The following is a 144,179-nucleotide window of genomic DNA, read 5'->3' as shown; positions in this document are numbered from 1 at the left end:
GCAGACGCTTCATGGGTGTGGAAAGGGGATGTCCAGGCAGATCGTCTGGTCACGGCCTTTCACCGAACACATCCGTCCAAACCGGGGGGTAGCACTGGGGGCTCAGCGGCTTGTCTTCACGGTGAACTGTCTTGCTGTTCTTCTCTTGCAGGAGGGCAGGTGGTAGGGGGAGCCGACTGTCAAGCCCCGCCGGTCCGCCGCCCGCTCGGGCCTCGACATTGCCACCGTCGGGCCCCGGAACCTGCCGCAATGGGCGTGGCCTCGTCCAAACATTGCGGAGCGCGCCGCAGCTCCGCCGATCAGCTGGCCGACGCTGGACTGCGGATGGCGCCCGAGCAGCAATGGGCTGAACCGTTGGACACGCTCCAGCAGTAGGGGAGGGGTGTGTGGCTGTGCCTATTTCGCCACCCTCTGTTACTGGACTCGGGGGGAGTTTGACGCCCGCAACACCAGCACGGACTGGGGCGCGCGAGGGAGCGGAAGGACAGAACTCACCTGGGAGGGGCTTTGACGGGCTGCAGCAGTGCACATGATGGGTGGTGGCTATGCACGGTGATGGGTGGGGTGTTTATGGGGAGGCGGGCGGATGCCGGTTTGCTTTGAAGGGGTGGGGTTAGGGTGTGGTAACACGATAAAAGAGCGTTGAGGCTAGGTGCCTCAACGCTGACTTTACCGCGGTTTGCTTTGGAGAAGAAATAAACCTTGTTACCCGTTCCTTTCGAAGTGCTTTTGTTTCTTGGCAGAGGACGTCGTGACAGGTGGGATCCAACAAGCCTCATGGCAGTGGCATTGGGCATGATGCATGATGCATGATGCAGTAAATGGCTGTGGCCGGCCAAAACCGGCTGCAGAACAAGCCGGACAATGTGGGAGGTAGCAGTAAAGTATACCATAGGTTAGCTGGGCACATGGGTCAGATCCCTCCTCCCCCACCAGATTCACCTCATTTCAGACTGGGCAGTCTCTGCACAGACTCTTACGTAGGGCTTACTTTTGGGAGAAGGCTTATATTAGGCCAGGGGTGTCCAAACTTTTTTCAAAGAGGGCCAGATTGGATGAAGTGAACATGCTGGAGGGCCGAACATTTTTCCGAACATTCTTTGAACAATTGCAATTAAATGCAAATGAATTATTTTATGCCAAGTTAATTGCAAATGGCATACTTTTCATTTTATAACATTAAGATCAACTGTCAGCTGAGTTTTCACAATGTATTTTAAATAAATTTTTAAAAAAACTTACCTGCACTAATGTGAAGGGTGAAACTGAGACCTGTACTGCAGCAAATAGGCTCGGTCTGGTACAAAGGCAGTGGTTTTGATGCGCAAAATGTCACGCAGATGAGAGTCACTTAGTCTTGCCTCACCTTCCCCCCTGCTGAGGAGAGAACCAGCGCCGCATGCCCACCCCTTGCCTGGCCTTGAGGCTGCTGAAGAGTAGAGGGTGCCCAGGTAGATGGTCACAACCAATTGTTTCTGGCTGACAAAAGAACCATTGCACAAAGGGGCTCTGAAAGGCAATTTTCTCGGCTGCCACATACCAAGGGCTTCACCTGCATTCCTGGTTAGCACTTGGGAGGGGACCAACCAGAAACATCCGGGAAGAATTCAAGCCGAGCCCTTTCCATGCAGCGGACAAGAAAATTGCCACTCGGAGCCCGCCTGGCAACTGAGCGGTACTCGCAGTGCAGAGAGAATCCGAGGGCGCGGCAGGCCCTTTTTCCCTGGCCACCGGGGCGTCTCCGGGGGCGGGAAAGCCGTTGGGGTCTTCCTGGCACCAGCTCGGAGACTCCGCCCATCAGGCCCTTCTCCCGCTCGGCCAGGCCAGGCGCGCACCGTCAGCCTTGCTGGACCGGCACAGACGCCGCGCCAAGCCCGGGGCGGGGGGAGGAGCGTGGCAGTTCGGCCAGCCAGGAAAAGGTGCGGGAAGCGGAGGCGGCGAGCGAGCGCACACTCAGGGCAAGGCGGCCGCGGACCGGTGAGGGAAGAGCGCCGAGGGAGCGGCCGGCCAGGCAGCGCTGCTGCCGAGCAGAGGTCGCCCGGGGCGCCCGCTCCGCTCTGCTTGCCGGCCAGCTAGCGCGTCCGGGGAAGAGGCCTACCTACCGAGAACAGGGTGGAGGACGCCGAGAGCGCAAACCTGATGCAGTTGTAGCAGCGAGTCCTCCCAGGCCGGCCCTCTCCATCTCTGCAAACAACTCTGGGCAGCTCACAATTCAAAAACATTTACTGGTATTACAATTAAAATCTTCAAAACATTTTAAAACAAAAAACAGTAAAAACCATTAAAACAATTCAAAACATTAACATCTTTTCTCCTACCCTCTCAAGTTGGTTTTGAATGTGGAATCTGATTTAGAATTTTACCCATCCAGTTGTGTATCATCTGGAAACTTACAGAATTCATCATTTCCCCCCCACAAGTCACTTTTAAAAAATAAAGGTAGGGGACGGAGGGCTGAATCTAGTCACATCCCACCTAATCTCTCTTTCTAATTTCATGAGAAAAAGTTGCCAATCACTTAGCTAAAGTGGAATTGAAAAAAGTGCAGGCAACTGACTTGATCCCTGCCAGAAATGGATGTGAAACATTCAGAGATCAAGAAGAGAAAGAAAGAAAGAAAGAAAGAAAGAAAGAAAGAAAGAAAGAAAGAAGGAAGGAAGGAAGGAAGGAAGGAAGGAAGGAAAGAAAGAAAGAAAGAAAGAAGGAAAGAAGGAAAGAAGGAAAGAAGGAAAGAAAGAAAGAAAGAAAGAAAGAAAGAAAGAAAGAAAGAAAGAAAGAAAGAAAGAAAGAAAGAAAGAAAGAAAGAAAGAACTCCCCATTCAGACGACCAGCGGGTATTTATAAAACCAGAAACCGTTTTGATTTGCAATGCCCCATTTTAAGAGAGGCTGCAGAGTTTCCACAGGTGGCCTCTAGAAGTTGCCTGAAGCATCCAGGGTGGGATTTAGAGTTAAGGTTCTGGGTAGAAAAGCCGCCTTTTGCAACCTGGGCTGATTTCCGAACACGCCTGACTTGCAGGAATCGGTGCAAAGCAGAAACCGAAACTAAACGGGCTGCATAAAAAGGACTCACATCCACTTGAGCTTCACAAAAGCATCGGAAACCTTCGCAGACCGAATATAATCTGTTTTGGCTCCTCTCCAGTCTGATCTTCAAAGGGCAACAAGTGCCGACGTGAGCCTCTCTCTTTCTCTCGGGGGAGGGGGTGTTTTTTTATGGTGGTTCTCACGATTTCTTTTACGAACAGATGAGCATCCAGTTGTGTCCTTAACAGAGCATAAAACTTTCTCCCGCAGGGGGTGGAAAAAGCAGAGTATCGTGTGTGTGTGGGGGGGAGAGGCAGAGATAGGCTGATTTTCTGGCTATGGACGGTGAACTGAATGAAAGCCCAATGAGGGGAAGGAGACAGATTCTGCAGTGGAGGTTGGGGGCGTCGCGTCTGTGCCGCTCGTCTTCCAGGTTTGGGCGGTGACGCCAGGATGCGGCCCTCTCAGAAGAGAGGGCCGCATTTACATAGAGCAGGGAGGGCTGTCCGAGGGCCATATTAATCCGCCCCGCGGGCCGCAAATGGCCCGCGGGCCGGACTTTGGACATGCCTGTATTAGGCCCACCCCCCAAAATCAAGCTGGTGCTTACTTTCAGAACAGGGCTTACTTTCAGGGAAACAGGTAGTAACATGCAATAGTTGTGGTGTCGTAGTGGTTAGAATGCAGATTGGGAGCAGTTTGGTTCTCACCAACTCAAGGTTGATTCAGCCTTCCATCCTTCTGAGGTTGGTAAAATGAGGACCCAGATTGTTGGGGCCAATATGCTGACTCTGTAAACTGTTTAGAGAGGGCAGTAAAACACTACGAAATGGTATATTAGTCTAAGCGCTATTGCTATTGCTAATACTCATTAATTTAAAGATTCTTCCATTCCTATGAATGATCAACAATCTTTGCCAGGTTATTTTCAGACAGAATGGCAAAGATGTCGGATGCATCACAGGACAAAATTGTAGGAAATTACCACAAGACAGCAACCAGTTTCATGACTTCATTCAGTATTTTGAGACATTTGGCTATTTTAATTAGATTTTTATTCAGTTCATACTTTAGAACTTTTTTGTTGAGTAGCCGGTTCTTTGCAGATAATAAGCGAGACAGAAGGTTGCAAACAGGAACATGCTTTATTGGAGTCAAGCAGAACAGAACTGAAACAGTGCCTGCTGCACAGCTACTTATACGGTTGTCCACTAGGTGGCGGCCAATAGGTTTGAAGGAAACCATTCCTGCCCCAAATCTACCAATGATCTTCTTGGAGATAACAAGTCTGGCTTAGTCAGTAACCGTTACACAAACACACCATTGAGCAACCTTTAAGCAGCATTTAAACAAACACATGAATCAATACAAGTTAAAACCCTAATACATTACACTTTTAGCCTTGAATCTCGGCTGAACATGTAGCCTTGTCATGCTGCCTCTTAATTCCCCCCCCCCAAATTTTTCTTACTTACCAAACTTACAGTTATTTCTCAGTTATTGATCACTTCAATTGCAAACTTTTTTTAAAAAAAATCACTGTATACTTTAATAAGAAAGCATTAAGGACAAAACAAAATATAAAAATGGATTTCATTGGAAAAAACAAAAGAAAATTTAAGAATTAAAATACAATGTAGTAATAATAGTATCAGCTAAATGTTTATCTGGTTTGTCCTTTTAGTTGTAAACCTAACGGCAGCAATCTTTTAGTTATTCTTAATGTCACTTGGAATATATTTAAAATGGAGGAGAAAGGTATATGCTCCAAATAAGTGAGCAATCATTACTTTTTTTGTATGGAATGTAGGTCATAATATTGGAAAGCTAATAAAGAAGTTACATTTTACATTAAGCATTTATTTTATTAGAATTACTCATATCTTTAAAAATGACAGTTTTCTTTAGCTTTATAGAATATTGCTAAAATTGCTGTCTTTAATAATTAATCAAATAAAATACATCTATAATTTAATATATTCGCATAGTCTACATATGTACATACTGTATAAGACTCATCCTTTTTCCCCCAAGCAAAAGCTTTATTTTAAAAAAAAACATTATCTTACTGAAAAAAACTTTATCTTGGCTCATTTTAGTTTTGTATTTTTCTATAGCTCTACAGTGCCCTAATTAAATTGTATTAGTTTGAAATCAGATAAAATTGAATTATTTTTTTCAATGAAATCCATTTTTATATTAAACTTTCTTTTTCAATGGCGTATACTGAACATTGAGAAAATAGATATATTGATCATTTTCTATATCTACAGTGGACAAATATTCCAGTTTGCAGATTACAATATTTAGTCTGAAAATAATTCTGCTTGAATAATTGTCAGCAAATTTTTTCTCTGACTTGTCAAAATAATTTAGGACATCATCAATTTTGGTTTAAAATTAAAAGTTTTAAATATAGATTTAAGGCAAGATTGTCTCCTAATATCCCATTATGGCTGTCACAAGAAACTGTTTTCAGAAGACAAATAGTAGTTAAACAAAGTGGTTAACATGCTGACTTATTGATTTTTTTTTCTTAAGGAGAATTTAAGTTAAAAACAGAGGATTTAGAATTGGAAGGTAACATAGTCATTGGTTTTGTTATGTTCAGTTAATGGATTTAAATTTGATAAGAAATAAAATGGTAACATTGAATTTGATGTGTTTGATATTTGATATGTTTGTGTGTTATTTTCAAAGCCTTCATACCAGAATTTATTGTGTTCTTATATGTCCATGGAGACAGGTAATGCTTCTTACATTCATTTCAAGGGAAACATATTTCATAGAACCATAGAATTGGAAGATATTATAGAGATCATCCAATACAATATCCTGCTTCATGCAGAATCCACTAGAGCAGACATGTCAAACTCGTGACATCACGTGACGTCGCGCAACGTATTGGGACGGTTTTACCATTGCTGGCAATGGGCTGGGCACGGCTTCTGGATGACGTGTCCAGCCCACGGGCCAGCAGTTTGACACCCCTGCACTAGAGCAGCATTTCCCAAGCTGGGTAACTCTGTGATATGTGGACCAACTCCCAGAATTCACCAGCCACTATGACCTTTGTTTGGGATTCTGGGAGTTATATTCCACATATCTCAATGTTGCCCAGGTTGCTACTCTAGAGCAGTGGTCTTCAAACTTGGCGCTTTTATGATTTGTGGACCTGTGTGCCTGGCTGAGGAATTCTGGGAGTTGAAGTCCACAAGCCACAAAAGGGCCAAGTTTGAAGTCCCCTGCTCTAGAGTGACCTAACAACCTGTCTGAAAACTTCTAGTAAAGGAGAATTCAGCATTTTCTGAGGAAACCTGTTCCACTGGCTGACATCGTGTCATTTTTCTTCTTTAAGATTTCAAGTTTCTGTATCTGACTTACCTTCTTCTGAAGCCTGCCAAAATCCACTGTTCTGAAGTCCAGTATAAACTTCCTCATTCCTCTTTCCCCAGATTAATATACATTCAAAAATAACATAATTTTCCCAGGATGCCAGTCACTTCCTCAACCATTTTATTGAGAATTAGATCTATGATAGCAACCCCTTTTGTTCTTTCTTCTGCCTTCTGATAAAAGAAGTTATTAACAAGAGAGGACAAAGATTTGTTGAAGCTGTGATTCTTGACAGAGATTCCCAGCTACTGTAAGATAACTGAACCTCTCGTTATCACAATCACATGCCTCTTTGAAAGATTGGCTATCTGATGCAATAATGCTTCATCTGTATCTTTGACATGCCCAAGTCTCACATATGACTTTTGTTCTTCTCTCTCTTTATTCTTACACAAATTCTGAACACAATATCTGTGATCCAGTCCCTTAATTTCTATGCTAATTTTTCTTTATGTACATTCCAAAACTCTTTCTATTGGGTCTGATCCTTCTGAATAAATTGTAGCCTTTGATTGTATGTAACTATCCTGAGTATTGGCCCATCATGTTTCAGTAATGTCTATCACATATGATGAATTAGTATCGCTAATTGCTTATTGCCCGTAATCTGTGCCTTGATACAGTAATATTTGAGATTTTGAATGGTACCACTTACTGATCACTCCGTTGTAAATCCTTGCCAAACTCTTGAATCCACAGCCTAGTCTCCTCCTCCTCCCTTTTTATTCTGCTTTCTTAGCCCCTTTTGTTCTAGTTTAATGATCTTCTGATGAGACTGGTGAATCAGCTATCAAATACTTCCTTCCTACTCTTTGAAAGATGTGGTTCATCCCTTCCCAAGTTTTCCTTCCCGTGCATAGGATCACCATTTTTTAAAACAGGATGGCACAAATCTGAAGGCGGGGAATTCTTCAGCTGCAGGTACCTGCTTTTGCAGTAACACAGACTCCTTGGTTAGAGCTAAAACCAAAATAGAGAAAAAATTCAGGGTTTAACAACGGTAAAATAAAAAAGTAAAATGCACATTAACATTTGAGAGAGGGACAATAAATATTTTCTTGACTTGGAAGTTCCTAGAGTTGATGTTTCCTTTTTATACACATATGCATATGGTTTCCTCTCACCTTACAGTTTGAAAGCCATTGTATTATCGTAAGACTACAAATTAGTCTGTTTATAATTTCTGAAATACCTTATGTTATTAATTCCTTTTTGGTTATTGCTGGGAATAAGAAACTTATCATTTACAGTTCTTAGAGATTAATGGAGAGTCTTATGGGACAACTTGCTGCAACAAATCCAACATTTAGTGCCAGTCCAAGGGAATTTCCACCACCCCCATCACTTTCCCTCTTGTTAATTATTTTAAACTTATTGTTTTATTTTTGTGTAAATCATGCAGTGAAGTCATTAGTGCTTATGTAGAGACTTTTTTTTATACTTTCATCCTCTGTGATGGATTCTGTTGTTTCTGCTTGTAATTACTTTTGAAATTGCTTCTGTAGTTCTCGCCCTTCCTTTTATTGCAAGTTTTGCATGGCAGACCAAAAACAATATATTTAATGGAAAGCCCCTTTATAGAGCCTGTTATTGATATGACACACACTTCAGCACTATTAGTGACATGCTGACAAGGAGCCTTTCACAAATCCATTCTCTTTCTTCTTTTCCTTGTTCGGAGGACTAATTTGTATAGAAACACACATCACCAAACAGCTAATCAAACTGAATGTCTGAACTATTTTTTGTTTGAAGATACTCTTCTGAAAGGTAATGCCACCATCCTGTCCCCTAATTCTGATACAAACATGCCTAGGCAGCTATTTTTGAATGCCTTAATCATGATGTTGCCTTAATCTCATCCTCACAGCTGAGACATCTTAACATTGTTTTTTATTATTCTTCAAAGCTGGAACTGTTCCAACTTTCCCTCATGGCACAATTTCTGCCATGAATGTATTCTAATACAGGTAGCCCTTGACTTGCAGCAGTTCATTTAGTGACCTTTCAAAGTTACAGCCACACTGAAAAATGTGACCTATGACCATTTTTCACAGTTACGACCTTTGCAGCATCTCCATGATTATGTGATCAGAATTCAGATGCTTGGCAACTGGTTCATACTTATGACCATTGCTGTGTCTCAGGGTCATGTAATCACCTTTTGCGACCTTTCGACAAACATAGTCAGTGGGGAAGCCAGATTTACTTAACAACCAGGTTACTAACTTACCAGCTGTAGTGATTCACTTAGCAACTGTGGCAAGAAAAGTTGTAAAATGGAGCATAACAAATGTCTCACTTAACAACAGAAATTTTGGACTCAGTTGTGGTTGTAAGTCGAGGACTTAGACTTCAGCAAGGCATTCAACAAAGTAGACCACAACCTACTTCTTGGAAAGCTAAGCAAAAGTGGGATAGAAAGCATCATCATCGGATGGATTTTTAACTGGCTGACAAACCATATTCAACGAGTAGACTTTAATGGTGCTACGTCTACATGGAAGGAAGGAAGCAGTGGGGTACCACAAGGTTCTGTCCTAGGCCCAGTACTCTTCAACATCTTCATAAATGACTTAGGGAACAGAAGGGGAACCTATCAAATTTGCAGATGATACTAAGCTGGCAGAAATAGCCAACACCCTAGATGATAGGCTCAAGATCCAGATGGATCTGGAAAGACTTTAAAACTGGGTCCTATCTAACAAAATGAAATTTCAATGTAGAGAAAAGTAAAGTTTTACACGTAGGCAAGAAAAACCAAAAGTACACATATATTGTAGATTGGGTGAAACCAAGCTTAACAGCAGTAACTGAGAGAGGGATCTTGGAAACTTAGTAGATAATCAATTAAATATGAGCCAGCAGTGTACTGCGGCAGCCAAAAAAGCTAATGCAATCCTAAGTTGCATTAACAGTTTCAATCAAGATCACGTGAGGTACTAATAACACTTTATAAAGCCTTAGTAAGACCACAACTAGAATACTGCAACCAATTTTGGTCTCCATAGTATAAAAAAGATTTTGAGACTCTATAAAAAGTAACAAAGGAACAAAGATGATTAGGGGACTGGAGGCTAAAACATATGAAGAACGGCTACAGAAACCGGGCATGGCTAGTCTAGAGAAGAGAAGGACCAAGGGACACATAATAGCAGTGTTCCAATATTTGAAGGGTGGTCACAGAGAAGAGGGGATCAGCCTGTTTTCTAGACTGAGAACCTGAAGGCCAGACAAGTAATAATGGATGGAAGTTGATTAAGGAGAGATTCAACTAGAGATAAGGAGAAATTTTCTGACAGTGAGAACAATCAACCAGTAGAACAGTTTGCTTTCAGATGTTGTGGGAGTTTCATTACTGGAAGCTTTCAAGAGGAGACTGGACTGCCATCGGTCAGAAATGGTGTAGGATCTCCTGGTTGGGCAGGGGGTTGGACTAAATGACCTACAAGGTTCCTTCCAACCCTGTTATTTTGATTCTGATTCTGAATATCTGTACAGTGTTTTTCAATCTTGAAAATTCAAGATGTGTGGACTTCACCTCCCAGAATTCCACAGCCAGCCATGCTGTCTAAGAAGACAGACATTTGTTTTCTTTTTAAAAAGTTCTCTCCCACCAATTGTACTGTGGATTCCCTATGGTTTTAATAGAGCTAGAGAGGATAAATAAGGAATGACAGTATTAATATCATATACTATCACATACAGTATGTGGTTATTTGGGCTTAGTCTCTCAGAGGCCAGACACCTGAATTCTGAAAAGGTATCTGGGCTGCATAATGCTAAACCAATGCTTTCTAAAGTGCTTAAGTCTTACACTGGTTTATTATAAATACAAGTTTAGTGTCCTTTGAAACAGCCTGTAGAGAGAAAGAGCTGTTTACAGAAGTCATTTTCAACTGAGGATGACAGCCATGTTCAGCCTGCCATGTATTGCTCGTTCCATCATTGTTAGATACATTACATATTTTTCTCTGCTTCTTTCAGCAAAAGTTTTCAGGTGGCTTTACTTTTTGTTAAGCATGAGAGGAGGCAGAATCATTTACCCACACTGTCCCGGCTCTATGATCAGAATGGAAGTTGTCCATTCCTGGTGTTTCCTTGCACAACTAATAAAGTTTACTTGTTGTTATTAATCACTACCTCCTATTTCACACCCACACCTCACCTCTTCATGTGAGACCTGCCACCCAGGTAATTTTAGACCCAGGTTTAGCATTCTTTCAAAAGAGTGCTAGACCTGCATTCAGTAATAATCCAACTGACAGGTCACAAATACGGAGTGCTCCACACCTGTGATCTGTTAATCCAGCATTTAGCAAAAGGCAAACCATACCTTTCCAAGCACCCATCTATGCTTGCTCAACTTTATCCCACCACACATTAAGGACAGGGATTGGTTGCTAGTTTCCTGCCAGTGGTTGATGGGGTAGAATGACACTTCAGACTAGTTGTATCCCTTCTTTCCAACGTTTCAGCACAAGAGAATATCCTACTATATCCAGTTGGTTAGAAGGTTTCTGAGTCCTGTTTCTAGAAAAAAATTAAAAAGAAAGATGCTTTGATAGATAGAAAAATGTGGGTTAGATAGCATCACCACCAGATGGATTCGTAGCTGGCTGACAGGCCGTACTCAGCGTGTGGTCCTCAATGGAACTGCATCTACATGGAAGGAAGTGTGTAGTGGGGTGCCGCAGGGCTCTGTTCTGGGCCGAGTGCTCTTCAACATCTTCATCAACAATTTGGATGAGGGGATAGATGGGGAACTCATCAAATTTGCAGATGACACCAAGCTGGCAGGAATAGCCAATACTCCAGAAGATAGGTTTAAGATACAGGAGGATCTGGACAGACTCGAACACTGGGCACTATCTAACAAAATGAAATTCAATGGTGAAAAAAGTAAGGTTCTACATTTAGGCATGAAAAATCAAATGCACAGGTATAGTATAGGTGGTACCTTGCTCAATAGTGGCTGGGCTTAGATAGGGGCCTCGAGCAGAGACGTATTAAGAGGCCTCTGATTCACTTTTTAGCCGGTTATTTTAATAGGTTACAGAGGGTGAGGGAGGGGAGGGAATTATTAACCGGCACTCAGTCCGGTCCGGTTTGTGGTCCCGGCGGGACGAGGTTTGGCTCAGAGGTGGCTGGTTCTGGATGTGTTGGGGTGGGGCTTCAAATCCCCACGACGATAGGGAATGGCAGCAGGTGTGTGCACGGAGGGCCGTATCGACATCCGGGATCGCACCCCCGCTGCTTGCGAGCGGTGACGCGCTCCGACCCTCCGGTTAGCACCCTTTTGCCCGGGGGTGAGGTTGATCAGGCCCCTGAGCTTAGGCTGGTGTATCTTAATGCCAGATCCGTTGTTAATAAGGCTCCCCTCGTTCGTGACTTGATCGAGGAGGAACGCGCGGATCAGGCATGTATTACGGAAACCTGGTTGGGCTCGTAGGGAGGGATCCCTCTGACCGAGTTATGCCCCCCAGGTTTTCGTGTGTTACACCAGCCACGGGCTCAGGGTAGGGGCGGTGGGGTGGCGGTGGTTATCAGGGAGACTTTATGTCCGCGGGAGACCACCATTGTCCAGATTGGCGGGAGTGAGTCCCTCCTCCCGAGATGTGGTTCTCGTGTTCAGATGAGCTTGTTGCTTACATACCTGGCACCCAGCTATGTGGCAACAGCTCTGCCCGAGCTGCTCGACACCCTCTCAGGGTTGGCGGTGGAGTTCCCCAGGCTTATAGTGCTGGGTGACTTCAACCTGCCTTCCCTGGGAGGGTCATCGAAGTTAGCCCGGGAGTTCATGGCTTCCATGACGGCCATGGACCTGACCCAGGTAATTCAAGGCCCGACCCATGTGGGGGGTCACACTCTCGACTTGGTGTTCCTATCTGGACAGTGGGTGGATGATTTAGGAGGGGGTTTACCGGACGTTATTCCCCTGTCATGGTCCGACCATCATCTCCTGCGGCTGGTCTTCCATTATGCCACCCCCCGCCACTGGGCAGCGGAACCAACTAAATGGTTCCGCCCCAGGCACCTAATGGACCCTGAACGGTTCCAGATGGCGCTTGGGTCTATACCTATCACCCTCACTCACAGCCCAGTTGATGCCCTGGTGGATGCCTGGGAAAAGGCGGCCACTGAGGCACTCAACTGTGTCGTACCCTTGCGACCTCTGACCCGGCACAGATCCCGTTGGGCTCCATGGTTTTCTGCGGAGCTCCAAGAGATGAAGCGTCAGAGACGGGGTCTAGAGAGAGGTTGGAGGTCCAACCATTCTGAATCTGACCGATTGCAGCTAAGAACTTTTATCAGGTCTTATCTTGCTGTGATGAGGACGGCGAGGGCTAATTACTTCGCCGCCCTCATCGCGTCCGCAGATAATCGCCCGGCTGCCCTGTTTAGGGTGACTCGCTCCCTTCTTAACCAGGAGGTGAGGGAGGATCCCTTACAGGGACGGGCCGAGGAGTTTAGTCATCATCTGACAGACAAAATCGCTCAGATCCGGGCTGGCTTGGACTCTCACTGGGCGGAGTCTGACGTGGAGGAATCGGACAGTCTTGAGCATGTTATCTGGACTGAGTTCGATCCTGTTTCCCCTGATGATGTGGACAGGATCATGGGGAGGCTGAGCTCCACCACCTGTTTATTGGATCCATGCCCCTCCTGGCTGGTTTATGCGGCTCGGGAGGGGACACGAGGCTGGTTCCAGGCAGTAATAACTGCTTTTTTGAAGGAGGGTGTCTTTCCCGCCACCTTGAAGGAGGCGGTGGTGAGACCCCTCCTCAAAAAGCCTGTCCTGGACCCGGCTGTTTTAAATAACTATCGTCCAGTCTCCAACCTTCGCTTCCTGGCGAAGGTTGTTGAGAGTGTGGTGGCGCATCAGCTTCCTCTGTTCCTGGAGGAAACTGATTATCTCGACCCATACCAATCGGGTTTCAGGCCCGGGCACAGCACAGAGATGGCATTGGTCGCGCTGGTGAATGATCTCTGGCGGGCTCGGGACAGGGGTTGCTCCTCTGTCCTAGTCCTATTAGATCTCTCAGCGGCTTTCGATACCATAGAACATGGTATCCTTCTGCGGTGTCTCAGGGGGTTGGGAGTGGGAGGCACTGTTTTACAGTGGTTCTCCTCCTATCTCCTGGGCCGCTCGCAGTCGGTGTTGACTGGAGGGCAGAGATCCACCCCGAGGCCTCTCGCTTGTGGAGTTCCTCAGGGGTCGGTTCTCTCTCCCCTCCTGTTCAACATCTACATGAAGCCGCTGGGTGAGATCATTCGTGGTTTCGGGGTGGGGTATCATCAGTACGCTGATGATACCCAACTGTTTTTCTCCACCCCGAACCAACCCAGCGATGCCCTCGCCGTGATGTCCCGGTGCCTGGAGGCGGTCCAGGTCTGGATGGGGAGAAACAGGCTTCATCTCAATCCTGCCAAGACTGAGTGGCTGTGCGTATCGGCATCTTGGGTTAACCAGTCTATTCCACCTTTAATGATGGGGGGTGAGGTGTTACCCCCCATTGATAGGGCTCGCAACTTGGGCGTCCTCCTGGATTCACCGCTCAATTTTGAAGATCATATAGGAGCTGTGACCAGGGGGGCTTTTGCCCAGGTTCGCCTGGTGCGCCAGTTGCGACCCTATCTGGACCGAGATGCCCTACGCGCAGTCACTCATGCGCTCATGACCTCCCATCTAGACTACTGCAGTGCTCTCTACATGGGGCTGCCCTTGAGGACCACTTGGAGGCTTCAGCTGGTGTGCAGAATGCGGCTGCGCGAGTTGTGATGGGGGTTTCCCGATACTCCCATGTAACACCTCTACTCCGCGAGCTGCATTGGCTTCCGGTTGCCCTCCGGGTGAGATTCAAGGTGCTGGTGATGACCTATAAAGCCTTGAATGGCTTGGGTCCGGGATATCTGAGGGAACACCTGCGGCTGGCATCAAGCTCCCTTCGTCCATTGCGCTCCCACAGGGAGGGTCTCCTCAGGGTGCCGCCGATAAAAGACTGTCGGCGAATAACACCCAGGGGAAGGGCTTTCTCTGTGGGTGTGCCTGCCCTCTGGAACCAGCTGCCCGTGGAGGTCAGGACTGCCCCCAACCTTCGGACATTTCGCCGGGACCTGAAGACCTGGCTCTTTGAGCTCTCCGGCCCAGGCTGAGAATTTCTAACTGGGGTTTTTTAATTTTAGGGATAATTTAATCTTTTTTAATTTGTTTTAACTTTTGTACTGGTTGTTTTAAATACCCTGTAAACTGCCCTGAGCTCTTCAGGAAAGGGCGGTATATAAATCTAATAAAATAAATAAAAAAATAAATAGTAGTAACTGTGAGAGAGATTTTGGAGTCCTAGTGGACAATCACTTAAATATGAGCCAGCAGTGTGCTGCAGCTTCCAAAAAAGCCAACACAGTGCTAGGTTGCATTAACAGAGGGATAGAATCAAGATCACGTGAAGTACTAATACCACTTCACAATTCCTTGGTAAGGCCACACCTGGAATACTGCATCCAGTTTTGGTCACCACGATGTAAAAAAGATGTTGAGACTCTAGAAAGAGTACAGAGAAGAGCTACAAAGATGATTGGGGGACTGGAGGCTAAAATATATAGGGAACGGTTGCTGGAATTGGGTATGTGTAGTTTAATGAAGAGAAGGGTGAGGGGTGACATGATAGCAGTGTTCCAATATCTCAGGGGCTGCCACAAAGAAGAGGGAGTCAAGCTATTCTCCAAAGCATCTGAAAGCAGGACAAGAAGCAATGGATGGAAACTAGTCAAGGAGAGAAGCAACCTAGAACTAAGGAGAAACTTCCTGACAGTTAGAACAATTAACCAGTGGAACAACCTGCCTCCAGAATGCTCCAACACTGGAGGTTTTTAAGAAGAGACTGGACAGCCATTTGTCTGAAATGGTATAGGGTTTCCTGCCTTAGCAGGGGGTTGGACTAGATGACCTCCAAGGTCCCTTCCAACTTATTATTATTATTATTATTATTATTATTATTATTATTATTATTATTATTATTATTATTATTATTATTATTATTATTATTATCCTTGCCCTAAAGCAGGCAACTCAAAGAAAATAATGAAATATCTCCAAGGATAGCTCTGCAATCCTTCAGATTTATGCATCATGAACTTGTTTAAAAGAAATCTACTTTAAAATAAAATTGTCCAATGTTCAGATATGAAAAGTTTATTTGGGAAGAGAAAAAATAACAAGCAAGAGACTGTAATAAAAATACACTGACATACGTGGTCCAAATAGGAAGAAGACTCTCTACCAGACTGCATGAACACTCCCTGGCTATCAAAAGACATGACCCACTATCCCTCATGACTGCCCACGAAGACGCAGAAGCTATAACCCAAGTGAAATCAAGGGGAGAAAGAGAACTCCTCGAAGCTGGTTTTCCACCAATAAGTCAATAAATAGATGCATTAACATTGACCCAATCTGCCAAAGGCTGAGAACAAAAGAACTACTTCAACCACAATCCCGAAGGCAGCATTTAAAACAAACAGGCACCCCACCACACAGCAAAAATCACAACCTCCCACAAGAAACCAGACCACATCTCGACAACAGCCAGGCATCCAAACAACCCAAAACCAAACCCAATATCAGCCATGACTCAGAGGCAACCAAAGGAACAAACACCATTTGCATCACACAGACAATACTTAAACATCAAGGACTATGGTCCAGCAACAACAACCAGCCAATCAACCAGCCTGAAACCAGAGCATGACTCAGCAACATCTGGACAAGTAACACCCACACCAATTTACATCACACAAAAAAATATTTAAAGGCCAGTGCTCTGACAGACAAGTACAATTCAAAGCGCACTCAAAATGTCCCCCTGGATGAAGATGAAACATTTGCAGCCAAATCGCCAAGCTAAGAGATCAAACCAATCGCCTGTACACTGATAATTTCAAATATAATCAATGCAAACTCATTTGTTATACATTAATTGAATGTAATCTTAAATTTCAGAGTGTATGCAGAATTTTGCATAAGATAATAGTCTTGTTGGCCTCATATGCTAGAATTGCATATTTATAAGATATGCAATATCTTATAATATAGTCAATGAAAACCAGGGTTTTACTGGAGAAATATTTACAGTTTTCTATTCATTTCAATAGTGGCATACCGGTTTTTCACTGAAATATATAAGCCTGCCAAATAAAATAATGTTTGAAGAAAAAGAAATTCCATGAAGATTTAAATACATATTTGGGAGCAAACGATCTGGCCCCTCTGAATTTTCAGAATAGTGTCATCTTAGTAAGGACTCTAAGACCCAGTGTTGTTCTGCTGTGTCTTAATAGAAAATGGATTTGTTACAATTATACCTTTCATTCCTTTATGTTATTCAAGGTATCAGACATGATACCTTCATCCCTGCCCATTTTATCTGATTTCAGTGGGTTAGTATGGCAGCTAGGTCATACTAGTTGAGTGTTGGTGATGGGCTTTCAGACAATCCCCTGGACTTCATAGTAGTCTTTAAACCCGTATCTTCATATCTGTAATGTATTGGGATTTTACTTGAACTGCTGTCACGTGTCTTTTGAATGCTGCTTGAGATGTCTATGTAACGGTCGCTGACTAGCCAGACATGCAGTCTCCAAGAAGATCATTGGATGATTTGGGGTGGGAATGGGTTCCTTTAAACCTATTGGCCGCTGCCTAGTGGCCAACTGTATAAGTAGCTGTGCAGAAGCCTCTTATTCAGTTCTGTTCCTGTTTGCCTCAATAAAGCAATGTTCCTGTTTGAAACCTCTCGTCTTGCTTCCTGCCTCCAAAGAACTCACTACACAACACTACACAGCAAAGCGCCTGGCAGAGAATGCGTTCCCCCCCTCGGTCAGCCTAGCAAGCCACGGTAGTGACCACCCTGCCCTGTGGACAGTCCCAGGGCCTACAGAAGATGCAGGACGAGGCAATGAGAGACCCAAGCCGTGAAGACTTCCCGAAGATGGCGAAAGTCGGAAAGCTTGAGGAATTTGATGTTACTCACCCAGAGAGATAGTCATCCTACATCTCAAGAGTAGAAAACTACCTCCGCGCCAACCAAGTCACTGAAGATTACCTGAAGGCCGCAACACTCCTCTGTGTCTGCGGGCCTGCAATATTTGAAGTCGCAGAGAACTTAGTCGCACCGGCACAGCTGAAGTCCATTCCTTTTGCAGACCTGAAGAAATGGCTTGGCGACCATTTCTAGCCCAAGCTGTTGTTGATTGCATGGAGGCACGCCTTCGAACAATGAGTTCAACAACCCAGAGAGATGGCCATGGAATTCATTGTGGCATTGAGACAAACTTCGCACCTGTGCCAATTCTCAGACTTATAAGAAAGGCTTCGAGACCGACTCGTCTGTAGACTACAGAGCAGAGAGCTGCAACAGAAACTTTTTGCAAAAGAGACTCTCTTGCTCCAGGAAGCCTTAAAAGAAGTCATGGCGGACGAAGTCGCCAGGGGAGCCATAAAGGCCATGTGACCTGCCAAAAGCATGCAGCACAAGGAAGCCGTCCACCATGAGGACACTGAACTTCCAGAAGACATCGACTCTGACCATGAAGTTGACAAGATCCAACTGTACCACGATAAGGAACTGAAGACTCCTTACCAGGCAGTTCCCTTCCCTCGGTGTTTGGGCTGTGGCAGCCACCACCAATGAGAGGACTACAGGTTCCAGACAGCCACATGTCGGGCCTGCGGGAAAACCGGCCACATCACGTCAGTCTGCAGTGGTCACCAGAAGGACCGCTAATTGGACATTCCAATCAGGAGAGGTACTGGGGCCCTGGGGCAGTATAGTGTAGGGTTTTGCTCCAGCCATCAGAGCATTTGCCGCACGGGAGCTTACCATCCCCTTAAGCCCAAACTTTGGCTTCAAGTCGAGCTGCAAGGCGTTCCTTGCAGGATGGAACTGGACACTGGTTCAGCGGTGTCCATCATTTCTCTGGAGACTTTCCTGTTCATCTGCAACCATAGCAAGAGGTGGGCCAAGCTTAGGCCATCCAACATCATTCTGACTAACTTCCAAAACCCCCGAGTTGCCGCCAAAGGCGAGGCCACTTTGGCTGCCAAGTTCAAGGGGTTTTCGGGGGCCCTGGATGTGATTGTGGTGGAGGGCCAAAGAACAAGCCTTATAGGGCTTGATTGGTTTGATGCTCTGGGCATCCAAGTCACTGGAATCCACTGGACATAAGCGGCAAACGTGGCATCAGTATGTGAGGAGTTCGCGGATGTTTTTGACACAAGCCTGGGAGAGTACAAGGGCCGTTTGATAGCCTTTAAACTTGATCCTGCCATAATGCCTATTAGGATCAAATCCTGTAGAGTGCCATTTGTGCTTAAAATTGATGCAGAGCTGGACAAGCTAGTCAGCCAGGGGTACTACAGCCTGTAGATATGAGTGAATGGGAAACCCCAATTGTATTGCCACTTAAGGCCAATGGGGAGGTCAGAATTTGTGCTGATTACAAGTGCACCATAAATAGGGCACTTAAGCAGCATGCGTACCCAGTGCCAGTTGTCAGCCTCATCTTGGCATCGCTGCAAGGGAACACTATGTTTGCTAAATTAGATTTGGCACAGGCCTATCAGCAGTTACCTGTGGATGAGGCCAGAGCAACTGCACAAATGCCTTCAATTCGGGGTTAGCATGGCCCCATGAATTTTCCAAGGTGTCATGGAGTGTACGCTCAAGGGCATTCCAGGGGTTTGCCTCTACTTCGATGATGTGCTCATTGCCGGTGAGTCCACTGAGGTGCTTACAAGGAGTCTCAAAGCTGTCCTTCAACAGTTCCACACTGCAGGCCTTAAATTGAAAAGAAATAAGTGTAACATTGGGGTCTCTTCTACTGAGTTCCTGGGATTCTGTATTAATGCTGAAGGCATCCACCCTTCTGAGTCCAAGCTGAAGGCCATTCAGCTGGCACCCAGCCCCAGGTCAAAAGGAGAGCTTCAGGCATTCCTGGGTCTTCTTAATTTTTACATGCATTCCTTCCTAACAAGGCCGCAGTGGCAAGCCGTTACACTGGCTCTTAGACAAAAACACCCCATGGAAGTGGACCAAGGTTCATGAAAACAGCTTTAAGGCAGTAAAATCACTACTGTCCTCCAATTCAGTGCTTATGCACTTTAAAGAATCATTGCCTATATGCATTGCGTGTGACAAATCCCCTCATGGGGTGGGGGCTGTTTTAAGCCATTTGGCAAGTGATGGGACTCAAGTCCCCATTGCCTATTATTCAAGGACATTGTCATCATCTGAGCACAATTACACTCAAATTGACAAAGAGGCCTTGGCCATTGTGGTGAAGAAATTCCATGATTACTTGTATGGCAGGGAATTCATGGTCTTCACTGACCACAAGCCACTGTTGGGGTTATTTACTACAGATAGGCAGATGCCTCAAATACTGTACCCTAGGATGTTAAGGTGGTCTATTTTGATGTCAGCCTACAGCTACAGGCTGGTTCACAAACCCAGCAAAGACATGGGCCACACAGACGGCCTTAGCAGGTTGAGCCAGATCTGGCTCCAGCAGCTCACATTTTGTCATTTCAGGATTTGCCTGAATGCTGGGGATGTGGCTGCAGAAACTGCTGCAGACAAGGTTTTAAGCAGAATCTTGTCATGGATTCACACAGGGTGGCTGGAAAACAGCCCTGGACCAGAGTTCCAGAGCTACTTCACACATAGACACGAACTTTCAGCTCACAAGGGTTGCATCTTTTGGGGGAGCAGGGTTATTGTCCCCAGTTCATTAAGGGACCGTGTGCTTCAGTCTCTGCATAAGGGACATCTGGGCATAGTCTGGATGAAGGCATTGGCACAAAGCTACCTATGGTGGCCAGGTTTAGATAAGGTTATCGAGGCCCAAGTACATGGCTGTTACACGTGTCAGCAGTCCAGACGATAAATGCCACATGCTCCTGTCCACAGATGGGAGGAAACTCATATACCATGGTCAAGAATTCACATTGACTTTGCTGGGCCCTTTCAGGGATAGCTATTTTTGATAGCGGTCAACAGCCACTCTAAATGGTTGGAATTAATTCCTATTGCAACTATGACTACTGCTAGGACCATCCAGGTGTTTAGAAAGCTTTTTGCCACTCATGGGCTACCGGACGTCATAGTCTTGGACAATGGGGCCCAATTTACAGCGGCAAAGTTTCAAGCCTTCTTGAAGACTAACCTCATAAGGCATGCAACATTGGCTCCCTTTCACCCCTCGACTAATGGGCAGGCTGAATGCATGGTGCGCACAACAAATGAGTCACTCAAGCGCATAGTGACCGGAGATTGGCACCATAGGCTGTCTGATTTCTTGCTTTGCCAGCACACTACGCCTTGTACAGCAACAGGCAAGAGCCCAGCAGAGCTTCACTGGGGAAGAAGGTTCATCACAAAGCTGGACAGGTTGCATCCTGACTGGGTGGCAGCAGACACCTCTCGCCCAAAGGCTCCAAGGGGGTTGCAAGTGGGTGATGGGGTGTGGGCCCAAAATTATGGGCATGGGAACTTGTGGGTGCCGGGTAAAATTGTCAAAATTTCTGGACCTCTTTCCTATGAGGTGGCTCTGGATGGGCCGTGAGTCATTCACTGCCATATTGATCAGCTGCGGAAGCGTTTTGCAGAACAGCCACTAAGTGAGGACCTCATGGCAAGTCCACAAATAGAGCCAGAAACCAGTAGCCAAGCAGGGCAGTTCACACGCTATGAGGACTCAACCAGTCAGTACAACGGGGAGGTGGTTGTAGATGGGCAAAGCCCGGGAGTGCAACATGGTCCCCTGACAGGGAAAGTCAACCCAAACAAGACAGCCACTGTGCTAACTCTGCTTCTTCCTTGGACTTTGGTCTGGGCCAACCTGGACTGGCCAGCCAAAGGGACTCAAGTCAATATGACTCTCGTGAACTCATGAGTCCTGGTCTACCCAGCCCGGCAAGCAAGCTGGTGGACCGGGAGTTGCCTGGATCCCACAGGTGGTCTGCAAGGTCATGCAGACCACCACCATATTTGCAAGACTTTATTCTCAAATAATATTAAGAATGTGTGTACATTCTAGGGGTGGAGGGGTGTAATGTATTGGGATTTTACTTGAACTGCTTTCACGTGTCTTTTGAATGCTGTTTAAGGTTGTTCAATTGAGGTGTCTATGTAACAGTCGCTGACTAGCCAGACATGCAGTTTCCAAGAAGATCATTGGATGATTTGGGGCGGGAATGGGTTCCTTTAAACCTATTGGCCTCTGCCTAGTGGCCAACCGTATAAGTAGCTACGCAGAAGCCTCTTATTCACTTCTGTTCCTGTTTGCCTCAATAAAGCAATGTTTCTGTTTGAAACCTCTTGTCTTGCTTCCTGCCTCCAAAGAACTCACTACACAACAATGTCTTTATTTGCTTTTCTAATCACTACACCACACTGGTTTTCCTGTGGTGTTCATGTGCACGTTTACTGTGGAATAAACCTTATTAAGCTGAGTGGCCCTTGTGAGAAATTCAGCTTGCATGCATTTATTTCTCAGCTGGTTTTCCTGGCTTTCTATTCGGGCAGCTCTTCAGGAAATTGTGCTTACCGTAGCAAGTTGCTCTAAGATGCAGAACTAAGAAAATCATATGAGACCCAGAAATAAGTCCTTAATCAGAAGGATTGTATTAAACATTTGTGTAAATTATACTTACAAAGTTTAGTCAATGTGGGTTTTTTCCATATGCTGATATGGAATCCTTTGACATATGTGAATAACAGAGATAATGATGTTCTTCAACCAGCAGATGGCACTGTTAGTTTCATTGTTACCATCTTAACCACACTAAGCAATGTTATTTTCAAAAGAAAAATTTCAGGAGAGGGATATAATTGCAGCAGTCTTATGAGCGAAAAGCCTTATTCTGAATATTTATTGCATGCATACCACAACCATTCCTTGGTATCAATAGCTAGTAGTCTGACCATCTGCTTTATTTCACCTTCTGAACCAGTAACTAGAGGAAAAGGGCAGAAAAGGTCATCCCTGAAAAGTAGCTTATGCAGTTGATTTCTTCTTGTTTCTAAAGGAGTTTAAGGGCAGTAATAATTATATGTTGGATATATTATTGAAGCATGTAAGAGACAGCTAATATACTGTATATTAGATTAGAACAATGCTCTGGCCATTCCTTCTAAATTTGCTGGATTAGATTTTGCAATATCTGGAATCACTAACTGGATACTTTCGGAGGTTGCCAAGGTGGGGCAAACTCTGTCAGATGACTAGCACGTGCCAGAAACTTTATGTTCATCAGTTTGGGAGGGGGTTATCTTTAGGAAATGCAAACCTTATTAAAGATGCAGTGGAAAACCTGAATGAATATTTGGCAGCTCTGCTATTTGTTATGCCTTGTTGTTAACAACAACAACAACAACAACAACAACATCATCATCATCGCAGGTCCTTGGTAAGGACTCAACAGGTAGATAAAAATGCCAAATCCAGTCTGAACATCTGGCTGACTGTGAATAATAATAATAATAATAATAATAATAATAATAATAATAATAATAATAATAATAATAATAATAATAATAATAATAATAATAATAGCTGGAAGGGACCTTGGAGGTCTTCTAGTCTAACCCCCTGCTCAAGGCAGGAAACCCTACACCATTTCAGACAAATGGTTGTCCAGTCTCTTCTTAAAAACTTCCAGTGTTGGAGCGTTCACAACTTCTGCAGGTAGGTTGTTCCACTGATTAATTGTTCTAAATGTCAGGGAATTTCTCCTTAGTTCTAGGTTGCTTCTCTCTTTGGTTAGTTGCCATCCGTTGCTTCTTGTCCTGCCTTCAGGTGCTTTGTAGAATAGCTTGACTCCTTCTTCTTTGTGGCAACCCTTGAGATATTGGAACACTGCTACCATGTCACCCTTCACTCTTCTCTTCACTAAACTAGACATACCCAATTCCAGCAACCATTCCTTATATGTTTAGTGGCCAAAATGTTGGACTCAGATCAGTGGTTGAATTATTGACAGTAGTTGAAAATAGACTACTACTGGTATTATATTATATTTTATTTACAAACGTTGATGTGATAAGTGAAAATTTGGGATAGAGGTTCCAGGCCGCTCTCAAAAGAATGAACAGGAAGACCACTGAAAACCAATGAATGGATTTTTCACCTATTCCAATAAGTAAGATAATTTATATTTACCATAAAGAGAGGGGCATAGCCTTCAAGGTTTAGCATTTAACATTGCTCAATCGCACTACTGTAACAAAGGCATCGAAATCCTAGGAAAAGGTTAATAATAATTAGTGCTGAGACACTGTGGAATTGTTGCTATTTGAATGGAAATGAAGGTTTTTAGAGTATTACCATTAGTTGTCACCAGGGACAAGGCTCATTTTGAAAATGCAAAATATTCCCAGAGCAATATGAGAGATTTGGCTGGGATAAATATCCAGTAAGCTGAAAAACAACTGAAAATTTATTGTGATCAGATGGAGTCAGAGTCTTGTGGGTGGTTAAGGAAGCCTCAATGTTCAGAATAAGAATAAATAAATAAATAAATAAATGAAGAAATAAACATGTTTGTGAAAACATGAAAATATATTTCTAAAATAATAACAACAAAAGCTCCTTTGCTCCTGAGTTTCACGCATTCATGCCTATAAATCTTCCTTCGGGCATTTTAATAATAATAATAAAAAAAAAAACAGCATGCCCTTTCACTTGTATTGACTTGTTCATTTTGATTCATCCTACTACTTACCAAAGCTGACCTTACTAAAGCCAAGATTTTCTGGGAGCAATTTCAGCTTTTTTATTGACTTATATGTTGGGATTGCACTTGATGATCTGATAAATTCTTGTGGGGATAGGTTGGGCTAAATGTAGAAGTGATTTGTTAATGGTTTTCTTAGACATTTTGTGCCTTTGACTGTTAAGTGACTTCTGTTTCTTTGCAGATGGAAAATAATTCTGCTCTGAAGAAAGACAAGTTTATGGAAAGCAATTCTAGACAGACCTCTATTTATGAAGATGTTAGATATCTGAGTGCCCATTCTTATCAGATGACAGTAAACAGTTAGGTTGGATCCTTCTACGACTCACAGAAGCTAAAGTGAGTGAGAATTTTCACAAGAAGTTCAAACTTCATTGAAGGCAAATGAAAAAAAAAACAATACACAGAGTGGATAGGAGAAAATCTGATATAAACAGTGATCTAAATGCATAAGAGGATGTCCTCCGTTGATTTGAGGAAATTATATCCTTTTGAAGTCATTTTTTAAAAAAAAGAACAAATAGGGAAATACTTCCTATGAGAACTGAGTGTGTTGATTAAGTGGTAGGATGGGAAAAAAGAAAAATGAAGAAAAGGGAGAATCTGGCAGTATTTTGGAAGAGTACATGGCTAAGTGAAGAGAACTTTCCACAACAGCATTTTGTGCTCATGCTTGTTTTCTCTATTCCTGATGTTCTGGCTTGAATACCATTCCTTGTGCATCCCAAGTGCAATGTTGTGGGTCCGACGCAAGGAAGAGACGCCAGCCGGAGTACATGTTCAGCTCTTTATTGGGGGGGGGTAATGTACTGAGGAACGAGGGTTACCTGGCCTCCTTAAATACCTAGCCAGGTAGGCGTCCAGCCAATGGGGTTGGCCCTAGGTTTCCCGCCGAAACTAGGGTTCCCGCCAAAACCGTCCAGGCCAACGCCCCCTAGTGGCTGTTGCTATGCAGATGCCTGCACTGGATACATAACACCAAGCATCAATATTCATGCAATAGGAATGTATTGGCAAGCTTGGAGAGGGATTTTAACATTCTCTCTCTATATATATATACAAAATCTTATCAAAGGAAGCAATTTCTAAGGGGGGGGAAACTTCCATAACCACCTAGTTAATTGATTACTTAGTAAGGAAGTGCAGGGGTAGGGACTGTGTGTGTGAAGAACTGTATAATGGAGAAGAGATTTGGTACTTAGATGTACTTTTGGTTGCATCGTTGAATATTAAATTTCCCTAGAAGAATCTGGCTGCTGCCAACAAAGTGGATTGCTCTGGGTTAATAGAGAAAGTCTTGCTTTTGCATTACTGGTTGAAATCATCTGTACGTGACTCTAACCAGTCATCCTCCTGAAAACATAATCAGTGCTGTTACCTCTTTCCTCTTCTGTGTAGGCATGACAAATAACTTTTAACTGTTTGGAATATGGGGCCCTTTTTTTTACAGTGCTCCTATGAACAGAGTTATTCCTTTTCTTTTAAAGTAGTTATGCTGCCATAAAATATTAGATCTGGAGAGAACTGAAAGTATTTCAGTAAGACTCCTGCTGGATCATGTCCTGGCTAGCTCAGCATGTTGTTTCTGCAGGAGACATCCATAAACTTTTGGGCACTGAAAAGCAACATGTGTGGCTAATACCTTTTCCACACTGGCACTATTGTGGAACGTGAATTAAAATGCCTTATAATTAATGATCCAAATAGCATAAACTCTGCAGAATGTTGTTAAACAGACTTTTATTGGTCAGGCATCCTAGGCAGACTTACGTTTGCTGATAAGAACATCCAACCATGGGACATCTTTTCATCTTGACAGTGTAAAAGATTGAAGGTAAATTTACCCCATATTGTTTTAGAGTGAAGAAGCATCCTTGCATGCTTTCGTGAAGAGATGTAGAACAAAGATAAAGCCCAGAGGTTCTGCCATAAAACTTTACACTCCACCCACTTAACTAAGTAATCATGGTATTCACTAAACAGTTAGACTACAATTCCCATAAGGCATCTCTTGAGGAAATAATGTTTAACCCTGTAAATGCTACATGTTCTTACATACAATGCTACTAGGGTGCTGTATTAACCCTGTAAATGCTGTATACGCTAACACAATTCCTAATTCCTAAACTAGATATAAAGTGGAGCAGCTGAATATATACTTGTCCAGCACAGGCACACAGGTACATTTAGCCACCCAAATGAGATACTATAGGACAAATATCACATTTCAGTCTCAAGCTTCTCATTTTTCCAAATCTATCAGGTTTGTTTTTTCCCAGTTTCTCATTTTGACGAATCTACTGATTGTTGGACTTGAGAATGTTTTCTGAAAATAAAGTTCTTACTGAAATTTCAGTGCAAATTTCCCCAAACCTCCTTTCTGGTTAACGGTTCTGCCTAATATAGTTATTGCTTTGCATTATTCCCCAATATAATGCTGTCTATGCTGTAGTATTAGTTGTATTTCCAGGGTATCCCAATCATCTGACTGAAATATACTCTGGTTCTATAATTTGGGTTAAAAGAAACACATCGTAGTCAAAAATAAAAAAACCAAATACATATGCAATAGTTGTGCACTCAGGATATCAAATATTCTAAAATACATTATTAAAGTGGTTGCTGATCTGGAGGAATAGTCATAACAGCCCTTTTCCTGAGGCTTGGTGAAATAATGCATAAATGTTGTTTTGTATTAACTCTTCATTAATATATCAAAAGGAAGCATACAGCACCACCCAAAGTTACACTTAAAATGGGAAAAATATCTTGGTTTCATTATGAATAGTATAATTGAGACCGACTTTTTGGAAGGTTATCTAAACATTCTTTGGGAGGACTTGTCTTAAATTCTGAGCTGTCTTCTTTTCAGGGAAATATGTACGTTGATTAGCAAACTGTATTGCAAAATTTGGAAAAATCCAATTTGAAATGATAACCAAACTTAGGTTTGTGCATTGGTTTTAAAATGTAAACTTGTTAATATTGTATTCAAATGTGAATTAAATGAACATTCCTCCTACTCCTAACAATATCATGCCTAAACATTTATTTTCAGTAGATGCGAATGATTTTTAAAGATATATAAGCTAGTGTCTATCACTATATTTTGCGACTGAAATCCATAGTTTAAAAATGTGCTATGCAAAAAAAAGAAACAATAGTTTACTTCCTTTATCCTGAATCCTTACCAATCAGCTTCACTGAATGATCTCAGATCTGCTATGAGAAAGAGAGAAAGACACCTTTCTAATCACTTCCACTCTGTGTAATTTTATAAAGTATAATTTCATCCTTTTCTGAAGCAGCCCAGCCTTTTGCAGGATCACTTCTCAATTTCCCGCCTATATGACAGTTAACGCTTTTTGGCGAAGGTTGTTGAGAGTGTGGTGGCGCATCAGCTTCCTCTGTTCCTGGAGGAAACTGATTATCTGGACCCGTACCAATCGGGTTTCAGACCCGGACACAGCACGGAGACGGCATTGGTCACGCTGGTGAATGATCTCTGGAGGGCAAGGGACAGGGGTTGCTCCTCTGTCCTGGTCCTATTAGATCTCTCAGCGGCTTTCGATACCATCGACCATGGTATCCTGCTGCGGCGTCTCAGGGGGTTGGGAGTGGGTGGCACCGTTTTACGGTGGTTCTCCTCCTACCTCCAGGGCCGTTCGCAGTCGGTGTTGACGGGAGGGCAGAGATCCGCCCCGAGGTCTCTCATTTGTGGAGTCCCTCAGGGGTCGGTTCTCTCGCCTCTCCTGTTCAACATCTATATGAAGCCGCTGGGCGAGATCATTCGTGGTTTCGGGGTGGGGTATCATCAGTACGCTGATGATACCCAACTTTTCCTTTCCACCCCGAACCAACCCAGTGATGCCCTCGCCGTGATGTCCCGGTGCCTGGAGGCGGTTCAGGTCTGGATGGGGAGAAACAGGCTTCGTCTCAATCCCGCCAAGACTGAGTGGCTGTGCATATCGGCATCTCGGGCTAACCAGACTATTCCATCTCTAACGATGGGGGGTGAGGTGTTACCCCCCGTTGATAGGGCTCGCAACTTGGGCGTCCTTCTGGATTCACGACTCAATTTTGAAGACCACATAGGAGCCGTGACCGGGGGGCTTTTGCACAGGTTCACCTGGTGCGCCAGTTGCGTCCCTATCTGGACCGAGACGCCCTACGCACAGTTACCCATGCGCTCGTGACCTCCCGTTTGGACTACTGTAACGCTCTCTACATGGGGCTGCCCTTGAAGACCACTCGGAGGCTTCAACTGGTGCAGAATGCGGCCGCGCGAGTTGTAATGGGGGTCTCCCGATACTCCCATGTAACACCTCTACTCCGCAAGCTGCATTGGCTTCCGGTTGCCCTCCGGGTGAAATTCAAGGTGCTGGTTATCACCTATAAAGCCCTACATGGCCTGGGTCCAGGGTATTTGAGGGAACACCTGCTGCTGGCATCAAATGCCCTTCGCCCAGTGCGCTCCCACAGGGAGGGTCTGCTCAGGGTCCCACCGGTAAGAGATTGCCGGCGGGTGACACCCAGGGATAGGGCCTTCTCAGTGGGGGCGCCTGCCCTCTGGAACCAGCTGCCAGTGGAGCTGAGGACTGCCCCCGACCTCCAGTCATTCCGCCGGGGCCTGAAGACTTGGCTCTTTGAGCTCTCGGGCCCAGGCTGAGGAGTAATTTATTTTAATCGGGGTTTTAAATGCACAGGGTTAGTTTAATCTTTTTTAAATGGGTTTTAACTTTTGTATTGCTGGTTTTTTAACTCCCTGTAAACCGCCCTGAGTCCTCAGGGAAAGGGTGGTATATAAATGTAATAAAATAAATAAATAAATAAATAAATAAACACAAGAAATGTTTTCTGATTACAGTGTCTGCCATATTATTTTTTACAATGTGCTCTAGATGCTGCTGTATCAGACATAATAAACCTTACCAATTTTTTGTTTTGTTACATCTTCCAAAGGACGAGGAAGGGTTAATTGAACTGAATTAAATTTGCCACTGGGACCTGCATATCTGTAGCAAGGTTTCTTAACCTTTACTTATGTTATTTAGTGCAGCATGTCCACCCTACCCCGGTTCCCCTTTTTTCTGCTGCCTTTGCTGTAAACATGGAAGGAAAGAAATGCAATGTGACAAATTCAATGAAATTGGCAGAAGAGTCTGGGAAATGTGAGAATGCAATAGATTGCATCGGGATATAGCCCTTGTAACCTGATCTAATGGTTTGAATGAACTGGTTCAGGCTTATTGACTTTGGGTAGGGCATTAAATTTTTGCTCCACACTATAATTTAATAATATATTGGAACTTCTCAACCTATGTATGCAATGCAAAGGAAAAGAAAATGTCCATACTAAAGAGTGATAACCTAGTGAAGAAAATAAACGCTGAATATATTATAGCAGTTCAATGAATTAAACGTAACACAGACAATTAACAAAATGAAAAGCTGCAACGATAAGCATAGATATTTACATGAAATTAATTTAGTTGTGCTTACTAAAGCACATGGGCCATGCAGCAACATACTGTGTCATTTTCTCATTTTTCAGCACAAAGGTTTTTCAAAAATAAAGAAGAAACTGACATCTCAGATTCATTTCTTCAAGTGATTTTCTTTCTATTTTTCTACCTGTAATTTGAATTGGTAAAAATTTTTATTGGTCTAGTGGGACTATTTCTCCAGTGCAGAAAGGAGACCTAATTGGGATTACAGTTACCATGGCACTGAAAGTTACAGGAGCACTGAAAAGGTGACTTATGATCATCTTTCACAGTTATGACTATTGAAGCATTCCCATGGTCATGTGCTCAAAATTTGGACACTTGGCAGTTGGCACATATTTATGATGGTTGGGGTATCCCAGGTCATGTGATCCCCTTTTGTGACCTTCTGACAAGCAAAGTCAATGGGGAAACCAAATTCACTTAACAACTCTATTAGTAATTTAACAACTGCAATGGCTCAGTTAACAACCGTGGCAAGAAAGATTGTACAATGGGGCAAACCTCACTTGACAACTCTGTCACTTAGCAACAGAATTTTTGGACTAGCTGTATGCTGAGGTGAGACACAATGACTGATTCAATATCACCTACTGAGATTCCATAGCTGAGATTGGACTTGAATCCAAATCTCCCAGCTTCAATTCAACACTGTAACCTCAGTGGTTCTGTGTAGTAAAAGCATAATGGCTTCTCTTTTTTTGCTTTTTACACATCACAGGCCACTGATCTGTAAGCAAACCAAAGTGGAGACTTTTCCAACAGCCTTCTGTTGCAGCCTTAGTAAACTGTTTACTTGAGCAGACCTTTAACCACATGGCTTCCTGGCACTGCTTCTCCACATACATTGCAATGCAGCTACCTCAGAGATGAAGTTCTGCCAGGAAAGTCAAGTTGGATTTGTTCCTTCAAAGATCTTTGAGACTATATCAGGAAGGTCAGAAGGTCAACTTTTCTCTTAAAACATCTGCCTGTTTTGCTGAAGTGTCTTGTAGATTGGGATTTGGGCTTTGCAATGTCCCTCTCATCAGTCAATATATATATAATTCCTAAAGTAAATAGCCTGTCTTCTGTTTTCTGCCATGTGCAGAGTACCATATCTAGTGCTTCAATTTAATTTTAAATTATGTTTGATTGTAGGTCAGACTAGTGTTATTTCTATCACTCTAGTGGAAGTATGAGGCTTATCATATTAAAAGTACTATTCTGTTCACCAAGTGAAGCTGAGGAGTGTTGATATTTTGTCATGCCATTCTATGCCTGTGGCTGCTTTCAAGCCACGGATCAAGTTAGCAAATTACAAATATAGAACATTAGCAAATCTGGAAAGCAACATTAGCATCCTGGCAAGTTTAAACAAATAGAGATATTGAACTGATCAACCGCTATGTTTCTGTAAACAACCTCAGAGTTTTCCAACATACTTGCTGCATAGGTACGCTGAGGAGCTATGCACAAAAGTGATCCTTAGGTGCAGGTAAGTATTTGTTGGGATAATGATTGAAAATACAAAACTTGAAACCTGTGGGAATCATATATGAAAAGTCTTAATTGCTGCTATATCTGGTTGTCTCCTGCCAAAATGTAGATGCATTTGGGTGAAACAAAAAAGAAAAGCAATCTAAATACCTTAACACCACTCAGACTATTATGATATTTTGAAGCATGAAATGTTTAAGATATATAGCTTAAAATGCTCACTCAACAGTTTCATCTGAGAGTAAGTTGATATGTGCATTAAGTATGGTTTTATAAATTGTTGCTACTAATTCTGCAGTTTCCCCTGTCAAGTAACAGAGATGATACTGCTGTATCTCTTAAGTTGGAGCAACAAAGATTTATTGTAAAAAATATGGTTTGAAAGAAGGACTTTATCTTTCTGTGTCAGAATGTTGAGGGATATTTAACAGGCTATGGAATATCTGGTTCTCGGACTACTTCAATCAAATATTTGTATATGAAAGAAAAAAATAAAAGCCTTTACAAAATACTGTATTGCATGAGATCAGCTGGTTCCTTTCACTTGTAAATGAATGTTAGTTGAAAACTTATCCTAACCTTCCATCAAATAAATATTAAGGTTGGAGAGAGACATGGGCTTAACGGCTATTATTATGGTGAGCATATCTTGTGATCAGAGGTATCTTATGAATAACAGTTGCTGGAATATAACAATAGCACTATTGACCTCAGTATATATATTTCCTATTGGCATTTTCTTGGTCAGAATGAGAAAGAGGACATCAGATTAGACAGATCTTTCATCTGGTCCACTGTAACGTGTTTGCAGTATTTTATTTCCCCATTTATGTGAAATGAATATGAAAAAGAATGATTGTTTCTTGTGTTCCACAATGTTTTTCTTGAGCCAAATTCTTGTTTTACATAACGTGGATTTAACTCCACTGGCATTTTTAACAAAAAGGTGTGCAGATCCTTCTATTCCGTGGCACCAGTTGTGACTTTGGTCGGTGCCATTGGATTTTTGGACCTAAAAGAATTAGACTTAGCTGATTATAATCTGGAAGGCCCCAATGACTGCAGAACTGGCCATGATCAATCTTCTGGAAAGGCAGAGCAACGGAGGACTCGGCTATTTAGTAGTGCAGACTTTGATGGTGTAATACGATGGATTATGACACTATCACATCTCTGCCTTCGGACTGTTGCTTATTGTCATCCACATATCGTCCCCAAAGGATTCAGAGTTCCCTGGGTACTAGCCACCGTGAGAGGGTGGCTTGAACTTACATCTGCCGCCCCCAGAGGTGAGAGCTCTAGGGGACATGCTGTACCCAGGATGGGTGTTTCGGACCATTCCCCCAGGAATAGGCTTTCCGACTGTCGTGAGAGGACGGTGGTTGGCCTGTCCTGGGGTGGCACCCAGCTGAGTGGCAGTGGCTAGGTGGAAGCTCGGGACACCTATTTGTTCTCTGTTTGGACCCTCCTTAATTAATTGACTATGGACTGCCTGTATCTGGACTGCTCTTATGCCTTGTTTTAGGTACTCCTCTACGGACTTGCTCGCCCTCAGGGGTGCTCCCCCTTCCTGGGGGCAACCCGCCTTTCCAGCCGAGTACAATCTCGAGGAAGGGCCCATTTATTGGGATCCTGAGAGATGGCTGGGCACGGGTACGGGCCTCCGACGTAAACCTAACAAGAGGTCCCTGGTTTGTTTTCTGTCGAAATTTTTTCGGGGGCTAGGGAGGAGGGAGGGTTCTTCTTTTGGTTGTTTGGACGAGGGGGGCAGTCCAACAACCTCTGTTCAGGCCAGTGCCGAGGCGGATCGCGGGGGGGAGGAGCGGGGGTCGGTAGCTTCTGGGGCTCCAGGGCCAGTCGTGGGACTACCCATTCCCACGATGATAGGGAATGGCAGCAGGTGTAGGAACAGAGGGCCGTATCGATCTCAGGGAAGGCCTCTCCGCTGCTTACAAGCGGTGAGGCACTCTAGGCGGACCTGGCTTGCATCACGGAGACTTGGTTGGGCCCAGAGGGCGGCATTCCTCTGGTTGATCTTTGCCCACCAGGTTTCCGGGTGCTGCACCGGCCTCGGGCTCAGGGTAGGGGTGGGGGAGTGGCTGTTGTTATGAGGGAGACCTTGTGTCCACGGGAGGCCACCGTTCCCCAGATAGTCGGGTGTGAGTCTCTCTTTTTGAGATGCGGCCCTGGTGCGCAGTTGGGCTTGCTGCTGGTGTACCTTTCGCCTAGTCACGCAGCAGCAGCCCTGCCTGAGCTTCTCGATGTCCTCTCTGGGTTGGTGATTGAGTTCCCGAAACTTATAGTTTTGGGGGACTTCAATCTACCATCTCTGGGAGGATCATCCGAGTTGGCTCGGGAGTTCATGGCTTCCATGACGGCCATGGACCTGACGCAAGTAATTTTGGGACCGACTCATGAGGGAGGCCACACCCTTGACTTAGTTTTTTTTATCTGGACGGTGGTTAGATGATCTTGGTGGGGGCTCCCCAATTGTTATGCCCCTGTCATGGACCGATCATCATCTCCTGCGGCTGGTCTTCCGTTTTGCCACCCCCCGCCGTGGGTGTGTGGAACCTATTAAATGGTACCGCCCCAGACGCTTAATGGATCCCCAGTGGTTCCAGGCGGCGCTGGGGTCCCCACCTGCCTCCCTTGCTCACAGCTTGGCAGATACCTTAGTGGAAGCCTGGGAAAGGGCAGCCACTGAGGCTCTTGACCGAGTTGTACCCCTGCGGCCCCTGACCCGGTGCAGATCCCGTCGAGCCCCATGGTTTTCCGTGGAGCTCCGGGAGATGAAGCGTTGGAGACGGGGCCTAGAGAGCGGTTGGAGATCCAGCCGATCCGAATCCGATCGATTGCGACTAAGAACCTATACTAGGTCTTATCTCGCTGCGATAAGGGAGGCGAGGTCTAACCACTTCGCCGCCCTTATCGCGTCCGCAGATAATCGCCCGGCCGCCCTGTTTAGGGTGACTCGCTCCCTCCTGAATCAGGAGGTAAGGGAGGATCCCTTGCAGGGTCGTGCCGAGGAGTTTAACCAGCATCTGTCGGACAAAATCGCTCGGATTCGGACCGGTCTGGACTCTGACTGGGCAGAGTCTGTCGAGCAGGACACGGGTGGTCTTGTCGATATCACCTGGGAGGAGTTTGATTCTGTGACTCCGGAGGAAGTGGACAGGATCATGGGGAGGCTGAGCACCACCACATGTTTATTGGACCCGTGCCCTTCCTGGCTGGTTTATGCAGCCCGGGAGAGGACACGTAGCTGGTTCCAGGCAGTTATATCGGCCTCTTTGAGTGAGGGTAGCTTCCCCGCCGTCTTGAAAGAGGCGGTGGTGAGGCCTCTCCTCAAGAAGCCTGCCTTGGACCCAGCTATATTGAACAACTTTCGTCCTGTCTCCAACCTTCGCTTTCTTGCGAAGGTTGTTGAGAGTGTGGTGGCACATCAGCTCCCTCTGGTCATGGATGAAGCGGATTATCTAGACCCGTGCCAATCGGGTTTCAGGCCCGGGTACAGCACGGAGACGGCATTGGTCGCGCTGGTGAATGATCTCTGGAGGGCTCGGGACAGGGGGCATTCCTCTGTTCTGGTCCTATTAGACCTCTCAGCGGCTTTCGATACCATCGACCATGGTATCTTGCTGCGGCGTCTCCGGGGGTTGGGAGTGGGAGGCACGGTTTTGCAGTGGTTCTCCTCCTATCTCCGGGGACGCTCGCAGTCGGTGTTGGCAGGAGGGCAGAGGTCGACCGCGAGGTCTCTCATTTGTGGAGTTCCTCAGGGGTCGGTCCTCTCGCCTCTCCTGTTCAACATCTATATGAAACCGCTGGGTGAGATCATTCGTGGTTTTGGAGTTGGGTATCATCAGTATGCTGATGATACCCAGCTTTTCTTTTCGACCCCAAACCACCCCAGTGATGCCCTCACCGTGATGTCCCGTTGCCTGGAGGCGGTTCGGGTCTGGATGGGGAGGAACAGACTTCAACTCAACCCCGACAAGACTGAGTGGCTTTGCATACCTTCATCCCGGGTTTATTCGGACATTCCACCTCTCGTTATGGGGGGCGAATTATTACCCCCCGTAGATAGGGCTCGCAACTTGGGAGTCCTCCTAGATTCACGGCTCACCCTGGAAGACCATATAGGAGCTGTGACTAGGGGGGCTTTCGCCCAGGTTCGCCTGGTGCGCCAGTTGCGGCCCTATCTAAGCCGGGATGATCTATGCACGGTCACTCACGCGCTCGTGACCTCACGACTAGACTACTGCAACGCTCTCTACATGGGGCTGCCCTTGAGGACCACCCGGAAGCTCCAACTGGCACAGAATGCAGCCGCGAGAGTTGTGTTGGGAGTTTCCCGATACTCCCATGTCACACCTCTGCTCCGTGAGCTGCATTGGCTGCCAGTTGTCTTCCGGGTGAGATTCAAGGTACTAGTTATGGTATTTAAAGCCCTACATGGCAGGGGGCCGGAGTACCTTAGGGAACACCTGCTGCCGGCGTCAACTTCCCTTCGCCCTGTGCGTTCCCACAGAGAGGGACTCCTCAGGGTGCCACCGGTCAGAGAATGTAGACTGGTGGCCCCCAGGGGGAGATCTTTCTCTGTGGGCGCTCCGGAGCTATGGAACCAGTTACCGGTTGAGCTCCGGACGGCGCCGGATCTTCGCTCCTTTCGCCGCGATCTGAAAACATACCTGTTCGAACAAGCCGGCCTGGCCTGAGGGTGGGATTGCTGGGGTTTTTATTATCATTTTATTGGGGGTTTTATTAATGTATTTATTGTTTTTTATGGGCATGTATTTAATAACTTTTTAATTTTGTAACTTTATGTTTTACTCTTGCCCTGTACACCGCCCTGAGTCCTTCAGGAGAAGGGTGGTATAGAAATATTAATAAACTAAACTAAACTATTGATTCAAAGTTTTCTTTGAAAAAAATTGATGTGGGAGAGTTGGGAAGCATCATGCAGTCATCTGCGAAATTAAAGCTGTGATATATACACCATGACTTCAAAACTCAAGAAAGGTATTTTCTCTTGCAACAAAATTGCATTTGAGGACCTACAATGTGCTGTGCCAGCCTTAAACCTTTATCACATTTGGAAGGCCCCAGACTGAGGACGGCCCTGTTAAGCTGTCTGCAGGACCTTGAGCTGCTGTGGTCTATGTATTCAGTTATGACAAATGGCATCAGAGAAAATGTTCAGAAACAAGCATGAACATTTGTATTCAACACTGAACTTGGCTGGAACAAGCTTAGATCCAGCCTATGACATTTGAAGCAAATATCTGGGTCCAAGGGGATGACTGCTACTTTTGATTATAACTCTGGGAAGAGTGTTAGTGTATTGTAACCAACATCATTAAAAGGCTGAATCTGGGATATGCTGGCTGATATGACAGTTGTACTTGCTCATCACTAGTCTTTGTTGCAAGGCAAAGAACCACTCTGCTTTGAGAACCAAGAGACAATGGTGGTCAAAGTTATGGGCTATGTGCCTCACCTTCCTTGTGCCACGATCCCTTAAATTGACGAGGTTGAAGAAACTTCCCTCAGAATCGGCATCTGGAACTGAATCATGTACTTAATTTTTCAGGTCTTAATACATGAGCTAGGTTTTATTGTGCACTAGATCCTTTTTGATATTCTCTGTTGTGAAGTTACAGGTTTCCTTCTCATACCAAAAGGTGAGCCCTAGCCAGTGGAAGATGTTTTCTGTAGGTTTCCCCAGGGCTTTTTTTCTCACAGAACGCTCAGAACGGAGTTCCGGCACCTTTTTTGGATGGAACCTTGTAGGGTAGGCAAGGCAGGTTGTATGACATGTGTGAGTTCCAGCACCTTTTTCTTTTACAAAAAAAGCACTGGGTTTCCCATTCCCATGCTTTCAGAAAGAAGTCTAGCACATGGGTGGGGAACTATGGCAACTTTATGACCTGTGGACTTCAACACCCAGAATTCCCCAGCCAGTCCCAGTGTAAAGGCAAAAAAAAAGCATCTCTCCAGAATCAGATACCCACAGTTGATCCCAGAGCAGAAACATGCAGCCTGTACATGGGTCCCAGTCTATTCTAACTTTCAAGCCTGTCTACATCCATTCTCTTGCCATAGGAATAGAGAAACTCAGAATTAAATAGGTAAAGGTGCCAGCATGTCAAACAGGTGCTTTATTCTTTATAGTTTCATAATATCTTACCAGAAATGAGATGGGCACTTGCTGTCTTACTTCTGCTCCAATGAAGCATAACCACTGTTGTTTGCCAGAGGATGCTTACTTGGCCTGTAGTTTTTAATCTGACACTTGTCACATGCTGCATCGTGATAATTTCAGAAGTGCCAACTGGCCTTTGGAAAACTTCAACTTCTGACCTGGATGCTTGCTCTAATCAAGTGTTTACTTGAGTATAGGCCAAGCTGCTCTCCAGTTATACATATTGGTATTAAAATGTATAAAACACTGCTCATAAAAGTTTTTGTCAATAAAATTAGCTTATTGTTCTTCAGTAATCTCATAGAAGGCAGAATCCTTTTGCAGAAGATGATTGCCAGTTCATGGAAAAGAAGGGTTGGGTGGGAATTTGTCATTTTACATCCCTCAGCCCAGTGGCAAAGATATTACAGTAGTCCTGAAAGAGCAAGAGGACACAGGAAAGCCTCTCATATCAACCACTGTTTAATCCATAATTAAAGATATTAATTAGCATCTCTGTGAAGAATTTACACTTGACAGTACAAAGACTGCAGCTCTCAAGTGAACCTTAATGATGAGATAATTTTCTTTCACGAATCCTGAAATATCCTTGGAAATTTGGCATTAGTGGCACTGATGCTTAGCACCTCACAAGGGACAGCAAGCTGTGGATGAAGTTAGGAATTAACTCTGTATCTTCTCTTTGCATTTTATTGTGCCTGCTCTTTTTCTTGAGATTGCTAATCTCAGGCTCTTTGCATGTGTCTGCTTATGCACACAAGCACACCTTCACACACAGACACAGACACACACAGACAGAGACACACATACCTACAGAGATCCTACTGCCCACTAATAATGTGTCTGGCTTTGCCTATCTTCACTATTTCTTTAAATAAATACATCTTTTCTGTTATCAATCTACCTCACTAATCCTGATTTAGACTAGTCAGTTTCATGACCAAATTAATGCTAATACCCCTGAATATTTATTTCCATACTTTTGGAGGTACAATGCTATGATCTATCTGCAGAGAAGACTTGTATTTAATGTGTGATAATCTAAAACAGCACTTTGTTACAGCTATAATTATACTAAGTTAAGGGACGCAGTGGCTCAGTGGGTTAAGATGCTGAGCTTGTCAATCAGAAGGTCGGCAGTTTGGCAGGTTGAATCCTGAGTGCCGCGTAACAGAGTGAGCGCCTGTCCCAGCTTCTGCCAACCTAGCAGTTCAAAAGCACATAAAAAATGCAAGTAGAAAAATAGAGACCACTACGGTGGGAAGGTAACAGCGTTCCGTGCACCTTTGGCGTCTAGTCATGCCGGCCACATGACCACGGAGACATCCTCGGACAAGTGCTGGCTCTTCGGCTTTGAAACGGAGATGAGCACCGGCCCCTAGAGTTGGAAACAACTAGCACGCATGTGCGGGGGAACCTTTACCTTTACCTATACTAAGTTAGACCTAGAAGATCAACTCTGAGAAAGTCAATTGTGCAGAAAAGTTTCATTGTTGGAAAAAGAACACCAGCCTCTGCATCAAAGGCTGTTGAATGAACTATGTAGGCTTCCTATTAATAAATTGAGGAAAATACGCAGACTGCAAAAAGCTTACAAAAAAGGGGTACCATCGGGACCAATCAGTATAATGCATATTTTGTTTCTAAAGCTCTTAACAGCACATTTTCTGGGGAGTAGAAATATTTCTGATGTTACACCTGGTAGCTGTCTGTTGAATAAAACACCATTTTAAATTGAGCAATTATAAAAATGGTAGCAGCTCCTTTGAAAATGTGTGTATTCTTCGGTTTTCATAAGCTTTAAGAAGCAGAAAAGGGTTTTGCAAAAGCAATGAATTTCACAGTTGATGCACTGTCACTTCTTCCATAAATCTGTTGAAACTCTTACAGGGAATGAATCTAGCTCATTGTGTTAAACATGAGAGCATTGATTGAGGCTTGGTAAATTTTTCATGTGTAAACAGGAATCGCTAAAGCTAAAATTACCCCTTACTACAAACTCCACATACAGACCTTTATCATTCATGGTACCATTGTTGGTTTCTCATCTCTGTCTATCAACTCTATCTTTTCAGTTTGGAATCTTTGCTTTCTTCATAGATATTGTGAATAGACTAAATTTCATAATCTCTCATGACAGATAAATCACAGAGACATACAATACTATAATCAGGCATTACCCAAGAGAAATATGCCATGACCTAAACAGATGTCCTCTTTAAAAAAGTGATATTACCAACAAGCTTTGCATGGCTAAACTTTAAGCTGTGTAGAGACTATAGTTAATTGTTCTTCCATTCAAAATGCAAGTGGTAAAAAACAACAACACCCAAGGGGATGGATACATTACTGATTTATTGATAATTTCTTCCATAGCACAAAATGCTAGACAAAAAGGATTAATCCAGAAGTTCCTTGTACTAAGATAAAAGTAAAACAAGATCTTCCTTTGCTAGAAGAGAGCTGGTTGATTATTTATGAGCACTAATGAAAATTGTAAAACAGTCAGAGGGCAGATGAACACAAAATAAAGGACTTGGAGCAGGAAGCTAGCCTGCCCATAAATTCAATTCATACCAATAAGAATGCATAATGCTTAGGCATGCAGAAGAATTGCTCAGTGTTGTGGGCATGTTCTTCTATTTTTCCACATTCTGGTGGAATAGATTTCTCTTTAGGAAGTGATGTATGACATCTCTGCTATATGGAAATCATTCCCATAAACCACAGAGCTGATAAAAAAAATAACTCCAGTGAAGGGAGCAGCTGAGAATGACCTCTTAATGCAAGTATAACAGAATCCATGGGTTGAGTACATGTATTCAAAAGAGTCTAGGTTATCCCCACCCAACAGCCAATGACACTTCAGAAGAAGCCCAATTTTATTTCAGAACAATATTTTTATTGTAAAAACATAATCTACGTGTATAGTCCTCTAGCTATAGTAATAAGGAAATGATCACATAAAAGAGAATGCCGTGATAAACAATGTCAACCATAGTGGGCTCTACCATGCTAATAGTCAGCCTGGGTATTGATTCCAGATCTTCATATACACTATCACATATATCTTGATATACAGTGTCATGATATACAATATCATGATCTTGATTTGCAGTATCATGTTCTCTGAGTGCTTTATGAAAGTATCAGCTGTGTTGACTTTCCTATTATAAGGGAAATATATCTGAATCTGCAGTGCATCTTTAGAGAAGCCTCAGGTTTTCTACCACTTGATTTCCTTAGGTAGTTATCGTAGTAGAACTCATATCCCTGTTCTTAGGAAATAACACCTGAACAGTTTAAAAACAGCAAACCCACTGCACTTACCAGAAAGATCCCATCCCCAAATGGATCAGCCACAGGTTGCCTACTTCAGGTCCTACCTACCAAAAATGCCACCTGACAGACTCAGGAAGCAGGTCACCTACCCTTTGGAATGACATTTTCCCAGAGATCTGCATGGCTCCCATTCAGACTGTGCTTAAAAGGTTTTGATAGCCTGGTTCTTTCCCATGGAACCTTGCTTTAAGGTGGCTGGTGGGCCTGTTATGAGTGTGTTTGTGTGTGTGTGTGTGTGTGTGTGTGTGTGTAGAGATGTTACCTGGAATCTCTCCTTTTCTAGATATACATCGTCCTGCTATTTGTTTCACTGGTTCTTAAGTTTTTAATGTTATTTGCTACCCAAAGTCTTTATGGAGTTGGTCAGCTTTCTAAATTTAACAAATGTGAGTTGGAAAAGAAAGTTCGTTCATTTTAGTGTCTTCTTAGGATACTTCAAAATATATTTTCTTCTTATTTTTTCCACTTACATGCTTTACCAGTGCATAATATTTTGCTTGGATGCATGTCTAGAATAATAAATTGCCAATTGTCTCTAGCTGGGAGTTGACACCTTTGTCAATAAACAATCTCTGCAAATATTAGGTTGAACGCTGTGATGTGTTTATCCCTTTATGATATTATTATTGAGCTCATAGATACTTTATACTATAAGAAATATAATATAAACAATGAAAACATAACAGTAAATATTACCGTTTCTGAAGCACATGCTATTATAGTATATTTGAAGTAACATGAAACTTAATATTGGTACTAATTGAGGGGGGTATAGAATAACCATAAAATATGACAAGGGTGAAATATGACTTATGGTAGGTTTAACCTATCTTTTGGAATATGGAAAAAAATCCCATTCATTTTTAATTACCGGTATCTCTTATTGTGGGCTCTATCAATAACCAGATTGAAGTGGTAGCTTCAATTGGCAGAGGCTTGTAAGTGGAGAGCAACTATAAAAACCTGTGGTACTTCATGGTTGTGGTGCTCTATATCTCCTAAATTAGCTATTTATCTTTGGTTGTAATGAAGGGTGCTGCTCTGCAACCAGTGTTGAAATATTTTCTGCTGCCAGCCCAGTTAGATCTTTAAGATATATCAATGTATCTTTTTTAAACAATATCCTACAGCATACAATTCTTAAAATGGCTAATAATGATTAAAAACACTGAAATATCAATTGAAACAATCAAATCAGGAAATCAGGATACCTTCTTAACATAGCAAAAGGAAAATAAACAAAAGGGAAGAAGTACCCTTAAAATCAGCAGCACAAATGTTTACTGTGGATGGGAAAGAATAGACTCAGATTAAATCCTAGGTAGAGAGAGCTACTGTTATATACTGAAGTTCCCTGTGTTGTCTCTGGATGGGGTTGTATTGCCCTGTGAAGGAACAGTTGCAATCTGCTGGATCAGTAGGAAGGTCTTGCTCAGGGGGACCCTTTGCCCAGCTTAGTTGGGGCACCAAATTGTGACCTTACTTGGAGTGGAAGGATCTGACTATAGTGGCTCTCTCTCTTTACTTGTATACACTATAGCAATGCACTCTATATGGAGCTTCTTTAAAAGACCATCCCGAAGTTTCATAATGGTCCAGGTGTTTATGGGTGCTGGGCAGTAGTTTCATGTCACACCTATTCTGCGCTCCCTGCACTGCGGGGGTCTTCAAACTTGGCCCTTTTATGGCTTGTGGACTTCAACTCCCAGAATTCCTCAGCCAGGCACGCTGGCTGAGGAATTCTGGGAGTTGAAGTCCACAAGTCATAAAAGGGACAAGTTTAAAGACTCCTGCTGTACTGGTTTCCTGTTAGCTTGCAGGTGCAATTTCAATTGCTGGTTTTAACTTCTAAATTTCCTGTGGCTTGTTCCTTATTCCTTATTACTTGCAGGACCAAATCTCTGAACTGGAGTTGGTCTGACCGCTTTGATCTTGTCAGGAGAAGCACAAGCTATCTCCCATTTCTGGGAGGTAAGGAGGCCTGAAGCCCAGAAATTATGCTTTTCTGTTTCAAAGTTGTCTTTTTTGAGAGGTTTGCTTGCTCCAGTCTTTCAGAAATAGCTGAGAACTGAGCCTTTCAGGAAGGCATTTGGAGGTTGTTGCCATTGAACTGTTGTGAAATCGGTATGTATTATATTTTTTAAGGTTTTTATGATGTTATTGTTCTTATTTGTGAGTCACTGAAAGTGTATTATGATTTTAGTGAGATATAAATCTGATATAAACAAGTAACAAAATGTCTTGCAAAGCAGAAAGCTTTTAACTGCTCTTGCAGAAAGATTTGTCATAGATTAGAATTATTTATAACAATAAGAGAGACTGTGAAAATCAGATGGAATAGATCAGGGGTCTTCAAACTTGGCCCTTTTATGACTTGTGGACTTCAACTCCCAGAATTCCTCAGCCAGCTGGGAGTTGAGGTTTACAAGTCATAAAAAGGCCAAGTTTGAAGACCCCTGGAATAGATCTTGGAATGATAATAAGATATGGAAAAGTAACAAAATATTTAGTATGAAAAAGTGAATGAAGAAGAGCAAGACACTTTTTAATCCTGCATTCAAAAGTTCTACACATCCCAGAAGTATAACAAAACTACTCATTTTGTGCTGTCCAACACACTGAACCAATATTCAGAAAATGAACCATGTCTTTAAAATGTGAATATAGTCAGAATGACTCAAATCCCTCATCCGTGAATATATCTAATCTTTAAGACAATGAAGGGAGAAAGGTTGATTTTTCTTTCATTGGACTGACAGTTCCCGACATTCTATTTAAATTTAATAAATATAACATCTAATGAAATTTCAAGATATGCCAAATAAATAAATAAATAAATAAAAATTCTGAATTGTAGCAATTATTCTTGAGAGGCGTCCTGATTTCTATGTAACATGAGAATTCTTGCAAGCTGACTTGGTGAATGATTTTATAAGGAGCAAACGTAACAAAAGCTCAGTCCAGTTATATTAGTTGCACTGAAACAGTGACACCTTCAGCCATTGATTCTAAGCAAGGGAGAAGAATTGACTATTAGGCTTCCACCACTGTTAGTGACATCTCTGGCTTGTCACTATAAATACTGAACTAGCATCTCAGAGCTCTAATATAACACTCTATTGGAGGTCATGTCTTCGGACAAGATGAAAAGGCTGGAACTGTTGGTTGTAAAAGAGCTCAATGAGCCATTTTTCAGAAACAGAGATGTTATTAATCCCCTAGCCAATTATAACTGGAATTTTGTGACTGGTTTTCTCAGCAGATGAGCACCAGCCTCTGAAAGCAATTAGTTCACCCCAAATTTAAATCAGGAGTGACTTGAAAAATGTGTACAGATCTGGTAGATGTGTCTCTAGTGTGTAAATTAGAATGTGCCTGCATTTTCTTCTCCAAGCAACCACATATAGAATTTTAGCATTTTGCATACTATGAAGCAAGTGAATAATAACAGAATAACAGAGTTGGAGGGGACCTTGGAGGTCTTTTAGTCCAACCCCCCTGCTCAGGCAGGAAACCCTATACCATTTCAAACAAATGGCTGTCCAATCTCTTCAAAACCTCCAGTCTGGAGCATTCACCACTTCTGAAGGCAACTTGTCCCATGGATTAATTGTTCTAATTGTCAGGAAATTTCTCCTTCATTCTAGGTTGCTTCTCTCTTTGATTAGTTTCCATCTGTTGCTTCTTGTCCTGCCTTCAGGTGCTTTGTAGAATAGGTTGACTCCCTCTTCTTTGTGGAAAACCCTGAGATACTGGAACACTGCTGTCATGTCCCCCCCTAGTCCTTTTTTTCATTGAACTAGACATACCCAATTCCAGCAACTGTTCTTTATATATTTTACCCTCCAGTCCCCTAATCATCTTTGTTGCTCTCCTCTGCACTCTTTCTAGAGTCTCAACACCTTTTTTACATCATGGCAATCAAAATTGGATGCAGTATTCCCAGTGTGGTCTACCAAGGAATTATAAAGTGGTATTAACACTTCACGTGATCTTGATTCTATCCCTCTGTTAATGCAACCTAGCGCTGTGTTGGCTTTTTTGGCAGCTCAGCACATTGCTGGCTCATATTTAAGTGATTGTCCACTAGGACTCCAAGATCCACCTCACACTTACTACTATGGAGCCAGGTACCACCTATACTGTACCTGTGCATTTGGTTTTTCCTGCCCAAATATAGAACCTTACTTTTCTCACCATTGAATTTCATTTTGTTGGATAGTGCCCAATGCTAAAGTCTTTTCAAGATACTTCTGTATCTTAAGCCTATCTTCTGGAGTGTTGGCTATTTCTGCCAGCTTGGTGTTGTCTGAAAATTTGATGAGTTCCCCATCTATCCCCTCATCCAAATCATTGAAGAAGATGTTGAAGAATACTGAGCCTAAAACAGAGTCTTGGGGTACCCCACTGCATACTTCCCTTGATACAATTCTATTGAGGACTAGAGGTTGAGTACAGTTGGTTAGCCAGTGGTGATGCTGTCTAATCCACACTTTTCTATCTTATCAAGTAGTAGGTTGTGGTCTACTTTATCAAATGCCTTACTGAAGTTGAAGTAAATTATATCCACAGCATTCCTCTGGTCCGCTAATTTTGTCACTTTGTCAAAGTATACAGTAAGTTTTGTTATACATACAGTATTAATACAGTATTAACCTTATGAACTCTAAAGCATCTTCTTTCTGTAATGTATTCAAGATGGTCAATGATTAATATTAATGTTATATATAAGGATGAAGGGTTATACATATGTTGTATATAGCATGTTTAAATGTGTGTTATGTATGTGTACAATTTTGAGAGCAAGGAACTAAATTTCATTTTTTATGTGTGCCAATGTGCCTTCAGTAAAAAAAAGTACCATAAAGTTTATCTTGTCTGACATGATCTGTTTTTGACAAACCCATGTTGGCTTTTGGTTATGACTTTGTTTGCCTCTAGGTGTTCACTGATTCGTCGCTTGATTATCTTTTCCAGAATCTTCCTAGGTAGTAAACCTGAAGAGAAATGTGACTGCTTTAATAGTATGAAAAGAGTTATTCTTGGTATTTATGAGTGGATATAACTGCATATATTATCTTTTCAGTCATCAGTCAAATAGGAATTGGTTTCCAATGCATTACTTGCAGACAATGTTTATGTAGGAGAAAGTTACATACACTTCAAACATCTTGCATCCTCAATGTATACATTGCAAGTGGAATACACATATCCATCTCATGAATTGAAACAAATTAGAATAACTTTACTTTGTTATTTTGGAGTTTTTAATATAAGCAATTCCCATCTAACAGGATAGCTAGAGATTATGTGGCTTGGACTCCAACACATGAATGACAATGTATCAGATTCTGCCTTACACCAGATACTGTAATATTTACTATCAATCCTGATTAACTCTAGTTAAAGTTTATGTTCTCTAAGATCATCCATATTATTTTAGCATCTAAGCAATAAAACAAAAACCCATGAGAGGCAAGTCTCCCAAGTTGAAAAAATTGAATATATAAACTAAAATTATCAATTTCAGACTCTTTTATGTTGACCAAATCAATTGCCTGATGTGTCTGAATCCAAGTTACTGTTGGTTCATAAATTGAGCTGTCTCTCCTCAAGTGTAGGATGATAAATAGCATTTAATGGATAAATCAATTTAGGTACTTGTAGGATTGAAAAAAAAATATAACTATGTTTTTTAAAACAATGTAAACTGTATAATATTGTTGGTTTTTGTTTGTTATTTTACTTGCTTAAATAAAATGGCTTTCTTAGTATTAAATAAGATATCCCTCTTTATGATCATGACATTTTTCAAATGAAACTGTTTTTTCAGATAATCTTAATGCCAGCATTATGGGACATCAGGTGATAATATTTGACTTTTCAGCCATAAGAGGTTTATGGGAAATTCGAGCGAAGAAGCACAAAGAAAAACAGAAAAAGGAAAAAGAACGAGTCGCTCAGAGTGCATTAGAAAAGTAGGGAAATATTTACTATATTCTTATTTCAATATTATTATTACTGTTTCATTATAAATTAAGGCATTGTACACCACAGCCAGCACTAGGTGGCATTTATTTATTTATATTATTTATATGACGGTTCATCTCAGCATAGCGTTTTTGATAACTAATAGTCTATATTTGATTGGAAATTTTGTTTTGGGCGGATGGGATTCACACAATTGTATTGACCATTGCTTTTTTCATTTGCTATTTTCATCTGCTTACACTGTTCCCTGATCAAGCCATTTCAGAGATGAGTCTCATGTGTCCTCGCTGTATATTATTAATGTCTTATAACTATTATTGGAATGTTTATAAACAAATGGGTGCAATCTTGCCAAGTAACCATTTATCACAAAAATAATGATCCCAAGCAACAGTTACATGAACTCAAGAAGAACTTTGATGGGCCAGGGTGAAGGTGCATCTGCAAGATTTAATATTTCATGGCCTGAGATCATTTGAATAGATCCTTTTGTTGGGCTTCTTTTGGAAGAATAATAATATTTATCACATATTTAAATCGAGGGGGGGGAATTTCTCTGTCATGATCTCATTTTGCAGAATGTGGTACAACCACCTCACACACCACTCTAGTGCCCTTCAATCAAGGAATTTGACCCTCAACCAAGGAAGAGTTGCACTCTCCTATCTTAACTCAGGAAAGCACAAAGGAAAAGAACATGATAAAAAAGGGTGAAAGGATATTTTGTAAATTGAATAACATAATTCTCCATTATAAGGATTTGGGTTTAAGTGCTGTGCATGGGATATGCATGTGAACTTAAAAAGTACTCATTCAAGTAGCTTTTGAAGAGCTTACAGAGTCCCGAAGGTATTGTTAATGGGGCAGGAATTCACTATGTTGTAAAAAACAGTCTCGTTAATGAGGTCTGCAACTCTTAAGATAGTTGCAATGTGCTGAAGAAGCCCGTTATGTTATATGTTTATGACAATTTACTTTTAATTGTGTGAGAATTCTCTCTCCCACAAATAAAGTTGCTTTGGAGATAGTTTTAAGCAATGCATAATGCATATCATATTGAATGTACTGTAGGCCTGATTACGTTAGAATAGGATCTTATGCACAGCAAATCAAAGATCATCTATATCATGCTGAGATCCCAGTAGTTTTCCACAGAGGTCCAGAGGGTACCATGAAAAGAAACATAATCAATTCATTTATGATTATGAAATGAAATTTAAAACTTAACTTTCATATTCTGTTAACAGAAAACTTATAACTGGTAATTTGTTTGCTTTGAAAACCATTCTACCCTAAGGAAACCACTGTTAGAGTTGTATGTGACCATTGTCTGTTTATCTTAACACTAGTACAATAATTATTCTAGTTAAGAATAGTTGAAATCCTCCTCCTCCTTCCTCCTCTCTCCTCCTCTTCCTCCTCCCTCTTCTTCCTCCTCCTCCTCTTTCTTCAGAGAAAATCAGTAGATTGGTAGGTAGAACTAGTTCAACACAGAAGCCTGGTTCACAACATGCTAAGACACGTTGTGGCATATTTGGCTATGGATAGTGAGTTATATGAATATAGCTTAAATACTTTGAAAAATCTTAGCTATACCTTTTGTGTTGGGTGAAACCAACCAATTTTGGTTAATTTAAAACAAAGTATAATTTGTGTGAATCAGATCAGCTTGAGCCCATCTAAAAAGCTACCAATTCACCAATTTGACAGGAAAGTCCTCTTTTGCTGTTCCATTAAACTATTTCTGTATATGAAGTTCTAGCAGTTGGAGAGAAACCAACCAGGGACTTATTTCACTTTTGATAGCTTGGAATAGATCAACAACATATTTTCAAGATGGATTAGAACAGCCATGAATTATGTATTTAAGATGGACAGTGATGAATATTTATATGTTATTTATATGTAAGGGTGTAGGTCTATACATATATTGTATATAGTATGTGTAAATGTGTTATGTCTGTGTACACTTTGAGAGCAAGCAACTAAATTTCATTTTTAATGTGTGCCATAATGTGTGCCCACAATAAAAAATGACAATAAAGGTTATCTATCTTTCTATCATCTATCTATCTATCTATCTATCTATCTATCTATCTATCTATCTATCTATCTATCTATCTATCTATTTTTGCCTTTGCTTAAGGATTCATTCATTCATTCAGGGACGTGGTGGCTCAGTGGGTTAGGACGCTGAGCTTGTTGATCAGAAGGTCGGCAGTTTGACGGGTCGAATCCCGAGTGCTGTGTAACAGAGTGAGCGCCTGTTACTTGTCCCAGCTTCTGCCAACCTAGCAGTTCGAAAGCACGTAAAAATGCAAGTAGAAAAATAGGGACCACTACGGTGGGAAGGTAACAGCATTCCATGCGCCTTTGGCATCTAGTCATGCCGGCCACATGACCACGGAGACGTCCTCGGACAAGCGCTGGCTCTTTGGCTTTGAAACGGAGATGAGCACCGGCCCCTAGAGTCGGAAACGACTAGCACACATGTGCGGGGGAAACTTTACCTTTACCTTTAAGGATTCATACAGAATCAATAGCATTTCTATATACTCATATAGATGAGCTGGAGGCATAGCAGTGAACACAGATGGGCAGAATGCTTCTATGTACTGATTTTGTGGTACTTGGCTGATTACTATTGTTTGTACATTTTTAGATTTTTTTCCTGGAGTTATTGTTATCCTTATTATTTTCCCCCAAACGTGGAGATATTCTTGCTTGCAGAAATGGTTTATGAAATGGCCAGCAGTGAATTGGATAGTATTTTTCTTGGCCAGAAGTCTGCATCAATACTTTTGGTTGGTGTTAATGACCTATTAGCCGAAATAGTGACAGTATGTGATCTTGAAATGGGCAGTAACCCAGAGACTTTGCTATGATCAATGGTTAAACAAGTTGTTTGTTTGATTGATTGATAGTAACTCAGAGCCTTCTGCAAGATCAAAAACATCTTTTGTCAAAATAATGAAAGTGTTTCTGTGTTGGCATGGTGCAAGCTCCATCCTTTCACATGTGCATGTTATGTCACAATGTACATAGTAATGGACTGGATCTTACAGAGTGATGCTGTTTTTGTCATTTGATGCCCTTTGATATGAAAATATTTAAAAATGTTCTCTTTTTCTATGTGGTGTCCAAACGTTTGATCACTTGAGCTGGCCTCATAATATTTTGCATTTCCCTTGAAGAGTTTATCAGTCAGTTGTAATTTGCAAAGCATTGCACTGAAAACAGTTTTTAAGCTGGATAAATGTTCTGTCTCTGATGGCACTGCAGCATTAACCTTGATGATTTTTGCCTTTCTCTGATTATTGTCAAGCTGGTGTGATAAAAACTGTCTAGAGATGTTACCAATACAGCCAATTTGTGGTTTCTCAATTTTTGCATGGAATTAAAAAAAATGTACATAACAGTATTAGCAGTTAGCATGGTCCAAACAAGAGCAAATGAAAGGAAGCTGATTAAAAGAAACAGTAGAAAACACAAACATGTAAAATCAATTACACAATAGATGTGCAGCAGCATTTTAAATCATAATGTGATGTATTATTGTCATGTTTATATTTTATATCTGTTTTGAGGCATAGCCCTCAAAGATTGGCTTACCTAAGATGAAAATAAATACACACTGAAAAACAAAATGTTAAAATTCATGGTTGCAATTCTGTTTTAAGATAAAATTGAAGGGAAATTTGTCATGCCAAAGAAAAATGATCTTTGTTTTAAACATAGTTCACAATGTATATAATTTTGATGCTTCTGTCATCCCACCCTTGGTCAGGGCTGAAGTTTTTCTTGCTGGTTTGCACTTGCCTCCTGGAGTTTAAGTAATTATTGATGTGCTTTGCAGATAAGGTAGACAGGGCTCCACCTGAGAAAGCAACATTTATTATTATTTAGTTAAATTTTGTTAAATTATGCAGTTAATTTGTATAAATAGGGAAAACAAATAAAATATCATAAGGAGCTAAGAGAGAGAATGTCCCAAAGTCATCAATGAATCTCCATATATGACACTGGATTTAGGTTTTCCTGCTCTTAGACTAATATCTTAACCATCACATCACTTCACTTCTTTACTGGGAATATCAATGGTAGGTTTTTACTTTAGTACTAAAAATAGATATCTCTTGTCATCTGTCCAGGAGGTACAACTTCCTTTGTTTTGCAATTGTAGATAGAAAAATATTTATTATTGTCTCTCTGGTCTCCATCACCAAACCTATAACTGGTGATCCTAGAGGACTTGTAAGCATATTTGGGAAGGGAAATTACAAGTGATATGATATTTGCCTGTAGTAGGTTCCTGGTTCCCTTCAAATGCATTGAATTACTTCTACAAAGTCCAGAGAGTTTGGTGAGATTGAGGAGTTCTGGGAATTGCAGTCCCAAATTTTTGAAAGATGCCATGCAATGTTAGCATCAGAACTGCACTAGAATACCAGCATTGTATAAATCAGGGGTCTTCAAACTTGGCCCTTTTATGACATGCTCACTGAGGAATTCTGGGAGTTGAAGTCCACAAGTCATAAAAGGGCCAAGTTTGAAGACCCCTGGTATAATCTCTTAATTAAACGATGTATGTGCTTTGAAGATTTTGAGGTAATCTATTGAAGATCATCAGTGTTCATACTGTATTTGATCTTCTTCAGTAGATTAGTTCAAGACTTCAAAGCACAGATGAAACAGGAACATATCTGAGTACCAAAAAATACATTTAGTCAACAAGAAAAATCACTGATAATGTGCTCTCTTTCTTTTTATACTCTGCTATAAAGGAAGCCATACTGTACAATCTAGAAAACCAGGTCCATCGTACGAAGAGTATGAGACAAGCAGAAGTGATTCAGATGCATTAAGCACATGCACAGAGAGACATTATTAATTTGATTTGACATATTTCACAATTTGCTCACAATGCTTAAAAATTCCCATTTGTGATTTGGTTGCAAAACAAGCTTTTACAGCATTGGTTTATTCCATTGTTTGCTCATTTAAAAAAAATATCTTAGAATTCTAATCAATTTCATCTTGGGAAAGTATTGTTTGTTTTTACAAGATGTCAGTAGCAGCTAGACATTCTTACCTCTTTTCATTTTGCATTGTTTATTGTTCTCTATTGTGCCTCATACTATTTGCTTAATTGCAAAGGAGAGTGAAAAACTTTCTCTCCCTGACAACATGTGATTTGGAATGCTAATAAGTACTATCAGCTTTAAATATGGGTAAGAAAAAGAGACATAGGACCAGGTCTGGTGCTACAAATCTTCAATCATCTAAGCAACTGAAAATTAATGAGTGGTTAACAGCAAAGGAACTTGTAAGTAACCTAAGTGGATTAAGTGATTCTAATATTTGGAATTTTGTTAATAAATTTGAGACCTTGCAGCAAAAACATCTCTCTAATATGTAGGATAATCTGCATCCTCTTATCTTCTTTAAATCAGTATTTTTGAAATGATGATTGATGTATCTATATGGTACTGGATTCTCTAAAGAATAAGCTGAGGAACTAGATAAAAACCATCCCAAAGAGACAAAATTACTTTACAAGAACTCCATGAAAAGATTTTGTGGCTGAACAATGTCTTTTAATTGCTGGAACTGTGACAGCTACATTTGAGAAAATGGCAATAATCAGTAGGAAAGTAGATGAGCTGAAATATGTATGTGAAGTTTTGGTAAACCATATAATGAAGATCTGAACTAGTCCCCAAAGATAAACATTCTAATACCCTGATTATTAATAAAAGAGCGCTGAACACTTTGATTAAAATCTAGCATATCCTACAAGGGGATGGAAGAAATTCCTATTTCTTACAACCAAACCAAATAACATTAAACATCATTTTTATCAAGAGAAACAAAGGGAAATGGCCATTTAAGGGACTCATTATTTACTTTCCAAGCAACCTCTGAACTGCAGAATATATTCAATTGATCTTAAACAATTAAACAAGTGGAGTGGTTGCTAAACTGTAAGTAAGAAAAGAGTTTTGCTAATGATTGTTACATGGGCTATAACCCTACTGAGTTATGTTGCAGAAGATATGATTGGCAACTTTTGATAGCTTTACAAAGTGTGTATTCAAAGAAAAGCAACTCTTCCAAGCAAAGAAAACAACCCCACACCACCTCTAATTATAAGCATTCAATACTTCTTGGCAAGTTAGGCATGGACAGCCATCCAAGTACTCCCCGTTATCTATGACTGTGTTGGAACAGGAGCTAGATGCCCCCACTAGCAACCAAAGAAAATCATTCCTGGGCTCATTTGAACACAACTCCTTAAAACCACTGTTTTGATGCCAAGGAAGGAACCAGTGGACATCCTAGCAAAGACTGATGAACTGAGACAAGGTATCTACCCAATATGAAAGGCAATTGAACCCCTGCATAATTATTTGCCGCAGAAGGATAAAGAAAGTATAGCTGGTCACATAAAATAACAGTTAATTTCCAGTCTATTACAACTTGCATTTCCTCAATGAAGAGGTACAGGATTACATTCAGCCTTGTGGGAAGTCAGCTCCCCAGGGAAGGAAATATTAAAAGGGCAGAATATATTTCCCTAAAGGATTTTAAAAGCAGAAACCAACCCTGCCCCCAAGTCTCTCTGTCCCAAGCAGAAAGCAAGTCTGCAGGAATGCAGATGTGATAATCTTGTCAGGAAACTGGGATTAGGAAGAAAGATCTCTAGAGTCAACATCAGCCACAGCCCCAGGGAAGCAGGGGACATAATAGGACATACCCACAACCATCAAGATTCCTAGAGGGGCACCCCTAGATTCAGGACAGAATACGTGACACAGGAAATACAAAGCCTGAAACAGGAAATAACTCCAAACAATAGAGTCCAGGGGTATAAAAACCCACCACCCACATGTGGTCAGTCCTTTTTTTCTGTTGGATCCATCTGTCTGTCTGGCTTTCCTCTGCAATAAACTACAACCTTCTTCCCAAAGCAGTTGCCATGTTTATTCCCCACTTGGAGGAACCATGATGAAGACTTTTCTTCCTACAACCTCAAAGCAAGGAGCAGCAAAAATAAATTTTGATGGAAATAAAATGTGATACAGAAAGTGAGACTACAGAATGAATTCACAAAAGACAAATGGAATCAAGAGGTTTTGAAGAGGATCTTACTGATTTTATTCTAGCCGCACATCAGAGGAAACCTGAATGATGTCCTCTGGAGATTATTCCTATGTCTAAATCTGTGGCAAGTACAATATGGAAGTCTCAGGAGACCAAAGTAGGGATGGTAACTTGCCTTGGTGGAGCAGTGGGCTAATGCCTCCTTAAGTAACACCAGCTGCCTGCAATTAGTGCAGGTTCGCATCCCACCAGGCTCAAGGTTGACTCAGCCTTCCATCCTTCCGAGGTAGGTAAAATGAGGACCCAGATTGTTGGGGACAATTAAGCTGACTTTGTAATAATGCCGCTTGGGGTGTGTGTGAAAGCCCTAACAAGCAGGCATATACATAGAATGAAGGCTACTGCTAAGCTTGTAAGCCGCCCTGAGTCTTCGGAGAAGGGCGGGATATAAATGGAATTAAAAAATAATAATCCTTAAGCATATAACCACTCATCCTGAACAGGGGAAGTCCCCTTACATGCAAGTCCTTCTGAGGATGACATTGCACATCCTGGCTGATCTTTCTACAAACTGGAAACCTTATTTTGAAGTATCCTCTTCAACAAATTATCTGAGAGTGCCCATTAATTGATGAAGAAAACATTTACAAGAACCAACCATAGTTTACCAAGGAAACAGAGCTTGATAATTATACTGCACAAGCTCTCAAAGCTACTGAATCTAAAAAGAGAAGAACACAAGTGGAGAATTATGTATTTGTCTCAAAAATTAGATCATCAGTGACTGAAAATAATACTTTGCTCATAATTGTCATTTAATGACTGTGAGATAGGATATATTAGTAAGCTGCCTATGTATTTACATACACAATTGCCCACAGCTTATGATAAACAGCCAGTTTGGTACAGTGGTTAAGGCATTAGGCCAGAAAGCAAGAGACCATGATGCCAACTAGGTTACTTTTGGCCTATATTCTAACTTATCTCTATGAAGAAGGCAATGGCAAAACATTTCTGAAATCTTTATAAGAAAATTGCAGAGACTTGTCCAGTAGTCAACACTGACCCAAAGGCACATGCATACTCATACAAAAAGAAAATGGGTGTCTTGGAAACCCTGATCAACACAAAAGCAGCAGCTGTCAGGAGTGCAAGACTGGTGCTTTCTAGTGACAGCATCTCAATTGTGAATTGTTTTCCATGGAGGTTACCTTAGACCCATGTTTTAATTATAATCCACCTGAACTATGTTAAGGCTTTATTTTTGCAAACCACTGGGGATGGGTATTCATTATTTATTTATCATTGCCATTTATATCATCCCTCTCTCCCCTAGGTGCCTCTGGGTAGCAAACCCAGTTAAAACATTTATATAATGGTAGATGATTGAAATATGTGTGTTAACATAACACAAACAAAAAAGCAAATGAAAACAGCGACTGAGGACAAACTCATCTGTAAAAAAATAATGCTGCCCAGGCTCAATTAACCTCTCCACCTCCACGACTGAGAGAACGGTCAGATCCTGAAGGTGTTCAGAAAAAGCCCATAGAGCAGGTTCACTTGGCTGAATTGCATGAAATTTCTGGCAAATATGTAGTGTGCAAAGTAATCCAGAGCTTCTTGTGACCACTTTCTGAATTGTTTTGATCCTGTTCTCTTCTCTAAGCATTGCCGGATTTTGAATGGAGTTGCAGTTTATTCTTTTCTAATGTATATTTGCTTGTGAAAATAGTTATGTTTTCTCCAAGAACCTGCCTCCCACCTGTTCATTCCCTTTAGTAGTATTTTTATTTAAGTCTTTTCTCTAAATTGTTATAGTTTGCCAGCAATTGTGGCTTATGAATAGCTTATGAAGAATGCTTGACTCTCTCAAGCCTATTTTTATTCAGTAATACTAGAAGGACATTTGATCACTTATCCCAGTAAAGCCGGCGTGACCTCTTCACCATTGTCCTGCTTTGGAGGAATTCCCTTTTGCACTCTGACCTTCACTTTGCAAAGTGACTCTCCGCAAGCTCTATTGCAAAAGTGACCTTTGTCTCTTATTATTTAGAACTGCTACTACAACATCATCTTGTCTTTTGGTATCAAAGTGCTGGGTAGAAATAGGAAAGGAAAGTAGGTACAAGAATGGCAGCTGGGTCTTATCAGCTGCTTTAATTTGTGTAGCAGAAACAGCAATGCACTACTACAAGGTCATCTTTCATGATTATGTGACTCCAGACTCATGTTTAAATGACTTTTAGGCCCCTAAGAATTGCTTAGAAAATGTACCCGCATGCCTTTAGTGTTTTGGTCTAGTCCCTGGTACAGAAAGGCAATATATACACCTAATAAAGGAAGAAATAATCTTCATATGTTTACTCACAACTGACAGCTCTTTCATTCACATTGCTACTGCACATATCAGGATAAAATTGGTTTGGGAAGAAATAAAGATAAGGAAGGATAGCTTAGAAAACAGCTTTCTAACTCAATCCCAGAGATGGATGAAAAGCAGGAACCAATCACCCACTGACATCAGTATAATTCAACTTTCTCAACCTGGCGCCCTGCAGGGGTGTGGAGTTTCAGAATCCCCAAATCTGTTGATGAGAATCTAGGAGTTCAAGTTCATACCTCTGGATGACACCAAGCTTGGAGAATACTAAAATAATGTATGACTAATATGGCAAAGTAGATAAGGGTGCAGAGGATTAAAGTTTAACAATCTCAAAAATGTCCTGGAACTTCTCAGGAACTGATTGCACTTTCTTAATGCCAATTTATGTAAATGCCTCTGGCAGAAGTGGTGATCCCTTAGATCTTTTGACTTAAGCCAATCAGCGTAACCATGATGATCATCTTTCTGACTGTCTCTTAAGCACAGGAGCTCTCTCTTCCCTGCCCTTAAGTCACCTCTTTAGCAGCAGAAGAACAGATACAAATTCCTTTGAGTGCTTAATGAGCTTTTCTTGGTGAATTTGATGTAATTGCAAATTTGGGGAAGGTGGGGGAGGAGCAGGAATAAAATGAAAATGCTTTCATTTGTTCTTTTTTAAGGATAAGGCAAGAATGGGATATTATGCTAGAGTGCAGAAGAAAAGGCATTCCACAGGCTGCATATTTGAGTAATGGTTTCATAGATACTAACAGCATTTTGGATAAACTTGAAAAGAACTCACCACTGATTAAGAAGATTGCCTTGCTGAATGACAAAGAAAGAAGCAAATTTATTTTTCAACTTTCAGGCGAACACTGGACAGTAAGTATACTGTATTATTTGAATAATTGTTCGCTTATTCTTTGCTTGCGACCATTGAAATGGACAGATTTAAATTTGTCTGAACCTTGCTAGTTATTAATTTTGTCTCTTCTCCCTTTCTTTCTTTGTGTAAATGACAAAGCGTATGTTTTATTTTAGTATGTAGGTGCACCAACTCCTTCATATTTTCCATTTTATCTTTAGCAACCCAGCATCCATTGCAGTATGATTTCTTCTCATTGATTGTAATATTGATATTAACTTTGATATCTTCTCACATCATCAAGGAAAGACAGAGGTCAATGCCATGGCTTCTTCTTGCAACAGAAGAACTGACATTCCTAGAAATTGAAAAACACTATATTATTATTTCCCACAATTGCTTGGTAACAGTAAAAGTGGCTGTGGGGCAATGGATCCTTCGTTGCTAAAAGTAATGTGTGTGACATTTCATACATTTGACATGCCATCAGGGTCCTAGCAGCTGATAATACCTTCTCTAGCTCATATATTTTTTTCTTTTTTCTTTTTTTTGTGTCAAGCAATCTAAACAGAGCCATCTCTTAGAGTGTTCACAACATGGCATCCTTCAGGATGGGTGGGAGGCATTACAGGATGTTAAACTTTATCCCTGATAAGTTGTCTTGATTTGCTCTTCATTGGGTGTCATGTTCCATGAGGTTTGGACATTGTAAAATTTGTGAATAGTTACCTCATTGACAGTGGAGAGGAACTGATTGGCTTCCTATAGGCAGTGCTTTTTTTGTAAAAGAAAAAGGTGCCGGAACTCACACATGTCATACAACCCGCCTTGCCTACCCTACAAGGTTCCATCCAAAAAAGGTGCCGGAACTCCGTTCTGAGCGTTCTATGAGAAAAAAAAGCCCTGCCTATAGGCATCTATGTACTGAAGATTATAGAAGAATATGGGGGGACTAAAAAGCAGAGACAAAAGGAAGTACTGCATATTTGAAATTCTATCACAAATTAACCACAGTTCAAGGTTTGTATGCCAAGAGCTAAAATAATTGATTGATTGATAGGTCTAAACTCTGATAAATTATATTTATTTCTATGGTAGTAAGCAAGAATCTGGAAAGATGTTTAAAATAATGTTTGTATAGCCTTCCCTTCCCTTCTCTTATTTACATTACAAATGTTAAAAGTTTGTTGCTTGGTTTTGTTTTGTTTTAATACTCTGAGGGAATATTATCTCTACAAAGCCATTTCAATTAATGTTATCTGATTAGCTGAAAAAAGAGTCATAGGCATGCCCACCAACAAGGGGTTAGTTTCAATTTTGGGGATGTAACACGAACTGATATTGTAAGTGCACACGAGCATATCTTTTAGCTTTGCTTCCTTAATTTCTTTTCAGAGATTATTGTTAATTTAAATATTTATCAAGTGAAAGTTAAAGTCTTAGCTGAATAGATCTGGATATAGTAATTTATGCTGAGATATCCCAAGAGCAAAAGACAGGAGCATATTCATACACTAAAAAAAACCTTGCTGTTAGAATTTTCTATAAAAATATAATCAATTCTGTAAGGTGAAAGCAATCTTATAAATCTGTTTTTAAATTTGTCAGGATAAATTGCTCAGGATAGTACACTAATAAGTCGTGATTTCTCAAAATGTGGTGAATTTCCTTGTTGGAAGTGTCTAAAAGAGTCAATTATGCAAAACAAAGGACATCTTTAATTTGATTTTTAATTTCTTTTAAAATGAAGATCTACGATCCACATTGGATTGGAGGGGCAATATTTGTCTAGAACTATTTTTCTTGAAATAAACTCCCACTCCCAGCTACTACATGGCCATTTAGGAAAAAGTTTTTTGCTTGCTTTTGTTATGTGAGATCTGTGCTGGAGGAAATCCTGCACCCAAAATCCTTAATCCTTTCTCTTTTTTTACTGGTCATGTTGATTCTTCTTAAAGGAACATAGGGATGGGATGGTTCTCCAATCACAGATCTCCAATATCTCTAATTGTCTTCTAATTTTTGAATAATTGCACTGAACATTCATATCAGTAATTCATCTGTGATATATTATTCAGAAGAAAAATTAAAGGTACATTGCAGATATTGGAGACCTGAGACTGGACAGTTCTCCCATCTCTATGTTTCTTTACAAAGAAACTAGTCTTCGACTTTTAATCACAATTGAGCCCAAAATTGCTGTTGCTAAGTGAGACATTAGTTAAGTGAGTTTTACTCCATTTTACGATTTTTCTTGCCATGGTTAGTAAGTGATTCTTGCTTCTCAATTGACTTTCTTGTGAGAAAGTTGCAAAAGGGGATTACATGACCCCAAGACACTGTAACCATTATAAATATGAGTCAGTTGCCAAGTGTCTGAATTTTGACCACATGGCCATGGGGATGCTGAAATGGTATGAAAAATGATCATAAGGCACTTTTTTCACTGCTGTTGTAATTTTGAATGGTCACTAAATGAACTGTTGTAAGTTGAGGGCTTCCTGTATGTTAAAAGGAAAAGCAATGCTTCATGCACTGAAATGTCATTCATAGCCAATGAGCGTGGTTTAATTCAAATGGCTTTGTGAAGGAGAGGAAGGTAGAAATGTTGTTGTTGCAAAAGATTCCTTACTGTCCCCAATCTTCTTTTCTTAGGAATTACCTGATTGGCTGAGAGAGAAAACATACCTAAAAGAATGGCATGTAAACAATACTAAGATCTCAAGCATTCCAAGTTACATTGCCTTGTTTCAGGAACTGAAAATTCTTGAATTATCCAGTAATCAGATTACAGACCTCCCCGTTGAAATTGGTAGGTGTCCTTTTTTTCTTAGACATTTATATCTGTTCATTTCATCACAATCAATAAGTTTTTTTTAAAAAAAGTAACCTGGGGATACATTTTATAAATGCATATTTTCACATATGATAATGTGAAATCACAATCTTCACAATCCTGGCATTGTACACATGTGGAAGCTACAACTCCCCAGGGTTTATCTATAGGTAACAGTCTGGGAAAAAAAACTGAATGGGAGGATTGTAATTCACAAGACGGGAACAAGGTCGATGTTTTTGCATCACAGCTATGTACTCTTTTATAACTGATCCATCAGGGCCACCTGCTAGATCCATTTCCTGAAATGATAGATCCTTCAGGCTTCTTCTGAAACAAATATGGGACTCTTCTTTATGGCTAAATTAAAGTGCCAACTATCTGTGACTAAACTGGCAGAAAACTATACTGGTGTAACAATTGATGAGTTGACCCATATCCTGCCCAGGCCTGATGCTGGAAAATGCTGCTCTTATTTACAGTGGACAGGGCACATTATGAAAAGTAATTGTTAGATTATCCCAGCTTTCTTTTCTTCCTTCCCACCAATTCTCACCTGCTGACAGGAAAATATCCACCAACAGAGAACCAGAGAGGTTGCCTTGAAGCCAATATTCAGAAACCGTTATGAAACCAATCAAGAGAGAAGCATTCCTTAAGTCCTGGGAAAGAAGACAGTATTTATTTATTATCCCAACTTTTAAAATATATAACACAAGGTGGCAAACATACCTCATATTTGCCCTACAACAACTCTGTGAGGTAGGTTGGTCTGAGAAAGAATGACTGTCCCAAAAATCACTTACCGTATATACTTGAGTATAAGCCGACTCGAGTATAAGCCGAGACCCCCAATTTCACCCCCAAAAACTGGGAAAAGTTGTTGACTCGAGTATAAGCCGATCCGCCGTTCTGCATGCCTCGGAGGCTGGATCCGCGCTCTGCAAGCCTCTGGGATCCTGGGAGGCCTAATGCAAGCACCAGCCCGCCTGCCTCAGGTCTCCCCCACCCCCAGATACTGGGCTTCAGCACAGCTGGCTGTCTTGCCAAAGAGAAACATCTGGGAAGGAAAACCCTGTCTTACCTCTTTCCCAATTCTGCCTCTGCCCTTCCTCCTACCAAGGTGTTCTGGGACTAGTTCCCTAGCCCTTTGGAGCTTTTGGTGTTCGCCCATCAGCTGTCTACGGGGAGGCAACAAAGCTGCCTCTCTAGGCTTTGAGAAAAGGCCCCTTGCACAAAAGGCAGCTTCAGGACGAGCTTCCAAAAACCCTTTCCTTCCTTAACGCCCTCCCCACCTTCCCCCAGAAAGCCATATTTCTTTTTTTTTTATTGAAAATTTTTATTGAAGTTACAATATTATCCCCTCCCCAACCCACCCCAGAACCCCTCCCCCTCCCCCATATTTCTTCAATAACAAAAACATAAAAAGCTGGTTGGGATGTACTCGCTGATTTCCCCCCCCCCTTTTTTTAGATGCTAAAACTAAACTCTCCCTCTGCCTTCCAACCAATATCCCTTTTTAAAATCTTACCTTGGCTCCAGATGGAAGAGTAGAGGAACTAAGCTAGTAAGGAGAGAATTTTTTTCTGCAACTTTTTACTCCTGAAGTAGTAGTAGTAGTAATAGTAGTAGTAGGAATAATAATAATAAATCCCTAAAAGTTGTGCCAGAAAATGGAGGACGCTGGGTCTTTGCAAGTTTTAGCTGTCTGTCAGACTGCCTGAAAAGGGCGGCCTTCAGGCAGCCAGGCGGACAGCTAAAGCTTGCAAAGACCCAGCGTCCTCCATTTTCTGGCATAACCTTCGGAGATTACTTTAAAAAAAAAACAAAAAAAACCTTCAGAGGAAAAACAGCTGCAGAAACATTTTGTCTCCTTGCTGGCTTGGTTCATCTACTCTTCAGCCAGGAGGGAGTCCAAGGCCTAGAGAAGGAGAGCTTTGCAGCATCCCTATGGACAGCTGATGGGCAGACAGCTGAAAGAAGCAGGCAGGCAGGGCGCGGAGGAACGGAGACCTGCAGGTCTCGGACTGCGGTGGCTTGGGAGAGGTGCGCGCGATCCCGGAAGCACCAAAGCCTTGGCCGCGCACAAGTCCTCGGTAAGTTTTTTTGTTGACTGGAGTATAAGCCGAAGTGGAATTTTTCAGCCCAAAAAGTGGGCTGAAAAATTCGGCTTATACTCAAGTATATACGGTAGATGGCTTTCGTGTTTAAGGCAGACCCAGAACTCAAGAGTGTCCTGGTTTCTAGGCAGTGGTGGGATTCAAATATGTGAACAACCTGTTCTCTGTGTGGATGCTGCTTCCAAAAGTCCGTTCTGGGCCTGGGCAACAAATAATTAGCTACCAGTTCTGCTGACATGGTGTGAATCCGCTGAATCCCACCCCTGTTTCTAAGCCAGTACCTTAACCACTACACCAAATTGGTTTTCTTTTTATTTCTTGTTTCTTATTTCTTGTTTCTTATTTCTCCCCCCCCCTCTCTCTCTCTCTCTCTCACACACACACCATCCTTCTCCTCCTCCTCATCACCATCATCAATCTTAAATCTCTTAGAATTCTTAGTTTAAGAAGAGACTCAGGTTAGCCCTTCCACACTCATTGGGGTAGAACAGGGAGAAGTGGAAAAGGATTTGATTTTGGGGGGGGGGCTACCTTAGGGGACTCAACTTCCCCTTAAAGTATGCTATACATATAGGTAGTCCTTGACTTACAACCATTTGTTTAATGACAGTTCAAAGTTACAATGGCACTGAAAAAGTGACTTATGATCAGTTCTTAAACTTACAACAGTTGCAGCATTCCCAGAGTCAAATGATCGAACTTTGGGTGCTTAGCAGCAGGCATGTATTTACAATGGATGCAGCATCCCTAGGGATTGTCATTTGCAACCTTCCTTAGGGTGCTTTTGACAAGCAAAATCAATGGGGAAAGTCAGATTCACGTGATCCACTTAACTGTAGTCATTTGCTTAACAACCATGGCTGAAACAGTCACGAAATGGAGTAAAACTCACTTAACAGCTGCCTTGCTTAGCAACAAAAATTTGGGGCTCAATTGTGGTCATCAGTTGAAGATCACCTCTAGTTGAGGGAGGAAGTCAGTTTAATGAATCCCTAGACACCAATAGCTAGATCAATCAGAACCTATATTGGTTTTTGGGAAGGGTGCAGCCACTGCTGGCCAGTTGTTGCTCATGTTGATCTATATCTCTGAGCCAGGGACTGACTTAGAGACTGGAATTCTAGGGGAGAACCCAGTTGGACAGAATGAGATGTTCTTGCATTGTGAAGCCGAATAGCTCTTGAGAAGAATGTCAATGGCTGAGATAATCTCATCCCCAAGGGTCACTTGCTTCTGAAACACATCAGATACAGATTCAGTAGATCTGCCATGGTATGTCACTTGCTTAAAAACTCTATTTTAGCATTAAACAGATGCAGTGTGGCTGGAGTTGAGAGGAAGGCAACGTCAGGAGTAGATGGCAGAAAAGTGAGGTTGCTATGGCATATTCTTCCTGTGATTTGTGCAAGAGGGCGAATACCCAAAATTATATTAGTTAAAGTGGGATATATAGTTGAGAAGTCAGTGAGAGAAGTACTTCCCTCTGTGACATACACTTTCAAGAACTACCAATTCTTGAAGATATTTGCATGGGGAGGATATAGGAACAAAGGACTCTATCAAATCAAGAGCATTAATCTAGGAATCAGGAGATTAAAGTAGGAATCAGGAGATGCCATCATGATTTAAAGACCCAAAATATAGGTGAGTAAAACTTCTCTCTTTCTGAATGAACACACATGCATGCTTGTGCATGCATGCATACATACATACATTTTGAAACATTTTAGGACATTTTATCTCTTTCTTAAAAAAAGGTACAAGAGTGGCAAACTGAAATAAAACTGTACCCTGTTTTGTACTTTGGAGGGACTTCTTGAATAATCCCTAAGATCTCTAAGGATCTTTTTTTTCAATTTCTGGTTATTGGTTTTAAAGTCTGCTGCCAGTTTTGATCCTCAATTTTTAAAACAATAACGGTGGAAATAATTTGTGTATGTCCATTTTATTTTGTAAAGATAATTGCCAACAAGCATCCATGTCTTGTGAGCATACTAGAAGCAAAGCACATTAGAATAACTTTATTGAGTAAAAAGCATGACTTTATGAGTAAAAAACAAAAATTGAGTTCCTCTCTTATCGGTATTCTTTAATCTTGGAGCTGAAACGAAACAGACTTAATTGATTTATGTGTTCCACAAGGTGGCAGTGGAGAATAAGATAAAAATGCAATAATTCACCAAATTAGAATCTATCTCAAGTGGTCCTTCTCCTTCTCTTTAAAAATCATACATATGATAGAGATTCATGTGGGTGATTTGCCATATAAAAACGTTTCCCTTGAAGAGTTTCTGAAAAACTGATAGTGGAGTTTATAAAAATTACTACAATGAACTACATTATTCCCAAAGCAAATTGGTGTGTTTGCTAGAGAAGTGGAACGACTTAAAGTTCTGCCAGCCCTTTCAAAATCGCCGTCCTTCACATTAAATAGAAATATTTTATGTGATGTAAAGTCAATGCCCCAAGGGTGGGCAAGGTTCAAGTAATATAATTTATTTTAGATAGAAGAAGCATATCAGTCTGAAACAGCCCTTACATGTCATACATAAACGGCCTATAAAGCTACTAAGTAACTGTGAAAGTTTAATTCTTGGAGGTTAAATAGTGTTTGTTCCAAAGGTCTAATCTGCACATCACATTAAGTCAAAACCAAAACTCATTATGGTTAGTGGCCTAATGGTTTGCAGTAATGCTAAGACATAATGGATATGACCATACATCAGACTAAATCCAAGACAAACCAGCCACCTAATTGCTTAGTGCTCTGTAAAAATTAATAAAAAGGAAGAATAAAACAGATTTTCTGAACTCTTTAAAAAAATGAACAAAGATACGGAAGAAGAAAAGTAGTTTCTCGCAGAATCATGAGGGAAACTTTTAAAAAGGGACAATGAATCTTTTAGAAAATGCACAGCATTGGAGCAGCCAGGAAAATCAAGTTCCCTTTGTTGTTGTTTGTATGCAGTTGTTTTGATGACTAGACATTTTACTTTGAGATCCAGAGATAAGTTACCGGCAAAATTGGCTGATAGATGACTTGGTTCTTTATGTAGTCCTTTCCACAGTTACCATTCCTTTTAGTTTCTGGGATTCATTTTCCTTTCTACATTGCTCTGTCTAGACCTGCTGTTCTTTCTTATGACTGAACCCCTTAAGATAAAATGGTGGGTAAAACCCAACATGACATCCTAACAGCTCAGAATATGGCAGCACAGAAACCGTCCTACATTATAGGCATTCCTCAGTTCTTAGTATGTATGGCAAGAATCTTCCAATCTTTTAAAGGAAGTTGTAAAAATGGATTTATGATTAGCTCTACTTATAATTCTTTGAACATCCACTTAGGAACTCTTATGCAGCTTTCCTATTTCTTGCTATAATGATAATAGCCATTGCCTATTAAAAATTAAAAGCTGTGGTTTAATTGTGGGATTTAAGGTTAAAAAAATGATTAAAAAGAAATGAGAATAAATTGTGACCCAGGGATGATTGCGCTACTAATTAAAAACAAAATATTATTAGATTGGAAATTACCACAGAAAATACATTTGATTATTACTTTTGACTATTTCTAATCTGATAGCTCACAACAATAACATTTTTTATTATTGTTTATTTCTTAATGGGTATATTATTTTTGTTGATAGCAATGTTGTATCATGAATTATTTAAATCAGAACCACGCTAAAAATCTCCAAACTAAAGGCAGTCCTTACCAATGGTAACTAGGAGTGAGAACTCCATCAGTAAGCAATGTACTCATCAGAGGCAATGTCACATGACTGCAATCCCAGTTGCCATTGTTAGGCAAACCTTGTGTGGGCACAACATCCCATCAGCACAGGATCACCATTTGTAGACTTCCTACCAGCTTCCCTATTGACTTTGCTATTGTGAAGCCAGTAGTGAAGGTTGCAAATGGTGACCATGCGACTGTGGGATGCAGCTATGTTGTAACTGCAAGAGGTTATCAAGCACCTAAATTGTGACCACATGACGGGGCAGGGGGGAAGCTGCACCAGCTGCAACTATGAGGACCTGTCATAATCCCCCTTTTTCAGTGCCACTGTATCTTCAGTCACTGAACAAGTAGATATTAAGCAAGGACTGTCTGTTAGTGTGCTCACCTAATTTTAATGAACACCAAACAAAAGTTGCTTCTTATGAATTTTGATGTTTTATTCCCTAGAAAAAATAGTTCCACACAAAACACGTTTACATGGAATTGATCCTCACTTGGAATTCACAAAGTCATGTTTTCCAAATACATATAAAAGTTCCTAATAGTTAGAAATATTTTTTCCCTTAACTTATAGTGTAATGGAATTTGTAAAACGCCAGATTTGTCTTATATATTGCTTAGCACACTGTGGTCTTCAAATAGTGACTTCTGTTCTGAAGTAATTCCTGAATCTCCATTTTAGTTGCCTTCCAGTTTATGAAGCAAGCATGTGAGAGGCTATCACCAATTTTCATATATGTGTATGTATGTATGTATATGTATGTATGTGTATATATATATTTGTTTTCTGAGGTTTTCGCGGGTGCTTGTATGTAGATCTTTGGTCATTTGGGTTTTTCCCCCACGTAGAATTGGAGGTATCAGGGCAACATTTCGACGAAATCTCATGCGTCATCCTTCGTTCTTCTGGGAGAAGAACGAAGCTGAAGCCACCAGCCTGAGGATGACGGATGAGATTTCGTCGAAACGTTGCCCTGATACCTCCAATTCTACGTGGGAAAAAAACCCGAATGACCAAAGATCTACATGGTGACATGGTCAATGCAAGTTGCAGTTTGTCAGTCTTAGTTGGAAACCTGGACCTCAGATACTATCGAGACGGGCCTGTGGCCTGGATAGTAGTAGTAGTAGCAGCAGCAGGCAGTTCTGATTGAATGCCAATTGAAGGTAAGAAATAGAGCATGTGGTGGTGATGGTCTTGCTGATTGAATGAGTCAACATTTGTGACTGGATTGGTGTCTGGAGTCATTGACAGAATAATCACATGATAAATTAATTGGGGTAAGTAATCAATGTATCTTAGTTTGCCCACATGACACTTTCTCTTTGTGAGCCACACTGGTCATTGGTTGACTTCTGGATGCATTTCAAGGTGCTGATTGAAATCTATAAAGCCTTTAACGGTTTGGGTCATGGTTATTTATGAGTCTGCCTGCCTTCAGTAGCTTCTGCCTGTCTATAAGATCTAACTAGATAGGAACAGATTATTTTTCATGTTTATTGGACAGCTCAGAGAATGTTTAAAAACAGTTGGCCGTCAACGTATTGAAATGTAAAATGATGGAGTTAAAACTTACCTATTTGATATATGCTTGCTCTTCTGAGATTTCAGTATTTTAATATTCATAAGTTTGTTAATATGATTTAGAGAAAATAAAGTGTAAAGATGTGAATGTAATTTTGAAATATATCAAATTTTACTACTATTAATATATGAAGAGACACTGATTTGGGCATGATGGAAACATTATGCTATTTTGCAGTTATAGAGAGGGTACTATGTCCTCTCTTACTAGTTTATTATTAGCTTTTTCTTCACAATGGAAGCACAGATTTTATCTTTTATTCATTTTTTATTCAAGATAGAAATAAGCAGTTTAAATATGTTGTTGTTGTTAGCTGCGAAGTCGTGTCCGACCCATCGCGACCCTATGGACAACATTCCTCCAGGCCTTCCTGTCCTCTACCATCTTCTGGAGTCCATTTAAGCTCGCGCCTACTGCTTCAGTGACTCCATCCAGCCACCTCATTCTCTGTCGTCCCCTTCTTCTATTGCCCTCGATCTTTCCCAGCATTAGGCTCTTCTCCAGTGAGTCCTTCCTTCTCATTAGGTGGCCAAAGTACTTGAGTTTTAGCTTCAGAATCTGGCCTTCTAAAGAGCAGTCAGGATTGATCTCCTCTAGGACTGACCGGTTTGATCGCCTTGCAGTCCAAGGGACTCGCAGGAGTCTTCTCCAGCACCACAGTTCAAAGGCCTCAATTCTTTGGCGCTCAGCCTTTCTTATGGTCCAACTTTCACTGCCATACATTGCAACTGGGAAGACCATAGCCTTGACTATACGCACTTTTGTTGACAGGGTGATGTCTCTGCTTTTTAGTGTGCTGTCTAGATTTGCCATGGCTTTCCTCCCCAGGAGCAAGCGTCTTTTAATTTCTTGGCTACAGTCCCCGTCTGCAGTGATCTTGGAGCCCAGGAAAATAAAATCTGTCACTACCTCCATTTCTTCCCCATCTATTTGCCAGGAATTGAGAGGGCCAGATGCCATGATCTTGGTTTTCTTAATGTTAAGTTTCAACCCAAGTTTTGCACTCTCCTTCTTCACCTGCAACAAGAATATAAGTTTAAATATAAGCCATGCTTTATCTAAGTAGCCAAGTAGATTCACATTGTACACTTCAACATTGCCAATTGGTATCCATCCTTTCATGAGTGAAGCTATCCCTCTTCTCTAGGCAAGCATAGCATAGCCTGGCCTTGTGGCACTTCACACACTTTTTCCCCCATCTAAATGTCCATCTGTTATCAAAAGCATTCCAGGAAAGCAATTATGAATAAAATATGTATGCTCTACGTGTCTAAGGAAAAGGTTGAACCTTTATCCACTCTCAGCCAATGAGAAAACAGGCAATTGTCTGGTTATTTCTTTGGAAGGCAAATCTTTGAGTGTATCTTCGTCATCTTCATGCTCACAGAATTGTAGGGTTATCTATTCATTATGGTGTTCCTCTTCAACCTTGTTTCTCTCCTAGACTTACATTGTTTAATCCAGGGGCCTTCAAACCTGGCCCTTTTATGACTTGTGGACTTCAGCTCCCAGAATTCCTCAGCCAGCATGCCTGGCACGCTGGCTGAGGAATTCTGGGAGCTGAAGTCCACAAGTCATAAAAGGGCCAAGTTTGAAGACCCCTGGTTTAATCAAAGAAACCTGTAGTGTATCCAACCCTGGCCAGGCATACACTGTGGAAAAGAAAAATACATAAGCATAACTGAGCCCCAAATTTCCATCATGGTTGGTGAAAAGTGCAGCTAATGTTAAGTATTAAGAAGATAGAGCTGCTGTACTGTTAACCTACAGGTACATGCTTAGAGGATTTATAGCTGATAATGAAGAAGTAAAGATTTTGCTTTCGTTTTACTGAGTTCAAGAATTGATAAAAGTGGCCTAAAGTGCTTGAGTTGTAAAGTGGGATTAGCCCTAGGAGGAAAGGCAATGTCAAATTTAGACAACATAGTGTAAAGGGTGTTTAAGTGACAACAAACATCACAATACTTAAAACAAATCTTCCAGTGTTAACTTTCACTATGAAAGCTGGCCATTGAGAAACAAAGGAAGAAAGGAGATGTGCTATTTGAGTTGTGGTTTGGGACACAATTACTAAGAGTCCTGTGGCCTACGGGGGGGGGGGAAACCCTAAGTCATTGAAAAATACATAGTGTATGGCTTCAAGAAAAATCCCAATTAACACATATTGAAAGGCTCAAAGAAATAACAATGCTTTAACACCCGGTTACTGACAAATAACGGTAGTCCTGATTTTATCAGAGCAAAAAAGCAAACAAAACAAGCAGAATCTTACAAAAGCTATTATAAACTGAGTTGTTAAGGGAGGCACAGTAAGCATTCCTTGGTTCCTTAATAAAAGCTGCAAAAGTGCATGTACATATGTGAATCAATTTCAGCTACACTGAAAAGATGAGGCTGTGCGCCAAATGTTTGGAAAACAATATTTTTGTATCCTAGAAGGCATTGACTGAATCATGTTAGTGCTTTTACCCAAGCCTTCTTCTGGAATTAAGCAGTGATCCGATTTCAAGTAAGAACTTCTATGATGATGATAACTTTATTGTCACTTTGAATGTACACCAATTGGCATACATCAAAATGAAATTTCGTTGCATACAGCTCTCTGGTATTTCTACTGGGTATTCCTGTTCCCTTCCACCCTTTCCCATTCCTTTTTTCTTGGAATGTGTATTATGTCTTTCAGATTGTAAGCCTCAAGGCAGGGACTGTCTCATTTTTGAAATTTGAAAGCCGCCGCAGAAGCCGTGTCACAATTTGTGAACCAAGAGAGAGAGAGAGAGAGAGAGGAAAAGCCAAGAGTGAATTAACTCACTGTTTTGCCAATATCTGAACCTCTTGCATAATTCCCCAAAGATCCATAATCATTCAAACAATTATATTTAGAGCAAAGAATTTAAAATAAACTTTCAGGACAAATATATCAAAGAGCTTTACAGTAGTCCACTTCCAAATTCCCCAAGAACATATTGTTTAGATTGGCTAATATTATGATTAAACATATGATTTATATTTCAATTCTCTCTTGCATGGATTTTAAAAGTAAGCTAACTTTAAACTAAAAAGCAACCTCCATCTTGCATTCATAAAGATATCTGGCATTGGTTTTTTTTTTCCAGGAGAGGAGAAAAAACAACAACCTCCGTATACCCTTAATAGGCATTTCTAAATAACTAGTCAGCATTTTAACAATGATTTAAGAAATGATCAGATTAATACTTATAAAAATTGGTCACTGTGGAAAAATAGATTGTGCTACTTTGATGCCTGCTGTGACACTTGCAATGATTTCCTTTAATTCTGTGGAGCACAACAACACTATCCTACAGACCACAGGAGTGCATTCTAAAATGTAAGATAAGATAAGATAATCTTTATTGTCATTCTTTTTTACTGTGGGCATACTAGTAAACATTAAAAATAAAATTCTGTTGCTTGCTCTCAAAAGTGTACACATACATAACACACATATAAACATGCTATATACAACATATTTATATACCTACACCCTTACATATAAATATATATAAATATTAATCACTGTGTTTAGGTAACAGTCTTAGATCAGCTTCAGAGTTCCTTAGCTTGCTCAAAGCTATCACTAACTTATAAAACAAAACTTTGCAGTTATTTATAAATATTGTTATTGAGAAAGCAATCTAAAGAGCAAATTTTAGATAGATTGAGTGGAATGGATTTTGTACATTTAGATGGGTAACTGTGTTAATCTTAGTATCAAATATTACAATAGAATTTAGATTACAGCCTATTCAACAACAATAACAAAATAATTTTGAACTAATTGGATCCCTTTGCATTTATAAACAAAAGGAATTAATGAAACATGGTGAATTAATGAATCAGGATATTTCTGCGATCATTTCTGCTATATTCTGGGAAGGAGTCATTGAACATATTAATTTGACTTTGGCTCAGGGTGTAATAATTTCAGATTTCCATATGCTTTTGAACAATGTACCTGATACATGAAAATTAATGGCTGACAATGAAAATGAATTCTCCATGACTTATTTATTGCTAAAAGACTTGTTCTTCAATATTGGAAAGATAAATTTATGGCCCCAATTACTCAGTGAATTAAAGACTTAAACTTTCTTCTAACTTATGAACAAGTTGCTTACAATGTAAATTATATATGGACAATTATAATGAAATACGATCATCCTTTATTGACACATTATGTAAATCCTTATATAGATATATACATGTATAAGACTTCATATACATATGTAGTGTCTTATTCTTTGTATTTCTTTTTTACTTTTGTTTAATTAAATAAGGCTTTTTTAAAGAAAAAGGTAACAATTCTAATTAATTTTAATCATGGAATCAGGACTCCATGACCATACCTTTTCCTGCTGTTGCACTCAATTGAATTATTGCTTAACTAATTTTAACTCACTTTATTTTGACAGGTTGTTTAAAAAACCTAAAAGAGCTGAATGTAAGTTTTAACCGTTTGAAGACTGTCCCTCCAGAACTGGGAAACTGCGAGAATCTTGAAAAACTTGATTTGTCTGGAAATTTAGAACTAATGGAGCTTCCATTTGAAGTAAGACTTTGAGTTCACTTTTGATGTATTGATCAATTGAAGAATGGAATGTTTAAAGATAATTTTATTCCAATTAATTAAGGCCACGTTAAGTATTACACCATTACAAATGTATCCTATGGCTCAATGATGCTTTAATTACCTCATTTTTAGAGGTCATGTAAATAAAGAACCTCAGTGAATTAGATATGAATTTGTTTACCTATGACAGATTCTGAATCTGTATGTGCTTTTGTACAGAAGAACAAATTATGCCAAAACATACTTTGTTTAAGGCTAATTGTGTGAATGGCTTTGTGCCATGAAAAACAAAATTATGCAGACAGCTGGAGTCATGCTATGCTATGAAGTTATGCTTGGCTGGTTAAACATATTTTGCTTGGTTCCAAGACTGCCATTAGCAGCAAAACATGGCTTGGCAAAAATTCAGGGCACTTCCAGACAACCAAAATTCCTGTAACCTAAGACTTCTGACCTGACAAAGAAGAAGTTGGGATCGAGGAGATAAAATTATTTGGAGTTATTTATTTCATTTGAAGTCCACATTCTTGCAGGGAGCTAGTGACCAAAATGACTTTTCAGGACAATATAGGAGCATAGAAAGACTAAGATGGTGGACGTGCAGGCGGTCGTGTTAGGCTGAGCTCTGCAAGTCCTAGAAAAGAGGCGTCCTAGGAGCCCCTCAGGGGTGCTTTATACCCTCTGGGTTGGGGTGAAGTGTAGCGGCAATGATTTAGGCAGCTGGACAAAGCTTTTTGCTGCCTGCTAACCTGGTCGGCGTTCCGCTGGGCTGTTGGTCTGCTGCTAGCCGGGCTGGATGTTCGCGGTGCTTTTCCGCTGCGTCGGGCAACCTCCGAGCTTCCTTCGGCGGCGTCTGGCGTTTTCGGCGACCGGCGGCGGTGTTTTCAGCGGCGACGGAGCCGGCATCTTTGGATGCCTCCCGACTGTTGGCGTCTTCGGCGGAGACATTTGCGGGCCGCTTTGGGCCGTTGCTTTGGCCGGCCTGGCTCAGCTCTTGACTATGTCAGCGACGACGCTTTCGGCCCATTTCAATGGCGACGGCGACGGCGGCGGCGGCAGCGTTGCTCCCGGGCCGTTCTGGGCCACTTTGTTATCGACCGCTGCGGTCTGGCCTGCTTCTTTCGGACCGTTTGTCCCGCTGCCGCCTGGGCCTTTTCGGCCCGCTTTTCATCGGCGGCGGCGATGGCCTCCCCTGGATTGTTTGCGGCTTTGGCGGTGTTCCAGTGGCAACGGGGATGGCGGCGACGGCGTCCGTAGTGGTGCTCCGGCAGTGGCAGCGGCCCCGATGGCTCGGCAGTGGTGTTATGGCCGACCTGCCTTCTCCTCGGCCTGTTCTGCATGCTCCAGATGGTCTGGCACCCCCACTGTTCCTGGTGGCCCCGAAGGCTCCTGGGTTAGCCGGTTAACCCCGGTGGAGCCCAGTGGAGCCCTGTGGATCCTGGTTATTCCGGAGGATCCTGGAAGACCTACACTCTCCGTCTCACCCGTTGTGATCTGGTTGGTGCCGCTGGATTTTGAGGGGGCTCCGGGGAAATCAGTAGACTTGGGGGAGTCAGACTTTGTTGATCACACTCTGGAAGGCCCCAATGACTATAGAACTGAGGGCCCATGGAGTTGTGGTCAGGTACAACCTCCTGGAATGGCGGAGCAGCGGGGGACTTGGCCATTAGCGGACCAGATTATGATGGCTTGTTATGTTACTTTACTCCTGCCTTTACAAACTATCGTGCATTGTCCTTTACACAGCATCCCCAAAGGATTCAGAGGATCCTGGGTATTAGCCACTGTGAGAGGGTGGCTTGAACCTACATCTGCTGCCCCTAGAGGTGAGAGCTCTATGGGGCATGCTATATCCAGAGTGGTTGTTTCAGACCACCCCCCCCCCGGGAATTGGTTCTGCGGCCGTCGTGAGAGGACGGTAGTCGACCTGCCCGGGGGGTTCACCCAGCTGAGTGGCAGCGGCTGGGCGGAGGTCTGGGACACCTATTTATCCTCTGTCTAGATCCTCCTTACTGACTATCAACCATGGACTGCCTTCTATCTGGACTGCTCCTTATGCCTTCTCTTAAATACTCTTTCACGGACTTGTTCACCCTCAGGGGTGCTCCCCCTTCCTGGGTGCGACCCGCCTTTCCAGCTTCTTATAATCTCGAGGAAGGGCCCATTTATTGGGACCCTGAGAGATGGCTGGGCAGGGGTAGGGGCCTTCGACGTAAACCCAACAAGAGGCCCCTGATTAGTTTTTTGTCAAAATTCTTTAGGGGGTTAGGGAGGTGGGAGGGTACTCCTTTTGGTTGTTTGGACAAGGGGGGCAGTCCAACAACCTCTGTTCAGGCCAGTGCCGAGGTAGATCGCGGGGGAGAGGAGCGGGGGTCGGTTGCCTCTGGGGCCCCAGGGCTGGTCATGGGATTACCTATTCCCACGACGTCAGGGAATGGCAGCAGGTCTAGGAGCAGAGGGCCGTATCGATCTCAGGGAACGCCTCTCCGCTGCTTACAAGCGGTGAGGCACTCCGACCCTCTAGCTCCGCCCCGAGGTCCCGGGAGTGAGGATGTGCAGCCTCCTGAGCTCCGGCTGGTGTACTTGAATGCCAGGTCGGTCGCTAATAAAGCTCCTCTCGTCCGCGACTTGGTCGAGGGTGAGCGGGCGGACCTGGCTTGCATCACGGAGACTTGGTTGGGCCCAGAGGGCGGGATTCCTCTGGTTGATCTTTGCCCACCAGGTTTCCGGGTGCTACACTGGCCTCGGGCTCAGGGTAGGGGTGGGGGTGTGGCTGTTGTTATGAGGGAGACCTTGTGTCCGCGGGAGGCCACCGTCCCCCAGATAGTCGGGTGTGAGTCTCTCTTTTTGAGATGCGGCCCTGGTGCGCAGTTGGGCTTGCTGCTGGTGTACCTTTCGCCTAGTCACGCAGCAGCAGCCCTGCCTGAGCTTCTCGATGTCCTCTCTGGGTTGGTGATTGAGTTCCCGAAACTTATAGTTTTGGGGGACTTTAATTTACCATCGCTGGGAGGATCATCTGAGTTGGCTCGGGAGTTCATGGCTTCCATGACGGCCATGGACCTGATGCAAGTAATTTCGGGACCGACTCATGAGGGAGGCCACACCCTTGACCTAGTTTTCTTATCTGGACGATGGTTAGATGATCTTGGTGGGGGCTCCCCAATTGTTATGCCCCTGTCATGGACCGATCATCATCTCCTGCGGCTGGTCTTCTGTTTTGCCACCCCCCGCCGTGGGTGCGTGGAACCAATTAAATGGTACTGCCCCAGACGCTTAATGGATCTCGAGAGGTTCCAGGCGGCGCTGGGGTCCCCACCTGCCTCCTTTGCTCACAGCTCGGCAGATGCCTTAGTGGAAGCCTGGGAAAGGGCAGCCACTGAGGCTCTTGACCGAGTTGTACCCTTGTGGCCCCTGACCCGGTGCAGATCCCGTCGAGCTCCATGGTTTTCCGTGGAGCTCCGGGAGATGAAGCGTCGGAGACGGGGCCTAGAGAGCGGTTGGAGATCCAGCCGATCCGAATCCGACTGATTGCGACTAAGAGCCTATATTAGGTCTTATCTCGCTGCGATAAGGGAGGCGAGGTCTAACCACTTCGCTACCCTTATCGCGTCCGCAGATAATCGCCTGGCCGCCCTGTTTAGGGTGACTCGCTCCCTCCTGAATCAAGAGGTGAGGGAAGAACCCTTGCAGGGTCGTGCCGAGGAGTTTAACCAACATCTGTCGGACAAAATCGCTCGGATTCGGACCGGTCTGGACTCTGACTGGGCAGAGTCTGACGATCAGGACATGGGCGGTCTTGTCGATATTACCTGGGAGGAGTTTGATTCTGTGACTCTGGAGGAAGTGGACAGGATTATGGGGAGGCTGAGCTCCACCACATGTTTATTGGACCCGTGCCCTTCCTGGCTGGTTTATGCAGCCCGGGAGAGGACGCGCAGCTTGTTCCAGGCAGTTATATCGGCTTCTTTGAGTGAGGGTATCTTCCCTGCCATCTTGAAAGAGGCGGTGGTGAGGCCTCTCCTCAAGAAGCCTGCCTTGGACCCAGCTGTATTGAACAACTTTCATCCGGTCTCCAACCTTCGCTTCCTTGCGAAGGTTGTTGAGAGTGTGGTGGCGCATCAGCTCCCTTTGGTCCTGGATGAAGCGGATTATCTAGACCCGTACCAATCGGGTTTCAGGCCCAGGTACAGCACAGAGACGGCATTGGTCGTGCTGGTGAATGATCTCTGGAGGGCTCAGGACAGGGGACATTCCTCTGTTCTAGTCCTATTAGACCTCTCAGCAGCTTTCGATACCATCGACCATGGTATCTTGCTGCGGCGTCTCAGGGGATTGGGAGTGGGAGGCACGGTTTTACAGTGGTTCTCCTCCTATCTCCAGGGACGTTCGCAGTCGGTGTTGACAGGAGGGCAGAGGTCGACCGCGAGGTCTCTCGTTTGTGGAGTTCCTCAGGGGTCGGTCCTCTCGCCTCTCCTGTTCAACATCTATATGAAACCGCTGGGTGAGATCATTCGTGGTTTTGGAGTTGGGTATCATCAGTATGCTGATGATACCCAGCTTTTTCTTTCTACCCCAAACCACCCCAGTGATGCCCTCAACATGATGGCCCGTTGCCTGGAGGCGGTTCGGGTCTGGATGGGGAGGAACAGACTTCAACTCAACCCCGACAAGACTGAGTGGCTTTGCATACCTTCATCCCGGGTCTATTCGGATATTCCACCTCTTACTATGGGGGGTGAATTATTACCCCCTGTAGATAGGGCTCGCAACTTGGGAGTCCTCCTAGATTCACGGCTCACCTTGGAAGACCACATAGTGGCTGTGACTAGGGGGGCTTTCGCCCAGGTTCGCCTGGTGCACCAGTTGCGGCCCTATCTAAGCCGGGATGATTTATGCACAGTCACTCATGCGCTCGTGACCTCTCGTCTAGATTACTGCAACACTCTCTACATGGGGCTGCCCTTGAGGACCACCCGGAGGCTCCAACTGGTACAGAATGCAGCCGCGAGAGTTGTGCTGGGAGTCTCCCGATACTCCCATGTTACACCTCTGCTCCGTGAGCTGCATTGGTTACCAGTTGTCTTCCGGGTGAGATTCAAGGTACTAGTAATGGTGTTTAAAGCCCTACATGGCAGGGGTCCGGAGTACCTCAGGGAACACCTGCTGCCAGCATCAACCTCCCTGCGCCCTGTGCGTTCCCACAGAGAGGGTCTCCTCAGGGTGCCACCGATCAGAGAATGTCGATTGGTGGCCCCCAGGGGGAGATCCTTCTCTGTGGGCGCTCCGGAACTATGGAATCAGTTACCGGTAGAGCTCCGGATGGCGCCCGATCTTCGCTCCTTTCGCCGCGATCTGAAGACGTTTTTGTTCGAACAAGCCGGCCTGGCCTGATGGGGGATTGGTGGGGTTTTTATTTTTGTATTTTTATTGTTGTATTTTTGGGGTTTTTATAAATGTAGTGTATTAATTGTTTTAATGGGCAACAATTTAATCTTCTTTTAATATTTGTAACTTTGTATTTTATTCTTGCCCTGTGCACCGCCCTGAGTCCTTCGGGAGAAGGGCGGTATAGAAATATTAATAAAATAAAAAAAATAAAAAATAAAAATAAACCAACTTTTATCATCTGTTCGTCAGCAAATAGTATCTTAACCAGCCTGCTTGTGTCTGTGTTGTTGTTTTTTAAACGTATAATTCCTTTTACTTTATAGAAAACAATAAAGAATGAAAAGACTTTCAAATACCTTTCACAATAACAACCTAGCTAGTCTTCTATTCTGCCCCACTTCTTTTGGATGGCTATCTAGGGCTGGGAATTGAGTATCCCTTTCAATAAACTCTAGTTCAAAGCACAGTGGCAAAATGTAGTTTTCGTGCAATTCACATGAAACCTGAGTTAACCGCATGTTATGACTGCGTTCATCAAGAAGCATTCAAACAGCATCAATTCTGGCTCATTTCTGTTCGCCTAAATCTTAGCTCCTAGATGACACAGTCACAATATGCACTTCCAGATGCGGATATATATCCTTTCAGGAGTGAGCTGATCCCCACCATATATATAATGGGGATCAGCTCAGTCCTGAAATGATATACATCCCCATCTGGAAGTGCCCACAGTTACATATCCTTGTGGTACAGCTGAAATCTTTTATCAATTGCTCATATGGTTTAGGAAAAGAATTTTTTTTAATATTGTGTAAAAATATTAGGAATATGTACTCAATCCAATCTGTATGTGTCTAAAAGCCCATAAGCTACATATGTCTTGTTATATGCCTAACAGAGGGTAAAGTGAAATCATAATAATTATAATAGTATTTTTATATTGCTCCCTCTGCAAGATGACCATTTCTTTTGCATTAGATTACTTTTATTTCATTAATAGCTCCTAAGGTCCATTAATAGAAGTCTATTAATTTTTGCTGAAAATATTAGGCACTAAACAGTGTTACAGATTTAAAGATGGCATAATTTACTTAATGTGTTTATGATGTAATTGGAAATTAGGCCTAAGGCTGTATTTGAACATTTAGTGTGATAAAATGCTACAAAAACAAAAAGTTTTTAACTTTTTTTAAAAAAATGATATGATTTAGTCCTTGGTTCAGTTACCAAACATAGGTTGCAATTATGTGATGATTTTAAAGTATGTCTTGGCACTCTGAAGTTCTCATGCTAGAGATTGGTGCTAAATTAGCATAACACTGTCTAACATGTGCAAGTAGATGCCCACTGCATTCTCACAAACTTGCCATTCTGTTTCCTATGTTGTCAAGGAAGGTGGTACAAATATTAGAACACTAAAATGATGGTTTTGTGTGTGTGTGTGTGTGTAGGGTGTAGGATGTAAGTATAAGCATATCATCATTTTAGCCATTGTCTATCCACTGCAGGATGAAGGCCTCTTCCACATGTTTCCAACCTATACAGTCCTGAGCTTTCTTTTGCCAATTGGGCCCGGAATAGATGCTGATGTCGTTGATCCATCTTATGTATAAGCACATATGTATATATATAAGTATATATGCATATATACAAAAGTTTATTCAGTGAGCAATATTAGGTTTGTGAACCAAATGTTTTAATCCTCAGGGTAATAGCATCATTCACATAGAGACTGTTTAAAATTTTATACTAGCCTTAAGCTGTATGCAACTATGTATGTATGTATGTATGTATGTGTGTATGTATTTTGTTTCTTTGTTTAGTAATCTCCTTTTTCATAAAGAGGACTAGCAATATGAAGTAAAATGATTAAACTAAAAGAACCAAAAGCTTAGTACTTTTTAAATCACATTCTATAAAAATGCATCAAGCTCATCTCTGTTTTAAAGCAAATATATTTTTGTTACGATCAACTTTCTGGTGTGGAATTTTAGTCAAGGATGTGTCATTTTGAATACTATTTAAGAACTACAAAAGCAATCGAAGAGAACCACTGAGAATGTGCTTTCTGGTGCAGATTCCCCATTTCTATGGAATCAGAAAATTTTAATGTCACTTATGAAAATGCCTTTTGGGTTTCCTCAGATTATTTGGGGCACTCAATGTTGTTAGACAATGGCAAGGCAAATTGCCAATTATATGGAAATTACATTCTTCAGCAAATTAATGCGTGGTGTTTCATCATTGAAAAAAAATGCAATTTTTCATTTGGCAAGGAATGTCTCCTGCAGTAACTGGTGACATTTGGACAATGTGTTTGTTGGCTTGGCAAATACCAAAGACACCTGTCAGCAAGTGTCTATGAAAATTGAACCCTATGTGTTAATAGATTGTCTCTCTCACACACAAATCAAATGGAATGTTGCTTTTAAACATAGAACATACACTTCTATTTATTATTAAAAAAAAGATGGAAATGAAAACACTTTTTCTTAGATTAAATGCAGGCATGAGAAGCCATTCTGAGAAAAAATCGTATCGAGGATAAAGGCTTAAAATCCCACAGCCAAGAGCTCACTTCCTGTTAGAACTCTTGTAAGTTAAAAAAAACAACACAGATTTACCAACATGCTTTTTAAAGAAAATTGTTACTTTCTTTGTTTGTATATGTTTTAAAGGCTGAGTGCTACTTCATTAGGCCATAGAGGTGCAACTATTCTTTTCATAAAGGCTGATCCAGTCTGTCATGATCTCTAGATAAAGTTTTACCGCCGAATATAGATGCCTTTAATTAGCAATGTATAAAGCTGTTAAGATACAGCTAGCTTCACCAGCATCTCATTCTCCTTTGTGAAGGCTGGCTACACTTTTATTTTAAAACAAAATAAAAATCAGTGTTGACAGGATGGAGGTTAGAGCCCTCAGTGACAAAAAGGGAGATGACAACACAATACAACACCAGAAATGGACTTCTTAGAGAAGCCCTTTTCTTGTAGAAATGTTATAGATACCTACATCTAGCTAGCAGAGTAACTGTTTGTCTACGTTCACCAGACCTGGTTGATAGCGGGTTTAACTAGAGCAGCCCAAAGGCTTTGAGTCAGGAATTTTAAAATGAACTGAGCTCCTGCCTATCATATATTACCCTACTTGTTTCATCATTTTTGATTGCATTATCCACACTTGTAATACTGGTCAGTTATTGCAACAACAACAAAAAACCTGGAATGTGGACTCAGTTAATGGATCTGAATGGGGCCATAAAATTTACATAAATAAGAAGGGGCACAATCCAAACAAGGATAAGCCATGCAATTCATATTGTCATTTATTTTAGCTGACAATATATCATCTACATAGCACTGGATTTAGGTTGTTTCCAGACTAATGGCTCCTAATATCACCGATCAAAACACTTTTGCAGCTTTCCTACCTTTCTTTCCTTAATAGTTTTTTTTGTCAAAGAAGGACAACAATCCAGAACTATTGAGAAAATAGGGGCTTGGGGGGAGGATATGTAAATATTAAATCAGTAAATTACATCACCTAAATTCCCTTCCATTGACATTCTATGTTTTAAGTAGATCAATTGTACAATTAAAAACCTTTAGAATCCCACCTTTTCAAATTGACATTTCTCTCCTCTCCTGTGAAGGGAGAAGCATGTAAAACGCGTGCCAAATCTTTCACTCCTTACAGTGTTTACCAAATGTCTGACAGTTTATGAAAAGGAACAGCTGAATTCTAGAGAAACAGGAGTGTTTAGGGTGTTGATATTGACATCCCCTATATTTTCCCCCCAATATTAGTAGGAAGGTGTGAAGAGCAAAAGAGCAGGTGTGAGATGTCAAATGTCAAGTGGGCTTCCACAGAAGCATTAGCACCACACCAGGTCTTATAAATGTTTGGAGACATTAAAGAAATATGTGCAAGTAGATGGGAACCTAGAGCAAGAACATAAGGCAGTCTTCATTCAATTGTTTTAAATCAATTGTATATCATTCAGATAAGAACATTGTGAATTTCGCCATTTTTCTTCATAGGGAAAGGCAACTTGGATATGTTAGGAGAGACAAAAAGTTGAGTTCCAGTGAAGTGCATGGTCAACCATAAGGAGATTGATTAAAAGGACTCAACAGTATCTACTTGTAGCTTTGATCAACAGCAGCTTGTTTGGGGGAAATACCCTCTATTGTTCAGTCAGGGCTAAAGGACATATTTTCTATAAATTGAAAGTGTTTCTGATTCAAGGCAGATGGGTTCATTGTATCTGCAGATGCTAAACTGTTATAAGAGAGCTCTACAAGCATCGACTCCATTTGTTCTGTTCTTTTGCTTCAAACTTTAATGAGCATAACTGTATACTGTGATTGCTACAAAGCTTATTGGCAAGCAAACAAGCTGTTCTGCATCAAAACTTTCTTTATCAAATCTGGAAGAACTCTCTAACCCAAAGTATTTTGTTCCAGTGATAGAAAACTAAGTCCAATCTTGGAAATGAATTCTATTCTCCATGTATACTGAGCTTTAAGTCAAAGCCAAGCAAACCTTATTTTAACTGACTCAGCAGGTGCGTTATTCTCTACAGCAAGTGTCCCCAACCCCTGGTCCATGGACCAGTACCGGGCCGCGGCATGCCAACAACCGGTCCACACAAATGAGCAAAACTCTATCCATCGGATGCAGGCAGCACACAAAACCATGCCCTCTCCGGTCCATGGAAAAAACCTTTCTCCATGAAACCCATCCCTGGTGCCCAAAAAATTGGGGACCTCTGCTTTACAGAAAGAGAGAGGAAGCAATGTATCCCTTACTCTGCTCTTTTAAGCAGAAAGGCTTCAGATCCAGAAGTACCTCACTCATGATTATATATGATATTCATGATCAGTCTTCCTTCCTGGTACTTCTCATTGCAGATAGATTCAAAGACAAGGATATGATCTGGAAGTTTTATAAATATGCAGGGTGGAAGATCCCCAGCAGTTTTTCTAATGCCTTTGTTGTAGCTCCTAAAGATTCCTGACAGTTGTCTACAAACTGCAATATTGTTTAATATGACAGAATAGGAAAAAGATTAAAGATGCAATTGGAAAGTAATTATACGAGCTTGTTTAATGTTACTTACATCCAAAAAGAATAGAGTACAGATTGAGTTAGGTTTTGCCTAAGTCGCACCAACAATATTCAGAAGGGAACTCCTGGCGTTCCCTTAAAAGATGTGCACAACTCTTAGTTGAGAAAAAGCATTGAAGCACTTTGAGTGTGTATCTTCGGGTGCTGTCTTAACATTAGCTCAGCTCCTTAACTGGCTAAGTTTGAAAGTGAATAATTGTTCTGACTGGGATTTGTTTTTTTCTGAGCTATGGTTTATGTGTTAGTTGTTGCCCTGTAGAGACCCTGAAGCTCAGAAAACCAATAATTGAGGTCTTTTGCCGAGTTCCTTCTTTTATCCAAGATTTGGTCAAATCTCAAGGAACAGTTGGAAACATTCAAATTTCAATAATGATAAAGTGAAATAGAAACTGAAAAGATAAATTGGACTTTGGTCCAAATCAATCAAACTGATGATCTTCCCAATTTTATTCTTCATTTCCTAGAAGCAACAGTACAAGTTATACTGGAAAACAGAGACATTGGAAGACTAAATGCCATCTGATTCACCTTGGCATAAAAATCAGTTCTAAGCTGGTCATGTACCTCAAATCAGCTTTCTTAAGAAACAATAAATATGTTCCTATCTTTTCTACAGTTAACTAGTTTTAATAAGTATCTTAATGTGTTTGGTTCAACTTCCATACAAATATAAAAAGTTCATAATTATTATCATATATGATTTTCAAAAAGTGTAATGCTATTTTGATGAAGCATAAAAATGTAGGTTCTCCAGTTACTGTGGAAATATGGTTCAATAATTCTACTTCTAAGCAATTGCCATTTTGCAACACCATCATCCATCAGCCCAGCTGATAGCATCTTCAGAGTATCACTGACTGAAATGTTGCTGCTATAATAGCACATTTCTAAAGATCAGGGGGGTGGGGGGTTAGCTGTGCTTCAACATTTACCTCCCATCTTTCCCTTGACATTTATTTCACATCTGACATTCCTATCTTATTCCAGAGGTCTATGCTGCTGATATTATCTTTTAAAGCATTCTCAATATTTTCAACCCTAAAATGAACAGTCATTGTTTTTCCCCACCCTAATTAAATAAAAGGATCATGCCAAGGAGAGTTTTATCATGCCCTTTCCAGTGAGTGGGTTGTTGGTGGGTTGTATTAATTCAAATGTTTACAAATAAAATTAGTTGCTTCCTCTAGGAAGCAATGATTGATTTACCTTACATTTCAAAAAAAAAAGTTATATTTGTTTTGTGAAAAATAAAATAACAGCTTCCATTGCTGGGGTTTCTGGTTACATCAAATTATTGTTGATTAGTAATTTCAGAGTCTTTTCCTCTGGGGCAACATTTCCATATTAGTTGATTCTGCAAGCTACAAATGGGTATTTTTTTTAAAAAGGCAATTAAAGGGAAACATGAATTTAAAATAATTCAGGATGGGCTGAAGTTAGTCTTATTTGCATAGCTTGCCCTACTTTTTAAAAAACTAGATTCCTCATGATCCTCTCAGGTGGTTTAAATTTACAAAGGAAAAAATGAATACGCAGCAAAAATCTTAAGTAATTTTAAGTCATATAATTCTGAATAGGCACACTTATTTTGCAGCCTCAGGTGTATCTTCCTGTATGGTACCCAGTACCAGCCAGCGACATTTGCTATTGATACCCTGAAGCCTACCTTTTTCTCATCTTTAATTGAAAGTTGATGTTTTCAGTTTATTGTGGGGCTTCATCATGGCTATACATGATATTCTGGACAGGAAGATAATTCAGTTCTATGAAAATCCATCTAATACTTGAGGCCAGTTCAAAATATGAAACAACCAGAGACAATGGTTCTCAAAAGTTTCTATGAAGTTGGACAACTTTCCAACTTTTGCAGCTTGATGGCATAGATTTATCCCACGCCAGCACTGCACAATCTGAAAGCTGGTCCTGGTATGGACCATTCCCATGAAGTTAGGCCCTGACTATAACCAAAGATACAGAGAATAGTGAGGGGTACCTCTGCTATTGGCTTGGTTCCCATCCCTTTGAACAGCTTGCAAGGCTGAGATTTCTTGCAGGTAATCTATTTATCCTGGAGACCATATTTAGTTCCCCTTGCATCATTTCAACCTTTCTTTATAATCTTCATTGTTCCAACCTCCCTTCCATTGTGTTCTAGTATTTTCTGGGTCATCTTTCTTTCTTGTTTCTAATCTGACATGTAGAATTGCAATTGCCGCTGCAGCAAGAATAGGAGCAACAAGAACTATAAAAAAGTGTTTTTAGGGACACTGAGTTTTTTATGCAAGTATTCCTTTTGTTCTTTCTGTCTCTAATGCTTCCTGTTTAGTATAGCATAATGCTATTATGCTGATTGTTTCTTTAGTAGTCATTTCCTATTTCATACATCCAGGGCTTCAATTATTTGTTTTTATACCGGGAACACAACTTTCAAAATAATACTGTTTTTCACTATATGGAAGAAAGAGGAAATTAATACTTAACCCTATTGTCATAATCATGGCAAGGCTGTTGAACTGAAAGAAGACAGACACTACAAGGAGAAATTTATGAGAGACTTCAGTATACACATGTTAATCTGCTAGAGAAAAAACACCTCAACAGACTAGCACTTCTCAGAATTCCAAAAGGGCCTCATCTCAGTTGCCATTTTTATTTCCTTCCCCATCATTTTTTTCAAATGAGAAAAACCAACATTATTATCCTATCTGAACTGAGAAGGATCAGGTTTCTTTAACTCTTGCTTCCTGGAGTCCATGGAGCTGATCTATTTCCTATTGGAGGGAAATGTTGCTTCCTAGGTCTTTTGCTATTGTCAATCATTCTGGTAGAACTTTTTGTCTATGCTAGAAACATACTTAATTCCTCATTGAGCTTCCAGTGTTCTCTTGTTTATTTATGGACTGTTATTGTCAAACTTTCAGGGCCCTGGTGGTTAAAACTTATCATCTTTCATCTCATCATTGGAAATTCCACACAAGGTAGCAATATATTCCCATGGGCATGTTTGGAAAGGCATCTGAATTTAAAAAATAAAATAAAATAAAAAATCGTCTCAGTTTGCCACAAAACACATACATCTCATTCCACAATAACGTTTGCAATGTAATGACAAGTGTGGCACCATGGCAACTGAACAACTTTTTAATGCATTCATTTTCATATTGATTTTTCCTTGCTGCTGATCCTCACACACCTGTTTGAGAAAAGAAAGGACTGTAAAAACAGCAACAACAACTGTGTGTGTGTGTGTGTGTGTGTGTGAAAGTGCTATTGATTTGTTAAATGTTATTTTTGTGGAGGTGAGGACTAAGAAAGCTTCATTAGTGCACAGTTGATGGAAGCTAAGGAAGAGTAAAAGAGCAGCAATGGACTGAGTTTAGTGCTGCAAATTCTAAATGTGCGGAAAGGATGGCTATGTGAGTTAAAATAATGTGGTAAATTGGTAGAGCTCTTTGATTTGCATATTTTTGTAGAACTAGTGTACTGTCTAGAATGTGTGGAAGTAGCCAGTATATAAGATTTTGTGATGAATAAATAAACTTTACACATGCTTGAAGATAAAATGAAAATAAAGCATATTTCAATTAAAGCTGAATTTTAAAGTGTTGAGAAACAGTAAGATCATTGGATGGAAATGCCCATCATTAAACTGCCTTTTGCTGAACAATAATAACCTGTGAACCTGCAATATAAAACAATCTTGATATAAGTACTGCCATGGGTAGACAATAAAGAGCATTCTATATTGTTTTGCAGAGGATTTAACTTACTTCTGCATCCTATGGTTTGCAGAAAAGTAATGCCTTCCATAAAAACTGTGCATTCCAGCAGAGAGACAAGAAATGTACAGCTTAAAGAATTAAAGCTATAATAAATTGAATGGGAAAGCAAATGAAACTGAGGACAACAGCCAGATTTTTCTTCATTCATTAATGTCTCAATTTAGGATTTAGCTCATCCGATGTTGACCCACTCAATGGCTTGAATTCAGACATTGTCACGCTTAAAATTTGGACCCACTGAAGTCAATGCTCCATTCAGTTTTGTAAAAAAAGGTAAAGGTAAAGGTTCCCCCGCACATGCATGCTAGTCGTTTCCGACTCTAGGGGCCGGTGCTCATCTCCATTTCAAAGCCGAAGAGCCAGCGCTTGTCCGAGGACGTCTCCGTGGTCATGTGGCCAATGTATTTAATTGATGGTAATGTTGTCTTTTAAAAAATGAAGTGGATCAATAATTGAAATTAGCATGGGCCTTTATATTTCTGATATGCCAAGAAATGGGAAGTTCCTGCTTAAACCACAATCAAGCAACCTTATCAGCAAATCCTTTTCAATGTCACAAATAAATAAAGTAGAACTGAAAACACACCCATTAATCACACAACTCTTGTCACTTAGGAAAGGAAGCTGGAAAGCAGTGGTAACTTTGAAATGTGCACCGGCAGCATTTTAAAATTAAATGATGAACAACAGAAATATAAGTTGTTTATCAAACAAAGATGACAATTGTGAATGAAAATCAGGGCAGAAGTAAGGGTGACTGGGAAATGTAATTGGCACAGACAGTGCCTTAACACAGAGTCGGCATTAGAACTGATTTAGAGTTAGAAGGAAAAGTACTTGAAAGAAAGGGAGGTAAATGCTGCTAACAATGAAATGATGTTGTAGGTTTTTTTTATAAGAGCCTTGGTGGAGCAGTGGGCTAATGCCTCCTTAAGTAACACCAGCTGCCTGCAATTAGTGCAGGTTCGCATCCCACCAGGCTCAAGGTTGACTCAGCCTTCCATCCTTCCGAGGTAGGTAAAATGAGGACCCAGATTGTTGGGGGCAATTAAGCTGACTTTGTAATAATGCCGCTTGGGGTGTGTGTGAAAGCCCTAATAAGCAGGCATATACATAGAATGAAGGCTACTGCTAAGCTTGTAAGCCGCCCTGAGTCTTCGGAGAAGGGCGGGATATAAATGGAATTAAAATAAAAATAAATTATCACAAGAGTTGCAGAAAACCACTTATTTTCTAAAACAAATTATATAGGACTTCCTTTATTTAAAAGCACTATTTAACTAGCATAATTTCCTCTGAGTCTAGGAGCGAAAGGATTAACTAACAAATCCATCTGGTTTTAGTATAGAATAAAAAGCTGCTGCTATTTCTTAAAATATGTTTGCGTGCCTTCAGGTCAGTTTTGATTCCTGGAAACTCCCTGGACAAATCCTACAGTTTTCTTGGCAAAGTTTTTTGGAAGTGGTTTGCCATTGTCTTTTTCTTGGGGCTGAGAGAGAATGACTGACTCAAGGTCACCCAGTCACTAGCTCTAATTTCTTAAATCTAGCCTCAAACAAAGTACCCATGGAGTTTTCTTTATGTAGTATAAGAAATAGTAGTGCTTACTTTCTGAGCTACAAGAAAACTTGGTTTATTATCTCCCTTTCATCCATCCATTCATATTTCTCTGTCCAATCCTATTTCCAAGGGAAATGCTCAGCTCTATTCAGTCATTGCAACTCCACCCGACACAAAGGATTATGGGGTCACTAAAAGAAAAAAAATGCATCCTGCTTTATTATTTTACAAACAGCTCAACATATCCCTACAATAAAAAGGTAGGCATTGATTGATCTGCCCACATAGGATCCACCCAATAAGACCTACCTTCCCTGCATGGATGAAAAGAGCAAGAAGCTGGGGAATGACCAATCCCATCTTGTGGTGACTCTGGTTGGGGCTGAGCACCAGTGCAGCCTTGTTGCCAACCCACTGCAATCTAGACTGGAATACCTGAAGTTGGATTAGAAAACAGCTGGGAACAGCGTGGGAAAGAAGCAGCTTCATCTGCAGTTTGAATTTCCCTCAGGGATGGAATTGCTAGAATATGCTGTCTGTAGTAATCCATTAAGATAATATTTAACCAAGGACGGATCTCTATATCACTGAAACTGTGTGGGTTCTCTTTGGTGTGTCTGGCACAGAGAAGAAGGCTGTCAATGTAGGCATAAAATGGAACAGGGGACGCCACGATCATTGTCCTGTTTCTTCAAATGAGCAGACTTAAAATGTAACAAGTAAATAAATTGCTCATCTACCATATTTCCATTTGCTTTTTAGCATTTTGTGACTCCTTTGTTGGCTGTGAACTAATATTAATATTAACTTTATAAGATTTTTTTTGGCTGTCTAGCTGTTGGCTTGGCAAAGCAAATAACTTGACAGTTCTTAAACTGTGTGATTTTTGAATGGGCCTTTCTGGAAATAGGTGGACAAGTATTTTCTTAAAGACAGAATGGACAATCAGTTCATTGTAATCTTTTTGATGGAATGATTATTTGTGTGACTGACTCTGCTGTATGTTTGCTTTTGATCAAATGCTTTGTACTATAAATTTATGTATTTGGAAGGGTCAACTTACTCCATTAAGTGCTATATCCTGTTCAGTACAGAAACTTAAATCGAAGTCTCCCTGATTATTATCTATCTAGCCTTTGTTGAATAGGAGAGCTTGCTACTCACTTAGGTAATTGGTTCAATTCTTGAATTGCTCTAACAGCTTCAGAGAACCTATCTTTTTATAATTTACTCTGATTTTGGTATTCTGAGTTGGCCTTCTTTTGTGGGAGATCCCTTCTGGAATTTGAAGACTGCTATCATACTCCTGCCAACAAAGATAGGTAAGTGGAAGCCACAGCTTGTCAAAGGAAACATATGGTTGACCATCAGAAATGTGGAATGAAGAAAAAGCAATGTATCTAGACTGAAAATTGTTGAGAATTAGACAGCCCAGAAAACAAATCAGTCAGTACTTGTGCAGCTAGATAATTATAAAAGCAGTAATGAGGAAGCTAAAATTTTGGACATAGAACATGGAAGGAGGAGTTTTTCAAGCAGACTCTGATGTTTGGAAAAGCTGACAGCCACCAAAAAACAAAAACAAAAACAAAAACAAAAACAAAAACCCAGCAAAAGACAATGTGTATGAATGCTATCATTAACATCACAACATGAACTTAGAAGAAACCAAAACAGTTACTGACAGACACTCCTGGTGAAGTGTTGTCCATTGGAGTAGAAAAAGATAGAGGTGTCTGGACAACCAAACGTCAAAATCATCTCCCCCTTCAGTCATCTTTTTAAAAGCAAAGATATAAAGTTCACCCAGGATTCTCTTATTTTCAGTTTCCTCCTTTGCTTATCTTTTGGTTGGCCTAAACTAGGGGTGTCAAACTCAATTTCATTGAGGGCCGCATCAGCATTGCGGTTGCCCTCAGGGGGCCAGGTGGGTGTGGCCTACTGGGTGGGTGTGGCCTACTGGGTGGGTGTGGCTAAAGTACGTATGGCTTACTGGGTGGGCATGGCCAGCTCTACATCGTTGGCATCAAGGGTGCCTATAGAGGCCTGGGCAGGAATGGGACAGATCTGAGATCTCTGGCAGAAGGAGGTTCTCTGGGCCAGGGCCAAGGCAGTGGGGGCCGTTCCCTTACTGTTTCCAGGATGGCTTTGCGGGCCGCATGAAACCACTTCACGGGCCGGATCTGGCCCCCGGGCCTTGTGTTTGACATGTCTGGCCTAAACTTTAAAGTATATAGTGTTATGAACTGGGCTTTTGGAATATCACCACGTGCTCTGCTGGAGAACCAACGGTTCTCCAGCATCTCAGACAGGACGGCGCCAGTCCTGCTATTGGTCAACTTTGGGTGGCAAGTATAGCTTCAATCCGATTGGTTAATACCATAGGACCTGGCTATATATATTGTGGCAGGGTGACTCCAATCTCTCAGTACAGTTTCTGCTTAAATAAAGTATGTGTTCATCTGTACTCCTCTGCGTGTTCTCATTCCTGCTCATCAGAAACCATCACATAATAGTGGTGATGAGGGTGGGATCCTGCTTCTTCGCCTGAGGGCTGAAGTCATGAGGGGACGGCATTACTCGCTGGAGGGAAGAGGCATCTTTCCCCCCCTCTAGCCGGCTAGTAAACTACGCTAGCAGCCGCGTGGTCAGTGGAAGCGTTCCCTGAGACTTGAAGCAGGATCCAAAAACAGAGCAGGAATTAAGAAAAAATGCCAAAAGTCGGCAAACTCAGAGAATTCGACATCAAACATCCAGAAGATTGGCTGTCTTAACTCTCACAGGTAGGAAATTACCTACGAGCTAACCAGATAGCAGAGGAAGGCCTAAAAGCTGTGACATTGCTGTGTGTATGTGGGCCAGCGACTTTCGATTTAGCTGAGAACCTCTTCGCGCCAGTGCCCATCGAAGCAGTATCTTTTGCTGACCTGAAGAAGAAGCTGACCGGGCATTTCCAGCCAAAAATGTTGGAGATGGCCTGGCAGTTTAAATTTGACCAACGAGTGCAGCTTCCTGGTGAGACAGCATCCGAGTTTATTGTGGGCCTAAGACAAGCCACACGTCTCTGCAAATTTTCAAATTTGGAGAAGCGTTTGAGAGACTGACTCATCTGTGGACTAAGAGACAGAACTTTGCAGCAGAGACTATTTGCCAGACCAAACTTCACGTTCGCTGAAGCACAAGATGAGATCATGGCTGACAAAGCAGCTGGAGGTGCAGTACAAACTGTACAGCCCAACAAAACCCCAAAGACAGAGGTTTCCATCCACCACAAGGTTGCCATTGGCACCGGAGAATTGTCTGAAGTAGAGGAACCCGAAATCAACAAACTCCAGAGACAGCCAAGTGAGCAAAACCACTGAAATCAACAAAGAGAGAATAATTACAAAGCAGTTCTCTTACCAAGATGTAAGGGGTGCGGAGGCAACCACTCCCGCGCAGACTGCAGATTCCATTTGGCCACGTGCAGGGCTTGCGGTAGGACTGGGCACATCGTGGTGGTATGCAGGGCTCACCAGAGAGACAGGCCACCCAAGCACCAGTCGGAGGAACCGACTAGGAAAGGTACTGGGGCCCTGGGTCCAGTCAGTGTGGGGTTCTTCAGGAGCCAGAGAAGCATTTGTCGCACCGGGGCTTGTTGTCCCCTTAAGCCTAAACTTAAGCTCTCAGTAGAGCTACAAGGAGTTCCATGCAAAATGGAATTAGACTCCGGCTTGGCGGTCTCAATTATTTCACAGGACACATTCAACCTTGTTTGCAGATGCAGCAGTGGGCTACATTAAGACCGTCAGACATTATTTTAACAGATTTTCAGAATGCTCGGGTTAAAGTTAAGGGTGAAGCCACTGTATTGGTGAAATTTAAAGGGTTTTGGGGGCACCTGGATGTCATAGTAGTAGAGGGCCATAGAACAAGTCTTATAGGACTTGATTGGTTTGAGGCTTTGGGCATTCAAATAGCGGGCATTAACCGGACACAGACAGCAGACCTCAAGGCTGTTTGTGAGGAATTTGTGGATGTGTTTGAGTCAAAACTAGGAACTTATACTGGGCCACCCATCTCTTTTAAGTTAGATCCTAATGTTGTTCCGATAAGAGTCAAACCTCGCAGAGTTCCTTTCGCCTTAAAACATAAAATCGATACTGAAATCGATAAGTTAGTTGAGCAAGGTGTATTACAGCATTCAAAGTCAAACGCTTGCAGTTTGGGGTTAGCGTTGCACTGGGCATCTTCCAAGGAATTATGGAGCACACACTTAAAAGAATTCAGGGTGTCTGTCCTTATTTTGATGATGTTCTCATTGACGGGGAATCCCCAGAAGTATTGACCAACTTAGAAAAAGATTCCCAGAGCAGTCACTAAGTGAGGACTATGGTACAAGTCCCTCCCGAAGTCCTCAAGTTGGCATCCAGGCCAGCTCACACCCGTACCACCAGGGTTTTCCTTCCTCAGTGGAACTTGATCCAGAAGAGGGTCATAGCAGCTCAGAAGTGCAACATGGAACCCCTGACCAGGCAAACCAGCCGAATTTCAGCAACCGTTGTGCACACTCTGCTAAACAGTCAGACTCTGGGGTGGGCCCACTGGAAGAGGCCAGCCAGAGCAATGCAACTCCCCTGGACACAGGAGCTCAGGGGGACATGGGTCTACCCAGCCCACTGGGTAAGCTGGTAGACCACAGAGTGACTGGAACGACTAGGTGCTCATCCAGACCACATAAACCCCCAGCATATCTTAAAGATGTTGTAAAATAAAGTGATGTGTAACTGTATGACAATCTGCTACTATCTACAGAAATTGGGGGCACATTTAACTGCTGTATGGCATGCTCATTGAGACGTTGTTTTATCTCTTTGTAGTATATTGCATTGTTATATCGTTCTTTAATATCTTTGTAGTCCACTCTACAAGACACATCTGAGAAGGTTGCGTAAGGATTTCTAATTACCTTAGCTTACAAATCATCACATTTAGTATTGTTTAATATTATTTAGTTTGGGCCTTGACAATTGTCAAGGGTATTATAGTCTGATCTTAGGAGGGAGGGGTGTTATGTACTGGGCTTTTGGAATATCACCCCGTGCTCTGCTGGAGAACCAATGGTTCTCCAGCATCTCAGACAGGACGGTGCCAGTCCTGCTATTGGTCAACTTTGGGCGGCAAGTATAGCTTCAATCTGATTGGTTAATACCATAGGGCCTGGCTATATATATTGAGGCAGGGTGACTCCAATCTCTCAGTACAGTTTCTGCTTAAATAAAATATGTGTTTGTCTGTACTCCTCTGCATGTTCTCATTCCTGCTCATCAGAGCCCACGACATAATATATAGTATTCAACGAAGAAGACCATGAAACTATTATTTCCTGTGATTTGGAATACTATCCCAATCCTTTATCTGGATAATTACATTTTTCTAAATTATAAGGTATCATTTTCAAACTCTTCATTTAATGTATTATAAACATTCTGAATATTGTTTCTGCATTTTGGAGTATTGTACAACCCACCCATTATTTACCTTATGCAAATTTGATAAGGATGCTCTTTCTCTCTCTCTATCATTTTCCATAACAGTTTAAAACAAATCTTGAAAAGTCCTGCCCAGAGAACCAAACTTTGTGGAATGTTAGTAGGTGCTTCATTATAGTTTACTTGGAATCATATAATGAGAACTTTTGGAGTGGGTTTTTCTTTTGCCAACTACAGCTCCATATAATTGTCTTGGCATCCAGCATATTACTTTGCTAGCTTGTTAATCAGAATGTCACAGGATTATCATTCAACATCAACTTATATGTTAGAGAACTTTTTCTTGCGGTAAGAATAATTGGCAGTGGAACCAATTAGCTAGAGAAATAGTGGTGTTTCATCAATGGTTGTCCAGAAAGTTTATTATCCATAAATTTTGAAGTAATTCATTTTTCTCTAACCTAGCAGCCACTAGATATGGTATTGTGTGTGTGTGTGTGTGTGTGTGTGTGTGTATGTAACTCCCAGAATTTTGAAATTTCTAATAAAATGAAAATACCAAATAAAATCTATACATATAGCAATATTTGACAATTTTCATTCTGTATGTGAACTGTTCCCAGAAATATAATTGCTTGACAAGGAGGTTATATAATCGACAGGGATACAGGTACACTTCAAAACAGTGTAATAGCAATAAAAGTATTTGTGATGGTCCTTAAACTGTTGTACATGATATTTGGGTAGCATTGGTACACACAGTATATTCTCTAGATCTCTAGAAAGATTGCAGAGAAGAGCAACAAAGGTGATTAGGGGACTAAAACATGAAGAACAGTTGCAGGAATTGGGTATATCTAGTTTAATGAAAAGAAGGGCTAGGGGTGACATGATAGCAGTGTTCCAATATCTCAGGGGCTGCCGCAAAGAAGAGGGGATCAACCTGTTCTCCAAAGCAACTGAAGGCAGGACAAGAAGCAATGGATGGAAACTAATCCCTAGTCCTTCTTTTCATTAAACTAGATATACCCAATTCCTGCAACTGTTCTTCATGTTTTAGCCTCCAGTCCCCTAATCACCTTTGTTGCTCTTCTCTGCAATCTTTCTAGAGACCTAGAGAAGTTTAAGTTTAAGTTTAAGTTGATTGAATTTATATACCGCCCTTTTCCCGTAGGACTCAGGGCGGTTTACAAAGTATTAAAAACGTCAATACAATACAAAAGTTAAAAACAGTTAAAATAATTAAATTTGATCCCTGAAAAATATAAAACCCCAATTAAAAACTCTCAGCCTGGGCCGGAAAGCTCAAAGAGCCAGGTCTTCAGGTCCCGGCGGAATGACCGAAGGTCGGGGGCAGTCCTAAGCTCCACGGACAGCTGGTTCCAAAGGGCAGGCGCACCCACTGAGAAGGCCCTCCCCCTGGGTGTTATCCGCCGGCAGTCTTTTACTGGCGGCACCCTGAGAAGGCCCTCCAGGACGAAGGGAACTTGATGCCGGCAGCAGGTGTTCCCTCAAATATCCCAGACCCAAGCCATTTAGGGCTTTATAGGTCATCACCAGCACCTTGAATCTCACCCGGAGGGCAACTGGAAGCCAATGCAGCTCGTGGAGTAGAGGTGTTACATGGGAGTATCGGGAAACCCCCATCATAACTCGTGCAGCAGCATTCTGCACAGCTGAAGCCTCCGAGTGGTCCTCAAGGGCAGCCCCATGTAGAGAGCGTTGCAGTAGTCTAACCGGGAGGTCACAAGCACATGGGTGACTGTGCGTAGGGCATCTCGGTCCAGATAGGGTCACAACTGGTGCACCAGGGGGACCTGGGCAAAAGCCCCTCTGGTCACGGATCCTATGTGATCTTCAAAATTGAGCCGTGAATCCAGGAGGATGCCCAAGTTGCGAGCCCTATCAATGGGGGGTAACACCTTACCCCCCATCGTTAAAGATGGAATAGTCTGGTTAACCCGAGATGCCGGTATGCATAGCCACTCAGTCTTGGCAGGATTGAGACGAAGCCTGTTTCTCCCCATCCAGACCTGGACCGCCTCCAGGCAATGGGACATCACAGCGAGGGCATCACTGGGTTGGTTCGGGGTGGAGAAAAAAAGTTGGGTATCATCAGCATACTGATGATACCCCACCCCGAACCATGAATGATCTCACCCAGCGGCTTCATATAGATGTTGAACAGGAGGGGAGAGAGAACCGACCCCTGAGGAACTCCACAAATGAGAGGCCTCAGGGCGGATCTCTGCCCTCCCGTCAACACCGACTGCGAGCGGCCCAGGAGATAGGAGGAGAACCACCGTAAAACGGTGCCTCCCACTCCCAACCCCCTGAGACGCCGCAGTAGGATACCATGGTCGATGGTATCAAAAGCTGCTGAGAGGTCTAATAGGACTAGGACAGAGAAACAACCCCTGTCCCGAGCCCACCAGAGATCATTCATCAGCACAACCAATGCCGTCTCCATGCTGTGACCGGGCCTGAAACCTGATTGGTATGGGTCCAGATAATCAGAATATACTGTGTGTACCAATGCTACCCAAATATCATGTACAACAGTTTAAGGACCATCACAGATATGGTATGGGGGGTGTAACTCCCAGGATTTTGAAATTTCTAATAAAATGAAAATACCAAATAGAATATATACATATAGCAATATTTGAGAATTTTCATTCTGTATGTGAACTGTTCCCAGAAATGTAATTGCGTGACGAGGAGGTTATGTGACCTACAGGGATACAGATGCACTTCAAAACAGTGTAATAGCAACAAAAGTATTTGTGATGGTCAGAACAATGCATTTATATTATTTTAGAATTATATTTGAAAAAAACATGCAGCTCTCAGGAAAGCCACTTCTCAGCATTGGGATGAGAGCTCATCCGTAAATCTCACAGCTAAAGTAAGAGTTTGAAAGTATCTCCCAAAGCAGCCATGTCAAGCTACTTATGCAGCATTTGGCAACATTGGCATCTTTAAGATGTGTGGACTTCAACTCCAACAATACCTCAGCCAGCATGCTGGCTGGAGAATTCTGGGAGTTGAAGTCGATAGATCTTAAAATTGTTAAGGGTGAGAAGCTTAGCAGTTATAAATTGATCCTCCAAAATATATGTGGAAAATTCCATGCAATCATCAGAAGACATACTCAGTTTAATTTGTTTTTGTTAAGCCTAGTTTAGAAAAATAGATTATTTGATATCTTGGCTGTAAGGTGTTGTTTGCTTTCAAGAAAAAAAAATTACCTTAAAAGCAAAACATTATTTTATGTCAGTCAACAAAGAGCTGGAGATATTAACATTCTGATCCTTAATCAGTTTCCTGAGAGTAAATTCAATTGATTTTAATATAATGAATGTTATCTAGGATAAAAGAATCTACTTAGTGCCTTTTATGTCCCATTGGTCTCCATGGGGGAAAATTCAATAGTTAATTAATGTATGCAAGAGCAACAATAACTTTTTTCTGTTTCAGCAATATGAAATATTAATGTATTAACCTATAATGGGATCATCTATTTCAGTATTTTAAAATGCATTCAACAGAAGCCTACTCATGTTTACTTCAAAAAGAAACCTACTATAATCAAGCTTGTTAATGTGCACAGGCTGCAACTTTACAGTGAAAATCTAGGCAAGTTATTTAATAGATTGGAATTAAATTTAATGTCATTGATTTCAATCAAATTATTTGACTAAAGAAGACTTCTGGGGGAGGCATGGGAAACTTAAGACAGCCCTGCGAAAATGGAGCCAAGGACTGGTACAAAGACCAAGGACTGGTACATAGACCTGTTCCTTAAAGCCTCCCAGTATAAGTAGAGGATAGGTCGGAGATCACCCACATGTACTCCGTATGGATGGTCCTCATGAGGAGATGATGGGACAGTGGTTTTTTTTATAGGTTTGAACACTGGGGACAAAGGGATTATCCATCTTGCTCACAACTGAGGCAGAGCCTTTTAAAGAACACTAAGTTCGCAAACTTCACTTTCTAATCACTTTTGGAAATTGCCTATTATCTTAAAGCTATAAAAGACCTTTTGATAAACAAGTTTTAACAGTTTTTGTCAGGTGAGTTCATCTTCAATTTGAGGAAAAGAAAAAATATCAGAAGCATGAGGACTTTTGATCTAAGAAAGTTATAAATGGATGGAAGTTCCAGGTGAATTTAAAATATTGACTTTTACTAAATCATTATGGAATTAATTATAAATATATTCTTTATAATTTTCTTCTGGGAGGCAGATTATTATTTATTATTGCAAGGCATAACAAAGATAAATAATGTTATGATTCTGCAAACTAGAGAGGACTAAAGTTCCTAATCAGACGGGAAGAAAATTACAGGCTTTTATTTACAAGGGACTTATAAATGATGAAAAATGATATAACGCTAGAAATAGTAAAGGAGAATTTGAAGAATGGAGCCTGAAATTATTAGCCATAATATCATCAGTGTTAGTAATGATGTCTGCTTCTATGGATAGACTATATCCAAAAAGATTATTGAAGAAATGACAGAAGTCAAACACATTAAAGACCAGAGAATGACTGGATGCTTTAGTGAGTTCAGAAAAAACAAACAAAAACAAAACAAAAGTGGCTGGTGTTTTAAAAAATCAAAAGAGAAATACAAATGACAAAACAAAACAGAGATCTGAATGATTTTTTTCTTTTTGGATTTATGAAAGAGGTACAATAAAGTCTTGAAGAAATTTGTGCAATGGAGCAAAGAAGAACTTGAGATAAATCAATCCTACAATATTTGAATGAACTAAAGATTAAGTCTGTTAAAAATAAAAGGAAGGAATGTAAAGTTGATTTATTTCATCAAAATAAGATATATTGTTGTAAAGGTGGCAACCCTTTATGATTTTTTTTTGTTGATGCTTGGACTGAAAAGTTGATGTGTTATAAATTTGTCTGCAGATAAGGAATAGGATATGTAATGTAGAGAAATTTGTTTCTGTCCCTATAGGGCATGGAGACACTTTATTTGTTTATATCTGTGATGAATGCTGGAAGTTACTTCTTTATATATTTCTTTTCTCTTTATTATAGTCTCATTTTCTCCTTTTTTTCTTGCATATTTTATTTTTCCCTTCCCCTTTAAGTTTATATGTTTTTACTATTATAATGAAATTTTTAAAATAAAAATTATATATTAAAAAGTGTATTTTGACTAAACATGGGCCTAACACTACATGATCTTTGAGGATTACTGTCAATTAATTGGGGGCAAAAATGTCCTCTGAAGCTACAATTTTATAATCATTTACTTGGAATATACTCCATTAAATTTAAATGGCTTTTACACAATTGATACGTTACTGTTACAGTATTCTGGAACATTCCTGATGCCAAGATGTGCTGAGAAAATTGGTCAATGCACAACTGAGTGGATTGGACCAGAATAAATCACTCCTGTTGGTAGAAATTGTTCTCCACCAACAAAAATTTTTCTTCTGCCAGGAGAAAGCTGTTGGGATCTAGTGACTGAGGTTGTTTCTTCAAAATCACTGTGGTAGTCAAAATATACCTGAAGAGAAATGTCAAAGTGGCAGAGAAGGTAGAAGAGGTAGAGAAGTCACATTACAGACAAAGATTCTCCTGGCTAAAGTCATACATATTTCAGCATTTTTATTTCAATTCCCTTCTTTGAGTCAGAAGCTGAATGGCTAATGTCAAATCATCTAGCCAGTTGGAGTTAGTTCAGCTGATCCTCAGCCATCGCCATGTTGCCTTTTAAAGCTTGGAGGACAAGTTTTAGGCTCCACGTGCTACTACTGTGTTTCCCTGTAAGTAAGTCTCAGCCCGATATTAAGCCCTAGATTTTTTGGGGGGATTGGGCCTAATATAAGCCCTACCCCAAAACTAAGCCCTAGTTTTGGGGAAAGACACACCCCTAAAAATCAAGCTAGGGTGGGGGAAGGGGGGGTGAAGCTGCCCCATGAGTCCCACACCCATTTATCTTACCAATAGGACCACCACAGCCAGGCCTCCAACACCCTGACGCCTATTGCACTGCTGCTTGACTTCTGCGGCCACCTGCTACCACTTGTAACCAGACGCCATGTGGTGCATTGCGCCATTGCTGCTGCTCGTGGCAGGATGAAGCATGGTGCTTCAGGCCACTTCCACTGCTTATGCAATGCTTTGGGCCACTTCCATTGCTCGCACAGCTCTTTGGGCTGCTTCTGCTGCTTGTGGCAGGAGGCCATGTGGAACTTCAGGCCATTTCCGCTGCTCCCGCTGCAAACAGTGGAAACAGCCCAAAGAACCACATGGCCTCCTGCCACAAGCAGCACAAGCCACCCGAAGCGCTGTGCGAGCAGCGGAACTAGCCCAAAGTGCTGTGCAGCTTCTTGCTGCTAGCAGTAGAAGCGGCCCAAAGCACCATGCGGCATCCTGCCATGAGCAGCGGCAATGGTGCAATGCACCACATGGCAACCAGCCACAAGTGGCAGCAAGAGGCTGCAGAAGAAGTCAAGCAGTGCTGTGACAGGTGTCGGGGGGGGGGGTGGGAGGCCTGGCTGTGGCAGTCCTAAGGTAAGACACCCTCCGAAAATAAGATGTGGTGGTGCCTCTTTTGGAGGCAAAAAATATAAGACTGGGTCTTATTTTTGGGGAAACACGGTAATAAACCAACCAGATTACACAGTTAGGTTAGTACTTTTAGCTTTCTTCTAAAAACAATATATTAAATAGTTTCATACATTTTTGACCAGGGAGATTATTTTGTTTGAGTAAGAATAAAACACTATTTCCTTTAATATCTACTTTGGATTGGATAATTAATTTTAAATCCAGCAATATTATAGTTTTTTTTGTAAAAAAAAGACATGCTTTGGAAAGCTGTTATTCAGGCAAAAGTATTTAGTGTACTGCTGTAAATCATTTTTATAGTAATAATAAAATGGTGCTACTGCTGTGAGATCTTTCTTTCAAATATTTATTTCTAAACCTAGTTAGTAGCTTCTTAGTCATATAACATTTCTTCTCTCTGTTATCTTTTAAAGGACTATTGAATGTATGATTTGGAGTGCCTCAATGTTTATGATGGGATGTGCATGGCTTCTCATTTAGAATTGTCAACTGTTGCCATCATAGCTTTAAGCTAATTGATTAAAGATAATGATTATGAATCCCCAGTAGGGAATCACCCAGTCTTTGGGAAGAGGTACAATTCTGGGTGGTAAACAGTGTTTATATTTTCTCATTAAATCTCCTCACTGCTGATATTTCAAATAAAGATTCAGAATCCTTATACAATCCTAGCCTCAACTGAAGGTGAGAAAACTAGGGCAAACTGTATGTTTGGAGTAAGCAAGTCTGGGTAAGTTTTCACTACAAGAAAATATTATTCAATAGCAATAGCACTTAGACTTATAGTGCTTTAGTGCTTTACAGCCCTCTCTAAGTCATTCACAGAGTCAGCATATTGCCCCCAATAATCTGGGTCCTCATTTTACTGACTTTGGAAGGCTAGAAGGCTGAGTCAAACTTGAGCTGGTGAGGAACAAACTCCTGGCAGTGAACTGAATTAGCCTGCAATACTACATTCTAACCACTGTGCCACCATGATTATTCAATCAGTCTGACCAGTTCTTACTATGTCAATATCATAGTAAATATCCCAGTAAAACTATCTTTATGATGTCACCTACAGGAGAACTACCTTATATGCATTGTAAGAACTGGAAGAAAAGACTTGAGTTTTCTGTATCTCTTGGTTTCCATCTAGGACTCCTATAGATATTTGGAGTACAGATATAATCTTTATTTTTATGAAAAAAATATATTTACATTATATTTGCTTTTCAGCTAATCTTTAAAGAATAAATAAAAAATAGACATTATTCAGCCATAAAGAAATTTGCTATGAGTGACCACAGAAAGTATCCGCAAAATGGCAGGCATAACATTGCAATTGAAGTCCCATGCATGTGACAAAAGACACAGGGCTTTGATTATGACAGTGTGCAGCCATCTTGCAGAATTTGATTCCCTCTGTGGACACCACTGGAAATGGCAAACATCATTATACTTGAGATACAAGAAGTACAACCAGGGGTGGTTTAGAATTTGTGTTTCTCAAGCTTAAGAAGAATATAATAATAGCAGTATCTGAATAGTCAGACTGTCTTTCCTGAGCCTCACTTTACTGGGTTTGGAGAAATTGCAAATGAAATATTTATTTGGGTGCCATGTCAAACACATTTATCAGTTTTTTGCAGTTATTACCTAACTTTATCTTTCTCCTTCATACGTGAAAGTGGATGTGACACGATATGACCTGCTATGAAGAAATGAGATGGATTTATTATATATGTGTGAACATGAGTCAGAAAGAAAGTATAATCTCACCCAACCCTATTCTTCTTAAGGCCCCAGGTGGTTCCCTGATGTTGGAGGACAAAAATCTCTGAACATCTCTGAGGTATTCAGCTTACCTGATACCTTCAAATTATTTGACTGCCAAAAATATCTGCAAGTGTTAAAATTACCAAGGTTGCAGTTGAAGCATCTAAATCTATGTTCATTGATGTTATACACAGTTAAAAAAGAATCAGGGCTTTAATCACAATACCATACTTACCATTTTGTCTGTCTTGAGCCTTTCCTGGCAATGCTGTTGCTTGCTATCCTTAAATGGCCTGTAAGAGATTCAACTGTCAGGTCTCATCAATTTCTATATAGAGGATGAGATTGCCACCTTGTCTTTTCTTTAGGTAGTACACACCATGAGGATGAAGCAAGGATGTTTACAATGTATGGTCAAAAAAGTCAAGTTGGCTGCCATGAGGGTGAAATTGAAGCTCTCTCTGTGCCTTATGTCGCAGACATAAAAAGAGGTGATGCTTCAAGTCATACTATCATGGCCACTCTTTCAACCTTTGTGGTCATAGGCTGTGGATGCCCCCGGAAAGAAAGCAGCTTATTTTTATTATTATTTTTAATTAAAGTAATTGAACCATTTGTCAATTACTGAGAGCTATTTAGGAGACATAAACCTAGTTTAAAACCCAGACATGGCATAATCATAGAGTTGTGTTATTCAAAATCCTGTTCAATAGGAACTGCTGTGAATACCAATATGTAAAATATTATTGTTTCAGTCAGATAAAATGCAATAGTCTATTAAACAAGGAACTTCCCTGAGGGAAGATGTACATTGCATGCAACAAATAGAAAATACTGAAAATGTTTGATTCTGAACATGGCCTCGTTTTGAAAATAATGGAGTGTAGCCTTATGGCAAATATGCAACATAGCGCAATTGACCTCATTCAGCCAGCAAAATATTAACTATAATTGTAGTCTATTTCCTCATTCGAGTGTTTATTAAATAACATACTGTTTCTTTACAGCTAAGCAATTTGAAACAAGTGAGTTTTGTAGATGTATCAACAAACAAATTCTTTTCAATCCCAATATGTGTACTCCGGATGTCAAATCTGCAGTGGCTTGATATAAGTAACAATGGTCTGAGAGATCTCCCACAAGACATAGACAGGTAGATTTTTATATGGTTTTTGCAGTGATGGTTGGTTTTAGCAAATAAAGCATTGCATGGCTATTTTGTCAACATTTATATGTGATTGGAAAACTGTCAAGCTTATTTATGCTAGAGTCACAAAGTGCCGAGTTTACAACACTGTTGAAGACAAGGCTTCGCTGTCTCCTCTTACAAAGCAATCTGAAAATGATCCACTATAATCTTCACTTCTCCCATCCTCAATTGCTAAGAATAAATCCAGATAATGTCACAAACCAATCAGTGATGTTGCTCAATATCCCTATGAGATTCTGTACTGAAATCCTAGCAATTTTTCAATCAGGCGTGTTTCCCAGTACATATGACCCTGGCTACACATTGCTATGATTGTTTGTTATGGAATAGCAAAGATAACTTTTAGCCAATGCGTAAAGAGATGTTCAGAGAACAGAATGATGCTCTTCTAACAGGGTGGAAAATAAATCTAGCTTTGGGGTCCAGGAGAAGGACCTTCTCTGCTGATGCATCTGCCCTCTGGAACATCTTGTGCCCCCCAACCCTCCTGACCTTTTGTAAGAGCCAACAACCTAGTCCTGCCACTTAGTTTGGGGCCCCAATGGGGGAGCATCACAATGGAGGTGGCTGATCGAGCACCCATGTCCTGCCCTCCCCATCTGTAATTGGCTAATGGCATTTGCTCATATTAATTTAATTATGTTTTAATACATATACATATACATACACATATGTTATGATTGTGAGCTGTTCAGAGCTACAGGTGGTAAGATGGATGGTCAATACATTTTATAAATAACCAATAAAGGAGAATATCTGTACCTCAGGGTTGAAATGAGGAATTGCTGGTATCCTTCACACCTCCCCACCAGCAATTAGCACCCAGATAAGCATAGTTTAACTCCAGGTTTAATATCAGACCAACAATCAAGTAAACAGTACCTGAAACAAAGAACTGCAAAACAAACACACAATAAACAGCCCAACCCAAGTACCTCCAAAACCACTCCCACCAACACTGACAGGGCAAGTCACTAGAATATAAACTGAGAGCAAACCACAATCCTTACTAGCACTGATGATGTTACCTAGTTTGGGTAATGAAACCATTGCAAGAAAACCATCAAGAGCAGAGAGTATCAAGGACCCCTCATAAACAAAGAAAGAAAGAAAGAAAGAAAGTGTAGGCTGCAGAAATCCAGCTGATTGCTAGATGGAAGCAGGTTGATTCAGAAAACCTTAATTTATCTTGTGGTCATTTGGATTTTTGCAGACCATATATGTTAGGCTTACTTTTCTTCATCCTAGAGGTTCACCTAGAAGGACAGGGGCATGGAGAGAGAGAATAACAATGACTTGAGGTTTGGAGAAGGATCCAAGATGAGTCCCTGGAAAAGAGAGTACAAAATTGGTAGATCTATATCTGTCAAAAGAAAAAAAAAACAACTTTAGGGCAGTTTCCAATAAACTAGGGCAAACTCAGAATTAAATTGAACTTCTAAAAACAGAGGCCACAAGATCAATCAGGTCTGGAACTGGTCCTGAAGGAAAATGGGGTGGAAGTGTCCTTAGTCAGACACAGTAGAATTCTGCAATTTACTCAAAGCTCAAGTTATGTTTTTGAAACATTAAGGTACAGAAGCCAACGAAAGGACTGTGTTGATTAACATTATATGCCCACAGGATTAAGAAGTCAGCTGTCTCCGATATATTTTCAGATTTAAAGCAACTGTGCTGCGATTGCGTGCACACACACTTTCCCATCTCTCACAGCAGTATCTAAGCACACTTTTAAACTTGAAAATTCGGCAAATTTCCTTTGATAAGTGTGAAAAAACAGTATGAATCTGATTTGTTTTCCACAATCCTACCTTTGCAATCCAGAAAGAAATAAGTAGGTAAGCTGACATTCATAAGTTTTTAATTAAAACCTATGCTTCATTGGAGTGTTTCATTTATTCCATTTTAATTTCATATTCATTACAGAAGTCCAAAACAAAAGGTAACGGAACTATAAAAACAGGTTTTTTGTGTGATTTACTGTTTGTACATGCTGGGATTCATGTAGCATATTCTCCTATGTGCCATATACCGGTAAATAGTTGTGCATACGTTTTGCATGAATTGGAAACCCTGCAGAGATAATGGATTGAGAGGCCATGTGTCCATTATCTCTGCTTTTCAAAAAATTGCATGTCAGCAATCTTTCTGCTGCCACCAACGTGAAATCAGGCAGTCATTCTGCCTTTTAACCTAGGCCAGAAGAGAATATCAAACAAATGGCACTTTTCATGTTATATTACAGGTATTAAACAATATGTGTATGCATATATATGTGTGTGCGTGTATGTATGTATATATGTGTATGTATGTGTATGTATGTATGTGTATGTATATATATATATATATATATATATATATATATATATATATATATATATATATAGTCAGTCGTTGTATAATGCACATTTAATTTTGCTATTTTGTTAATTTTCTAAGGCTAGAGAAGTTACAAACTCTTCTTCTGCAGAAGAACAAGCTGACCTACCTTCCACAAGCCTTGGTCAACTTGCCAAAACTCAGTTTATTGGTTGTGAGTAGTGATGATTTGGTTCAGATGCCCACAGCCATCTGTGACTCTTCTACCAGCTTAAAGTAAGTCAGTAACATTCAGACACATTTTCTTCCTTTGCATTTTTCTTGCTATTTCTTTAGATTCTGAATGGGTGGCTCTTAAGTAAAAGACATCAAGTAACATGATTCCACAAACAAAGTTGAGAGTCTACCCATGCATAATATGAGAGAATACAGTAATTTAATTAGTTAATGCCACGCATCTTAAACATATTATAATAAATATATGGGCTGCGGTGGCTTGTTGATTACTCCAGTTATTTTCTTGGTTCTTAATTTCAGAATAGGCAGCACAATATCAAATGTAGCAGCTACGTCATAATCAGGAAGGAGTTAGGCTAAGATGAACATTTACCATGTAACAGCAATTATTTGCATTTATGCTTTGGAGTGCAATTATGCATCATAAATGCATAAAGTAAAACCTTTGTCAGCCTGGTGAGTTGCATAATCAATTTTTTTCCAAATATAAAACCACTTGGTCCATACTGACATAAACACCAAGGCCTCTGCCTCTGAAAACAGTCCTGTTCTCAGAGGTTAAACAAAAATAATTAGGAATAAATATTCCACAAAATTGGATAAAGAGGATCAGAGTTCTTTGTTAACAAAACAGAAATGATATTCTGGGCATTACATTGCTCCGAATCTCCTGCTATAAGTTGGGCAATTGTTTGTGTGTGTTTATGTGTATTTGTTTGTTTTAAAAAATGCCATACAATATTCAGTGACTATGATGTGACATTAGCAGCTTCAGTGCATCAAGACACACAGGGATACTTTTTGATTGAATAATTAAGCTTGCACTTTTAGTGTTTCCTATGCTTGCTTCTAGGAAGGACACTTCTTAACTAATATTGCTAATAGATAATGAACATTGTGGCATAGTTTTGTCCACAGACAAATTGACTTTGCTCTGTGACAAAGTAGGAAGAACAGAAAATTTGTAGGGCTAGAAATCATTTGGGTATAGCAAGTAACAATCTGCTCACAATAAGAAGCATTATATAACCTTTTCATAGTAATATGTTATCACCTTGCAGATTTATCAGCCTCAAGGATAACCCTCTTGAGACAACCTCATTCCAGGAGATTCAAGAAATGACAGAAATTGACCGTGACCGTGAGCTGTTTGAAAAAGAATTTATGAAAGCCTACATTACAGATATACAAGAGAGAGGTATGGATGCATCTAAATCAGGGGTCTTCAAACTTGGCCCTTTTATGACTTGTGGACTTCAACTCCCTGAATCCCTCAGCCAGTGTGGCTGACTGAGGAATTCTGGGAGTTGAATTCCACAAGTCATAAAAGGGCCAAGTTTGAACCCCTGATCTAAATGAAACTCCCAAGCTAATTTTATTTTCATTCTGATTTTCCTGGACACATTTGGAAAATACTGAATCGTATATGCCTGTTGGTTCCATGTAAAGCATTTCATATGGAACCTGGAATTTGCTAGAGAAAACTAAGCATTATGGGCAGGGGGAATACATACCCTCAATCCAGCTGTCTGCTAAATTGAGGAATCTGTCAAGTATTGCACTGTAGACATTTCAGCCTCTACTAAAAGTGAAGAAATAAAATAATTGCATTGAAAGTCAGCGTAGTAATGTCAGTGTTTCTATTTTTAAAAAGAGAGCTAGTTTCTAACTGTTATGATAGAAAAGTGCACACAGCGTCTCAAAAAGGAACGTGAGGGCAATTTTACAAGGTTTCCTTTTTTCTCTCTAGCATCTAGCATGCTCCTCTATAGCAAAGCAAATGTTAACCTCTTGCTTAATTCCTGGCAGACCATTTTATTTCTATATCTGCCAACAATTACAGAATGAATATTAAAGCAACTTCACAGAAGTGATGGCTTCCAAACTTTACTTTTGCCCTTCTCTCTGCCATTTGTCTTCTTTTAAACCATGTAATCAAAAATAAAAAGTTGCTCCTTTCCTTTATGCCTTTAATAACAAAACTGAAGTATCCTTTAGATAGAATGGACTATTGATGCATGATAAATGAGGAAGATGGAAAACTACTGTAATATGATAAAATCTCAACTTCTGACATTTTTGTCTGCCCATTGTTATTTATTATAGAAAATTGATGCATGTATCAAACAATATTCACAGTTATATTTTTAATACAAGTTTTATTAATTTATTAATATTTATATTCAAATATTTGTGAAGCAATACGGTGGTTGAGTAATCAAAAGTAAACAGTATCAAATAACCAGTTATTTGTAAATAGCTCAACAAGGATTCCCTCTCCGATTCCCTTAGTTATAACATGATCAACTTAATCAACTTAATACATTTCTAATTATGACCTAGTCAATTAAAAGAATTTTCAATATATTTTTACTAATACATAAAAATATCCTGCTTTTAGGTTTTACCAAATTGCAATAACATAATCTAGAGTAGCCTATGATAAATGGAAGACAGCTTACTTTTTGGGTAACCCACATTTCCCTATTTCAATAAAGAGTAATCATCCTGTCTACAAAACATACGTTGTTCATTTCAAAACATTCTTATTTTTTAGCAATAATGTCTATTTGTCATCTTAACAATTCACCAATTATAGCGCAATATCTTATATTATACCTTTCCAAATTCTATAATATATATCGATTCTAATAACCAACTTTCCTTTAAAAGTTAAATACAAGATGAGTTTCTGTCTATATTATTACAACTAATATATTCTATATGTCGTCTTAACCATTCATCAATTGTTAAAATACTATCTTTTGTTATATCATTCCAAATTCTATAATATAGTTCAGAGTTATATTCTAGAAACTTAATTTTGTTTTCCCTTACAGATCTAAAACGTAAATGTAAAATCAGTTATATTTTTTAGAGATTCCCCTTAATCCATTAAAAGATATTTTAAACTCTATCCTTAGGAATCCCAAAAAAGAGACAAGTTCAATTTTTTTAATCTAACTCTTGCCTTCCTTTTGTGCCAATCAGGCTTCCCTTTTGGCATCTTTAAATTCTCAAATGTATCTCCCTTTCTTCCTACACCCCTTATTTGAATCCAGGGAGGCCATCCAAATATCAGTTTTGCAAAGCAAGTGTCTCCTTTGTAACCATTAAAATTTTGCTTTAATAGTTCAGTTTTTGATGTTTGATGTAATATAGTTGTCATTAGATCAGTCTGGTCTTTTTCTTCTTCCAATTCCATCTGGGTTAAGTAGAAAGTAGTACCTAGTGTTATGGTTGTCATTTGATTAGCTGAATCCTCAACATAGCATATTTGAAGGCTTTTAATATCTTCAGTCTTAATGTTGCTTTCTTTGGGTGCTATTGCTTTTTGAGTTGTAAGTTTTGTAGTTGACGTTGAAATTTGGTCTTTAAGGTTCTCTGTAGGTTGCATTTGTTGTTCATTGAAGTCTCCTATTTTAGTGTTAGTTTCCACTTCTTCTGTTTGCTTTTGTATTGTCAGTTCCTCATTTAAAGTCAGAGTTTGATTTGGTGGCTTTAAGTTGTCAGATTTGTCTTGCAGTTTGGCTTTAATTTGCTCTGTCATTGCCAAGATCGTGTCCAGTATCAGTTTGTAATTAAGAGGTGGGATACTGTATATTCATCCATTTCATTGTTGTTTACAACTAAATCTTCCATGCAGGCTATTTTAATAAGAGTCAATGATTATCCACCCCAAAAGAATAGTTTTCAGTGCCAGGTGTTCCCACACTTATCTTTGAAAGTAATGTCAAGGACAGCTCTGTTATTTAGTCAGCTCTCACAATAGGAAAAGGTTTACTTGCTGTACCAAGTTTCACCACAAGATGTCATCAATAGCATAGGGCACGCAATTTAGGCGTCCTCCTGGATTCACGACTCAGTTTTGAAGATCATATTGGAGTTGTGGCCAGGGGGGCATTTGCCCAGGTTCGCCTGGTGCACCAGTTGCGCCCCTATCTGGACCGAGATTATTATTATTTTATTATTATTATTTATTATTTATTAAATTTTTATACCGCCCTTCTCCCGAAGGACTCAGGGTGGTGTACAGGGCAATAAATATCAAAATGTAAATACAAAAGTTAAAAAAGAGTTAAAAAGAATTAAATAATTATGCCCAATATAATACAATAATAAGGTAAAGGTAAAGGTTCCCCCGCACATGTGTGCTAGTCGTTTCCGACTCTAGGGGCCGGTGCTCATCTCCGTTTCATAGCCGAAGAGCCAGCGCTTGTCCGAGGACATCTCCGTGGTCATGTGGCCGGCATGACTAGACGCCAAAGGCGCACGGAACGCTGTTACCTTCCCACCGTAGTGGTCCCTATTTTTCTACTTGCATTTTTGCGTGCTTTCGAACTGCTAGGTGGGCAGAAGCTGGGACGAGTAACAGGCGCTCACTCTGCTACGCGGCACTCGGGATTCGACCCGCCAAACTGCCGACCTTCCGATCGACAAGCTCAGCGTCCTAACCCACTGAGCCACCGCGTCCCTACAATAATAAAAGTGTGTTAAAACTAAATCCAACCCCAAACCCATCAGACCAGGCCAGATTGTTCAAATAAATAAGTTTTTAAATCGCGCCGGAAGGAGTGAAGGTTGGGGGCCATCCGGAGCTCGACCGGCAAGCGGTTCCACAGGTCTGGCGCGCCCACAGAGAATGCCCTCCCCCTGGGGGCCACCAGTCGACATTCTCTGATCGGAGGCACCCTGAGGAGGCCCTCTCTGTGGGAGCGCACTGGACGGAGGGAGGTTGATGCCGGCAGCAGGTGCTGCCGTAGGTAATCCGGACCCATGCCATGTAGGGCTTTGTAGGTCATAACCAGCACCTTGATGCCCTATGTACAGTCACTCATGCACTCGTTACCTCCCGTATAGATTTCTGCAATGCTCTGGCTGCCCTTGAAGACCACCCGGAGGCTCCAGCTGGTGCAGAATGCGGCCGCGTGGGTAGTGATGGGAGCATCCCGATACTCCCATATTACACCCCTCCTGCGTGAGCTGCATTGGTTACTGGTTGTCCTCCGGGTGAGATTTAAGGTGCTGGTACTTACCTTTAAAGCCCTACATGGCTTAGGCCCGGGATATTTGCAGGACCATCTGCTGCCGGGAACGATCTCCCATTGCCCAGTACGCTCACACAGAGAGGGCCTCAGGGACAGAAACTGATGTCAAGGATAGATTCTTAGAGATTCTACAAGGAAGTTGCTTGTTTAGACTAGTTTATGGACCACAGTAAAATTCACAAGAAATCCTATTGGCAAACAAAATTAAACTAAAGTTAGGGTTAGGGATAATGTGAGAGTTAGGCTTAGGTCTTCTTGGAGTCTGGGCCGGAAAGTGATGTCAGGGATAGACTCTCAGTGGTTCTCTAAGGCAAGTAAAATTTAAAGCTTTTTGTTCAGACTTGTATATGTATTAAAATAAAATACATTGGAAAATCCCATTGCAAAAGAAAACTAAACTAGGGTTAGGTTGAGAATAGGGTTACAGTTAGAGTGAGACCTTCTTGGAGTAAGGGCTGAAAACTAAGGTCAGGGATAGGTTCATATTGGTTCGGCAAAGAAAGCATCAGTTAAACTATGGTTGGGTTAGGGTTAGGATTAGGGTTAGGTCCCCTTAAAGTCAGGGCCAAAAATTAATGATAGGAATAGATTCTTTAAAGTTCTCTAAGGAAAGAGGAGTTGAAAGCTTTTGTTTGGATTAATTTGTTTACCACTTTATAATACGTGGGGAAATCCCATTGTCAATGAATATTAAACTAGTTTGGATTAGGTATAGGGGTAAAGTTAGGATAAGGTCTCCTTGGAGTCTGGGCTGAAAAGTAATGTCAGGGAAAGATTTTTAGTGGTTCTCTAAGTAAAGCAAAATTTAAAGCTTTTCATTCAGTCTTGTATATATATTGCAGTAAAACACATGGGAAAATCCCACTGCCAATGAAAACTAAACTAGGGTTAAGTTATGGATAAAGTTAGGGTTAAGATTAGGTCTCCTTGGAGTCAGGGCCAAAAACTAATGTCAGGGATAGATTTACAGTGGTTCTGTAAGAAAAGCATCAGTTAAATCTTTTCTTTTGGACTTGTTTACGGAAAATACATGGGAAAATTACATTGCCATTGAAAATAAAACTATGGTTGGGTTAGGGTTAGGATTAGAATTAGAATTAGCTCTCCTTAGAATCAGGGTTGAAAACTGATGTCAGGAATAGATTCTTTAATGTACTCTAAGAAAGTAAACATGAAAGTTTTTCATTCAGACTGGTTTATGGACTGCAGTATAATACATGGAAAAATTCCAACTCTAGTTTAATTTCCATTGGGAAAATCCTATTGCAAATGGAAATTGAAAACTAGGGTTGGGTTAGGGATAGGGTTAGGGTTAAGGTTAGGTATCCTTGGAGTCAGGGCCAAAACCTGATGTCAGGGATGGATTCTTAGAATTTCTCTAAAGGAAAGCGAAGATGTAACTTTTCATTTGGAGTTGTTTGTGGACCACAGTAAAATACATGCGAAAATCCCATTTCCAATGAAAATTAAACGTGGGTTGGGGTTATTGTTAGATTCACTTGGAGTCTAGCTGCAAAACTTCTGGAAAGTATAAGTTCTTAGTGGTTCTTTAAGGATATTGATAATTATAGCTTCTCATTAGGACATTTTTTTGGATCACAAAATCCTTTTGCAAAAGAAAATGAAAATTGTGTTAGTTTAGGGATAGGTTTTCTTGGAGTCAGGGCTAAAAATGATGTCATGAATAGATTCTAAGAGGTTCTCTAAGAAAAGTGATGATGATAGCTGATTGTTCAGTCTTACTTCCAGGTCATTGTAAAATGCATGCAAAGATTCCATTGCCAATGAAAATTAAATTATGCTTAGGGTTAGGGGTAGCCTTAGGTCTTCTTGGAGTCAGTACTGATGACAGTACTTTCTTAATCATTCATTAAGGAAATGGACAGGGATAGCTTTTTGTAGCAGTAAAAGTGCTACACTCAATTTGCCAGCAAATTTGGAAAACTCAACAGTGGCCACAGGATTGGAAAAGATCAGTTTACATTCCAATTCCAAAGAAAGGCAGTGCCAAAGAATTTTCAAACTAGTAAAGTTATGCTTAAAATCCTACAAGCTAGACTCCAGCAGTATGTGGATCGAGAACTACCAGAAGTACAGGCAGGATTTCGAAGAGGCAGAGGAACTAGAGATCAAATTGCTAACATACGCTGGATCATGGAGAAAGCTAGAGAGTTCCAGAAAAACATCTACTTCTGCTTCATTGACTATGCTAAAGCCTTTGATTGTGTGGATCATAACAAACTGTGGCAAGTCCTTAAAGAGATTGGTGTACCAGACCATCTTATTTGTCTCTTGAGAAACCTATATGCGGGCCAAGAAGCATCAGTGAGAACTGGACACGGAACCACTGATTGGTTCAAAATTGGGAAAGGAGTCCGGCAAGGCTGTATACTGTAGCCTTGCCTATTTAACTTATATGCAGAGCACATCATGAGAAAGGCAGGGCTAGATGAATCAAAAGTTGGAATTAAGATTGCCGGAAGAAACATCAACAACCTAAGATATGCAGATGATACCACTCTAATGGCAGAAAGTGAAGAGGAACTAAAGAGCCTCTTGTTGCAAGTGAAGAAGGAGAGTGCAAAACTTGGGTTGAAACTAAACATTAAGAAAACCAAGATCATGGCATCTGGCCCTCTCAATTCCTGGCAAATAGATGGGGAAGAAATGGAGGTAGTGACAGATTTTATTTTCCTGGGCTCCAAGATCACTGCAGATGGGGACTGTAGCCAAGAAATTAAAAGACACTTGCTCCTTGGGAGGAAAGCCATGGCAAATCTAGATAGCACACTAAAAAGCAGAGACATCACCCTGTCAACAAAAGTGCGTATAGTCAAGGCTATGATCTTCCCAGTTGCAATGTATGGCAGTGAAAGTTGGACCATAAGAAAGGCTGAGTGCCAAAGAATTGAAGCCTTTGAACTATGGTGCTGGAGAAGACTCCTGCGAGTCCCTTGGACTGCAAGGCGATCAAACCGGTCAGTCCTAGAGGAGATCAACCCTGACTGCTCTTTAGAAGGCCAGATCCTGAAGCTAAAACTCAAATACTTTGGCCACCTAATGAGAAGGAAGGACTCACTGGAGAAGAGCCTAATGCTGGGAAAGATTGAGGGCACTAGAAGAAGGGGACGACAGAGAATGAGGTGGCTGGATGGAGTCACTGAAGCAGTAGGCGTGAGCTTAAATGGACTCCAGAAGATGGTAGAGGACAGGAAGGCCTGGAGGAACGTTGTCCATAGGGTCGCGATGGGTCAGACACGACTTCGCAACTAACAACAACAACAACAAGCTTTTTGTTCAGACTAGTTTATGGACAATCTCAAACTTGTGTTCATCCAGAAGAAGCAAGTTTCTTCTAGGAGATGAGATTTCTCCCCATTTACAATAGTTGATTTTGTATCATCCTAACTTTAATTTATTAATCTTTGAATCAGGATGTTTGTTTGATGTACATTTGTTTTGTCACAGGCTGTCTAAACCACAAATGTTAAGATATTTGTTTTTATCCCCACTTAGTCAAACTGTGCCATAAGTGCTTACCAATCAATGTCATTTTTAGAGCAAATAGGCTATAAATTACACAACATGAAAGTAAATATTTACTCCAGCTGGGACCCATTGAGGGAAGGAGCTGACAAATGGATTACAAAGTGATGGTATGATCCTCACCCTGTTTCAGTTTGCTTTATGCTATAATTGATTTTAGCAAAACTTGTTAAGTGATCAGTGTTAAGTGATCAGAGATACTGAGGCCAGTAAATTGTGGTTTAGTGTGTTATAAACATTCATCTTACCATAGTTAATTCAATAAACCAGGGATGTGTATAATATGTAAACCCATCTAATAACAGGACACTGAAATGTGACATTGCACAGGTGTCTGCCTTAACCAATGGCACCAGTTGCTTAACTTGAGTAAGGGAGGAACTTTCATGTCATGTAGCCTCTGGGTTGATTTCAGTGGGATGAAATGGAAAAAGGATAAGATGGGGAGGAAGGTATGGACTGTAATAAAATAGAGAGAAGAAAAGAATGGAGAATAGGAATGGGACAAAAGAGAGAGAGAGAGAGGAATGGAGTGGCTCAGAGCAAAGGGGTATTATACAGTGGTACCATTTGTTAATTTTGTCTTCAGGTAATCTTCACCTTACAACAGTTCACAACAGTCACTGTTCAAAGTGACAATTTTTCACAGATATGACCATTGTAGCATCCCCACATTATTTACATTTGGATGCTTGAAAACTGAGTCATGTTTATGACGGTTGCAGTGTCCCGGAGTCATATGATTACCTTTTGCAACTTTCTGACCAGCAAAGTCAATGGGGAAACAAGATTCACTTAACAACTGTATTACTAACTTAACAACTACAGTGATTTACTTAACACATGTGGCAAGAAAAGTTGTAAAATGAGGCTTCCGGTTCTGGAGTTTCGGTGCTCCCAGACGCATGAGGGAATTGCTCCTCGTGTCGCCTGGATTTCTTCATCGGGGCCCCCTGTAAAGGAGTCAAAAGTTGCCCTGGAGGGGTGATGAGTGGGGGAGAGGTCTCTCCAGTTGACGGTAGAAGGGCTGCGGCCCTCCCGTCAGCTTGGAGCTACTCTCTGAACCGAAGAAGAAAGGATCGGCCACTCCCATGGCCCATCATTTAGCCGTTTCCTGCCAAAGCCAAAAGCACAACAAAGCACTTGAAAGCACTTGAAAACTGGGTGAGAATTGCCTTCTTTTTTTCCTAATTGTCTACTTTCCCTGTCAAAAGCTTCTTGAATTTGCTTCCCCCTGCGAGGAGAGAGGGAAGGGATTTTTTCCCCCCACCCTCCTTAAGAGTGGCCTTTGTCTACCTTGGGAGAGAAAATAAAATAAACAGCCTTCTACTAAATTATACTGATTTATTGGACTTACTGCCTTTCTACTTTTGGCCCAAAGTTCCTATATTTACAGAAATGGACTATTCTACCTATTAGTCTAAAAAAGGGGACAAAAAAAGAAATAAATAAAAAGATACTGTCTGAAAAGGATTTGAAGTATTCTGGTGACATCTAGTGAATACTATTGGCAAACAAGCTTGCTTACATTTTGGACTGACCTTGGCATTAAGATAAAAACCTGGAGATGAATTTGGCTTAGACTTGTGGAGGTGGACTCTTACTGATTTTTGTTTGTAACATAGCCTCCACCAAGGACTATTTATAATTATTACAAAATGGAGAAGGATCAGCCACAAACCTTGCTTGATTATAACCTCATACTTGAAACAATCTACAGAGTCACTGAGATGTCTATCTCCAGATTTAATAATTTACATGCCAACCTTAAGTCACAAATTGAAACCCAGACTGCAACTAAAGAATTTATACTTCAGAATATAACAAAATTGGAAGATATTACTATTGAGACAGAGGAACATAAGCAACAACTATCCAAAGAACTGACAACTCTAAAAGTACAAGGAACTATCACTATGGCAAATAACTTTAAGGACCAACAACAAACTATGGGAAAACTTAATACTCAACTTTTGACTCCATCAAAAGAGCCTATAACTTTAGAAGTATACTGTGTACAAGATAGTGATGCTAAAATAGGGGACATGGAAGATCAACAAAGACAGTTTTCTGAAAGCCTGGATAGCCAAGCATTAATTACAAAAATGGATAAGACTCTTTACTTAAAGCAGTTGAACCCAGATGGAAGAGGAATCCAGACCAAACTGAAGATAAAGTTTTTAGAGCAAATACAGAGACTAGAACTAACAGGGCAACAACATAATGATTACAAATGGTTTGGTTTTTGTGGATCACTGATGGCTAGATGGCCTCTTTCGATTCAAATAATATGTATTGGAGTGAAGGGAGACCTATCTGGCAATTCAAAGGGCTTGGTTTAGAAACCTGATTGGCAAAAAAAGAAACCCAGAGTTAGATTTAAAAAGTGAGTTCTTAGAGAACCATTAAAGGTTATCCTTTTAGTAATCAGTGATCTATCAGGATCTAAAATAGAAAATGTTTATGAGATAGAACTAGAATGTGTTTATGTATCTATTAGGCTTATTTTAGACATTATAATTTATGCACTGACATAATGGAAATTTGGTTTATAGACCCACTTTTGATGTTAAAAGACATTTGATTATTCTATTTAAGAATTAAGAATTAGCTAAAATTTAAAACAGAATCTGGTTGTGTACAAATAGTTGTAGATTGATAAACATAGGCTGTGGTCCTATCAGTAACGTGTGATGTATTAGGATGTGAAACAGACAATGTTTATTAGGTAGAATGTAGCTACTCAGCCACTGTGTACATGTTAGATGCTATAGTTTTTGCTGTAATGAAATAAGGGAAATTTGGGTTGTGAAAATTATTTGGGATGTTAAAGGCTAAATTTGAATAATATAATTAAAATTAAAATTAGGTAAACTTTAATAACAGGACATAGATATATTTCAATGAAATTGAATTTACAAATTTTTCAACTGACCATGCTATTTCCAGAAATTTACTAGTTTAAACTGGTTGTATGCAATGTTAAGGGAAATTGAGAAGGATGTTTTGATAATGTAACCTGAATTATGTACTGAAAACTCTGTTACTAAATCTCTGATTACCCAGTCATCATGATGCTTTCTAAATATGTAGATTTTAACTGAAAAACCAATAAAACATGTTTAAAAAAAGAAAGAAAGAAAAGTTGTAAATTGGGGCAAAGCTCACTTAACAAATTCCTCATTTTAGCAACATAGGTTTTGCACTTATGTTGAGGACTACCTGTATTTCTGACACTAGCTCTGCTGATTACCACCTGCACTTGTGTGTCCTCTGCATGAAAAAGTCAGTCCATTCCTACTTTAGCCTTTCCAATGAGAAGAACAGAACAAGAGCCTTTCTGGGGCTGCTGTAGTTTCCCCTCCTGCTTTGGGTCCAGAAAAGGGTTTCTGCTTGCTCTGCCATTTGGGAAGAGAATGAGGGAGAGAGAAGTACCTAACAGACACTGTTTCTAAACATCTTGATTTAAGTTATATGCCTGCCCACTTGCCAGGCAAGTGATGTAGGCAGACAAGCCAAGAAGACCACAGTGATCATATAAATGAGACATAAACGTGGGAAAATATTATTTACGACAATGGATATTTAGGATGTAGTCACATTATTTGGGCAATGGGTTCTTCATCCAAAGCTGTCATTATTTAGTTGCTTATATGGATAAGAAGCTTTTCCTAAAATCCAACCTAAATTCAAGTTCTTAGTAATTAAAGCTCTTTGTGCCATTTTCCATCTTGTTGGAGTACATTTCAGTATACATGTAATCAAGATTATAATTTCCTCATAATATATTTCTGAAATTCCCCAGAAGAGAAGCTGGTATTCAGCCTGACTAGGCTGTGTATCATGCATACCTGTTTTGATTTGAAAACTTTGGAAATTAAAGTTACACAGGAGTGATCCATTTTCTCTTGATTGAGGCTTGTTGAAGATGCTTAACTTCCTGTATTAAGCATTTAGATTGACTAAAGTCCAAAAATGCTAGAGAGTTTCTGGAAGCCTGGCACTGAGACAAATCAGCCACCAACAGGCACATACAGATAAACAACATCTACATACCATTCAAAATAGATAATCAAAAAGCTAAAAAGGAAATAAGACCAAAACATCTTTTTGTCAGCAATCAACACACAGATAAGCAGAGAGTAACACCAAGATTAATTCTAGACCCACAACCAAGAAGTAAACAATATCCCAATCAAGGAAATAGCAACTCAGACAAACAGTAAGCAACAGCCCAATGAAGGAACCACCAAGAACACCACCAACAACAATGATAGGGCAAGCCACTAGTATATACTGTAAAATAAGAACAAAATCCATTCTCTTCTAACATTTATGATGTTACCTAGTTGGGTAATAAAATGTTTGCAAAAAACAGCCAAGCTCAGAGAGCACCAAGGATCCCATAGGCGTAGACAAAACAGCCTACCAGGACCAATCCAGAGCCACCACAAACATTTTTCTCTCTCTCTCTCATGTACCAATAATTGGTTCATATCATAAATTCCAATCTTGAATTCAATAGGTACAGGAAATGGAACGGAGAGCAAAAAGGAAACTACAGTATAGCAGAGACAGAGCCCTATTTAGTTCTTTGGCAGCACAAGTAGAATTGCCTTGTGACTGGAAGTCAATACCTGTGAACAAAATCATTTTGCTAGCTTCTTGACCTTCAGGAGAGACCAATAAAACATGAGTAGCAGAGAGGCTTATTTGAAGACAGTGTGGGAACTTGCCTGTATGCAGGAAAGAGCATACCTGGGCCTTACCCGGCTGAATCGTACTTAACTAGATGGAATATTATTTATTTCCCCAGGGGTCTTTTAAAGCCTTTTTTGCATGGTCCCTTGTTGCATGTATTTCTGATCTATCTTATACTAGATTACTTTGAATTCCATTAACCCATTAGAAACTCAAAAGCATTTCCCTTTTGTTCCCCACATTGTTCCCTGTGAACAGCAGTTGTATTTCTAGAAAGAATAGTATTAAAGATAATGGGATTTTTCTATTTAAAATGGTACATGCATTTCAGTGAAACAATTTATAATATGAATGTCAGTTTTGAACAAAAGAGATGGATTCTTTCAGCTATATCAGAAAGATGGGTTTAATATCTGCCTTTGTTTTCAAAAAGTTATGCTAGCCACAAAATGACCAGTTAATATGACATATTTATGCTTTGTCTTTACAGAGATTGTTCCTTGCTATACCACAAAAGTATCACTTAGCATTCAAATATGAACAGTGGAATTTCTATAAACAGAAACTCGAAAAATTTACTTCTGCCAGATGAATTAGAAACCATCCTCAGCATATAATAGCAACAAAAGCTCTTTTTAAGAAGAAAAGAATAAGCTATCAATAATAACAAAGTTGATGCATAATGGAAGATTTAAATGATTGGGTAGGCATATGATAGTTGCAATCATATATAACCATGACTGCATTCACTTTGCAAAATGTTTCTGTTATGAAAAAGGAATACTTATATACTTATATGGAAAAAGTAGAAAGATTTAGGTTATAAGGCATGTGTTGTAATGTTTTTTTCCAGATGAAACAATAAACATCCTGATTCTTTACTATCCCATGTCAGTGATAGTCATTTGAGCCCTGTGATCTACTGGAGAATTATTAGAGTCATGGTATAATTAACTGTGCTATTCTGTGCATGTTTACTCAGTTCTACTCTGCACAGTTCACTGCCAGGAAGGTAAACCTATTCCCTGGATTCATTACATCTACTGTAGATTCCATCTTTCACCTTGGAATTCAAAGTGGTTGCAGGGATGGGTAATTGGATCTATACCACCTTGTGAGTTAGATCCGTCTGACACATAGTGATTAGCCTAAAGTCACCCACTGATCTTCATAGAATGTAGACCTGAATCTAGATCAGTGTATTTGCAGTTCAACAATTTAATTACATTTTTAGATGGGACGAAAGATTTGCAAATATATTTTACAGACTTTATTTTGCAGGGGTTTTGGTGGGTTTTTTGCATATTTTATAGTGGTTGCCCAGGGATTGTTTAGGTAGCCTGATAGGATATGCATAAACTTGATGATCAACACTGCAGTTATATTTCTGAAACCTTATATTGACCCACTTCCTAAAATACATTTACCTCCTACTTCTTCTTGAGTGGTAGTCTCAGGCAAAGCTATTGCTTACTTTCTGAGTTGTGTAAATGGTACATAAGAAAAAGAAATGAAATGATTGCTTACAGTTAATTTGTTTACTATATTGCTCCAGAGCGTCTTTTTCCATTGCGACCTTAGACTTGAAATAATTGCTAGTAATAAATTGCCATACAGAACCAATTATGGTGGTTCTTTTTTTAAGAGTTTGCACTTTCATTACAGGCCACCAGACTCTAATTCAGAGGTGGAAGGCCACAAAATGAAAGGCACAGGAAAGACACAGGAAATCTCTTTGTTGCCACCTAGTGGCTGTCTGGAGTTTTGCAGCGCAGATGTGGTAGCTCTATTCATTCTTTTCCCTTCCATATGTAATAATATTTTTAAACTCAGAAGTTTAGGAGAACCTTTTATGATAGTTATGGGGGCACAGTTAAAGACATGAAGCTTGTCAGCTGAAAAGCCTATTTATGAGACCTAAGTGTTGTGTGATGGTGTGAGCTCTGTTACTTGCTCCAGCTCCTCCCACCTAGCAGTTCAAAAGCATGCAAATGTGAGTAGATAAATAGGTACCACTTCAATGGGAAGGTAACAGTGTTCCTTGCACTTGGGCACATAGTTGTGCTGGCCACATGACCATGGAAATGGCTAAGAAATGAGATGAAGATCACCCCTTGGAATCAGAAATGACTGGACAGGGGAAACATTTACATTCACCTTTATGGTAGTCATTGTGATATCCGTGAATTAAAATAAAGCCCCATGCAAAGATATAGCGTGATGGATTTGCAAAGAATGTATGGTTTTCTACTTTAATTTATTACAAGCAAACATCTTTGCTTCATTTAAAACTGTTGAAACTACTTTTTAAATGCCCAGTTTGCTTAGGAAATTTCAGTCAGTCAAAGTCAGCTATTTGGAAGTGGGTTTTTTAAAAACATGTTTAAGAAGTTGCGTAAAAACAAAGAATTTAAGTTTTCCAGTAATGAGAAAAAGACCCTATGCTTTTTACCTACACAGTAAACTTTTCTATTGTTATTGTTAATAAAGTTGCCTACAAAATATTAATAAATACATAGCTGATCTACATAACCTGAAAACATTGGCAATATTTTGGATGGTAAGAATTTGTCTTGAATTAGGCATTCATTTGGAAAGATACCATAAAACCTTAGACATATAAAAAGAGCTAGACATGTTTCAGCTGTTCAGAGCTAAAAGACAATTTAAGAACTAAGCACATTCATTAATATTTGTAACATTATTATTTGTTGGTTATTAAATATTTTTATCTCGTGCATAAGACATAATTGTGTTTATTTTTATTTGAAAAAATTACTTGTTTTGTAGTATGCCATTTTTTGTTGGTTTAGTGCACATTAGACTTGTAAAATAATTTTGTTTTGCATAATCTCTTTTTCCATTCAATAAATACTCTATATTGATAATCCAATTAGTCTAAAGTACTTTCATTTGTATACTGGGTGTTGGCCAATTTTCATCCAGTCTTCTATCTTCCCCTCTTGGGGAATTTGTTAAAAGGGTGGTTGTAGCTTCAAATGGCTCTGAGAGAAGCAGATTATCTGGATCTCTTTTAGTCAGATTTCAGAATAGGATATCTTACTGAAATGGTATTGATCATGGTTGTTGATTATCTCTGATAAAACTTGGTTTGGGGTGGTGCACCCCTTCTAAATATCCTTGATCCCTCAATGGCCTTGATGCTATAGATATAGTATTCTGGGTTGATGTCAAGGGTGAGATTGGGGGGGGGGGCAAAGTGTTGAGATGATTCTCCTCATTCCCCCAGGACTGATTTCAGTAGCTATTGGTAAGAAAGGAATCTTACCTGTGAGATCCCTCATCCTCAGGTCTCTCTCTCTGCTCCTATGTAACATCCACACACAGAACTACTGAGTAAGCTCATCCATTGGCATATGATTATCATCAGTATCACCTTGCTGTCATCTAGTGCAGTGGCCTCCAATCTTTTGGGCACCAGGGACTGGTTCTGCAGACTGGAAAGGGTGTGGTTTTGCATGCTGCCTGCATCCCACAGATGGGGCTTCACTTCTTTGTGTGGACCGGTTGCTGGTATGCCATGGACTGGTGCCAGTCCAACGACTAGGGGTTAGGAACCTGTGATCTAGTCATTATGATTTTTTGCTGCCCTCATCTCGTAGTTCTGAGCAAGTTACTAAATAAGTAACTTGTATGCCAGATAATTTGCTCTGTGCTCCCCAAACTGCTACATTCAGAAGTGAAGTATGAACTCTTGTTCCATCAAATCTTGATGATAGATGCTACTACTAAACCAGTCCTGTCTTGAACATGGAATGGAAGTTCAGCATCCTGATCTTCATCTACAGAGCAAAATGACTTGGACTTAGAGATCATGGTCTTAGTCTTACATACTGTTTGCCTAACATTCACCCATTATAGAAGTATAGAATCATAGAATTTGGAAGGGGACATTTAGGTAATCAAGTTCAGCTATTCATTCACTGCAGAAATCCAAATGGCTCTTTCCTTCTTTGTCTGACTACATCCAATGAAGGGTCACCTCTCAAGATAATCTGGTGGGGTGGCGGTGGTTGTTCGGGAGACTTTATGCCCACGGGAGACCACCATTGTCCAGATGGCCGGGAGTGAGTCCCTCCTCCTGAGATGTGGCCCTTGGGCTCAGTTGGGCTTGTTGCTCACATACCTGGTGCCCAGCTGTGTGGCAACAGCCCTGCCCGAGCTGCTCGACACTCTCTCAGGGTTGGCGGTGGAGTTCCCCAGGCTTATAGTTCTGGGTGACTTCAACCTGCCTTCACTGGGAGGGTTGTCTGAGTTAGCTCGGGAGTTCATGGCCTCCATGATGGCCATGGGCCTGACCCAAGTAATTCAGGGCCCGACTCATGTGGGGGATCATACTCTCGACCTGGTGTTCCTGTCTGGACAGTGGTTGGATGATCTAGGAGGGGGTTCATCAACCATTGTTCCCCTGTCATGGTCAGATCATTATCTCCTGTGGCTGGTCTTCCGTTATGCCACCCCCCACCGCTGGGCTGCGGAACCGACCAGGTGGTTCCGCCCCAGGCGCCTAATGGACCCGGAACGGTTCCAGATGGCACTTGGGTCTATACCCATCGCCCTCACCCACAGCCCAGTCAATGCCCTGGTGGATGCCTGGGAAAGGGCGGCCGCCGGGGCACTTGACTGTGTTGTACCCTTGCGACCTCTGACCCGGCACAGATCCCATTGGGCTCTGTGGTTCTCTGCGGAGCTCCGGGAGATGAAGCGTCGGAGATGGGATCTAGAGAGCAGTTGGAGGTCCAGCTGATCTGAATCTGACCGATTGCAGTTAAGAACTTTTATAAGGTCTTATCTTGCGGCGATAAGGACAGCGAAGTCTAATTACTTCGCTGCCCTCATTGCGTCCGCAGATAATCGCGTGGCCGCCCTGTTTAGGGTGACTCGCTCCCTCCTTAACCAGGAGGTGAGGGAGGATCCCTTACGGGGATGAGCCGAGGAGTTTAGTCATCATCTGGCGGACAAAATCGCTCAGATCCGGACTGGTCTGGACTCTGACTGGGCAGAGTCTGACGTGGAAGAATCGGACGGTCTTGAGCATGTTATCTGGACTGAGTTCGATCCTGTTTCCCCTGATGATGTGGACAGGATCATGGGGAGGCTGAGCACCACCACCTGTTTGTTGGATCCGTGCCCCTCCTGGCTGACTTATGCGGCCCGGGAGGAGACACGAGGCTGGTTCCAGGCAGTAATAACTGCTTCTTTGAAGGAGGGTGTCTTCCCTGCCACCTTGAAGGAGGCGGTGGTGAGACCCCTCCTCAAAAAGCCTGCCCTGGACCCGGCTGTTTTAAATAATTATCGTCCAGTCTCCAACCTTCACTTTTTGGCGAAGGTTGTTGAGAGTGTGGTGGTGCATCAGCTTCCTCTGTTCCTGGAGGAAACTGATTATCTGGACCCGTACCAATCGGGTTTCAGGCCCAGACACAGCACGGAGACGGCATTGGTCGCGCTGGTGAATGATCTCTGGCGGGCTCGGGACAGGGGTTGTTCCTCTGTCCTAGTCCTATTAGATCTCTCAGCGGCTTTTGATACCATCGACCATGGTATCCTACTGCGGCGTCTCAGGGGGTTGGGAGTGGGAGGCACCGTTTTCCAGTGGTTCTCCTTCTATCTCCTAGGCCGCTCGCAGTCGGTGTTGACGGGAGGGCAGAGATCCACCCCAAGGCCTCTTGTTTGTGAAGTTCCTCAGGGGTCGGTTCTCTCTCCCCTCCTGTTCAACATCTATATGAAGCCGCTGGGTGAGATCATTCATGGTTTCGGGGTGGGGTATCATCAGTACGCTGATGATACCCAACTTTTTCTTTCCACCCCGAACCAACCCAGCGATGCCCTCGCCATGATGTCCCGTTGCCTGGAGGCGGTGCAGGTCTGGATGGGGAGAAACAGGCTTCGTCTCAATCCTGCCAAGACTGAGTGGCTGTACATATCACCATCTTGGGTTAACCAGACCATTCCACCTTTAATGATGGGGGATGAGGTGTTACCCCCCCCGTTGATAGGGCTCGCAACTTGGGCATCCTCCTTGACTCCCGGCTCAATTTTAAAGACCATATAGGAGCCGTGACCAGGGGGGCTTTTGCCCAGGTTCGCCTGGTACGCCAGTTGCGACCCTACCTGGATCGAGATGCCCTACGCACAGTCACTCATGCGCTCGTGACCTCCCGTTTAGACTACTGCAACGCTCTCTACATGGGGCTGCCCTTGAGGACCACTCGGAGGCTTCAGCTGGTGCAGAATGCAGCCGCGCGAGTTGTGATGGGGGTTTCCCGATACTCCCATGTAACACCTCTACTCCGCGAGCTGCATTGGCTTCCGGTTGCCCTCCGGGTGAGATTCAAGGTGCTGGTAATGACCTATAAAGCCCTAAATGGCTTGGGTCCAGGATATCTGAGGGAACACCTGCTGCCAGCATCAGGTTGTCTTTGTCCAGTGCGCTCCCACAGGGAGGGTCTTCTCAGGGTGCCACCGGTAAAAGATTGCCGGCGGGTAACACCTAGGGGGAGGGCCTTCTCAGTGGGTGCGCTTGCCCTCTGGAACCAGCTGCCCGTGGAGCTGAGGACTGCCCCCGACCTCCGTTCATTCCGCCAGGACCTGAAGACCTGGCTCTTCGAGCTCTCTGGCCCAGGCTGAGAATTTTAATTTTAATTTTAATTAGGTTTTTTTTTACTTTTTCAGGGACTGTTATAATCTTTTTAATTGTTTTTAATTTTTGTATTTCTTGTTTTAATTACCCTGTTAACCGCCCTGAGTCCTTCGGGAAAGGGCGGTATACAAATCCAATTAAATAAATAAATAAATAATGTTTCCCACTGTCAAATAGAGTGTCATTCCTAAGGCCGTCAACTAAATAAAGGTTATTCCTCCCAGTCCAGTCACTAATACTTTAAAAGCCAGTTTGATAGCTTTAATGACTGAAGAGAACAAAAATACTTTACAATGTATAAAAATATGTTGAATTTAGCATGATACTTAGATGATCCAGATAGTGCTTGTGCTTGTTTGTAACAAAGTGCTAGTGCTTGTTTGTAACAAAGAAGCTATCACATATAAATAAACTCAAATTTTAAGAGATAACTAATAAAGTTAGTTGAACTTAGTTGGCTCTAAATCAATAAAGTTAAAAAGAAAATACAATTATCTTTTCTTTCCTCTTGACCAGTGACATTTAAATGCCATCTAAAGTGTATTTTTCACTGTTGCAGAGGGTTGGAGAAGGAGAGTATCAATTTATCATAAGATCTGTCAGCCTTTCATATAATGTGATTTGTTACAAATTGACTTTTGGTACCAGATGCCAAGAGGCCAGGAGAATGTAAGTTTGCTTTGCTTCAACTGAACAGTTAACATAAAGTTCACAAGCAGAATCAGAATACACGAAGGAACAGTTTTTGTTTTTTAATTTTACTATCTTACCTTTGTTTGACATCTGTTCCACAATCTCCACCTGTTTATTTCCCCTTCATTAATCTTTACTTATCTTTCTTTTTTCAACTGGTGAATTTCCAGAAAGCTGTTTACAATACTAATTTGCGACTAATTACAACATAGTCAATGGGATTTTTACAGGGATCCATCAAGTCAGGCAGAACTAGCTAAAAAAACCAATACTGTACTCCCATATTGACATCAGTTTATTTGAAACCAAGAAAAGATATTTTCTTTTGCACTGAGATAGCAAAGTTGATAGGTGACTTATTTTCCCACTGGTAAGAATTCTGCTTTACTCTGTCTCTTAACTCAGAAATCCAGCACCCTGGTTACATTGATAAGGGCATCTGCTACTAATTGCAGTGATGAAAAATGATGGAATGTCTATTATAAAACCAGAGTGTTAAGTTTGGCCTTTCATACTAACAACTTGACACTGGATGCCTGTTTATAAATCACAGGATTTTGGTTGTGACTTTGAGATATAAATTTAATCCTTTCTCCTTAATACTTATGCTGGTGACTATTTGTAAATAATTCTTTTCCATTTACTGCATCCACTGACTATGCTAGAAGATTTGACCATGCTAGACATTTCAGGAAAATACATGGTGTCATTTCATCATCACAACCTACAAGCAGTTTTCAGCTAGAAATATTTATGGCATAGCAACCTTCCTTCCTTCCTTCCTTCCTTCCTTCCTTCCTTCCTTCCTTCCTTCCTTCCTTCCTTCCTTCCTTCCTTCCTTCCTTCCTTCCTTCCTTCCTTCCTTCCTTCCTTCCAAACACCAGCAATTCCCATTTTAGCATTTTTGATACATGAAGAAACAATTAGATATCAAATTTTGTATGCTTTGATTGATTATCAGAAAGGGAGCATTAATTTCATGATGGTGATTTCTGTAGGTTCCCAGACATTTAAGGTTAGGAGATGCAAAGATGCAGATCAGTTTCAATGTGAAGCATTGCGAAGTGCAACTGATCGGCTTAGGAAATGATCAGAATCTCTAAATGCACTTTCACAGTTCTGTATTTGTCTTCATGGAAATAAATATGCGCATATTTCTTAATCTATATCATTTTCCTCTCACCTTGTGGTGTATGCCGACAGACTAAAAAATGACTGAGCAGAACTAATACATAAATATCAACACTTTAAAAAGCTGATATTAATGCATATTATGCATCTAAAACATTTTTAGAACATCCTTCATCGAGACAGGGTATTACATCTTGGGCAATTGATCAAGAATTTTTTAAAAAAAAATCATGCCAAAGTCAAATTAGGAGGAATTTGATTATAATCCCATAGGCATTCAAACTAAATTTGGAGTTTATTTTATAATCCTAAGGGAAAAAAAAAGAAGGGATGCACTTTTTTTTGCTCTGTTATCTGTCCAAAATTCTATACAAATCCCAAGTTTTACTTATATAAGCTCTCCGAGATATATTGTGAATTGGACGGCCATATAAATCTTCTTAATAAATAAATAATAAATAAGATTCTTTTATTTGATTTTCATTCAAAGACAGAAACATGATTCAAAATGCACACAAATTTGTCACAATTGCTTTAAGCCAGCTGTTCCTCGGTATCCCAGGTCTATAGTTCACAGATGTAGTAAGATACTAGAGAAAGGCCCATTTAATTTAAGGCATTTGTAAAAGACATTTAGTAAGCAACCATGTTTGTCCCAAATTACATCTTTTCTTTCAGATCTGAAGCACAGAGATGCACACTCATTACAGCTCTACAGTACTTCAGTTTTGAAGAGGGAAATGTGCTTGAACATATCAAGAGGCTGCAAGTGATAAAGCAAGAACTGTATGTAGACAGAAAGTAGTTGTGGTTCAGGAGAGCTCAAAGAGTTTTTAATTACCTTATAACTTTAGCAGTTCACAAGCTTCAAGTATGAAGAATTCAGAAGCAAAGATACAAAAGCAGTCTGGAGTAGTCCAAAGGTCTCTGGCCAAAGCGAGTTGCATAGATTTGTTCAGGGATCAGTCAGGAGAGCCTCACACAGGACAAGAAGCTAGAAAGAGCAGAACACCCTAGAAATATGGGTGTGGAGCAGGAGAATCCTTTTGGTGAAGAGAAGAAGGTATAAAAAATGGTCTTATATACGTAGGCATAACCCAATTAGAGGAATTGCTGTCTGCTTTGAGGAGTCATGCTCGCCACTTCTGGCCTCCTTAACTCCTAGTATATATTTGAGTTTGACATCCCATCAGAATTGTCTTCTTCATTATCTGAGTCATCCTATGGTTCATTATAACTGAGAGATCCTTCATCACCTTTTGGCTTTCCAGGTTGACAGTCCATGAAGTCTGTTTCTTCAGCATCTGAATCAGAGTTAGAAGATGCCATAATACCAATGTGCCCTAGAAGCACTTTCCCCCCCTCCTTTGAAGCTACACACCCATAAGGCTTATTCTGTGCTTTTCATCTATATTTCAGAGAACAGAGATTGGGAGGCAAGTGTGAGTGACATGTAAGCAAGAATTTGAAGCAGGAGTAATAGTTTTTTTCCTAATTTTTTATCCTGATATGTATATTCCATCAAAACTGATCTTACCACAGTTTTGCAATGAAGAAATATCAGCAACATAAAGAGAAATCAGTAAACATCTAGACATCAGAAACCAGGAAGAGACCAAATGCAAACAGAAGCCAAATGAAAATCAGTATAATAAATGGAAGAAAAGAACTTGAGATTCTGAGTGCAGAGATAGCCAGAATGTCAAAACAAGAACATTTGAGTCCCTGAAATGCAACTATGTCTTTGAGAGATATGTGCACTCTTTTGTTAAAAACCCTTCAAATTCCACATCCAATTTGCATTTGTTTTTGAATAAATATCGTATTTCAATATGCAGATTTTTGAGATGCTGATGACCAATTTTGGAAAAGAAATCAAGAAGCTTCAAATGCCATTTGCATATAGAAATCAGCACTCATTTAAAAAAAATAACATTAAAGCTTTCCACTGGTCAAGCATGTACTTTCTCTTTTTCACCTTTAGCCACCAATTATTATTTTGGTAACTTTTGTACTTGCATTGGTTTTTTCACTGAATATGCTTCCCTTTGATATTGGAAGAGAGCAGGCACCTCTTGGAAACTCTATGGCTGGCCTGCCATTAGTGTTGTCCTTACAGCTAGAGGGTGTGGGCCTGAATGTTTAAGGTCTTATTATCCTATTTCATGTTGCTTATGCAACATTCTAAAACATTTTGAAAAACAAAACAGAAAAACATCCATGGGTCAGATAGATCATTTTTAATTTAATTACCCTTGTTACAGCTGACTAGTCTTGGAGGGAGGAATGTTCTTTATCATTCTACTGTTGAGAAAGAAAATGTGTATAATTGAGTTCTGCCACCACTTTGTTTGGGGTGGCTCTAGTAATTAATTTGTCTTTGGAAAAATTAATTGCCTTAAAGCAACAGTCATACATTTAGATTCTTTACAATCCTTGGCACCCTGTTAATGTCAACTAATATGAAGATATATATATCTTCTCCTACTATGTCAAGATATTGTTGGGATGAGTTATGGCTGATGAGAATCCATCATTCTACCTTGCAACTGGAGAAGGAAAAACAGAAAAAGCCTCAGTGGCAGCCACAAGGTCTTCTCAAAATATAAATAAAATTACATCCTTATTTGAACTTGCAAGCATTATTTCAATGTATAGTGCCTATCTTACTCTTTAAATCTATACACCTATGCATCAGTTGATATTATGTATGGAAATGTAATTATTGTCTTGAGTCTCCAAATGAAGATTGGAGAAAGGTAACTTTTGAATTTACTTTCATTAGGTGAATATTGGATTTCTTACGCATTTTGCTAGCATGCTACCATCTTGTGGACATTTTCTAAAATACAAGTCCCATACTTAATATGATACTTGATTTTGGCACCATCTTAACTTTTTTGACCAGGTCTATGGCAATTTGCCATGGACAATTCACCATGGACAACTTGCCATTGCCAACTCATCACAGCCAACTTGACATAGCCAACTTGTTGCAGCTAATTCATTGCGGAACAGCTCACCACGGCCAACTCGCCTCTTGCTGTGGGACAAGAGTTACACTAATATAAAAAATGGTGGAATAGAATCAATAAAGAAAGGATGCAAAAGGAGGAAAAAGAATGAAATGTGGATGGCAAACATTAAAATATTTTTTTTATTTTTTTTAAATAAATACAACTGTTAGATTTTCCTGCAATGAATTGGCCGTGGTGAGTTGTCCCAGGTTGAGTTGACCATGGAGAGTTGGCTGCAACAAGTTGGCCATGCCAAGTTGGCCATGATGAGTTGGCTGCAGTGAGAAAAAGTGTTTGGCCTTCAAAAGAAGCCTGAAAGAACAAATTGAAGCAACAGTGAAGAAGAATGATGGATAGTTCTGAATATTTTCAGTCTCTTTTCTGGTTATTTAACTTCCTTTCATGTTACGTTTGACTATATTCTCCACTGAGCAGCAACAGGACAGTAGTAATGGTCGCAGATAATCATGGTAGCAAAAATGGTAGTAATAACGGCCATCCTAAAATAGAATTACTATTCTTTCTTTTGTTCATTTGTGTCCTCTTCTAGGAGTTTGCCAGGACACGTCCCTCTGGTTTTCTTGGAGAGGTTTTTCAGAAACAGTTACCTTAAAAAGCTAATTAGCCACATCTTTCACCCTAGTGATAATTAGGTACATGCACAACTATACATTTGTCTGTGCAAGAAGACCACAGGTCTGGTTATAGATATTTCAAAGAAGCTGGTCATTCTCTTTTATATTACTTTCAGCTTTTTCATTAACTTGCACTGACTTTCTAAGACAAGACATGTTACAACAGGGGAAAAAATAGACATTTTTGTAATTATCCATTCATGATTTTGCTAAAGATAAGAAAGTATCTTGGGTTGGGTTGGTAAACTTTCAGACAAATGAATTATTAGTTGAATGATGATTTATTTAAACATCTGTTTTAAAAAGGATATATGAGATATAGAAACAATACATAGGATTTGAGTGATATGAATTATATCACTTTGGCTCCTAATGCTTTAATTGCCTGCAATCTTGGCAGTATCTTAAATTTTAATTTTTAAAGTCAGGGATAAGTGTAGTGACTGGTTTCTGTCTCATTTTAAATCATGGCTTAGTTGTGCATTACAAGTATTTCTATGTTGCTTCCTATACTGAAGCAATTTATAATCTCTAAATATGAAAATAAAGAAGGTTAAAAAAAATCAAGTTAAACTGCAAATAAAAACTAGAATAAAACTCAATCAAAATGTTAATGATTGTGGAAATGCACATGGACATCCATAGAAGGATACGCAAAAGAGGCAAATGACCAATTTGTTTCATGACATCATGAAAAATGATGTAAACGAAGTATGCAATTAATGTAATTTACATGGTGATACAATGATACATACAATATCATTTTTATACAAGTGTGCCTTCTACGACAGGGCAACATAAACAGAATTTTTTAAAGATACTCTAAAACACATCAGCCTTTGACATAATAGACAGTGAAGTTCATTCCACAGGACAGTTATCTCCATGAAAAAGGCTTGCTTCCGTGTCTCATCAACAAGCCACCTATTAGCTGTGTCATAGACCAGACGTCTCCAACGTATGGGCCGCGGTCCACTACCAGGCTGTGGCCTCTTGGCTGCCAGGCTGAGTGAGTAGCTGGGCATTGCATGCAGGTGTTCATGTGCTCATTCCCATCATGCCACCATTGCCATGAGTGTTGTATGGCCGGTGGCAGTGCTGCTAGTATAGCATAGGCGATGGTGTTGCCATGAACTTTGGGGGCACAGCACCGTGAATGACAGGTGGGTAGTGGCATGCCACAAACAGGTGGTGGTATTGCCATGAATCTTGTGCAGGTGGTGGCAGCACTGCAAGTAGCAGATGACTGCAACACAATCCTCACACAGGGGTAGTGGTGCGAGCCTCACACTGGGGTGGGATCGTTGTGCTGATCCACAGCACAATCCTTGTGTGGGGGTGGTGTGCCAGGGAAGCATCCTTGTGCAGGGGCAGCGGTGCAATCCTCGTGCCAGGGCGGCATCATTGTGGGCTGTGGTGCAATCTTCATGTGGGGGAAGCAGCACGAACCTCACGCTGGAGTGGCAGTGCAAATCTTATGCCAGGGTGGCATCATTGTGGGCCGTGGCACAATCCTTGTGTAGGGATGGCGGGGCAAGCCTCACGTTGGGGGTGGCATCAATGCGGGCTGCAGTGCGAGTCTCACGCTGGTGGTAGCATCACAAGTCTGACACAGTCGCCGCCATTACTGAGAGCCTCACACACATGCTCGCAGCCCTGTTTGTGTGGTGTGTATGCTCACAGCTTGTTTGCACTCATGCATGCATGTGTGGCCACATACACATTTGTGCATGCATACATAAGGCACCTGCCCCTCCCTCTCCCACCGGGCTACCAATCCAAAAAGGTTGGTGACTCCAGTCATAGAAAACAAAGCTATTGAAAATGGTGAGTGTTTGATGTTACTGAATCTATCTGAAACTTTGAATAGGATATCAACATTCTGAATGTCTAATTGACTTTTGAACCACGTAATTCCACTGCATCTGAAACAAAACTGAGGTAGAAGAAGTATTAGCTTTGGGAAAATCCCAGCCTGAAATGGTGGCATCTTAAGGACAAAGTCTTGCCTGAAACCTCATTGCAATCATTGTCGGAAATGTTGAGTTAAACAATGATCCAATTCAACAGAAGACCATTTGTTAGACTGTTTACTCTCCTTAAACTTTATTTGCTTATTCATTACATCTCTAGACCATGCAACAACCATAACTCTCTGGGACGTACAAATTCATTCAAATATGTCACAAAAAGAAAATAATTAAATTCAATATTGTAGCATTATGGGAACAACAATAACAATGATATGATTATAATAAAAAAGTAAAGGTAAAAGTAAAGTTTTCTCTTGTCCAATCGATTCCAACTCTAGTGGGCAGTGTTCATCTCAGCTTCTTAGCTGAGGGAACCAGCATTGTCTGAAAATATTTCTGTGGTCCTGTTGTCAGCATGACTATGTGGCGAAGTGCACTGAATACCATTATGGTACCTCTTTATTTACTTGCATTTGCATGTTTCAAACTACGAGGTGAGCAGAAGCTGGGGCAAGACAGAGCCTTGGTGGAGCAGTGGGCTAATGCCTCTTTAAGTAACACCAGCTGCCTGCAATTAGTGCAGGTTCGCATCCCACCAGGCTCAAGGTTGACTCAGCCTTCCATCCTTCCGAGGTAGGTAAAATGAGGACCCAGATTGTTGGGGGCAATTAAGCTGACTTTGTAATAATGCCGCTTGGAGGGGTGTGTGAAAGCCCTAATAAGCAGGCATATACATAGAATGAAGGCTACTGCTAAGCTTGTAAGCCGCCCTGAGTCTTCGGAGAAGGGCGGGATATAAATGGAATTAAAAAAAAAAAGTTACAGGAGCTCACCCATTGCATGGCACTCAGATCTTGAACCCAGGCTGTCAGCTTTCCAGCTGACATGCTCAGTGTCTTTAACCATTGAGCCATCATGCCCCCTGATTACAACAAAACTAACAGCAACAAATTAACAGCAAAACCATAAAAAATTACTCCTTCTTGGAAAGGAAAGAAACAATTCTCAGCTGGTGCCAGAAATAACCAAATGTATGTGACAGACAAACTCCACCAGAGGACCATTCTTTTTTTTATTTAAAAAGTTTTACAATACATTTTAACTTTAATCCCCCCCTCCCCCACCCCCATCTAACCCTCCCTATCCCTCTACCCCATTCCCACCTCCCCCCCCGACTTCCCAGAGCTAAATACAGGGTATAAAAACGAAAAACAAACATAAGCATCCATTTGCTATCAACAATAAACTATTAATTCTATCACCCTCTGGCTCATGTAAAATGATTACAAACAGTAATAATATTACAGATAAGAAAAAAAGAAGAAAACAGAAAAGGAATTTTACTCAAATGCTAAATAAAATTTCTTAATCCCAATCCTCATTCATATTAATTTCAAAGAAAAAACTTTCATCTACTATTTACATTCTTCCACATTTCTCTAATCTCTAGACAAATTCTCTATTACGCGCCAAAAACGCCTATCTCTATTAACCTTATTAATCTCCAACCAAACTGAACTATAATCAAAAATAGTTCTTGCATATATCACGCCAAATATCTCGCAGTTCCAGATCATCCATCTATACGTCTAGGACACCATTCCAATCTCCAATAAGAATAAAATAAAAACTTTAAAATTTTTTTTAATCCAATTAGGTAACCTTTGTTTATAGTAAGTTAAGAAAAATCAACTTGTTGATGATTAGAAGCTTGCGTACAAATACTTTTAGTCCACAACCCTAATATACGTTTCTTACAAACAGATAACATCAGTCTTAAATTGTTTTAAATATTAAAAAGCTTTCTTTCTCCTCTATGATGAATTCAATCCATTGACATTCTAATTAGAAATTTAGTCACCAATCTTGACACTCCAAAGCTTTTGGAGCATATCTGAAATGACCCCTTCAACTTCTTTAGACCGCGCCCCTCCCACAGCTTCACTGTAAGTATGCTTTGGAGGTTCCATAACTTTCTGCTGGTCTTGCTCTTGCTCTCGTCTCGCTCATCTTAGGGCGGCACGCGTCATCCTCTGCTCTCCTGCAGCAACCGATGAGACTGTAACTTGATCCCCTCCAGCACCATTCTCCTCTGTCTGTCTATCTGCAACTTCTTGAAGCTTTCCCTCACCATATCCCTTTGCAGCTTCCAGAAGTGGTAGGGGGATTGCTTTTAACACATTGCTATAAAAATCACGTGCCTGGGCCACAGTAACCAAACGATGTCTTTTACCTTCATGTATCACCACCAGTCCAACTGGAATCTCCCATCTGAACTTAATATCACATTTCTTAAGTTCCTGTACAAGAAATGCAAAATCTTTCCTTCTTTTTAAAATCTTTGGAGGAATCTCTTTTAAAACCAAGACTTCTTGCTCAGCAACTACCAATTTAGTATCATAAGCAGCTTGAATGACTTCATCTCTAATTACTCTCTTTGTAAAATAGACCACCACATCTCTGGGTAACTTCCTCTGTCTTGCAATCCATGAATTAACACGAAAAATTTTATCCATACTTCCCTCAATTTCAGATGCTGGCTGGCCCAATACCGCTTCCAAAGCTTCAGAGATCAGCTGCTTTAAATCTTCTTTAGAATTCTCCTTTAAGCCCCTAATTCTAATAGCATACTGCATCTGATGATACTGAGCGAGGCTCAATTCTCCGTCCACTTTATCCCTTATGTTTTCATTCTCTAATACCTTTGCTTCTAATATTTATTTATTTATTTATTTGTTTTTATAAACCGCCCTTCTCCCGAGGGACTCGGGGCGGTGTACAGAGTAGGACAGGCAACAAAGTGAAACAGTATTGAAAAACAATAATCAAAGCAAAACAAACTGGGACCCCAATTAAAGCTGTCAGAGCTATCAGGCCAGGCCGGACTGTTGGATATAGGTATAATATAGAGTTCTTTTGACTGAGATCCTCCACTTTTGCATCCAGCTGTTGCACACATTCAGCTACACTTTCAATCATAGACAACATGTCTACCCTCATTGCTCTAAACTTCTCTTCCATCTTCTTCTCCAACTTCTCCTCCAGCTTTTTCAACTTTTCATCCATCATATCGGATATTAATTGTGAATGCTTTTCAAGGGCATCTTGTAAATCCTTAAGCGTCAACGCCGGAGGAGGTACAGGAGGAAGCAAAGCTTGCAACGAGGTCTGTTGCACCGGGGAAAACCCCGCATTCCAAAGAGCTTTAGAAGTTTTGGCCGCCATCTTTCGTCACTTTCACTTATTGCGCACTTTCACTTTAAAGCTATAAAATCCGTTGAGCTAGAGAGTAAAAATAAAAGTCCACATCACCTTGACCTCCTGTACCGCTCTGCCTGCATCTTTATACTCAAAAGTATTCCTTCTGGCAGGGGTGGTTGCTAACGCCTGGCTCTGCTCCAAAAATCACGGAGCAGAGACACTGCGCAGCTCGGAGCAACCCAGGCTTCGGGGGGGCTCAATCCTTCAGCCGCCCAAACTCTCAGTTCAGGCGGCCCCGGAGAGCTCAACCCCTACCTGGGGCCTCACCCCCTCCTCTTCTCCCGAGGAGGGGGCTTCAAATCCATCTAAACAGCTGATCGGCGCTGTTTACGATGGAAAAACACAGCTGCGGAGCGGACAGCCCGGAGGCGGCTGTCTTCGGCGCCGCGTTGCCACCGGAAGTCCACCAGAGGACCATTCTTGATAAAAATTCTTTGTCTTCTGACTGTTCATCTGGTCTCATTTGGTGAAGGTATCTGGAGATGCTCTGATGCAGGTAATGGAATCCAGGTAAGTGAAAATTGGAGGATATCCTCATATGGATAATCAAGTTCAAAACTATTTTCAAGTTTTGAAGTTAAAATCAACAAGCTGACTCTGCCAGTGTAGACTATAAAACACTGGCATAATTTAACTGTATCTGGAAATCCAAGTTATGTAGGAATTTCAAATTAGCAGGGATCACTGAAGGCATCCTAGAGTTCATTTAGAAGAGGCTAGCAAGGGAGTACTTGCTAGAACAGGGGTGTCAAGCTCGCTGTGTCAGGTGACATGTCGCCATGTAGCACAACATTTTCTCCTTGCCGGAACTAGGGTGAACATGGCTTCTATCCGGCCCGCGGGCTGACAGTTTGACAACCCTGTGCTAGAAGTTGTGAAAGCAGACAAGGTGAATTAACAAAAAGCTGTAAGCATGGGGAATAACCAATAAGATGCTTAAACTATACAGGAATAGAAACAAGCAGTTTTTATGTGATTCCTAAGAAAGACAACAGTTTATATGATAGCCCTGCTGGATTGAGGATGTTCTTTTTCCAAAATAAAAATTACTGTTCAATTATTGCTGTTTGTAACAGGGTATAGGATACAAGAAGATACATAGTTGATGGCTGGAGCCATTTTGATAATAACACTTGCTTGCAAGTTTTGTCTTCTGTTCACTAAGTACACCCTTTCACCAATATTCGTAAGATGCTCTAGTTTTCTTCTGTTGGTGTGAACTTATTTTTTGGATTAGCAAAACTTTCAGAATAGTCAGTAATTCCACTTTGAATGCATTTTTCTGAAGTATTAAGCAAGCTACAAGGAGGAGGAGGAGGAGGCCGAGGAGGAGGAGGAAAAAAGCAACTCATTCCTTCCTGATTTAAAAAAACTTAAAGGGCCAATGTACCTGTGTCTATCTGCCTTATCCTATTATCTGTATCACAACCATTTTTCTTGTAGAACTAGATGTTCTATCTAGTACATACAAGAACAATATTAATAGAGTAATCTCTCTTGGAAAGATCGAACCTAAGTTGATATGTCAGTAGCGTGAGACTTTGCTCTGATGTGAACTTGGTTTAATATTGTAAGCAACAGATCTCTCCAAAATCTTTAGAATACCAGCATCTACTGATCAGTATTAACTTTTTTTTTTGCTGCAGAATTGTTCTGTCTCCCAGCAGTTGCTATTCAGTTTCTGTTACTGGAAAATTATGCCACGTTTTTTTTCAAAAGATTCAGCTGGCAATATTTACATTTAATCATTGTCATCATGGCTACTATAGGTTAGCAAGAGTTTGCAGTCAAATTTTATTTGTGTTTCCACAAGCTGTTGCATCTGCTGTTCCTATTTTAATCTAAAGAAAAGGAAAAATAATAATACTGAACTTATTAATATGAAGATAACAGCAATGATGATGTATCTTGGTAGTATGGTAGGCGCATTGGCAAGTAGACCAAGTAGCATTCCTTTTCTTCCCTCCTAGTAGAAACTTCCTTGGGGTAAAACAGACCCATCTGTTATTGACCAAATAAAATCTTCTTTTGAAAAAAACTTGTGCATGCTTTTTAGAATCCTTGAAATGTAAGTTTTCATTCTATCAGCAAAATTATCCCTTGCTATGTTTTTGAAAAAAACAAACTGGTTAAAAAACTAGAATATCTTAATCTTCAAAGGAAAAAGAACAATAGTTTTATTAAATGTGATTACTCCGAATGTGGTTCAGTGGATTATTTTCTATATTGTGCTTAAGACTGCATGCTTACAGAAAGGAAGAAAGATAGCTGAGTTTAGAAACAATTTAAAATGAAATATGACATGAATATGAATTCCAGTTTGCAAATTTAGCTTTGTAGCTGAAATGCTTGGGGTCTCCTGTGAAATTAGCTTTTTTACCTATAAATATTTTTACCTTCCCTAATAAAAGATACTTGTAATCTACAGATTAGAAAACAGTGATGGAATGTCAATTTTAAGACAAGAGATGTGGTAAGGGAAGAGTAAGGGAGAATGCAGGAGATCTAACTTTTGAAGCCAACCTGGGATAATAATTGAATTTTCCAAAATCATTTAGAGAATAGAAAGTTCTCAATACTTTGAAGTTATAGAATCAGAAGAAAGCCTTATAACCTCAATTACTGTTTGTAAAGCAAATCAAGGTGTTTACCATAACTAAAATCAATTTACTGCCTTTTGGATTCTTTAAATGTAGTTGAAGAGCTTACTGGAGGAAAAAGCTGAACAGATCAAAAAAGGAACTTTTGCAGAGGTGAATTTTAACCCAACAAATAAGAGGTACATCTATTTATATAAAAGCTAATTTATCATACTCTAGCTTTGATGGAGGAAAACTAAAGCCAATACATGATGGTTATTTCTAGCTGCAGTTGCCATTGACCTTGTTAATATTTCCCCCCCCCTTTCTCTGATATAAATAAGAGGTGAGAAAATTATTCCCCACCATTCTTATGGTAGCCCCTACAGGAAGCAAGAAACTCACAGGTCAGAAACTGAGACATAAGGAATCTTTTTGGCACCATAGTTTTCTTGACATTGTCCAATCTTCTGACTTGAGAATCAACTGATCCAAAGGATTACAAGGACTAGTATTCCAAATGTTTGAAGAGTTCTGTATCTAATTTAGGGACAGGCAACCTGATATCCTCCAGCAGTTGGACTCCATCAGTCTTAAACACACAACCCAAGGAATAATGAGAACCATCTTCCAAATCATCTGGAAGTCACCAAGTTACCTATCCTCCTTTCTGATGAAAACACTTCCTGCCAGAGAACTGCTGATACATGAAAATGCCCACTTGACTGCCAAGTCATGGTGAGGCAGCTAACCCATAAGGGCCTATTTAAATTGACCTCATGTGGCATTTTTCATAATACTTTTTGTTTCGCCTTTAAGGGATTACAGGGTTGTAAAAAGGGAGCTTGAATTCATTTAAGTTGCTTGAGAACACTTCTTCAGGCTTCCATTAATCCATGGAACAGACTATTGATCCCTTTATCCTGCTTTAGTGAGAGTGTTGTTATTGTTGTTGTTAGTTGCAAAGTCATATCCGACCCATAGCGACCCTATGGACAACATTCCTCCAGGCCTTCCTGTCCTCTACCATCTTCTGGAGTCCATTTAAGCTCACGCCTACTGCTTCAGTGACTCCATCCAGCCACCTCATTCTCTGTCGTCCCCTTCTTCTATTGCCCTCAATCTTTCCCAGCATTAGGCTCTTCTCCAGTGAGTCCTTCCTTCTCATTAGGTGGCCAAATTATTTGAGTTTTAGCTTCAGGATGTGGCCTTCTAAAGAGCAGTCAGGGTTGATCTCCTCTAGGATTGACCGGTTTGATCGCCTTGCAGTCCAAGGGACTCGCAGCAGTCTTCTCCAGCACCAGAGTTCAAAGGCCTCAATTCTTTGATGCTCAGCCTTTCTTATGGTCCAACTTTCACTGCCATACATTGCAACTGGGAAGATCATAGCCTTGACTATACACACTTTTGTTGACAGGGTGATGTCTCTACGTTTTAGTGTGCTGTCTAGATTTGCCATGGCTTTCCTCCTGAGGAGCAAGCGTCTTTTAATTTCTTGGCTACAGTCCCCATCTGCAGTGATCTTGGAGCCCAGGAAAATAAAATCTGTCACTACCTCCATTTCTTCCCCATCTATTTGCCAGGAATTGAGAGGGCCGGATGCCATGATCTTGGTTTTCTTAATGTTTAGTTTCAACCCAAGTTTTGCACTCTCCTTCTTCACTTGCAACAAGAGGCTCTTTAGTTCCTCTTCACTTTCTGCCATTAGAGTGGTATCATCTGCATATCTTAGGTTGTTGATGTTTCTTCCGGCAATCTTAATTCCAACTTTTGATTCATGTAGCCCTGCCTTTCTCATGATGTGCTCTGCATATAATTTAAATAGACAAGGTGACAGTATACAGCCTTGCCGGACTCCTTTCCCAATTTTGAACCAATCAGTGGTTCCGTGTCCAGTTCTCACTGTTGCTTCTTGGCCCGCATATAGGTTTCTCAAGAGACAAATAAGATGGTCTGGTACGCCCATCTCTTTAAGGACTTGCCACAGTTTGTTATGATCCACACAATCAAAGGCTTTAGCATAGTCAATGAAGCAGAAGTAGATGTTTTTCTGGAACTCTCTAGCTTTCTCCATGATCCAGCGTATGTTAGCAATTTGATCTCTAGTTCCTCTGCCTCTTCGAAATCGAAATTTAGTGAGAGTACTGGACCCCAACTACTGAATTCTGCACATTAGTTTCAGAGATCCTGTAAGAACTCTAATTCAATACATCTCAAAAGCACCTGGCTGGGAAAGTTGCTTTATATGAAAGGCCTAAGAGGTGTCAATTGTTCATTCATGGCAGTTTTCCCTTTTCATAATCAGAATTAACTGAGACCTAAAGAAGGTTCCATATGTTCTGAGATTATGAATGAGCTTATTGAGAACAAATAAACTGGTGCTGAGACGTGGCAAGATAGAGATGCTGTTGATTGGAAAATCAATATCCCTACTTCAGTAATCACTTCCAGATACTCTTTCAGTAGACTGTGGTAGGATTTTACTGAAAATCATGTTTTTTAGTTTGCTAGGAATTTCCTCAGATATGCTTTAACTTTCCTGGTGATAAGTAGCTCACAACAGGGCTTCCACCATTTGCATGTGTATAGGCATGCTACGGAGACAGAACTTAGCTACTTTTAAATCATGTCTTTATATTAAGCTATATGCAGTCATTTGGATCTGGGGTTGCACTCAGAAGATAACTTACATTTATTTCAAAAATATGATTAGCTTATTGTGTGGAACAAGCTGAATGGAACATATGGACTTATTTCATTGTATTTACAAGTACAGTTTCTTCAGAGCTTCAGGGTTCTTTTAAGGAATTATCTACTACTTGATCAGTTGGCTTTAACATTTACATCATTTTGAATGACACTGAAACTGCCATGATTGCTAAATCTGCATATGTGTAATAGTGTATCTTAGATATGCAAATCTGATGTCAAAGCATTATATACTGGTCTTAGATTTAGCTCCATATACGTACAGTATTCCTCATGTAACGAACACATAGTCACCATTCAAACTTAGTGCTGAATGAGTGATATTAATGATTGGTCATTGTAGTTGTGGGCATCCCAGCATCCTGCAGTCATGTGATTATGATTTAGGTACATGGCATTTAAAACATTGCAGTGTCCTGTGGACATGTGATTGCCATTTGTGACCTTGACAAGCAAAGTCAATGTGGAAGCCAGCAGGAAGTCACAAATGGAGACCATGTGATATCACACTTAAAAATGGTATATTAACACTTATTTAGGTGTTCAAGTTGTCAAAACTCAGAAGGGGTTCAGTCTTACACAAGAAGATAAGATTGAACAACTATTGCATCACTGCAACATGAAGGATGCTAAGACAGTGAGTATACCCATGCAAACCGATTTTCACAACTTGGCACATGAACCAAGTCCTGAGTTTGAAGATCAAACACTTTATTGCTCAGTCATTAGGTCACTGCTGTATATTAGTAGTTGGACTAGACCCGACATTGGACTTAGTGTTAATCTCCTACGACACATAGGCAAAGGAAAACAGTTTCATTGGACATAAAGTTAAGACATTAATGAGATACTTAAAACACACTAAAAACATAAAGTTATTATTAGAACCCACACATACTGACTATGCAGAGCTATGTTGTTATGCAGATTCTGACTGGGTGAGTGATAAGAAATCACATAAGAGTACTTCAGGTTATATGATGTTTTTAAATGGATGTCCTGTTTACTGGCATGTGTGTAAACAGAATTTTGTTTCTTGTTCTTCTACTGAAGCTGAATATGCTTGTGTTTCAGATGCATGTAATTCTCTAATGTGGTTTGATGCTTTAGTCACAGATATCTGGACACATCCGATTCGACCGATCACTGTGATGGAAGACAACGAACCCGTGGTTTATATATCTGAGAATCGCTTTACAGGGTCAAGGTCTAGACACATTGACATCCGTTATCAAAATATAAGACAAGTACGGTAGTTAAACAAGGTTTCGTTAAATTGCAGTATGTGCCTACACATGATCAGATTGCTGATATGCTGAACAAACTACTTCCTATAGCTCAGCACGAGTATCTGTGCAACAAGATGTGTCTTATCTGAGAACTACGTTACTGACAAAAGAAGGGGATGTCACTGCGTTTTTTTTATTTTAAGTGTTTGTCAGCTCCGCACGTCTCACTTTGTTTCTCTGTTTCTAATCCTATCAATGTAACCAAGGTGATTGTCACATGTCCAGCCATGTTATGGTTTCATGCCTATAACTGCTATTAACTGTTTTCTCACTTTACTTTTTTTCTTCTCTTTGTATTCTGTCTGATGAGAGGATGTAGTTAGTTAGGAGTTTTCTTTGCTTTCCAATTAAAGTTTATATACAGTAGAATATGCCTCGGTTTTGTTTATTTTTACCTGATGTTTACCATGCATCAAATGAACCATGGTTCATCGCCCTCTGATAGGGAAGTATTAATTTATTTTCCCTGACACCCCTCATGTAGAAAGTCTGCTGAAGTTTATTCCCCCACACAGACACTTGAGCACTTAGGGATGGGATGATCCACAAAAAAAAGGCTTACTGAATTTTCAGCAGTCCAAACTAAAAATTCAGAGTGACATTCAAGATAAAATATCAAAGTAGGAAAGTCAATGGGTCTGGCAGTAGCAGCTTGAAACTTATTCTTTTTGCACCAATGGTCTCAATAAGCCTCCCAGCCTTGGCTGTGACTACCATACAAGCAAAAGCCTTACTTGAATAGTCTCTGGCCCCTTCCTTCCCTCCGAGCAAGGTTTTCCAACATGAAATACTGGCTGTCTTCTAGGGCAATGAGCTAAATTCCAGCCAGAGAGACTAGAGGGATGAGGAAATCTGTTTACACATGTTTGATAAAGATAATTCTAGTAGGCATCTCCTCTGTAGCCTCTCTTTGTCATCTTCTGTCTCTCCCTCAAACTTCTTCTCCCCCCCACATGCCTTTTCTTCAGAGTAGCCTTTATGCTGGCATTTAGAAGGCTGATGACAAGGAGACTAGTCGTGTTTCTTCACTGCAAGGTGAAACCACAAAATTTCCAGCTTTTCTTTTCTTTTTTCAAACTAGCCAACTGGAGAGAATGCTGATTGGTTATGAATGTTCTCAGCATTTTGAAGGTTGATAGCAGCAATGCATGGTCAGCTTCAGACAAACTTTGAGGACCTGGAGAACAGAAACAATAGTGCTTGTGTGGAAGTAGCTCCTTCCTTCCTGATGAGGTCTTTGAAGGTTGATTCCTTCTTGTATGTAAGAGAAAGCAATACAATTGAACATCTGAAATTATCTAAAAATTGGACCCAAGGATATGGGGATTGTACAATGTCATTTTAAATGGTTCTGTCACAGTGTCTTAAGGCTAGCTGAGGATTTTATGGATATTTGACTCAGAATAGGGTTCTGTAATCCCATAAGATTTACTGCTATCAGTGACATTGAGTAGATATATGAATCAATTTCATGATTCTTCAATAGATATAGCTAAAAATAGATTTCCC

The 144,179-nt window shown here is 40.8% G+C and overlaps 1 protein-coding gene across 2 annotated transcripts; it reads left to right on the top strand.

Moving 5' to 3' along the window:
* Positions 1 to 31,076: 31,076 nt before the first annotated feature.
* LRRC2 (leucine rich repeat containing 2) lies at positions 31,077 to 121,590 on the top strand. 2 transcript variants are annotated; one of them, XM_081316630.1, is made up of 11 exons: positions 31,159 to 31,203; positions 42,644 to 42,876; positions 45,694 to 45,740; positions 46,586 to 46,730; positions 56,893 to 57,094; positions 59,733 to 59,889; positions 71,798 to 71,934; positions 102,669 to 102,814; positions 105,311 to 105,466; positions 106,489 to 106,625; positions 119,213 to 121,590. In XM_081316630.1, the coding sequence occupies exons 4-11, from the start codon at positions 46,606 to 46,608 to the stop codon at positions 119,260 to 119,262; spliced, it is 1,110 nt and encodes a 369-aa protein (XP_081172756.1). In that variant the 5' UTR covers positions 31,159 to 31,203; positions 42,644 to 42,876; positions 45,694 to 45,740; positions 46,586 to 46,605; the 3' UTR covers positions 119,263 to 121,590. The 2 variants fall into 2 exon arrangements, with proteins under 2 accessions (XP_081172755.1, XP_081172756.1); XM_081316629.1 differs by lacking the exons at positions 42,644 to 42,876; positions 45,694 to 45,740 and having other exon boundaries at positions 31,077 to 31,203.
* Positions 121,591 to 144,179: the final 22,589 nt, after the last annotated feature.

The sequence above is a fragment of the Vipera berus genome (genome assembly GCF_964194415.1).
Source record: "Vipera berus genome assembly, chromosome: 2".
NCBI lineage: Eukaryota > Metazoa > Chordata > Lepidosauria > Squamata > Viperidae > Vipera > Vipera berus.
The sequence above is the reverse complement of the archived record's forward strand: the minus strand, read 5'-3'. Positions and strand labels throughout refer to the sequence as shown.

Excerpts from the sequence above, each read along its gene's own strand:
- LRRC2 (XM_081316629.1), top strand. The coding sequence starts at position 46,606 with ATGGGACATCAGGTGATAATATTTGACTTTTCAGCCATAAGAGGTTTA. Across the intron at positions 71,935-102,668 it reads TAATGGAGCTTCCATTTGAA|CTAAGCAATTTGAAACAAGT; the intron begins GTAAGACTTTGA and ends GTTTCTTTACAG. Across the intron at positions 106,626-119,212 it reads TACAGATATACAAGAGAGAG|AGATTGTTCCTTGCTATACC; the intron begins GTATGGATGCAT and ends TTGTCTTTACAG.